Source organism: Bos indicus, chromosome 8 (genome assembly GCF_029378745.1).
Source record: "Bos indicus isolate NIAB-ARS_2022 breed Sahiwal x Tharparkar chromosome 8, NIAB-ARS_B.indTharparkar_mat_pri_1.0, whole genome shotgun sequence".
NCBI classification, from domain to species: domain Eukaryota; kingdom Metazoa; phylum Chordata; class Mammalia; order Artiodactyla; family Bovidae; genus Bos; species Bos indicus.
In genome coordinates, this window is record NC_091767.1 from 21,869,467 (window position 1) to 22,013,645 (window position 144,179).

Consider the following 144,179-nt stretch of genomic DNA (forward strand, 5'->3'; position numbering starts at 1 on the left):
CTGCCGTTTGCAGATGAGGGAGCATGCCTTATTTATCTTTATGTGCTCAGGGCCAAATACAGTTCCCAAAACATAACAATCATTCGATAAATTTTGATGAATTGATAAAATCTTGTTCCTTTGAACTAGAACATTACTGACTCTCATTCTGTCACCTACAATTTAAAATAATGCATCTCCCTCCCACACGCCAATCCAACTATCAATAACAAATGATTTTACAGTCTTATGTGTTCATAAAGTAGAGTTAATCCTGCTTTCTAATCATTTTTAGGACAAATGTTTATTTGGTTTTCACATAATGAATGAGATTCCATCACTAAATCTGAGGCATCTGAGCACTAGAAAAGGTGCTCCCTAATACCCATACAGTTATACAATGTATCTCAGTGTTGCATTCATTCTCCTAGGAGTTCTCTGAGGCCTATGCTGAAGAATGCTTTTTAAATTATTTTATTTATTTACTTATTTTTCGCCTGTGCTGGGTCTTTGCTGCTGTGCAGGCTTTCTCTAGTTGCAGCGAGCGGGGGCTACTCTCGTTGCAGTGGGCTGGCGTCCCATTGCAGTGGCTTCTTTTGTTGCAGGCAAGGGCCCTAGAGCGCCCAGGCTTCAGTAGTTGTGGCACACATGCTCAGTAGTTATGGGGCACAGGCTTAGTTGCTCTGCACCATGTGGAATCCTCCTGCACCAGGGATCAAACCCACATCCCCTGCATTGGCAGGCAGTTTCTCAACCACTGGACCACGAAGAAAGTCCTGGAGAATACTTTTAATGAAGTTTGTTGAGTGTACAATTTATGTTTCCTATCAATATTGCCCAGCTATTGTGTTTAATTTGAGAAAAAATGTCTCTGTGTTTTGGGAATCTGTTAACTGATAATATTCCTGCTTACCCTCCGTAGCCAGAGGTTATTATGCCAGAGGACGCTAGGGTGCAAAATCTTGCTGTAGGGAGCTGCGGGACAGGGACCCGGGTGCAGGGTATTCACTCTATGTGCCACACCTATATTCCACTTCATTATTTTTATACAGGGAGAATTGAATTTTTTAAAACCTAGGAAAGGAAAGGTAATGTTCAAAGAGGACGGCAAGCCATTCCTCTTGTCTTCAGTTACAGGAATGATGACATCTACAGCTACTAGCAGGGGAGACCAAGGCCTGGGTCCCTGGCATAATTTGCAGGACTCACTGTAGCCCAGGAAAAGCTCCGCCTAATGGGTCGCATTATCGACTTGGGTGTGGCTATTACTTCTTAGACCTCAGTTATTAGGTTGACCATCAGTTTACTGCCAGCTTTGGAATTTAAGGAACTTAGTGGGAAGTATTATCTAAGCTCCATGAGGCTTCATTTACTTAACTCACTGACCATGACTTGGAAAAACAAGCCAACAAATGAGTTCAGAAAGCGTGTATGTTTACCAGAAGAGTTCACATGGTATTGCCATACTGATGTTATTGTCACTGCAAATCCACTTAGAGACCACCCACTACAGCACTGGAAAAGAGTTACACCCTCATGCTCCTGCTGTAGAAAGTCCACTTCTCGGGTTTCTTGAATGATTCATGCTCTCTCTCAAATCCTGTCTGCCTGGAATACACTTCTCACTGGCATTCTGGTTCCCCAGTGTCATCTAGTCAGCCTTGTTTTCCTTCAACTTGCAAGTTCTCCAGGAATACTTCTCAAGATCTCTTGGACTCTATCATACCTCCTCACGTCTAGAACTTTCCTTCCCTAGAGTTCAGTGCTGCCTCCTTTGGTTGAGGCCTGTAAAGTCCTCAATGGCCAGGATCCTTTCTGTCATGTTCACAGATGGGAACAAGAAAATGGGAATGTGGAGTAGTCTTATCAAATTTGGGGAAAATGAAGAAAAATTTTCTTTTTATGTTTATACAAATGAAAAAAGGGGAATATCTGGGAAAGGAAGAGAAAATAAAAACCAAACTAACATCCCACTATATTTAAATTCCCTCTTATGTACCAGGCGCTAGACTATGATGTGCATGGGGGCTACAAAGTCCAATAAGTCTTGGTTCCTGCTCAATGAATTATAGTTGTCTTGAGTCAAAATACAAGAGGTTGATGAACCAAAAGAAAATTTGTTGGATTCCTGAAATAAGAAGAGGAAAATGAGAGAAAGAAGAATTGGGAGGTGAGGGGGAAAGTAGGCTTTGAATGTTTTCAAATTTCATTGATTCCTTTTACCTTCTTCATCTGCAACCCAACAAATACTCTGAATTCAGACTTGTGTTTTGTAACCGAATATGGAAATGTTAAAGCCTGTTTCTTACACTTTATAAAGACATTTGGAGGCTCTTTGCTTTGTATGCTACAGTACTATTTTTAAAAACAGCTCAATCAACAAACATTATAGAACCATTGTTATGGGGCCAGCACTGTGCTTACTGCTGTGGGCTATATGCTTTAAAAGAGAGGCTTTATTCTTCCTTCATATCTCAGCTCTCCACATCCTTCCAAGATGCATAGCTGTTTACATTTGTGCAGTCATCCTTTTCATTTTCCCTTTAAATCAGCACTCTGTAATTGCAGTAACACATTTTAGTGCTGTGTTAGGTGAGGAAGCTGAAATAGTTGCCTGTATGACTCAACCAAGCTCATGTTCTCCCAAGTTTCTTTTACTTGAAATTCCATCCTCATTCTGACCACACTGCCTTGGCAGAACCACTAAGTACAAAAGATGACAATGATTAAGTCCCATCTCCTAAACAGAAGATACAGTACAGATTTTCTTCTTACAGTAAAAAATTAATACTAGTCTCCATCTGAATGTTAGAGCCCATAAAATTATGCAAAGAATGCTCACATATTAAATTTCCACAAACTTACAAAAAAAGGAAGACGATCAAAAATATGTTTATCCTTGGCAATTGGGGTTTTCTTCCAGAAGATGACTCTGCAGAGGGCAACTGTAAAAAAAAAAAAAAGTCATCTCTTCCCTATGCATTGATGGGTATACCCCATGGAGCCTAGAGTGGTATGATACTAAAAAAAAAATAAGAATGCTGCAGGAAACCTGGGTTTGACCCCTGGTTTGGGAAAATCCCCTGGAGAAGGGAATGACTACTCACTGCAATATTCTTACCTGGAGAATTCCATGGACAGAGGAGCCTGTCAGCTACAGTCTGTGGGGTCGCAAAGAGTTGGACACAACTGAAAGATTAACACTCACTCATCAGAGAAAGACGGCAGTGGGATTTATCCGCCTTCCAGGGAAGCATTTAAAGCCTTAAAAAAAATATCAGTGACAGTTCAGAGAACTTCTGCATACAGGGTGTACTCCTAAGGCAGTTTCTACATGAAGTCAATAAAATGGCCCTTTTGCCCAGTATAAAGGGATGGAGTACAAACAGATGCTGAAGAAAAAAGTATCTTCTCCTTCTATTCAATTCTCTGGAATGTTGTAAACTGTTGTAAACATATAGCTTAGTTTTTTCTCCCAAGACTGACTCACATTTTACTAAAAATAATGTGTACGCCTCTTAATAGTTGACCAAGTGTGTTATACTGCACTGAACAGAAAAGTGATGACACAACAAAGATAATGAATTACTTGGGAATTAACACCCCCTTGCCTAAAAAAATAAAGCCTATGCAACCACAAGAGTATACCTGTGGTGGATTCATTTTGATATTTGGTTTTAAATTATTTTTAATAAAAAAAAAAAAGAGCTTCTTTCCTCTTCCAAGAAAATTTAACATCTAAAAAGTCAAGTACAGTCTCAGTTAAATTTCAAAGGGAGATAGGGGGTTTAATAAAGGAAGGACTTTTTCTTGGCTAGTATCATATCTGCCTCTTTCCAAGAAAGTCTGGAAGACATTGAACACTGTAAAACTGCAGTTCTCAGAATCTAGTACCACTTTCCTGTGGATGCCTTTCTATCAAATCATCAAGCAGTACCTGGAAAACTAGACTAGATTGGCATCCCTTGCTTAGGTGTGTCAGTCAGCTCTGTTTTACAAATGAGCCTGGAGCTGTGGGCACCCTTAAGACTGGAGCAAAGAACTTGGTGGGTGGCCTAGAAGAGAGTCTGGGCGTTGTAATAAAAAGACACAGAGATGGCGCATCTGGCCATGAGAAGCTGCTGAGGAAGATACTCAAAGGTCCAGGGAAAGATGCCAGTCCACATCAAGACTACATAAACACTACAGAGAATCAGCCCAGGTGCCAGGCTAACACTGTAAATAAAGTATCTTGGCTTTGTCTTTATTAGAGGAAAGTCCTTATTATCTTAAGGAATATGTTACAGTTACATGGAAAAACATAGAAATACATCAAAGGTGTGGGGAACACTAAAACTTAGCAAACTTATTGTGATTATAGTTGTTAAAGTGCTTTCCCACAAATGATTGTGTTGAATCTTCACAACTCCAGGGAAATGAAATGTTAAATGACAACTACCCTGCATGTGGCCACTCGGTGCATCTTGAGACCACGCCAGGGAATAGAGGCCGGGTCCTCCATCCTGCACACAGAAGGGGGTCCATGTTCAGATGCTTGATGACCCTAGTCCCCAGACAGTGAGTTCACCCACACATGACTGGGCCAGACCCCACCTCAGACCCGACATCTTTGTTATGACTAATTCCACCTTTGGAATGTCTGTGGTCAATTAATTCCAATTAAGGCTTCCGTCCCTATAATCCTCATATGCCAAAAGGAAGTCAGTTTCCCTCCCCTGTTCTTAACCCCTTCATGCTCTGTACCTCTTCTCTCTGGCTTCTCTCCTCAAACCACTAAACCCTCTGGAATCTTCATCCTTTATGTAAAAGAAAAAGAACCAATAAACACAACATCTCCCCACACTAACTGTACATTTCACCTACCATAGAACTAAGGATAGGGGTGACAATTTATTAACCCATTAATGCCACTTTAGAACCACCACAGCTCCATCCTGGCATCTTTGACATCTGACAATACTACTATGTACACTTACATGTTTCTATCATCTACTGACCTCTGGTCACATGCTTTAAGACAGAACACTCCTCCTCTCAAACCCAACTTCTGCCATTGTTCCAGAAAACTTCAGTGTCTTTGGGAGCAATCCACCTTCAATCTGCTGTTCCTTGGCCTCAAATACGTAATAACAATTCTCACCTCCACTCCAATTAGACTTCCCCACACTGCCAGCATATACCCTGAGACTTGTCATCAACCAGAATGGTTCCATACCATTAACTACAACCACTGTAATTCTCTAACCTAGCCATCTTTCCCTCAAAGCTCTCAGGACCCCCACTTGAACATATCTGCTCTTCAAATTCATTGAGTCCTCCAGCTCCTGGGTCTTCATTTCCTCAGAGTCCATGAGCATTCCCCTAAAAGGACTCTAAGTAGTTGGCTATCTGAACTACTCACCACCAGTGCCTTCAGCTAGATGTCTCTTCTTATGCTGCATTTACCTGGCAAATTCCCAACACAGGATCAATGCCATCTTGGTACCTAGAAGGTTGAACCCTCCCAAGTAAAATGTTAAGCCATTCAGATTATTGTCATAACAAACATATGGTCTCTGATCTTAAAACTTTAATACATCTCAATCTTTTCACTTGATTAAATTTCCTCCCTACTCTCCTATACATCTCTATTGAGGCTATAATCTTTTTCTTCAACTCCCCCCCCCACCTAAAAAAAGATGTCCAGAGACAGAAGAGGAAAAGGAGGGGATATGGTGACATAAAAGCTAACTTTTGAGGGAAGAATCCTCTACTCTCTATAGAGAATTTATTTATTTCTTAAATAAAGAAATTCTTAGGGCTCACCCTGAGCTCTCTTCTCTGCTCATTTTGAGAAGTATCTCTCACCTACTTCTACAGTTTCAATTATCTTCTTTATGCAAAGGACTTTGAAACCTCTATTATCAGTCCAGGTCACACGCCTATGTATCATTAAAGTAAGCTTTAATATATCTGGAGAATATTGCAAATCCTTATGTTGAAATTGATCTCTCTCTGTCTCTGTCTCACACACACACACACACACACACACACACACACACACACACACAAATTGCTTCTCTTATCTCCTCCTCAATAAAATGCATCGTCACCCATTTGTCAGGATAGAAACCTGGTGGACATCCTTGCCTCTTTCCTCTGCCTCACCCAAGTCATCAACAGCTGCTACTAATATCATATCCTGGCTTTTTCTCAAATGCAGCCACTTTTCCCTGTTCAAATAATGAACAATAGCCCTGTTCAAACAAGGAAACTAAAGTTGAGAGAGGTGAAGACATTGTACAATGCCACACAACTAGTAAGTGACCAAGCCTACTCATCTGCCTCCAAAGCCCATGATAGAAATTGGAGAAGAATTTTGGAGGGGGCCCTCAGAGCCAAAGAAGCACAACTTAGACCATTCCAACTGCAGAATGGCCCAAAACCAAGGGGAAAAAGGCACTGGGGGTAACCAGTCTTCCAAGGAAGCATTTAAAGCCTCAAACAAAGTCAATCAAAGAACTTCTGTGTGCAGGGCTTTCTCCTGAGGTAGTTTCTACATGAAGCTAAAAAATGGCCCTTGTGCCCAGAATGAAGATATAGGGGTTCAACAGATGCTGGATAGATGGAGAATATATCATAGAATGTGGCCGTTGATGGCATATGTCATGAGTGAGTGAGCACTCTTTAAGGCACTGAGATTTTGAGGTTGTCACCATAGCATAACCTGGTTTATCCTGAGTCAATCTCGTTTTGTTTTCATTCAGGCTTACGTGGTACTCTCACTGTCAAGTACAAAGATCGAAATGGCTGCAATGAATGTTCTTCCTCTGAGAAACTTTTCTAATAATTCACTTCATCCTCTCGTTAGGTTCATGTTTGTTCCTGGTTTCTCCCTTTACAGTTTTGAAGTCAGTGAAGTCGTCCATTAGAGAGACTGAGAAGAGATGAATGTTAAAGGGAAAAAATAAATGAATGGCAATTTTTCAGCACCCACAAAGTGAAGTTACCTTGGAAATTATGTAAAAATAGACCATGAGGCCTATAGAAAAGTGACGTAAAAAGGTCTATTTTATTATATTATATGATCTTTCTAGAGCTAATCTTTATATCTTACTGAGTGTGGCAGACAAAATATTCTTTGCAAGAGAAGATTCAGTGGTTCCGAATTTTAAATTATTTTTGGTTAAAAACATGGGCTTTGGAGTCTGGCAGAAATAAGTCTATATCCAGTTTCTCTGCCACTTTCCATCTGTGTAACCTTGGGCAGGTCTAAGATGAGGACAGTAATAGTATCCATCCCAGTGTCACTGTGAGGGCTAGACCATCAGTGAATCTACAGTGCTTTCTGCAGTGCCCACAGGTCTTAATAGGTGCTAATTATTAATAGTATTATTAATACTATTGTTGTCATCATTATTGTTATTTTTACTATGAAACAAGTTTTTAAAAAGGGCATATAGGTCTGTATCTAATCCACAGCATCTAGGTATGAAGGGTAAGAAAATATGAAGGCCCTTAAAGAAGTTGGGAAAAATAAATTCCAATGCATGTGCAAACTTAAGAACACATGGGTCTTCTGGGTAATTTAGGAGCTAATTGCTAGAAAGGAATCAAGAGACAATCTCTATAAAGGTAATATTTTAATTTAATGCTTATTTTTATCAAGATAATTCATGTGTGTTTCGAGTCAAATCTTACTAACATAAAACATGACAAAAACCACAGTCACTTGTTTGGTGTGGGATAGAAGTGGACTCAAAATACTTGTTAGTATATGGTGAGAGTGAGACAAAAGGCTGTCTCTAGAACAAGTCTTCGTTTGGGGGTGGGGAGGAGCTAAGCAACTAGGTGGATGGCAGGCTCATTAACTAAGATGGGGAAGACTAGTAGATGAGCAGGATTGCCACAGAGGGGGCAGGCAAAGAACCAAGAGACCTGATATTTAGCCTCAAAAGTGAAGACGCTGAATAGACAATTTGATATACAGCCTAGAGGTCAGGGCATGGGTCATGCGGAAAGTTAATGAATTGCAGGTTACTGGCAAGTAGATGTTAATACTTAAATGACAGCAAGCGAGGCAAAGACCCGGGTTTGATCCTTGAGTTGGGAAAATCCCCTTCTCCCACCTGGAGAAGGGAATGAATACCCACTCCCGTATTCTTGCCTGAAGAATTCCATGGACAAAGGAGCCTGGCTGGCTACAGTCCACAGGGTTGCAAAGAGTCAGACACGACTGAGTAACTAACACTTTCAGTATTACTAACCCAGACGAAGAAAGCTACAAAAAACTGATGCTGACACCTTTCAACATGTAGAGCTCAGGCTGAGGAAGGACAGCCAGGAAGGGTAACTGAGAAGCAATGGCTGGTAAGATTGTCAAAGAGCCAGGGGGCACTGTGACTCTGGAGCAAACAATGGTTCAAGGAGGAGGGCTTAAAATACCCGATCAAAAAATGGGCCAAAGAACTAAACAGACATTTCTCCAAAGAAGACATACAGATGGCTAACAAACACATGAAAAGATGCTCAACATCACTCATTATCAGAGAAATGCAAATCAAAACCACAATGAGGTACCGTCTCACACTGATCAGAATGACTGCGATCCAAAAGTCTACAAACAGTAAATGCTAGAGAGGGTGTGGAGAATAGGGAACCCTCTTACACTGTTGGTGGGGATGCAAACTAGTACAGCCACTATGGAGAACAGTGTGAAGACTCCTTAAAAAAACTGGAAATAGAACTGCCATACAACCCAGCAATCCCACTGCTAGGCATATACACTGAGGAAATCAGAAGTGAAAGAGACACATGTACCCCAATGTTCATCCCAGCATTGTTTACAATAGCTAGGACATGGATGCAACCTAGATGTCCATTGGCAGTTGAATGGATAAGAAAGTTGTGGTTCATATACACAATGGAATATTACTCAGCTATTAAAAAGAATGCATTTGAGTCAGTTCTAATGAGGTGGATGAAACTGGAGCCTATTATACAGAGTGAAGTAAGTCAGAAAGAAAAACACCAATACAGTATATTAACACATATATATGGAATTTAGAAAGATGGTAACGATGACCCTATATGCAAGACAGCAAAAAAGACAGATATAAAGAACAGACTTTTGGACTCCGTGGGAAAAGGCGAGGGTGGGATGATTTGAGACAATAGCATTGAAACATTTATATTACCATATGTGAAATAGATGACCAGTCTAAGTTCAATGCATGAAACAGGGCACTCAAAGCCAGTGCACTGGGACAACCCAAAGGGATGGGATGGGGAGGAAGGTGGGAGGGGAGGGAGGTGGGAGGGAAGTTGGGGAGGGAGGTGGGAGGGAAGTTGAGGAGGGAGGTGGGAGGGAAGTTTGGGATGGAGCGGACACAGGTACACCCATGGCTGATTCATGTCAATGTATGGCAAAAGCCACCACAAATTGTAAAGTAATTAGCCTACAATTAAAATAAATAAATTAATTTTTTTTAAAAAAGGAGGAGGGCATGGACAGCTGTGTGCACGCAGCTCAGAAATCACGCTATAATCCTGCTGCTGCTGCTAAGTCACTTCTGTCGTGTCCAACTCTGTGCGACCCCATAGACAACAGCCCACCAGGCTTTCCCATCCCTGGGATTCTCCAGGCAAGAACACTGGAGTGTGTTGCCATTTCCTTCTCCAAAGCATGAAAGTGAAAAATGAAAGCGAAGTCGCTCAGTTGTGTCCGACTCTTCGCGACCCCACGGACTGCAGCCTACCAGACTCCTCCCATGGGATTTTCCAGGCAAGAGTACTGGAGTGGGGTGCCATTGCTTTCTTCACACTATAATCCTAGCCACCCTTTATTTCCCTGCTTCTGCCCTTAATGGACCACTGTGCTTTTTCTATTATTATTCTCTTGCATTAGAATGGCTCTTCACCTGCCAAAATCCTACCTGTCTTTTGTGACCCAGCAAGAATGCCATCACCTTGGTAATGCATTTCCTATCTCCATTAATAAAAATTGCCCTCTTGCTCCACAATATTCCATAGCCTGTTGTATATTATAATTTATTCTGCTTTGTGCTGTATGTATAGGTGTTCTCTCTTTATCCTTCTTGTCTTCCAATTAGACAGTAGTCCCCCAACCCCTATTATTTCAGCAGAGTGCTGTGCATGTGATAGGTACTCAGTAAAGATTTCCATTGAGTCAAATCCAGAAATACAGAACTCAAGCCTGAAAAAGTATCTCCAAAGGACAATCTGCTTTAACACTGTAGATGTGTTTGCCAGCATATGTATCTTCTGCACCTAACCCAGAAATTACTTATACATTTCCCGGACCCTCTATAGAAAAATAGTGGGAAGAATCATTTCCAAAAAACAAACTTTTTAAATGACACCTTAAAAAAACATGTGATCAAAAAAGTGTAGTGTAGGCAAAGTTCCTGTCACACGCATGTCTCCTGTCACATAGCTTCTGTTGGCTGTGTATCTCCTGAGTTAATGGTTATTTTAGAAACTATTTAGACTAAGCTTTCCTCCAGATCTCAGGTATGAAAATAACAAGTTGCAAAAATCTCGTGAATGAAAAAAAAAAAATTGTGATCCCTGAACTTCACACTAAAAAGCTAAAAAGATTGTTCTAATCCAAGTGCTGGGTTAGCAGGCAGCAATTCTTGAATCTTCTTGCTTCAAACATCACATGCTCGTCCTCTTATTCTAAGGAGGAGGAGTGTGGTAGAAAGAGGGCATCTGGAAGGTAGTTTGGCTAAGAGCTGGAGAAAGAGAAGAGAGAAAAACAGGTAATCCATGGTAAACACACTCACAGTCAAAACTTGATATACCAAGCAGAATTTCTACAGACCTAATTTCTCCTAAGGGAGAATTATTTGCCAAGCTGCCATGTGCAACCTGCTATTAAAAACAACTGGGACTCTATGGCAAAAATGTTAATTTTTATGATTTCCTTTATCATCTCTTCTGTTTTGTACCATGTTGCAAAACAGTTGTCTTTTGAAACTAATCATTCTTTCGTGGCCAATGGTGATTTACAAATTAGACCCTCAGACCTCCCCTAAAAAACTTAGGTCTTTACAGATAATCAAAGATAAACAAATAGCCTGGTGATTAATATGAATACACATTCTTTTTAGTTTCTATGCCAGATCTACCACATATTTGTGATCATCCAAACTGGTTGTTTTTTGTTAATATTTATACTTCCTGTACCTTCAAACCCACATATTCAGAGGGAGAAAACTTTTTTTTGAGAGTACAAGGTGATGGTTTGCAGACGCTCAGCAGTAGACTAAGTGAAGTCACTCAGTTGTGCCCAACTCTTTGCGACCCCATAGATAGTAGCCTGCACCAAGCTCCTCCGTCCATGGGATTTTTCAAGGCAAGAGTACTGGAGTGGGGTGCCATTTCCTTCTCCAGGGAATCTTCCCAACCCAGGGATCAAACCTAGGTCCCTCACATTGTAGACAGATGCTTTACCATCTGAGCCACCAGGGAAGTCCAGCAGTAGACTACATAAGAGTAAATAATCAACCTAGGGACTACCCTGGTGGTCCAGTGATTAAGAATCCACCTTCCAATGCAGGAGATGCTGGTTCAATCCTTGGTCAGAGAACTATGATCCCACATGCCACTGGGCAGCTAAGCCTGCACACCACAGCTAAAGAGCTGGCACCACAACTAAGACCCAATGCAGCCAAATATATGTTGATTTTTAAAAAGAGTATGAGAATAATCAACCTAGCTGCCCTTTGCTGCAACATTAAATAGTCCCGTAACCTCCTTTTCTTAATGGTGGCACCAGTTCAACCACACTCTGGAAGGTATTGGTTTCCTAAAGTACAATGTGGAAGCATCAGAATAAAAGGACAGTGTGAGGAAAACTGACAGTGGGGACTTTGTGGTCTCTAGATTCAGTTGCTCATACAAGAACCTGGGAGGGGGAACCCCCAAAAGATTAGTCACTTCGTTTTGTGTTGCAGAACTCAATTCAGGTTAACAAAGCATTTGCCAACTAAGGAGATGGGAGAATGGCAGTATTCACTTGCTCTGGTCTGAATAAACAAATGTGGAATTTGTGGGCTGACTAATGTCCTGGGATAAACCAGGCAGTCAGCCAAATCCTAGGAGTTCTGATGCAAAGACAGCAAACCCACACTTTTCTTTTTCATGGAAAGTGCTCCATGGGAGTATTAATGTCCACAAGGGCAGCCTGGGTCTTCAGCTTGCCTTAAAAATTCACCAGTATTCATCCACAGGGAATTCTCAGTGCTTCCGAAATTGAAAACCTAGATCAAGTGATAGAAGCAGAATCCCTTCTCGGAAAGTGTCAAATATGCCATTTAGCTCCTTTTAGAAATGTGTTATCATGGTCCCTTTTTAAATACATTACTCTGAAAATATATAATTAGGCTACTAAAATATGACTCTGGTTCTATCTTTCCTTTCATTCATTCATTTTATTCATTGAGTGCCTTCATTCATTCATTGTATACTCCCAGCATATAGAAACAATTTAAGTTTCTATGGATGAAACAGTCTCTGAGTCAGACCCAGTCCAGCTCTTGGGGAATCCTTGGGCAGTCTTTGACAATTTCCAGGGCGTTGGAAGAGTATTACATTCTTATAATTTTACTTTTGTTTAGCAGAAAGTATTAAAAGTTGTAATTTTTTAGTGAGAGAAGCAATAAGCTCTTAAATTAAGGTCACAGCATAAGTTTGTGGGGATGTCAGAAAAAAAGAGTAAGGGGTTTCCCTCTATTTGCCCACCAGGGTCCCTCACCATGCTATGAGGACCAGATTTTATTACCAATAACAGCTACTGGAATATCAAGGACTAAGTTTCACAGGTTCCTAACTAACTCAAGAAAAACTTCCCAGCAGCAGCTCATGCAATCTCCTTTAAACCTATAAGGCTGGTTTATCTACCCAGATCAGACCATACACGGTATATGCAGACTAAAAGCAAAATCGCTGGAATGACTCAATGTGAATATAACACACACTAGAGGGAGAAAGTTCACTGCGGTAAGTGATACAAAGGGAGTGTTTTAAGAGTCTTCAAAACACCTCCAGCCTTCCTTGTGATGTGGGGTCTTCTTAAGTAGTATTTACCCACATTTGGGCCTTCCTATTTCCCACATGAACGTGTAATCTCCATGACTTATTATTAATCCTCCAGAGTCCCAGGAGGAACCTGCCTGCCAAACTGCAAATTTATATAGATGATTCCTTTTAAGCGGCATTATATGTAACTGCCTTAAGAAGGAAATTCAGGTAGATTAGCAGAGATTCAAGCCAGCTCATTCACACACACACACACACACACACAAGCTGTCAAGGTGTCTGGGGTTTATGAAGTCATCGAATCAATACCAAGTTTAACATGTTTTGGTTAGTCTCATGAACATAACTCTTTAGGAAAAAAAGTATTACAAAGTCAAAGTGTGGAAAGGGAGCATTATTTCTGTTTAATTACTATGAAGAAGGGAAAGAAGGTGGAAAGAGAAAGCTATAGAAAAATTCGGGAAAAGAGCTATTTCAGGTATAAAAAACAAGGAAGGAAAACCTGAGCCTGGGATTGGATGATAAGCAGATGGCAGAAGCCACCACAGAAACTGTTTGACCAGCAGCTCAGTCCTCGCCTTGAAGGAACAAGACGAAGTACACAGCCCACAAACCAGAGGAAGCCTGCACAGGAAGCGGAGAGGAAGATAGAGGCTAATGGACTTGGGGACAGGATGAAGCCAGTCCATGTGAGGTTCATGAAAACCAAGTAGGCAATACAAGCAGCAAAGTGTTTCCTTGTGTCATTCACTCAGGACCACAACCCGATTTCAAAACACCATGGGACCAGAGATGGGAAAACCGGGTAAAATGGGGCCATTTAAAAAATTTTCTCTCTTTGCTGTTTGCTTGTCAGAGATGACCACCTTTGACAACCCCATGTGCAACTCCTTTAACAACCCCATGTGCAAAGCACATTTCTCTGATGGCTCAGACGGTAAAGGGTCCACCAGCAATGTGGGAGAGCTGGGTTAGATCCCTGGGTTGGGAAGATCCCCTGGAGGAGGAAATGGCAATCCCCTGGAGGAGGAAATGGCAACTACAGTACTCTTGCCTGGAGAATTCCATGGACAGAGAAGCCTGGCAGGCTGCAGTCCACGGGGTTGCAAAGAGTCAGACACGACTGAGTGACCAACTCATTTTTTCACTTGTGTAAAGCACACACTGGATCCCACTGTGGTGAGCTATTTGATGGACAGTGTCATATTTCCCAGAGGAATTAGACAAGCAGTTGGACTTGACAAGTAGCATAAAATAACATAAAGAGCTTTCTTAAATAGTGCCAGAGAATTCGGTGCCAAAAGCCTGAGGTGGTTATTAGAAAATGGTAACCACTCTGATTGTCTGCCTACAGTCTCTTCATCACCAGGAAACGGCTACGGCAGAACCCAGCCAAAGCAATCACAGCTCCCTTAGGAAGCATTCACCGTGCACTGCTAGCTCTTGCTAACATCCCCGCTGTTTGCAAAGTGGCTAGACAGGGATGTGACAGTAATTCCTGTCGTCAGTTAAGAAGGAACTGCCCAACGGGATTTTAACTTTTAACTGGATTTCAGCCATGCTGTTTCCTTTGGTTACCTATCAGCTGAAACGTCTCTGGCAGCCAAGCTCCAGTGCATTTCGTTTCCATGGTCAATGGAGCAGTACAAAGGAAAAAAACTGGAAAGGGGTCAGGACACACCAGCTCTATCCCTAATCAGCTGCAAGGCTGTGGCCTGGCCAAGTTGCTTCTTTTTTCCTTTAATCATAAAATAGAATAATATAAAACCTACCTCACAGGGTTACAGTCATTGGAGAGAACAGATGAGCAAAATGTTACAGAAAGTATATTCATATATTATATTAATACCTAAGTATATGTGTGTATATACATGTTTTTAAATGTTTCCCATTGCATAAAAGTGAGGTATAGATGTGGTAAGTCCCTGGATAAGTAAAGTGACATCGATCATTTGGATATTTAAGAAAAAAAAAATGCCTCTCTTGATCCTAAGGAGAAAGATAATTGTCCAAATTGTTCAGACCATTTTTCTTCTCCAAGTCCTAGTCATGGGATCTATACAAAGACTGACTTTCATGATTGCTGACAAACAAAATATTTTGAGGAAAATATAATAATGGCTACTGATTACTAAATGTTTACTATATGCTGGCCAATCTATGAAGCTCTTTATAAATATGACTTCACTTCCTCTTCATTATGATCCATGAAATATGTATCATTTAATAATATTATACATTATGCCTAAGTTTAGGAAGAAATTCATTGTTAGAACTAGTATTTAAATTCAGGTCTGTCTCACTTCAGGGCCCTTGGTCTTAGTCAGAGCCATTTCAGTTCTGTAAAGGAAATCATGTTTCTCTTTTGTCCCAGCTTTTTGCAGTTGCTATTAAAAGTTGGCCCACGTGCTCTGGCTGGTTGGCACGCCCTTTGTATTAGAGCTGAAGGTTCCTGGAGGCCCACATGGAGGCCCATAGAGACGGGGTGGTGTGAGGGAGTGTTTTAAAAGGAAACGGCAAAGAAGCTTCGCGAGAAAGGACCTGTGGGGTTCACACTCATATCTGAAAGGCTATATTTCTTGGGTAAATGCCACACAGGTTTGCATTTAGACAGAATAGGAAAGAGTCCCAGAAACACACACACATAATTAACCTGCACCAAAGTAGGCAAGACTACACAGTGGGGTAAAGACAGCCTCTTTAACAAGTGGTGTTGGAAAAACTGGACAGTTACATGCAAAAGAATAAAACTGGACTACTTTTTTACAGCCTATACAAAAATGAATTCAAAATGGATTAGAGACAATTATAAGAATTGACCATAAAACTCCAAGGAGAAAACATAGGCAGTTTACTCTTTGACACTGGACTTAGCAATATTTTTTTGGATCTGTCTCTTCAGACAAGGGGGAAACAAAAGCCAAAATAAATAAATAGTATTACATCAAACTAAAAAATCTGTTCTCAGCAAAGTAAAGCCTTGACAAAATGAAAAAGCCACCTACTGAGTGGGAGAAGATATTTGCAAAACAATTATGTCCAATACAGGACTTCCCTGGTGGCTCAGATGGTAAAACATCTGTCAACAATGCGGGAGACCCGGGTTCAATCCCTGGGTTGGGAAGATCTCCTGGAGAAGGAAATGGCAATCCACTCCAGTACTATTGCCTGGAAAATCCCATGGACAGAGGAGCCTGGTAGACTACAGTCCATGTCCAATATGGGGTTAATATCATATATATATATATATATATAATTCATACAACTCAATAGCGAAAGAATAACCTGATAAAACATGGGCAGGGTATCTAAATAAACATTTTTCCAAAGAATACATACAGATGGCCAACAGACACACGAAAATATGCTCAACATCATGGGCATCAGGGAAACGCAAATCAAAACCACTATGAGATATCATCTCACATCTGTCAGAACAGCTGTTATCAAAAAGACAAAAGATACCAAGTGTTGACGAGGATGTGGAGAAAAGGGAAACCTTCAGCACTGTAAGTGGGATTGTTAATTGGTACAGCCTCTACGGAAAACAGTATGGAGGTTCTTCAAAAAATTAAAAATAGGACTACCACATGACCCAGCAATTTCACTCCTGGGTATTTACCTAAACAAAAACACTAATTCAAAAAGATATATGCACCCCTGTGTTCATTACAGCATTATCCACCAATGTGAAAGTGAAAGTTGTTCAATCATGTCCAACTCTTCATAACCCCAAGGTATTATGTTAAGAGAAATGTTAGAGAAAGACAAGTACCCCATGATCTCAGTTATATGTGAAATCTAACAAACCAAATGAAATGAAGACAGACACATAGATGCAGAGAACAAATGGATAGCTGTCAGAGGGGAAGGAATAGAGGTTGGGCAAAATAAGCATAGGTGAAGAGGATGAAGAGGTACAAATTTCTACTTATAAATAAGCCACAGGGATGTAATATACAGCATGGGGAATATTGTCAGTATACTATGATAACCTTGTATGGGTACAGATGGTTACTAGAATTGCCAGGCCGATTATTTCGTAATCATTTAAAATGCAGCATCATTATGTTGTACACCTGAAACTGGCATTATATTGCACATCATCTATATTTCAATATATAAACAAATATTTTTTAAAAGAGCAGGAAGGAACTTTTTCTATAGTCTCTGGTCATTCTCATTTAGACCAAAACTGTTCCTCAGATGTGGCAATGAGCTGTTCAGGAATTTTATTCAACTAAGATTAATTCAGTTTGGATGTCTAATAGGTTTTTGTGTCCCGTCTCCCACCAGTTACCTCAGATAGTTTCTTTGGAGTTAAATACATTTCAAATATGTATCCCAATTTTATCCTCAAAAGTAGTACTGACTCAGGAAAGGTTTCTATCTTTTACAATAATACTTGAACCCTGGAAGAACCACATAACATATTAGCCTAATTATTAGATTTTATTTTAAGAGAAAGGTTGACCAATAGAATTTCAGAATTGAGAGTAATAATAGCTGTACAGCTGATATTGAGTTCTTATAGAATGGAAAGCATAGTGACATACCTCTTACAGAGATTATTTCATTTAAACCTTTACATATATATAAGGTAAACACTGTTAGGATTTTCATCTTCAAACAAAACTAGATTTGTCATTGATACTTCTTATGATCCAATGGCCACCAAAATGACAAAGGGGTAAAGTTGGGACAAGAGTAACAGAACATTTTAGCATATTCCCCTGCAATCTCCCCACTTCTCCAGTGTTCTCTCAAACACCTTATTCAGTCAACCAAGGTGGTTCAAAATCATTTGTCCTACTGCTTCCCTGACATGGATTGGTCACTAGAAATATCCCCAAAAATTATCCAGAGGAAAAAAAAAAAAAAACAGTAAAACCATAAAGAGGCAATTAAAGACATTTAACTGTTTAAAGGACCTGAGAATAAACTATGACTTCAAGAAAACAGTATATGCAACTTGTGAAATTGTGAAAGTTAAATATCCAATGGAGAACTGCCAGCCTAGCCCCATGAACAGACTCTTCCATGTAATTCAATGGAAATGATTCTACTGGACTTATGCAATAGAAAAGGAGAAAAAGATATATGTTGAGAAATGTAGGATCAGGAGAGTTGGGCCAATATAATGAGAAGCTTTGGTTGCTATGCACCCTTTGGCCAGCTCCCTCCCTCCAAGAGAAGGTCACAGCTGAGAGATGTCTTAGAGAGGCACACGACTGCCTGGGGCAATGGAGTTAGTACAGAGAGACATTTATAGGATGCAGTGACAAGTGGTTGTTGAACAAATCCAGCTCTAAAATATACCCAATGACTTACATCATCTTTGGAGTTACCAGCTTAATATTTTCTTATCCAGAGTCTAACCACAGAAAAGCTGGATCTCAAAATTTCCTTAAAGGGAAAATATTTAGGAAGGCATTACATAGTAGGTCCTTGTTTCTACTTTTGTTGTTGTTGTTGTTGATGTTATTAGTTATGTTTTACAATGTATCTTCTTTAATGGAGACACAATGAATAAGTTTTTCAACTCACCAGTTCTTGGAAGCATGAATTTGCAACAGTGGTGAAAGGATATCTCTTCAGTGCTCAGGTCAGGGGTAAAATAAGTGTTTTTTTGTCACCGATCCACCAGCATCCAGAGTTCCCCTCTAAAACCTGTGAAGATGAGACACTTATATTAATACATAAACACATGCAAAGAATCAGGGTCTCCCTTTATACAAAATTGTAGCAACAATATACATAGACAAAACTCGGGCTTGTGAAACACTGCTACAGAAAAAATAAGAGAAAGAAAAGAAAAGGGAGGAGAGGGAGAGAAGAAGAGAAAGGAAGGGAAGAGCTCTTAGACAAATAAAAGAGATGAAAACGCTTTTTGTTTTATGTCTTTTAGGATCATGAGTTCATCTCTATTATATGCATTATATCTTTACTATAACTCTGGAGGTAATTTGGATCACCCTCAAGTTTCAGAAAAAGATATCAGTGCTCAAAGAAGTAAAGTAGGTTTTGCTACTAAAAAGCATCAACCCCAGGATGTGATCCTAGGTGTCCATGATTTTAAAAACATTCATTCTCTTTTATCTCATTACCTTTCTTCCCAAGAGAATGCTCCTTTGAGGTACACTTTCAATTCTATAAGTGAAGATAACATATATCTGCTGGCAAGAAGACAGAAGTCTTTTCATTGATTCAGAATGAAGCTATTCTTCCTCTCATCAAAAGAGAGAATGACTGTAGGAGAAAGAAGAGGCAAGTGTTCACAAATCTCGTGACTTGGCCTAAACACAGGAGATATTTCCTAAGCCCCTTTATCACCTGGACAGTGTGCAGAGTAGAGAAATACATTGAATATAGTATATTTCCACTCAATAACTAAAATACAAGAGTTCCATCTTCCAATTTCAGCAATTTCAGCTAGTTTAAACCCATGAACAGCAATGAAAAGGACATGATGTTAGGATACTGAAAAATAGGACACTGAAAGATGAACTCCCCAAGTCGATAGGTTCCCAATATGCTCCAGATGAGTGGAGAAATAACTCCGGAAAGAATGAAGAGACAGAGCCAAAGGAAAAACAACACCCAATTGTGGATGTGACTGGTGAATTAAAGTCCAATGCTGTAAAGAGCAATATTGCATAGGAACCTGGAATGTTAGGTCCATGAATCAAGGCAAATTGGAAGCAGTCAAACAGGAGATGGCAAGAGTGAGCATCAACATTTTAGGAATCAGTGAACTAAAATGGACTAGAATGGGTGAATTTAATTCAAATGACCATTATATATACTACTGTGGGCAAGAATCCCTTAGAATAAATGGACTAGCCATCATAGTCAACAAAAGAGTCCAAAATGCAGTACTTGGATGCAATCTCAAAAATGACAGAATGATCTCTGTTCATTTCCAAGGCAAACCATTCAATATCACAGTAACCCAAGTCTATGCCCTGACCAGTAATGCTGAAGAAGCTGAAGTTGAACAGTTCTATGAAGACCTACAAGACCTTCCAGAACTAACACACAAAATAAGATGTCCTTTTCATTATAGGGGATTGGAATGCAAAACTAGGAAGTCAAGAAATACCTAGAGTAACAGGCAAATTTGGCCTTGGAGTACAGAATGAAGCAGGGCAAAGGCTAATAGAGTTTTGCCAAGAGAATGCACTGGTCATAGCAAACACCATTTTCCAACAACACAAGAGAAGACTCTACACATGGACATCACTAGATGGTCAGTACCGAAATCAGATTGATTATATTCTTTGCAGCCAAAGATGGAGAAGTTCTATACAGTCAGCAAAAACAAGACTGGGAGCTGACTGTGGCTCAGATCATGAACTCCTTATTGCCAAATTCAGACTGAAATTGAAGAGGTAGGGAAAACCACTAGACCATTCGGTTCAGTTCAGTTCAGTCGCTTCTGACTCTTTGTGACCCCATGAATTGTAGCACACCAGGCCTCCCTGTCCATCACCAACTCCCAGAGTCTACTCAAACTCATGTCCATTGAGTCAGTGATGCCATCCAGCCATCTCATTCTCTGTCTTCCCCTTCTCCTCCAGTTCCCACTCCCTCCCAACATCAGAGTCTTTTCTAATGAGTCAACTCTTCACATGAGGTGGCCAAAGTACTGGAGTTTCAGCTTTAGCATCAGTCCTTCCAAAGAAATCCCAGGACTGATCTCCTTTAGAATGGACTGGTTGGACCTCCTGGCAGTCGAAGGGACTCTCAAGACTATTCTCCAACACTACAGTTCAAAAGCATCAATTTTTCAGCACTCAGCTTTCTTCATAGTCCAACTCTCACATCCATACATGACCACTGGAAAAACCATAGCCTTAACTAGATGGACATTTGTTGGCAAAGTAATGTCTCTGCTTTTCAATATGCTATCTAGGTTGGTCATAACTTTCCTTCCAAGGAGTAAGCATCTTTTAATTTCATGGCTGCAGTCACCATCTACAGTGATTTTGGAGCCCAGAAAAATAAAGTCTGACACTGTTTCCACTGTTTCCCCATCTATTTCCCATGAAGTGATGGGACCAGATGCCACGATCTTCGTTTTCTGAATGTTGAGCTTCAAGCCAACTTTTTCACTCTCCACTTTCACTTTCATCAAGAGGCTTTTTAGTTCCTCTTCACTTTCTGCCATAAGAGTGGTGTCATCTGCATATCTGAGGTTATTGATATTTCTCCCAGCAATCTTGATTCCAGCTTGTGCTTCTTCCAGTCCAGTGTTTCTCATGATGTACTCTGCATATAAGTTAAATAAGCAGGGTGACAATATACAGCCTTGATGTACTATGACCTAAATCAAATACCTTAGGATTATACAGTACAAGTGACAAATAGACTCAAGGGATTAGATCTGATAGAGTGCCTGAAGAACTATGGATAGAGGTTTGTGACATTGTATAGGAGGCAGTGATCAAGACCACTCCCAAGGAAAAGAAATGCAAAGAGGCAAAGTGGTTGTAAATAGCTGTGAAAAGAAGAGAAGCAAAAGGCAAAGGAGAAAAGGAAAGATATACCCATTTGAATGCAGAGCTCCAAAGAATAGCAAGGAGAGATAAGAAAGCCTTCCTCAGTGATCAATGCAAAGAAATAGAGGAAAACAACAGAATGGGAAAGACTAGGGATCTCTTCAAGAAAATTAGAGATACCAAGGGAACATTTCATGCAAAGATGGGCACAATAAAGGACAGAAATGGTAGGGACCTAACAGAAGCAAAAGCTATTAAGAAGAGGTGGCAAGAATACACAGAAGAATATACAAAAAAGATCTTCATGACCCAGATAATCACGATGGTGTGATCACTCAGCTAGAGCCAGACATCCTGGAATTGAAGTCAAGTAGACCTTAGGAAGCATCATTACAAACAAAGCTAGTGGAGGTGATGGAATTCCAATTGAGCTATTTCAAATCCTAAAAGATGATGCTGTGAAAGTGCTGCACTCAGTATGTCAGCAAATTTGGAAAACTCAGCAGTGGCCACAGGACTGGAAAAGGTCAGTTTTCATTTCAATCCCAAAGAAAGGCAATGCCAAAGAATGTTCAAACTACCACACAGTTGCACTCATCTCACATGCTAGCAAAGTAATGCTCAAAATTCTCCAAGCCAGGCTTCAGCAGTATGTGAACTGTGAAATTTCAAATGTTCAAGCTGGATTTAGAAAAGGCAGAGGAACCAGAGGTCAAATCACCAACATCCATTGGATCATCAAAAAAGCTAGAGAGTTCCAGAAAAACATCTACTTCTGCTTTATTGACTATGCCAAAGCCTTTGACTGTGTGGATCAAACAAACTGTGGAAAATTCTTAAAGAGGTGGGAATACCAGACAACCTGCCTCCTGAGAAATCTGTATGCAGGTCAAGAAGCAACAATTAGAACTGTACATGGAACAACAGACTGGTTTCAAGTCAGGAAAGGAGTACGTCAAGTCTGTATATCGTCACCCTGCTTATTTAACTTATACGCAGAGTACATCATGAGAAACGCTGGGCTGGATGAAGCACAAGCTGGAATCAAGATTGCTGGGAGAAATATCAATAACCTCAGATATGCAAATGACACCACCCTTATGGCAGAAAGCAAAGAAGAACTAAAGAGGCTCTTGATGAAAGTAAAAGAGGAGAGTGAAAAAGTTGGCTTAAAATTGAACATTCAGAAAACTAAGATCATGGCATCTGGTCCCATCACTTCATGGCTAATAGGGAAATGATGGAAACAGTGACAGACTATTTTTGGACTCCAAATTCACTGCAGATAATGACTGCAGCCATGAAATTAAAAGATGCTTGCTCCTTGGAAGAAGAGTTATGACCAACCTAGACAGCATATTAAAAAGCAGAGACATTACTTTGCCAACAAAGGTCCGTCTAGTCAAAGCTATAGTTTTTCCAGTAGTCATGTATGGATGTGAGAGCTGAACTAGAAAGAAAACTGAACACCGAAGAATTGATATTTTTGAACTGCGGTGTTGGAGAAGACTCTTGAGAGTCCCTTGGACTGCAAGAAGATCCAACCAGTCCATCCTAAAGGAAATCAGCCCTGAATATTCATTGGAAGGACTGATGCTGAAGCTGAAACTCCAATACTTTAGCCACCTAATGAGAAGAACTGACTCTTTTGAAAAGACCCTGATGCTGGGAAGGATTGAAGGCAGGAGGAGAAGGGGATGATAGAGGATATGATGGTTGGATGGCATCACCAACTCAATGGACATGAGTTTGAGCAAGCTCTAGGTTTGGTAATGGACAGGGTGGCCTGGTGTACTGCAGTCCATGGGGTCACAAAGAGTCAGAGATGACTGAGCGACTGAACTGAACCAAAACCTATGCTCCAAATCCTCTTGCCTTTTTCCTCTCTTGAAGCAACTGTCTATACACAGTCAAGTCTCCATGACAACCTTAGCTGTTCTTTTAGAGGACAGGGGGACAGTCCAGAGGTTAAGTCCATGGGGTTTGGCATCATGTCTAGGTTTAAATTCAGGCTCCATCATGGATGTGGCCCTGGGGCAAATTGTTTTACTTCTCTGATCTTTCTGTGGTTTCTCAATCTCTAAAATGGGGATAATAACATCTTATGGAGTTGCTATTAAAATTTTTAAATGATGTGCACAATATCTTAGCATGGTGCCTAAGACATTGAGAGTCAGCACATTTTTCTTGAATCATTACTCTGATCTAGCTCAGTAAGCTGTCAAGGAGACAAATTATAGTACTTTGAAGTTGCTTTAAGGTGTAGGGAATTATTCTGATGGCTTCCATTTGCCACAGGGAAATTTATCTGGAGGTAAAGAAGCTGTTCAAAATACTTTCTCAAGAGACCTGAAATATTCAGGTTGTCCCAATTTTTTTTCCTATGTCTTAAGTCTAGTGCAAACAAAATTGCATACTATTAAATATTTAGTATTTAATATAGCCAACAAATTAATTTTAGGCCTAATTTTGTGATATTGCAGTATGGTATTATATTTGTGTGTGTGTATACATATATAGATAGATAGTGTTTAATGAATGTGCATGGTGATTTATGAGATTGTAAAGAGCTTTAACCACAATTTTGAGCAATTTACCTCATAGTAGAATTTTTTAGTGTTGTATCTTCACATTTACAGCATATGAAGGAAAACGTGTTAGATGCTGAGTTGTGTCTGACTCTTTGCGACCACATGGACTGTAGCCTGCCAGGCTCCTGTCTCCATGGGATTCTCCAGGCAAGAATACTGGAGTGGGTTGCATTCCCTTCTCCAAGGGATCTTCCCTATTCAGGGGTCAAACCCCAGGCTCCCGCATTGCAGGCAGATTCTTGATGGCTGAGTCCTTATGGTTTATTTAACACCAATATCTTGGTGAAGAATACAGCCTCCAAGGGTAACATTAGTCTTTAAATGATCTACTTTTTGACCTGCACTACAGGAAAGAGCAGGGACAACCTGTGTATTTTACTACTTCCTCCATCAAAACCACAACTACCACCAGTACCCAACAATTACTGAATCTCCAACCTATTGTACTTCTTAAGCATTAACAGTTACCGGAAAAAATTGACTGATTTAATGCGACTAATTTATTTGTATATTTGCTAAGATAGTATGGTATATCACCATTACTAATAATAAATACCTCTGCAAAAAGCAAGCCATAGATTGCTTTGGATTCAAAAGCCTGTTTCCACCACTAATTAGCAGTGTGGAGTTCAATAATCAACCAGCTCAAGCTTCAATTTCTACATCTACCAAATCTAAACAGATTCAAAACAGTGGGTACATATTATATTAGACTGCATATTTTGATAAGATAGTGTTGTGTTCTACTTATAATGAACACTAGACAGCTGATAGCTACTCTGTGCTAGAATACAATTTATTTTCAGCTTAACAATTCTCCTATTTTCCTTTTCTCTTTTTGAAAAATATACATATTTTTTCCTTTCCACTCAATCCTACAGTATTACTTGTGTTTGTAAAACCTCCTTAAATTTTTTGTGGAATTAGAAAAATGCACACACACAAGTAAATCAATAACATTTTTCTCATTCTTCAAAAAAAAACTTTCTAAATTGAGTATTGATCTTGTGATTTCAAGATCAGGTGATTTTTCTGCACAGTGGCAGATGATTTGGTGTTTTCCAACTTGAATATAAAGTGGTATTCTCAGGAGAGGGTCAGGAGGGTGGTACGAAGAGCCTAATGAAGCAAATTCAAGCATCTTTGCCTTCAAGCCTCTTTTCCCAGCCAATAAAGAAAATGCAGGTTAAAATTTTCCACTCTAACTGACTCATCTGGCAGAAAAAGTCTTCCAAGTGCCAAGAAGACTAGGAGAAGAAAAAAAACTGGTAGTGAAAAGGGCACAGGAAGAAGAGGGAGACAGGAGAAGCATGTTATATTCCATCAGGCTATTTTTTAAAAAGAAAAGCAGTTTTGAGGATTAAAAAAGAAGATGCATTGAACTTTACAGGTTAAAACAGACCTCTGGAAATGCAATACTTCTTATAGTACATTTCACACCAAAGTATCTCTCAAATACACATCTTTTACACTTTTATAAGGAAGATAATAATTGAATGAAGTTTAAGTATCTAGAAAGCTCATGTCAAATAAGAATTAAAAAGCAAGATTTATGGGGTATATTATACAATTTAGCTAACCAAAAATCAATTCTTTCAGACCCACTAAATACAAGGAATTCTGCTGAAAATTCAGGTAAGAAACAAGGATGGTTTGTGCTGGGAATTCACAATATATTAGAAATTCAGGTATGCAAATAGAACATGTGTATGTCATAAGAGAATGGAAATAGCAATTATGCAAACATGGGAAATTTTTTCTAATTATTGCCAGGTTTGAACTTTTTTTCCTTCCATAAAGTGAAGGAATTGTCTTAGTCTCCTCAGGTCTCCTTCAAATTTAATATTTTGTAATATGTTTATAAAAAATATTTATTTCACTATTTTTTAGCAGAGAGATAGAAGAATTTTGCCTTTAATAAGTTAGGCACTGTACCAGAGAATGCAGAGGTTTTTGAACAAATGCCTTGGTTCAGTACAACAAAAGTATTCTCACTGGAGCAACTGGAGAAACAAAAAACTATTAGCAAAAATATATATATAAAGAAAACTGTTTTAATCTGATTTCTCCCTGCATTCATAGAATGGGTTTAATTGACACTAACACCCTTTTTTCTGTGATTATTATTCCATTTGACTAACAAATATAGCAAGTATATTTGATTAAAAGTGTTTTAATCTACCACCATCACACTCCAATTTTCATAAAATAATCAGGTATGAAATCTCATCTAAATAAAGAATAAATACTAAAATATTATGATGCATATGATTAGCTACAGCTGCTCTAGGCAAAATGAAGCTTCATTTCCACTATTCTCTCTTTCCTGCCTTTTTGTTTCACATTGTGATAGGCATGGCTGTGAGAGTTGCAGAGATTAAGTAAAATAAAATTAAATGACCATGTGAAACCTTTAATAAATAATAGCTCTTGTTACTACTGCTATGGTTATTATCATTATTTATGCATTTTATTTTTTTCTGCCATTCCTCACTTTCAAAGGTAATTCCTACATGTAAAGCTTCCCAAGGTATGACACGTCTAGTACTAAAAGCCCTTGAGAAAATTTGGGGATACACACACACACACACACACAAAATTCAATTTAGAAGTCATGCTTAATTTAGAAGTCATATTAGGGCTTCCCAGATGGTGCTAATGGTAAAGAACCTGCCTGCCAATGCAAGAGGCATAAGAGACATGGGTTCAATCCCTAGGTCAGGAAGATACTCTGGAGGGGAGTATGGCAACCCACTCCAGTATTCCTGCCTGGAGAATCCCATGGACAGAGGAGCCTGGCGGGCTCCAGTCCATGGGGTCACAAAGAGTCAGACACAACTGAAGCAACTTAGCTTGATATATATTAAAGTACATTTGAAAATTGTACAGCTAGCACATTAACCTAGTGATTTAACAATTATTATTATTATTATTAAATTTCATTAAGTAAAAAAACAGTAGTATTTTCAGAAGCACAATTGTACAGGTGGTATGTGGTATGTGAATACAGCAAAATTATGAAAATTATGAGCAACAACTGAAGTTTGGGAAACAATGCATAAACAAGCACTTTCACGATCTGAAGAGTGAGGAAGGAGTGTCACATTTTGAAAGAAACAAATCTCTCATATCCTAGATTACAGACCTCTTGAGGGAAAATTCAGTCTTCATCTATGTCAGTACATTAATATGTGCTCAATGACTGAAAGCTACCTAAATTGGAAGATAATTAAAACTCTGTATGTATGTCTTTGATCAGACCATTCCGCTTATTCAGATAGCTCTTACTGGAGAAAAATAAAAAGGCAGTGAATGTGGAAAGGGCTTAAACTGTGAGTCATACCTTATTCAACACCAAGGATTTCTTACTATTGAGAAAACCCATGAATAGGAGACAGTCTTTACCATTGTTTCCCTTGTGGCTCAGCTGCAATGTGGGAGACCTGGGCTCAGTCCCTGGATTGGGAAGATGCCCTGGGGAAGGGAAAGGCTACTGACTCCAGTATTTTGGCCTAGAAAATTCCATGGACTGTATAGTCCATGTGGTTGCAAAGAATCAGACACGACTGAGCGACTTTACTTTTCACTTTACCAATGTTTAAAATGCATGGGTTTAAAAAATCTTAAATTTCTAATACATGTAGGGAAACTTTTAACCACTCACTCTTCACAACATTGGAAAAGTCTAAGCACATTCAGTTCAGTTCAGTCGCTCAGTCGTGTCTGACTCTTTGCGACCCCATGGACTGCAGCTCACCAGGCCACCCTGTCCATCACCAGCTCCTGGAGCTTGCTCAAACTCATGTCCATCCTGTTGGTAATGCCATCCAACCATCTCATCCTCTGTCCTCCCCTTCTCCTCCTGCCTTCAATCTTTCCCAGCATCAGGGTCCTTTCAAATGAATCAGTTCTTCGCATCAGGTGGCCAAAGTATTGGAGTTTCAGGTTCAGCATCAGTCCTTCCAATGAATATTCAGGACTGATTTCCTTTAGGATGGACTGGTTTGAAAAGTCTAAGTACATAGTAGCATTCAATAATTTTTTGTTGAATGAATGATTAATGTGGATATTATACCAACAAATAACCTAAGGCTTCATAATCATAATGCAGACCTGATAGCCCTGCACAATTGGTCAGGGAGGAAGCTAAAACTGAAAGAAACAGGCTGAATTAAAACCCCTATATAAAGAGTGTTATAATAGTATTACAATGACAGCCTATTAATAGGAATAGCATAAAAACTCTATTGTAAATAGATTTTCAAAGCATGTATACATGTCGTAAGAAAGGCAACACATTACCCAACCATAAATACTATAATTCAATGGATTAGGGGAGTTTAAACATATCATTTAACATCAATCCTTATATGCTTATGCAACAAAAGAGACTTCAGAGACTCTTGCTGAAACATAAGGGCTTTTTGAGAAGTTCAATCATACCTCTTTTCTATTCTTTAACATGATAAGGTCAAAGTGAATATCATAGTAAAATTCTTTAATCTTACTACTGGGTCTTGTGGGACAACATATGGAAGACACTCAAAAACAGTGTGGGTGGAGCTTGAGAGCGGTGCTTCCAGCAGCAGCCTCTGAGTATAGAAGGAAAGGTAGGGCTTACCCTGAATGCACAGTGGAACGGAAAAACAGGTTCCCATATCTGTAAATTTAATGAGTTCCCATCTATAAATACACTTCTATGCCATACCTTTGTGCACTTTCTGCTTTTTAAAAGACTTGAATTATTATTTTTCACTGAGTATTGCAATTATTAATTTATAAGTCCTTAAAGGCAGGAAATGTCTGATTTTATATATATATATATATGTGTATGTACATATATATATTATATTTCTAGAGCCTAGATCAGTGCCTGACACATTATAGATTCTTAGTAAATATTTGTTGGATGAATGAATGCATGCATTTGTAAATGAGTGCTTCAGTCCCTAGACAGTTGGCAGAAGAAAGGGTTTGGGAGAGGAAATAGGAAAGAGAATTTCTGAAATCCAGAGTCAGTCCATTTATTTCATGTCTTCTTCCGCCTACCAGGCCTGGCAATGAGAGAGCCAAGCAGTGATCTCACCTGCAGAACCTGCTGGGCTAGTCCAGTCAGCAAGTGAGGAGAGTCCAACCACTCATGTCAAACACAGTAAACTTGGCTCATAGATTACCAGAAGTACAGTGTGACTGCTCTCTTCCCTCAAATCTGCCCTGCTAGGCTAGATCTAATTATCCACCATGGAATTTGGCCAGCTACACTGAGTTTATGGTATGTTGAGAAATTTGAACTTTAACCATACATAAAAAAAAGCATGGGGATCAGGGTCATTGCTTCTGAGTGATTTTTGAGTTTTTTTCAAACAGAAAACAGTTGCTTTGGAGCCTGTGAGTTTAAGTCAAATTGAACCAATTTTTGAATGTAAATTGTCCTCAGATGTCTTTATTAAAATCGCTCAAATTTATTGAATAACAATATCTGGATATTATTTCTAAATATAAATAACTAAATAAAATACAGCACCCTTTATTAATCATCATAAAAAAAAAACCATTGTTAGGTAGAGAGAATGATACAAAATAAGTAAGATATAGTCTCTGGTGCTGCCTTTTTCAGTTAGATTTCAACTGAAGTAAGTTCAAAACCCTAAGAAAACGCTTTCCTTCCTGCCTGAGCAGAAGGTGCAGAAAGGTTAAGTCTTGCCAGTCTACAATAGAAAGTCATCATGCACTCATCACATGTCCCTGCAGCAGAATTAAACAAATTTTATTTAATGTTTCTTAATGTTTCTCTTTAAGAAAATCCCCTTGGTAAACACAATTTGTCTCAGGGTTGTGCTGGTGTGATATTCTCAAGTTTTCTGGGTATAGCTGGGCAAAGTCCTCTCCATAAACAAACTGGAGGTTGATCAGAGTTTTCTTTACTTTGAAAAATGGTTCCCAGTAGAATCTCAACAGCTAGACAATTTCTACAATTACACTTTTGTTCACCTTAGATGCAGCTCCTCCAGATGATACCTGTTTTCAGATATACAAATAACATTTTTTCTCCTCACTACTTCAGAACTAATTCAGAGGTTTTCATTTTCTCTCTTTTCCTTTCCTCCCAATATATCCATTTTCTCCTTTGCAGCAATGGACACCACTTCACAACAGGCCTTCTCCTTATCTCTGTTTTATCTCTTGTAAGGCCAGCCTTTCTAGTACATTGTTTTCTGTTGTCATGAGAATTTCTGCCTTGCCTTGAGAGTTATTTAATGACAAGGAGGGAATGGTATAAAACCACAGAAGTGACTAAGAAAAGTCAGAGAAAGCAAAGCCAGTTCTACAGGCGATGAGAAATCATAGAAAATATGCCGAGTTGACCTCAAAAACCTAGGGACTGGTTCCAGCACCAAGGATTATCTGGTGCCAGAATTGAATTCAGGGAACCTCTTGTATTTCAGTTTCCACATCTACATAATCAGCATGGCCTGTCTACTTGACAGAAATGATAACAACATTGAATCAGACAGCAAAAGAGTTTGATGTTTTATTCATTTATAAAGTGTATATCTCTGTATTACATGAGATGTGGTTTTTAATGATATTAGATACCCAGCTCCAAAGGGGGTGATCATGCACACCAACTGTCACAGCCTTCTATTTACTTTGGCCTAGACTGGACTAACTCAGGGATATTTAGGAGTTGATTACTTGGAATGAACAAGGAATATATATATATATATATATATATATATATATATATATATATATGACCAATATATATGAGCAATCCTACCATCTATATTCTGACTAATTGGTTGACTTCATCAAGCTTCTCCCAGCTTGCTTTCTCCAATGCTGGCCATGATCTCCTTTTCAACCCATAAGCACTGCCCACACCCCAGATACAATCTGATAGTTTGTGAGCATCTGGATTGGACTAGAATCGAGCAGGGTGATGTCACTCTGGAGTCACACTGGCACTATAATGAAACAGCTGTAACACTTTAAACTTGTTATTTAATTTCTCTTAGGCTACATTTCCTAATTTGTACAGAGAAGCCACTAATATCTACACTGTAAATATTACAGTGGGATGAGTAAAAACCAATAAAAATATCCCAAGAGCTAAAAGTAACATATCACAAATATGATATTTGGGGTTGTCCAGATATTTGAGTTATAGTCTTAAAAATATAAGATTTCAAAAAGAAGCAGCCATGCAATTAAAGTAAGATGCACTTTGTGGTTTCTTTGCGCTCATAACTGTTTAGAAGTTTATCAAATATGTACTGTCACAATAATTAAGCCTGCTGCTGCTAAGTCGCTTCAGTCGTGTCCAACCCTGTGCGACCCCATAGATGGCAGCCCACCGGGCTCCCCCGTCCCTGGGATTCTCCAGGCAAGAACACTGGAGTGGGTTGCCATTTCCTTCTCCAATGCATGAAAGTGAAAAGCGAAAGTGAAGTCGCTCAGTCGTGTATGACTCTTCGCGACCCCATGGACTGCAGCCCACCAGGCTCCTCTGTCCATGGGATTTTCCAGGCAAGAGCACTGGAGTGGGGTGCCATTATTAAGCCTAGTAGATACTTATTTTTTGATAATTAAATGAGTAAATAATTAAGGAATGAATTCTGCTGAAGTTGTTTGCAGGACTGTTGTTTCATATCTCTCCTCTAGGTGGCAAACTATTACCTCCTACAGTGTATTGCATTTCTTTGTCTCAACAATTGACATGAAAATTGTACTTTAAAAAGTACACAATTTTATGTCTGTCCTAGTGTAGAAGTACACAATCATAAATCTATTTCCTTCTAAAGTTATCTCTTTGTACATTGCTAAGCTTTTTGTCCCCAAAAAATTGTTTCTAGAAAATCACTCAGAAATATGATTAAGTACTATAAAGAAATTGAGCTGTGCAAGAAACTTTTCAAAGCACTTGTACAAGATTGTTTTGGGTACTTTCAATTTTCATGGAGTACTTACACTTAGGAAAACATTGTTTGTCCAAAGTTCATTATTATTTTTCTAGGGAATGCTTTTTCCCCTAAATAAGAAAAAATTAATAAAAGTAATTCTACTAAAAATGACTTTTTTAAAACTAAGCTCCAAATATATGTTTTTTTCTTCTAGATTCATTGTGACAGGAACAGATAAAATTAAGAACTGAATGTAGTATCCTGTAAATTGAATACAGAACAATTAGATAAGTTCATCCAAATACTTTAATTTTTCTTAAATCCAGGATATGAGTTCCCCAAATGATTTAAATACTGTTCCCCAAATTCCACTCCCCTTTATAATCACATAGTCTATATTTTCTTACACAAGAAATACAACTGGAAAATATGTTGGATTGCCAGGAAATCTCAAAGGCAAAGCTAAAAGCCACCTGGGAGCACACCAAACGGGAACAGCAGGAACTGAAGATGCCCGTCTGTTTCTAGTACAGGGGAGGGGATAAGTAAAAAGAACAATGACATGTTATAGCCCAGGAGCTAAAATTAAATGCATGTAAACAATTCCTGTTGAAACTAGAAGCCAATGTAGATTAGGCAAACCAGGTGAAGAGTTCTCTCCTGCCAAAACACGCCAGGATAAGAGTCACCAAGCATTGAGACATGGCCAGTATAGAAGTGAGGTTAATTCTGGAAAGCCACAGGGGATTCTGAGCTATATGTAGCAGCTCTTAAATTCTACATTAAAGTGTAGTGTGTACCAAAAAGTCGTATTTCTTCTTTATCCCACCCAAAAACCTGAAAGCTGTTCAGATATGGAAATCTGAATGAGAATTTCTATCTGAGTATAATTATTTCCCTGGGGCTTTCCTAGTGACTCAAGTGGTAAAGAATCCTCCTGCAGTGCAGGAGACCAGGGTTCAATTCCTGGGTTGGGAAGATCCCCTGGAGAAGGAAAATGGCAACCCACTCCAGTATTCTTGCCTGGGAAATCTCATGGAATGGAGGCCTGGCAGACTACATACAGTCCGTAGGGTCGCAAGAGTCAGGCATGACTTAGCGACTAAACCACCATAAGTATTTCTCTAACACACATTTCTTGAGTAACCACTCTGGGCCAGGCCCTGTGGTCAAAAGTTTCAAAACTACAAAGATGATAAGGTATGGTCCCTACCCTTAGAGGAAGGAGGAAGACAGGGACATGTACACAAGTAGTTTTATGAGCTCTACCAAGAGAAAGGGACAGCAAGTAGGCACTAAGGCCAAATCAGTATGTTCATGTGAAAATATGTAAGAGTCACCTTTAAATCCCATCCCATAGATGAGTTAGTGGCAAGTTGCCTGACCAGAGTCCAACCATAGTATTAGGTTTTGCTGGAGTTTGAATTAAACCTACACTGCTGGGTCTTTAATGCAGTTAAATTGTGGCATAGACCTGGAAATAGATAGATATATATAAAACATCTTTCTAAAAGCAATTTGGGCTTTTTTCATAAGATTATTCTCAAAGGCATGCAAGAAGCCAGGAGCTATGGAAGAAAACACCACCCATGAAATTAGCATACGATTTCTAACTTTGCATGAGTACACAAGTTTAAACCTTTCTAAGTAAAATAGGAAACAAGCTAAGAACCCATTAATAAGGGAGTGTAAATAAATTATAGAATATCTCATACAGTGTTGTTAAAAGAATGAGGTAGCTTAGCATACAGACATGTCCATGTGTATAGAAGTGAAAGAAAACAATCAGGAGCAAATAGTCTAGGCTAAAACTTTTTTTGTTATTTGATTCAACTTAAACACCTTTTCTAAAGATTAAGCAAAAGCAGAAAAAGGCATAAATATGTAAATAAAGTATGAAATATTATGCATTCTTTACTTATCACTATCATGTTTTACTTTCAAAATTACAAATATTTAGAGTAAATTTTTAATAAAAAATTTTTTTGAGTGTTTGGATTATATTACCTACCAAAAATAATTTTGTTTTAAAGTACAGTGTGTGAAAACTTTTAATATTATCCTTAAGTATTACTAGGTTGTTTTAGACACTTTCTCTGGAGTCACTTTTGCAAGCTTTATCTCTATTAATGTTTAAAGCCTTCAATCTAATTAACCCATGCACACTATAATTTTAATTCAAAAAGAAAAGTGAACTTTGACCCAACTTCAGATGTTAAGTGTGTATCTAGCCTCCATACCAGCCCATAGCATATTTGTTATCATTTGTCTTTACTCTTCATTATAAGAAAGGTAAACAAAAAGGAGAGAACGGGGAAAAGGTCAAGAAAAAAAACAGAAAAGAATTGATTATCCTTTCAATAATGGGAACTGAAAGTCATCTGTTAAATATAGCCCCTACATTCATGGTGATTCAACATCCCAGGCTCCATTCTATGATTTCTGCCTTACTGTACAATTTTCTCCTTTGACAAAAAATTCTCTTTGAGTATTGCGATGACTCAAGACCCTCAGCTGTGATCACCACTTTTTCTCCTTCTAGGGAAATTCGCAAAGATAAAAAGCCAGAGTCTCACTTTTATGAGCCAAATTCACCTCTAGAAATGAGGCTGCATGCCACAGAGAGAAAGCCAGTACAGCATGTGTACAGGATGTGGGATCCAGCCCAGCAGCTCAAATCAGTCAATGATGTTTCACGGAGAAGACAAAGGCAAATACACAGAGAAGCAGCCACTTGGTTAGCGTCCACGTTACACAAGTAGAACAGGCATATCCACCCTCCCTTGGTGCCACAGCCCAAGCCAGACACACCCAGACTCTCCCACTCACAGCCACCAGGGCTGGTCTGAGTTCAGCCACTAGAAGCCTGCAGCACAAGGAGAGCTGAGAGCTGTTTGGTGTCAATTGACATATACATGATTACCCAACAGGGAAAATAAAGGGGGAAAAGCACATCTACACCCATTCCTATACAATTGTTTTCAAAGATCTTGAGGCAGAGAAACTAGAACTAAGAGAGAATGGTATTAGCTCAGTAAGTATGAAATAAGCACCAGCACTCTCTTAAGCAACATTCCAGTTCCAGTAGAAGAATTTTCAATGGTGAACAAGCAAAACACAGTTCCAACTGCCCTCAACAGCATTTATTGGTTTGCTGTAAATACATTAGTTAGACTGCTGAAACAACTGGGAAAAAAAAAAACTAAGAGAAATTAAAATAATAATACTGTGATGATAATAATTATAGTTACCATTTATTAAGCAGTTATTAGGTGCCAGTTTGCTGTTATTTAGCTACGTGGCTTAATCTTCATAATAGTCTGTGAAGTAGGTTTTATTTTTCCAATTTTACAGATAAGAAAGCTTATCTTTCCCAAGAATACTGCTGCTGCTGCTGTTAAGTCACTTCAGTCATGTCCAACTCTGTGCAACCCCATAGACAGCTGCCCACCAGGCTTCCCCATCCCTGGGATTCTCCAGGCAAGAATACTGGAGTGGGTTGCCATTTCCTTCTCCAATGCATGAAAGTGAAAAGTGAAAATGAAGTCACTCAGTCGTGTCTGACTCTTAGCGACCCCATGGACTGCAGCCTACCAGGCTCCTCCACCGTGCGATTTTCCAGGCAAGAGTACTGGAGTGGGGTGCCATTGCCTTCTCCCCCTAGTTAGAGTGAAAGAGCCATACTCAGATTCCCCCTGAACTGTCTCCACTATACCAGGAGTCAGCAACCTGTGACCCTTCTGTCCAATCTGTCCTGCTGTCTGTTTTTTGTAGATAAAGCTATACTGAAATGCAAACATTCTCATTCATTTCTGTATTATTTATGGTTGCTTTGGTGCTGTAACAGCAAAATTGAGTATCTGGCCCACAAAGGGTAAAGAGTTTACTCTTTGGCCTTTAAGAGAACAATTTGGCCAACTTCTGCAATGCAGTATGCCATTAAGTATTTTTAAAAGGTTGAGTATAATAAATACTTTTGGAGAATTATGAAATTCTAAGAAATGGGAGTATACTGCAATCAATTTAGGGCATTCTGCCTGTGCATAGATCTTTCTTCCACTCCTTAAAAACTCAGTTGGGGAAAGCATATTTGTGTTTCCAAAATTTAGAACCTGAATTTTATCAAGAAATTCTTTCACATCCTTCCCAGACCTGCTTTCAGCTCCTTCACACTTCAGGTTCTCACAGGACATCTTACCAAACTGGGCACCTAAAAGAGAAAGAGAGAAACACAATGAAAAAATAGTGCTATCGTTCCAGGGAACTTCCATCCATTCTCAGACACTGACCCCCCGCCACAGGGCAACTCCAAAGGAACAGCATCCCACATTACAGGGTTCACTTGCCTTAGGCTTGTTAGCTTGGTGCACCTGAGTAGATGAATCTATAGACTAGAAGAATAATATTTAAATATGAAAGGCATATTAGCTAATAACTAATTGAGATGATAGTGTTTGTCAATTTGAAAACAAAAACAAAAACTCAGCAAACCTGGGTGACTTGTCAGAGATTATGTCCAGTTCTAGCTGTTGCTTCCTGACCTGCATATAGGTTTCTCAAGAGGCAGGTCAGGAGGTCTGGTATTCCCATCTCTTTCAGAATTTTCCACAGTTTATTGTGATCCACACTGTCAAAGGTTTTGGCATAGTCAATAAAGTAGAAATAGACGTTTTTCTGGAACTCTCTTGCTTTTTCAGTGATCCAGCAGATGTTGGCAATTTGATCTCTGGTTCCTCTCCCTTTTCTAAAACCAGCTTGAACATCTGGAAGTTCACAGTTCACATATTGCTGAAGCCTGGCTTGGAGAATTTTGAGTTGGACTATAAAGAAAGCTGAGCGCAGAAGAATTGATGCTTTTGAACTGTGGTGTTGGAGAAGACTCTTGAGAGTCCCTTGGACTGCAAAGAGATCCAACCAGTCCATCCTAAAGGAAATCAGTCCCGAATATTCATTGGAAGGATTGATGCTGAAGCTGAAACTCCAATACTTTGGCCACCTGATGCAGAGAGCTAACTCATTTGAAAAGACCCTGATGCTGGGAAAGATTGAGGGCAAGAGGAGAAGGGGACGACAGAGGATGAGATGGTTGGATGGCATCACCAACACAATGGACATGGGTTTGGGTGGACTCCAGGAGTTGGTGATGGACAGGAAGGCTTGGCGTGCTGTGGTTCATGGGTTCACAAAGAGTCAGACACGACTGAGCGACTGAACTGAACCGAACAGAGAAAAGGCCTTTTACTCCACCATTCTTGCCCAGAGAATCCCATAGGCAGAGGAACTTGGCAGGCTGTAGTCCATAGGGTAACAAAGAGTCAGACACGACTGAAGTGACTTAGCACGCACATCCAATCTACCGTGCATTCAATAGGGTCTGGTGTAAGGCCACAGCCATATGCTATACATATATATTCACTAATATATTCACTAATTTCATGTCCTTTATCAAGGCCACAACTTGGATGGAAAGAGTACCTTTGAGGAATCAGGCAGACTTAGATCCAAACCCTGACTTGCTCACTCATTGCTTGTGTAAACTTAGCAAAATCAGTAAACCACTTTAAGCCTCAGTTTTATATAAATAAAACATGGTAAACTGTTCTCTGACTTTAAAGAAGATAAACTGAGACAGCACATTCAAGCCTAACAATGTATCTGGCACATAGTAAGAACTTTATTAATATACGGCAAACACTAGTATTGCTCTTAAAAGATGAGTAAAACTGCATCACCTCAGTCTCTTTTTGGAACAAGGTCCATAGGTATTAGCATTTGGACCAGGTAGCATCTCACTCTTCAAGTATAGATGATAACTGCTAGTTGCCTATGGTCGAGTTGAAGAAATCACCTGAGAAAGCTAACTTTTAGCTTTCTAATCAAGTCTGGTACCAGTGCATATAATTGTTGTTATATGTTATAATTTATGGACAACCTTGTTTTTAATTACAAGGTTTTTATTAGAGAAACAGGTTTCGGGGTGAGTCTGCCATCTGACTTGCCAGCACTTGTTGGAAGTTTTTATGTGATTCATTTACATGTGTGTGTGTATTTAGGAGTAGTGCTATTATTAAATTTTGCTGACATACAGTGAGGAATCTGTGATTCAAATTTGTCTGTATATACACCTTCCCCACCACCCACTCTGTCCCTTCACACAACTAACCCCTCCCCCATTTATCAAGGACTGCTTTCAGATTATTTTCAAGGATGTATACAGATAGAATCACTTGGAATGGTCCTTGGCTAATTCTCTTTAGTAACTCGTGCATATGCTGCTGCTGTTGCTGCTAAGTCGCTTCAGTCACGTCCAACTCTGTGTGACCCCATAGACGGCAGCCCACCAGGCTCCCCTTCTCCCTGGGATTCTCCAGGTAAGAACACTGGAGTGGGTTGCCATTTCCTTCTCCAATGCATGAAAGTGAAAAGTGAAAGTGAAGTCGCTCAGTCGTGTCTGACTCTTAGCGACCCCATGGACTGCAGCCCACCAGGCTCCTCCATCCATGGGATTTTTCCAGGCAAGAGTACTGGTATGAGATAGAAGTAAACACTGCTTAAAAGTAAAAATCTTTCAAAAAGAAAAAGGAGGGGAAGGGGACTTCCCTGGTGGTTCAGTGGTTAAGACTTCACTCTCTCACTGCAGACGGCACGGGTTTGATCCCTCATGAGGGAACTAAGAACCCACACACTGCACAGTAGGGCCAAGAAAAAAAAAAAAGTGAAAATCTTTTAGGTAATGTGGTGAATAGAAAATCCAAGGGGACTCATTATGATGTAAAGCAGGCAATGTCATTTCCTCATTCTCAATGTTGTTAATTTTGTATAAAGGATACCTGCAGAAAAAACCATCTTCACATCAAAGTCAGCAAATGATACTGACAGGTCAGTGCTATAAATCTCACACAGAGGAAAAGGGAAAAGATGATTATACAAAACTCGCAAGGAATAAACATACTCTCACAAATAGAAAACTGAAAACAAAATGGAATGGACAGTAATGAAACAATCCATGATGCTTAAATAATAGCAAGAGTTGAAGCTTTGTCAAGTACATCCCACATATGCACATGAAACCTGCATATGAAGCCCAGGGCAAGGCACTGTAGCAAGGTTCCATGATAATGTTTTACAGATGGGAGTTCTCTTTAGTGTTACTATTGTCTTTAAGCTTCCAACTGCTCTATTAATTAAAAACATAGGAAAGAGTAGAAGAAATGAAGAGGAGGGAAAGAGAGGGCAAAGAGGAAAGAATGGGAGAATAAAAGAGGTAGAAAAGGTGTCCAGTGTTAGGTATCACAATCCATCAGAACTGCAAACACTTGGGGCCCACACACATCCCACCTCATCGAGTCACTTCTAAAAAGGACCCCAACGGACTCATGTTACATGTTGCTGAATAGTCAATTAAATCACCCCCTCCCCAAAATGAATGGCTTAAAATGCCTGTGGGCCAGGATTCTGGGGATGGTGTGACAGGTCCTCCTCTTCACGGTTTCTCACCAGCCTGCAGTGAAAGTGTCCAGCAGGGCTGGAGTCTCATCTGAAGCCTCACCTAGGGAAGGCGCTGCTTCCGAGTTAATATACCTGACTGTTGGCAGGATTAATTTCCTTGAGAGAGGGTGAACAAAGGCCTTCAGTTCCCTGCCAGCTTTAGCTGGAGACTGTCCTCAGTTCCTCTCTCCTATGGCAACTTTTCTTCATCAGAATCAGCAGGAGAGAGAGTCTTCTAGCAAGATAGAAGTTACGATATTTTATAAACTTTTATAATCAGGCAAATGATATCTTCTCTAAATTGCCACATTCTATTGGTTCAAAGTAAATTATTCAAGTGGAGGGAATTACACAGGCATGACTCCTAGAAGGCTGAGCCAATCTGAAACGATCTGAGATGCTGCCGACCACCACTTGGCAATCTATTCTCAGTGTTTCTGTTTGCTAATTATTTTCTGTCTGGTTGCTATTCAAATTACCACCAAATTCCAAAATAGTCATATCTAAATAAAAAAAGAAAACTTTACTTTTAGTTCTAAATTTGTCTTCCTTAGAAGCATTCGCAGTACAGTAGACGCATTGGGTTGATATGGAGAAACCATGAGTTACCAGGCCCATTTCTGGAAATTTACTGGCTGTAAAATTGTATCCATGAACCTGATTTTCTCATCTTAGAAATGGGAATAATTATGCCTTCTCTTTTTGCCTCAAATAATTGTTACAAGGACTAAGGAAGATCACATGTGTCAATATTTTCCAAACTACAGTAACATAGCACTGGAGGTGCTTGAGATGATTTTAAGTGGCCCATGGATTATAGGAGGAACTTTCCTCAAGTGCATGTTTTCAGAGTGTATTAAAAAAATATAACGTGCATAGCAAACCCATGATTTTACAGCTAATGTTGCTTAAATGAGATTTAAAAGAAGTTGAGGAAAGTGTGAGTCAAACTGAGGAAAAATATTAAGAAAAGCATATACTAGATGCTCTAAGAATAGGACGAACATTGTGAAAGTGGTATACAAATGATTGCATAAAATTTAGAATGCTCAGTAAATACATTGAATCTTATTCATTAACTTGTGCCCCATGACTCTGGTTGAAGAAGGTAACTAGATATATCCTTATTACCAGCAGAGCAAACCTAACTACACCTGGTAAAAGAGATGACTCCTTGAAAATTCAATCCTAAATTGTTTGCCCACAAATAATCCATCTATTAATATTTTTTTAATGAAACATTATTCATTCTCTATGCCTTTTTTCTTGTCCTAGGATGTATTAATACTAACTTCCACTTAGTAGGAGCTCATTATGCTAAAAGTTGGTAATAGACAGGGAGGTCTGGCGTGCTGCGATTCATGGGGTCGCAAAGAGTCGGACACGACTGAGCGACTGAACTGACTGACTGATGCTAAAATGTGCATATACAATTTCAACTAATATTTATCCTCGAGGAAGGATATACTAATATTATCGTTTATTCGAATGAGGAAATGGAATGTTAAAGAGGTTAAATAACTTGGCCAAAGTAACTCAGCAAAATAATAAAACAAGTAGAATTTATTTTTTAAATTTATTTATTTAAATTGGAGGCTAATTACTTTACAATATTGTAGTGGTTTTGCCATACATTGAGAAGTAGAATTTAAACTCAGGTCTATCTAACTTTAAACCCTGTTTTAAGTCTACTTCTGCCAGTAATGTTTTAAAGGACTGGACCTCCACTTGGTATGCCCACATCTCATCTTTTTTGACTTCTTACACTTTTACATTTTAGCATTCTAATTTTTTTCCTCTGGAATGTGGGAAAATATATCAACACCAGGGCATTCAAAACAAGGTCAGAGAATGAGTCTTTTTTTTTTTTTTTTTGCCAAATCCCCAGACAGGACATACAAATGAAGGAGAATAAAAGAAGCAATTGCTTCCTGGCCCAAACTCTTTCGCCCCACTTACTCCACAGGGCAGAGGAGCAAACAGAAAGGTACAGTTCAGGCAATTCTTAGGGCTCCTTCCAGGCAGGGATGTTACCACTCACCACTTCCTCTGCATGTCCTTCCAACCAAGAACAATTCTACAAACAAAGGAGAAGCACATTACTCATGGGCTTCAAATACCTGGTGGGTTGTGTAACAGCAAAGAAATCTCTCTCTGAGCAGACAGCATCTGAGTTTTGCTTTTTCAGTATGACATGTAAGTTTTGACTGACATGTGATTTTCTAAGTGATAAGGGTAACTAAAATGTTTTTAATTCTCTTTCCAAGAAGAACTTTGAGCTTTATGTCTTTAGATCAAGAAAAATAGACTTGCAAAATCTACTTTGAGAAAATATTACTAAAGTTATAGCCCATGAACAGGTGGGAATTAGAATTCAAGAGACTGTACAAAATGGAATGGTCCTATGAGGAAAATATTACTTTTCTATATTATTCACTCCCCATTTTGTAACAGGAAGCACGTTTTTGCTCATTTGAATCATGGAGTATTAATACCACAAGATTCAGACCCTAGTAACTACAAACAAAATAAAATTAACTTGTAAATATACAAAATCAGAAGTAAATACATGAAAATGGAAAATTATTTTTAAAAACCTGAAAGCAAGCCTTTGTGATATTCTCTAAGAATGTTCAGATTGAACTTAGAAGAAATGTCTTCCCATTAGTCTTCTCTTCCCACATAGCCCTGGAAGATGACCCCAAACAGCAGTACGGGTGTGCATCACGGGCACATATCACCCTGACTACCACAGAGTCTTATGGGTTGGGTCAGAGACAAGATGGGAGGTGCCATCAGAGCATGGCCACCTACATTCTCTCTTCTCCGGATCCTTTAAAGAGTCCTGCCAGTATTCCTGGAGAATATTCAACAATCTGAATTGGTTAGACCATCTCCTCTATGACTGGATTCATATCAAATGTTCCATCAGGAACCCCACGTAGATGAACCTCAAACTGTACTCACAAAGTATACATCAAAATCAGTAACACTGTTTTATAAGCATGTCTAATACTTCACTGTTAAATTTCAAGTGCTAAGTTAAGATTAGGTGCCAGATTTTAAAATCCTAACATTGCCTTTATATTGATTATGTTTCTGATAACTCTTTGAATTTGTTCTGAAATTTTCAGTTCAACACTGCCTTGGTTATAACCACATCAAACACAATTTGAGACTAGAGTGTCAAATTAAAATCCTAAAACCGCCATCATAACGATACTAAATTTTGGCTTATGATGTTTTTATAAAACTTTCAACTATGCCTTGGTATATAACCACATCTAGCTCTCCAACTGTGAATTAGGGTGACTCATTTAATACGGGAATAGCAAAATTAGTAACCCAAACCTGACATGCCTTATTCCGGTGTCTATGTCTGTTTCTTGAAACTTATACTTTAAATCTACCAAGTTTTATTTAAGATGAAAATAACTCTGCATTCAGTTTATGATTTTTGAGGAAATGGTCTCATTATTGATTCATTCATGTAACAAAAATTTTTTTAGAAGTCTTTATATGATGGGGTATTGATTTCTCATAAGCTAAATCTTGTGTTGGAGAAGGAAATAACAACCCACTCCAGTATTCTCGCCTAGAGAATCCCACGGACAGAGGAGCCTGGTGGACTACAGTCCATGGGGTTGCAAGAGAGTTGGACACAACTGAGCAACTCAACAACAAACCTTGTATATTTGAGGGTATAGTATAAAATATGAAATATGTTCAATTTTAAAATAACTTCTTTTACATGTTTTTTCTATAATATGATTAACTTTACAACAAAAATTGCTACTCCTCCTAGAATATAGCAGCCATGAGGATGGGGATCTTTTACTATTTTGTCACCAATACATTTAGAGCGTAAAAGAGTGCATGTCACATAACAGACACTCATTAACTATTTGTTGAGTGAGTGACTATTCAGTTCAGTTCAGTTGCTCAGTCATGTCCCACTCTTTGCGACCCCATGAACTGCAGCACGCCAGGCCTCCCTGTCCATCACCAACTCCCGGAGTTCACTCAGACTCACATCCATTGAGTTGGTGATGCCATCCAGCCAACTCATCCTCTGTCGTCCCCTTCTCCTCCTGCCCCCAATCCCTCCCAGCATCACAGTCTTTTCCAATGAGTCAACTCTTTACATGAGGTGGCCAAAGTACTGGAGTTTCAGCTTCAGCATCATTCCTTCCAAAGAACACCCAGGACTGATCTCCTTTAGAATGGACTGGTTGGATCTCCTTGCAGTCCAAGGGACTCTCAAGAGTCTTCTCCAACACCACAGTTCAAAAGCATCAATTCTTCAGCACTCAGCTTTCTTCACAGTCCAACTCTCACATGCATACATGACCACTGGAAAAACCACAGCCTTGACTAGACGGAACTTTGTTGGCAAAGTAATGTCTCTGCTTTTCAATATGCTATCTAGGTTGGTCATAACTTTCCTTCCAAGGAATAAGCATCTTTTAATTTCATGGCTGCAGTCACCATCTGCAGTGATTTTGGAGCCCAAACAATGAAGTCTGACACTGTTTCCACTGTTTCCCCATCTATTTCCCATGAAGTGATGGGACCAGATGCCATGATCATTGTTTTCTGAATGTTGAACTTTAAGCCAACTTTTTCACTCTCCTCTTTCACTTTCATCAAGAGGCTTTTTAGTTCCTCTTCACTTTCTGCCATAAGGGTTGTGGCATCTGCATATCTGAGGTTATTGATATTTCTCCTGCCAATCTTGATTCCAGCTTGTGCTTCTTCCAGCCCAGGGTTTCTCATGATGTACTCTGCAAAAAAAGTTAAATAAGCAGAGTGACAATATACAGCCTTGACGTATTCCTTTTCCTATTTGGAACCAGTCTGTTGTTCCATGTCTAGTTCTAACTGTTGCTTCCTGACCTGCATATAGGTTTCTCAAGAGGCAGGTCATGTGGTCTGGTATTCCCATCTCTTTCAGAATTTTCCACAGTTTATTGTGATCCACACAGTCAAAGGCTTTGGCATAGTCAATAAAGCAGAAATAGATGTTTCTCTGGAACTCTCTTGCTTTTTCAATAATCCAGTGGATGTTGGCAATTTGATCTCTGGTTCCTCTGCCTTTTCTAAAACCAGCTTGAACATCAGGAAGTTCACGGTTCACGTATTGCTGAAGCCTGGCTTGGAGAATTTTGAGTATTATTTTACTAGCGTGTGAGATGAGTGCAATTGTGCAGTAGTTTGAGCATTCTTTGGCATTGCCTTTCTTTGGGATTGGAATGAAAACTGACCTTTTCCAGTCCTGTGGCCACTGCTGAGTTTTCCAAATTTGCTGGCATATTGAGTGCAGCACTTTCACAGCATCATCTTTCAGGATTTGAAATAGCTCAACTGGAATTCCATCACCTCCACTAGCTTTGTTTGCAGTGATGCTTTCTAAGGCCCACTTGACTTCACATTCCAGGATGTCTGGCTCTAGGTCAGTGATCATACCATCGTGGTTAACTTGGTCGTGAAGATCTTTTTTGTACAGTTCTTCTGTGTATTCTTGCCACCTCTTCTTAATATCTTCTGCTTCTGTTAGGTCCATACCATTTCTGTCCTTTATCGAGCCCACCTTTGCATGAAATGTTCCCTTGGTATCTCTAATTTTCTTGAAGAGATCTCTAGTCTTTCCCATTCTGTTGTTTTCCTCTATTTCTTTGCATTGATCACTGAGGAAGGCTTTCTTGTCTCTTGCTATTCTTTGGAACTCTGCATTCAGATGCTTATATCTTTCCTTTTCTCCTTTGCTTTTCGCTTCTCTTCTTTTCACAGCTATTTGTGACGCCTCCCCAGACCTGAGTGACTATTAGATGAACTGAATAATCAAAACAGACGCACACAGAAATGAGCAACCATGAAGAAAAGTATTCCTCATTCAGAAAGGCCTTACTTTTAGATACTTTTCTAACGATATTGTCTTGCTCTTAGTAATTGTCTTTTTTCACTTAGTAAGATGCACGTATAAACAGAAACTTCAGAAGAAACTCTTATCAGGGATATTATGTGGCAAATGCCTTCTCCTGCCATTGTTTCTGAGTGTTTTTTATGTAGTTCTCTGATTTGCTTCAATAGATTATTCCAAGGTTGAATTCATAGATTATTCCAATCTGAATTACAGGCATACCTTGTTTCACTGCACTTCATTTAATTGTGCTTCACAGATCTTGTGTTTTTTACAGACTAAAGATTTTTGGCAACCCTGCAGGAAGCAAATCTTCACTATTTTTCCAACAGCATTTATTCCTTTCATGTCTGTGTGTCATATTTTGATAATTTTCATGATATTTCAAACTTTTGGGTTATTATTATATTTGTTATGATGATCTGTGATCAGTGATCTCTGATATTACTGTTGTAATTGTTTGAGGCCACCACAAACAGTAACAACATAAAGATGGCAGACTTAATGGATAAATATGTGTATTATGACTTTGCCTCTGATCTGCCCTCCCCTGTCTCTCTCCCTCTCCTCAGTTCAGTTCAGTTCAGTCACTCAGTCGTGTCCGACTCTTTGCGACTCCATGAATCGAACCACACCAGGCCTCCCTGTCCATCACCAACTCCTGGAGTTCACTCAGACTCACATCCATCAAGTCAGTGATGCCATCCAGCCATCTCATCCTCTGTCGTCTCCTTCTCCTCCTGCCCCCAATCCCTCCCAGTATCAGAGTCTTTTCCAATGAGTCAACTCTTTGCATGAGGCGGCCAAAGTACTGGAGTTTCAGCTTTAGCATCATTCCTTCCAAAGAACACCCAGGACCGATCTCCTTTAGAATGAACTGGTTGGATCTCCTTGCAGTCCAAGGGACTCTCAAGAGTCTTCTCCAACACCACAGTTCAAAAACATCAATTCTTCAGCACTCAACTTTCTTCACAGTCCAACTCTCACATGCATACATGACCACAGGGAAAACCATAGCCTTGACTAGATGGGCTTTTGTTGGCAAAGTAATGTCTCTGCTTTTCAATATGCTATCTAGGTTGGTCATAACTTTCCTTCCAAGGAATAAGCGTCTTTTAATTTCATGGCTGCAATCACCATCTGCAGTGATTTTTAAGCCCAAAAAAATGAAGTCTGACACTGTTTCCACTGTTTCCCCATCTATTTCCCATGAAGTGATGGGACCAGATGCCATGATCATTGTTTTCTGAATGTTGAACTTTAAGCCAACTTTTTCACTCTCCTCTTTTACTTTCATCAAGAGGCTTTTTAGTTCCTCTTCACTTTCTGCCATAAGGGTGGTGGCATCTGCATATCTGAGGTTATTGATATTTCTCCTGCCAATCTTGATTCCAGCTTGTGCTTCTTCCAGCCCAGCGTTTCTCATGATGTACTCTGCAAAAAAGTTAAATAAGCAGGGTGACAATATACAGCCTTGACGTACTCCTTTTCCTATTTGGAACCAGTCTGTTGTCCCTCCTCTCAGGCCTTCCTATTCACTGAGATAAATTAAAACTAGGCCAATTAATCACCTTACAATAGCCTCTGAGCTTTCAAGTAAAAGGAAGAGTTGCAGGTCTCTCACTTTAAATCAAAGCCAGAAATGATTAAGCTTAAAGAGGAAAGTACGTTGAAAGCCTGTATAGGTCAAAAGTTAGTCCTTCCCCACTGAAAGAAAGAAAATGAAATCCTTCAGTCATGTCCGATTCTTTGCAACCCTATGGACCGCAGCCCGCCAGGCTCCTCTGTCCATGGGATTCTCCAGGCAAGAATACTGGAAGCAGTAGCCATTCCCTTCTCCAGGGTATCTTCCCAACCCAGGGATCAAACCTGGGTCTCCCACATTGCAGGCAGATTCTTTACCATCTGAGCCACCAGGGAAGCCTTGTGTACCAAATAGTTAATTTTTTAATGAAAAGGGAAAGTTCTTGAAGGAAATTAAAATTGCAACTCCACTGAACACATGAGTGACAAGAAAGTAAGAGGCTCATTGCTGATATGGAGAAAGTTTAAGTGGTCTGAATGTAAGATCAAACCAGCTACAGCATTCTCTTTAGACACCTAACCCAAAGAAAGCCCTAACTCTGCAATTGTGTGAAGGCTAAGAGAGGTGAGGGGAAAAGCTTGAACGTAGCAGAAGTTGGTTCATGGGGTTTACATCTCCATAACATAAAAGTGCAAGGTGAAGCATCAAGTACTGATGTAGGAGGTACAGCAAGATATCCAGAGATCTGGCTAAGATAATTAACAAAGGTGACTCTATTAAACACAGATTTTCATTTATACATAAAACCTTGTATTAGAAGAAGTTACCATCTTGGACTTTTACAGCTAGAGAGGAGAAGTCAAAATTCAAAACCTGGGGTTAATGTAGCGATGACTTTTAAGTTGAGGCCAGTGCTCATCTACCATTCCAGAAATCTTAGGATCCTTAAAAATTATGCTACATATACTCTGTCTCAGCTCTGTAAATGAAACAACAGACTCTGTATGACAGTACATCTGTCTACACATGGTTTACTAAATATTTTAAGCCTGTTACTGAGACCTACTGCTCAGGGGGGGAAAAAAGATTCTTTTCAAAATATAACTGCTCACTGACAATGCATCTGGTCACCCAAGAGCTCTGATAGAGATAAACAATGAGATTAAGATTGTTTTCATGCCTGCTAACACAACATTTCCTCTGCAGCTCATGCATCAAGGAGTAATTTTGACTTTCAAGTCTTATTATTTAAGAAATACATTTCATAAGGCTATAGCTACCATAGATAGTCATTCTTCTGGGCGAAGTCAACTGAAAATCTTCTGGAAAGGACTCAGTATTCTAGATGCCATTAAGAACATACATGGTTTATGAGAAGAGGGCAAAATATAAACATTAACATGAGTTTGGAAGAAATTGATTTCAATCCTCATAGATGACTTTGAGGGATTCAAGACTTCAGTGGAGGAAGTAACTGCAAATGTGGGGGAAAGAGCAAGAGAATTAGGATTAGATGTGCAGCCTGAAGATGTTAACTGAATTGCTGCAATCTCATGATAAAACTTTAATAAATGAGGAGTCACTTTTTATGGATGAGCAAAGAAACAGTTTCTTGAAATCGAATCTACTCCTGATGAAGATGCTGTGAAGACTGTTGAAATGACAACAAAGAATTTAGAGTATTGCATAAACTTAGTTGATAAAGCAGCATCAGGATTTGAGAGGACTGACTCACTCCAATTTTGAAAAAAATTCTACAGTGGGTAAAATGTTATCAAACTGCATTGCATCTACAGAAAGATCGTCCATGAAAGGAAGAGTTAATGAATGCAGCAAACTTCGTTTTATCTTATTTTATGGAATAGCCACACTCTCACCAGTCTTCAGAAACCACCAACCCTGATTAGTCAGAAGCCACCAACATGGAACTAAGACCTTCCATGAGCAAAAAGATTATGATTTGTTGAAGAATCAGACAATGTTTAGCATTTTTTAGTAATAAAATATTTTTAATTAAGGTATGCACTTTGTGTGTGTTTTTTTTTTTTAAAGACATAATGCAATTTAGCACTTAATAGACTACAGTATAGGACTTCCCTGGTGACTCAGATGGTAAAGAACCTGCCTCCAATGCAGAAGACCCAGGTTCAATCCCTAGGTCAGGGACGATCCCTTGGAGAAGGGAATGGCTGCCCACTCCAGTATTCTTGCCTGGATAATTTCAGGGACAAAGGAGTCTAGCAGGCTATAGTACATGGGGCCACAAAGGTCAGATACAACTGAGCAAGTAACACTTTCACTTCACTTTCAGACTAAGTATGATTTCCCAGGTGGCACAATAGTAGAGAATCCTCCTGCCAATGCAGAAGATGCAGGAGACATGGGTTCAATCCTTGGGTCAGGGAAGATCCCCAGGAACAGGAAATGGCAGCCCACACCAGTATTCTTACTTGGAAAATTCTGTGGACAGAGAAGCCTGATGGATTAGAGTCTATGGGGTCGCAAAGAGTAGGACACAACTGAGAGACTGAGCATGCATCCACTTACAGACTATAGTATAAATATAACTTTTATATGTACTAGGAAACAAAAAAATTTCTGCAAATGCTTTATTGTGATATTTATCTTATTGCCATGGTCTGGAACTGAACTGACATTTCAAAAGTATGCCTGTGCATTCATATTTTGGGAACTAGTCCTTACATATAACCAATCAAAAAAATGTTAAGCCTAAATTTTTAAAAATAAACAAAAAATATTATCAATGTAAAGAAGTATAAAAAATGTCTTCAGAATGATCAAGCAAATTTAAAATTGGAAGAGGTGGTTTCAATGTATTTTATCAACTTTTTTGCTGGAAATGTTTCAGAATTATTTGCTATAACTTTTACTATTTTTTTCTGAAAAATAAACCTTCCATGCTAAGATTGTGACATAAAATTTCATTTCTATATTTGTCAGTATAAATTAGTTTGCATTTAAAATTTGCACTCCTCTCTGAGCTCCAGACCCATCTTTTTAATATTGGACATCTCCACTCTGGATACACCACCATGTCTCAAGTTCAAGCTCTCTGAATGCAAACTTGTGATGTTTACCTCAAACTGCATCCTCCTCCAGCGTTCCTTATTTTGATGACCATGATCACCAACTTCTTCAGTTGTACAAATCTGCATAATATTTTCCTCTCTCTTATCTGCTATCTCAAATTTATTGCTAAACTCTGTTGAAGTTAATCCTTAAATATTAAATATACCTTACAGCATTCTATTTCTTTCCATGTTGGGTACAAACACTTTACTTCAAGCTACCATAATCTATCCGCTGAACTGCCAGCCCACAGGTATCCATTCTTGCTTCTTCTCCAAACCATTCTCCAATGTGCATTTAAAGTAATATTTTTCTTCTTTTATTTAACTGAAAATCTGATCACATCACTTCTCTGCTTAAACACATCAATGGCTTCTCCTTTTCTTAATATAAAGAAAAAATTCTTAACATGGCCTATACTGCCCTTACAAGATTTTGCTGTACTTAATTTTCCAACCACAGTTAGCCATACTCTCCTCCTCCATCCCTATGCTTAACTATTGTTATTGTTCAGTTGCTAAATCATGTCCTTCTCTGCAACCCCAAGGACTATAGCACACAGTCCTTCACAATCTCCCGGAGTTTGCTCAAATTTATGTCTATTGAGTTAATGATGCTATGCTTATGTGTTTAACCATAACTCATTCAGTATGTCCATACTTACCCCCACCTCAGAGCTTGCCACATGCAGTTCTTTCAGCCTGGAATGTTCCTCCTTGCAATTACTGCCCCATTCCTTTGATTAATTAATACTAACATTATCTTACAGATCTCAACCCAAATATCCCTTAATTTTCTTGACCACCAGACCAGATCAATTCCCTTATTATGCATTCAGATAGCATCCAGGACTTTTATATAATGGCAGTTACCAAGTTTTGTTGTTAATACTCTCTGATTTGCTCATCACTTATACCTAGCCCATAGTATCTGATATTTAGTAGGGACTCAATATAAAATTTCCTAATGGATAAGTAGACATTTTACAGGTAGCTAATAATTCAAGATTTCACTTTGGTGTTATCACTAAAAATATGGATGGGTTAAATGTAAAATAAGAATATATTTTAGGGGACTTCCCCAGCAGTCCACTGGTTAAGACTCCATGCTCCCAATGCAGGGACCATGGGTTTGATCCCTTGTCAGGGACCTAAGATCCCACATGCCACAGGCACAAACAAACAAACTATATATATATATATATATATATATATATATATATATATACATATATATACACACACACACATATATTTGTAGGAAGATGTGAGCATGTTGGTATTACTTACATCACACACATGACATATTGTATATATGTCATATATTTATGAGAGGATGGTTTTGTGAGAGGCAAGAAATTTAAAAGCCACAAGAAAAGAGAATTAATCTGGATACAAAGCTGTAGGAAGAAACTATAGTCAAATGAAGATTATAAGAAATTATAGTCAGATTATTGAATTAAGTGACAAGAAAATAATTGATTACTTTCACAAATGGTTACCTAGATTCCGAATGAAAGCCAGATTGCAGAAGATTGAGGAGTGAATTAAAAGAGAAATAACATTCCTCTTCCAAAGAGCTTACATTCTGAATAAGTAGCTTCTCACAGAGAAGGCAATGGCGACCCACTCCAGTACTCTTGCCTGGGAAATCCCATGGAACGGAGGAGCCTGGTAGGCTGCAATCCATGGGGTCGCACAGAGTCGGACACGACTGAGCGACTTCATTTTCACTTTTCACTTTTCACTTTCATGCACTGGAGAAGGAAATGGCAACCCACTCCAGTGTTCTTGCCTGGAGGATCCCAGGGATGGGAGCCTGGTGGGCTGCCATCTATGGGATCGCACAGAGTCGGACACGACTGATGTGACTTGGCAGCAGTAGCAGCAGCAACAATGTAAAGAGTAATGATTTGATTGTGTCTGTGCTAGATCTACAACAGCAACATTTCTACAACAGTAAGAGCTGTGAAATTCACTCGACAGTAACATTAAAACTAGACAGTCAATATAAAAGAGAGAGAACTTCATGTCACAAATAATTACTGACTCCTATACTGCTGTATTATTCATCATGTCTAACTTGAACAGTAAGTCCTCTGTAAATTCATGTTGGCAAAAATGTATGTAAATATTCTGATCTAAGAAACTATGTTTAATGTATAAACACAAAGCCTAAAAATATAATCACTGGCTGGGTAGCAATAAAATCCCCAGAACTCAGACTGTGTTTTTAAAATTCCATTTCCCACTAAAAAATAATCAGTGCTCCTTTGAGAAATGGTTGATACCATGTATAGTGAGGGAAATATACAAGATAAAAGTGGAATATATTATCATGCCAGAAATAAAGGATTCTGTCAAAGACTACTGAAGTCATGTTAAAAAGACTCAAGAGCCAACTTTCAGGAGCTCCCATTGGCCAAAGATAGGGCTTGAGCATCAGTAGGAATAATAATTATAATAAACTGAAACATACCAATTACATTTAAATGCCTACATCTACAATCATTTAAAAATCAGTAATCACCTTTGGAAGAGGTTAGGGACTCAACTCATCATTTTGAAAACTTGAAAATAAAGTATTCATTCTGTCTCTTATTTGTACCTGAGGGCAACCAAGTAGATAATAAAGAAAAATATCTCTCTATAGAAGGAGCCCAGCTAGTAGATGAAGAAGTATTGAAAGGACTAAAATATCACCATTTTGCAACCCCTAAGGAAATTACAGATCTAAGAAATAATTATTAATGACTGTCGAAGTTGTAGAAAAAGAGACAATCAGATTATTTGCCTCTTGGTGGAAGTTTATAATTCTACTTACGACATATTTTTGCCAAAATATCAGGCCTGAATGACACCCAAACTCTGGATCTAATAACAAATGATAAATACAAGTGACAGAGAAAAATTGTTAAATGTCATCATGAAGAAGCATTCTGCAAAGTCCAGACTTTAGAAAACTACAAAATTAGCAACCCAATTACCGCAATAAATTGAAAGAGGAAAAAAAGAACAAAGAAAGAAGGGAGCTGATAAATTAGAAGAGACAAAAGAAACTAGTAAAAACTTCAACCAATGTCAATGTGTTGATTTTATTTTCATCCTTATTCAAATAAATAAATTACTGACAACAGTTTTTTACAAAGCAATGAAAAGTGATATGTGTAAAACTTGGAAGAGACTCCATAGGAACTGAATTGTTCATATGTTAAATCTCTAACCCCTAGTATCTCAGAATGACTGTATTTGAAGATAGCGCATTAAGGTGATTAAGTTAAAACAAGGCTCCTGGGGTGGGCTATAATCCAATATGACTAGTATCTTTATAAGGACAGGATTTTTGGACACACACAAGAGATCCCAGGAACTTGCATGCACACAGGGTGACTAGGTAAAGCAGTAGTAGGAGAGAGATTGTCTGCAAGGCAAGAAGAGTGAACCAAAACTAAAAAAATAAAACCCTGTTGTTAAAGCCACCTTGTCTGTGGTGGTGCTAGCAATAAAGAACTTGCCTTCCAATGCAGGAGACATAAGATGTGCAGGTTTGATCCCTGGGTCAGGAATATCCCCTGGAGGAGGGCATGGCAGCCCATTTCAGTATTCTTGCCTGGAGAATCCCATGGACAGAGGAACCGGGTGGGCTACAAGTCCATAGGCTCCCAACGAGTCAGACATGACTGAAGCAACTTAGAATGCACACACAGCCCAGAAAACTAATACTGATGCTAAAATGATACATATGGCCATCATTCAATTAAACTTATAACCACATATGGGGATATAGAAGGAGCTGTACCGTGGGTCCTGGGGCAATAAATCTCAACTGGTGAAATGGAGAGAATTAAGTCTCCTGGTGAGATGTGGGTCATATACACAGTAGCTTGAAAAAGCTGTGAATATGATTCTGAATTTCTTTCTCTCCCAACTTAGAACCACTGTCTTAGATTAAAAAAGAAAGAGACAGTTATGAGGGCATAATTATGTCACTACTTCTCTTGGTCACTCACTGATTTTATGTGTACTTCTAAAGTGAGTTCAAAAAAAATAAATAGAGTTCATATATAGTGTTGCTTCAATCGTGTCCAACTCTGTGGGACCCTGTGGACTGCAGCCTGCCTGGCTCCTCTGTCCGTGGGATTCTCCAGGCAAGAACACTGGAGTGGGCTGCCATGCCCTCTTCCAGAGAATCTTACGATCCAGGAATCGAACCTGCATCTTTTATGTCTAACTTGCATTGGAGGCGGGTAGTTTACCAGTAGCTCCACCTGAGAAACCCTGTAGTTTCACAAACTAGAATACAAACATCTTCACTAGGGATCTGAATTGTTTACAGTATTGGAACTGATTCTACTCCTTCCCTTCTAGTAACTTCCAAAATTCTATGCCAATTTACTGTTTACTTTCTATCCCTTCTCACTTGCAAATAATCCACTCTATTAAAAGGCAGAGCTATTTCAGTTCCCAATTTCAGTTGTCCACTCTGTTCCCATCCATTTCATCTCTTAAATGTGTTCAAAGCATTAACAACAGGTTATATTTCATCCTAGAGACAGCTGGGTTTCAGGAAGAGGTAAAATGTTTCATTATCTTCCTCTATTGCCCAAGACAAATGTGCTACTGTATTATGTGTGAAATATCATCTTTGAAGTCTATTAAGGATGTGTTATGAGGTGAGCCATCTGGAAAACACAGTGTAGATGGAAAAATAATTATAAACCAGTTTGTTGTGCTTTCTTTCCAGTTAAGCCTATCATGACAGCTGCAAAAAACCCTGTGTAGTGAAAATGGTAGAGGCTCTGAAGCCACACAGGTTAGACCATACCTCCAATGATTAGCTAGTATGCAAGTGACTTAACTTCTCTTTTGTCTTTCCTGTAAAAGTGAGACACAAGTGCATGTTGCATAGGAATTTTATGAGGATTGAATAAAATAATACTCATAAAGCATTTGCAACATAGTACACAATAAGTATTATTTCTCCTCTCATCTTTCAAGTATCAGATCAGATCAGATCAGTCGCTCAGTCATGTCCGACTCTTTGCGACCCCATGAATCGCAGCACGCCAGGCCTCCCTATCCATCACCAACTCCCGGAGTTCACCCAGACTCACGTCCATCGAGTCAGTGATGCCATCCAGCTATCTCATCCTCTGTCGTCCCCTTCTCCTCTTGCCCCCAATCCCTCCCAGCATCAGAGTCTTTTCCAATGAGTCAACTCTTCACATGAGGTGGCCAGAGTACTGGAGTTTCAGCTTTAGCATCATTCCTTCCAAAGAAATTCCAGGGCTGATCTCCTTCAGAATGGACTGGTTGGATCTCCTTGCAGTCCAAGGGACTCTTAAGAGTCTTCTCCAGCACCACAGTTCAAAAGCATCAATTCTTCGGTGCTCAGCCTTCTTCACAGTCCAACTCTCACATCCATACATGACCACAGGAAAAACCGTAGCCTTGACTAGACGGATCTTTGTTAGCAAAGTAATGTCTCTGCTTTTGAATATGCTATCTAGGTTGGTCATAACTTTCCTTCCAAGGAGTAAGCGTCTTTTAATTTCATGGCTTCAGTTACCATCTACAGTGATTTTGGAGCCCAGAAAAATAAAGTCTGACACTGTTTCCACTGTTTCCCCATCTATTTCCCATGAAGTGATGGGACTGGATGCCATGATCTTTGTTTTCTGAATGTTGAGTTTTAAGCCAACTTTTTCACTCTCCACTTTCACTTTCATCAAGAGGCTTTTTAGTTCCTCTTCACTTTCTGTCTACATAGAATTCTCTGTGTAGATTATCCAATAATACTTGGAAACCAGGCTGAGCAGGTTGGTTTTGTAAAAGATGTCCATTGAGCTTCCATTGGTTTCCTTTAAATTTCAGGGGAGCAAGGGACTTTGGAAAACCAAGTTTGCAGCTTCCTCAGGAATTCTCAGTCTGGAGTGGGTTAGGACCACCCAGATTTTTCTTAATGGAGAAGTGCTGTCCATGGTGCTAGTAACCGCACATACCCCTGGCAATATTTTCCCTGTGTAAAGTTCTTTTCCAGTCAATCTGTTTAGTGCACATATCTGCTTATCGGAAGATTATCAGTCATTCTGCTCTTTGGACTTTTCCTGTCTTAACATTCTTTATCTACACCTCCTTAAACAACAATTCTCTTCCATCTTATCAACTTCAAATAGTTTTTATTTTTTAGACACTTTGACTGTGACTTACCATTTAAGAAGATGGCTCAAAAATTGGCCCAGGCTATATTTTACTAATCTTTTGTTAAATTTTAGAGAAATCCAAGGCTTGAAGCAAGAATGCAGGAAACAATCAACTTCCAATGCATTTTTAAAGACTCTCTTCAGCTGCAACATCTCTAAGAAAATTCCCAGTACTTCTTAAGTTCCCCTATTCCTAACTCCCAGGGTACCTTATATAGATGCATCTCTCAGTAAAGTTATCACATTAAATGGAAACTCTTTGTTAGTTTTGAGTATCACTAGAAAGAGTTTCTTAAAATCTAGGAGCCTTTTTTCATTTTTTTAAGCTCTGGCCATCTTGTACCCACTTCACTTTTCCTCTCTTCTCCACATGTCATATCTACCTATGCTGATGAAGCATGCAATTTCAGAAGACTAGACTAAGAAAGTTTATCCAGTTTAAGGAAAAATTTTTTAATATAAATTTATTTACACGTGTACAGTTTAAGGAAAATTTACGAACTTAGCTATCATGGTCAACTGGGTTTGTAATTTGCACCATATTTTTATGCAATCATATTAGCATTCATTTTAGAATAGAGTTAAAATTATATATTTATATAATAGCAGTGATAGTCATAGTAGTATATTCAAGCACTATTTTCATCTATCCCTACAGAGGAAATCTGCAAGTACTCTGTTGTTCTACATCTGAGTTCTTGAGTACCTGAATAATCATATCCATCACTAGTAGCATTTCCTTCAATTCCTCAGTCCCAATGCTTCTTGCCCAGTTCCATGTCATAAAACAAGCTCTCATAAGAATAAATTCTATCCTGAACTCATTTTCATTGGGAACCCTAAAACTTTGCATTGGTTTCCTCTATTGTTGTATTCATGAACTAGGATTCTATTTCATCCTGGATGGCCCTCCTCTGAAATCTAGACATTGCAACCTCTCTGACCATTGCCAGAAGTAGCTTATCACATTTTGTAACCCACATGAGAAATTTATATTTTCCACCCTTACAATTCTAATACCTATGGCCTGGAAATCTAGGTTCATCGAGAGAGAACAATTTCACCATGAGATGTTGGAAGAGTCCCGATTAAGCTCCAGATGGTGCCCAATCACTTCAGACCCTTCATGCTAAGAGACCAGTTAGGGTGTAAAGGAGTCATCTTTCCTACAGGGGATAATTGATCATGTTTATCAGGAGACGATGGGACTTCTGAATCTAAGAAAAGGAAAAAAGCATTTGATATTCAGATAATCCATTGGAATATCGCTTGATATTTATCTGCCCAATTGTGACAGTAAATATACAAATATACCAACCATGATCTGAAAAGAGCGTGAGGACTAGTCACAGCTCTCAGGAAAGGGGGGTCTACTTGACTTGCTAAGTTAGACACCTAGATCACCAGATGTGCTAAGAGGGAGGGAATCTAGAATGGGTACTTGAAGAATGAGACAAGGATTATTAGTAGTGGCTGGGCAAACAGCTGCAGCAAGAAGGGCTGGATTTTGTCCCCCTAACTTCACAAGTATTCTAACTTGCTGTAGGGGTAAACAAGACTTCAAACAAGAGGCTATACCAAAGGAGAAATTGTAGAGCTGACAAAGATGAGACTGCTGTTACAATAAAAGTGGGAATACATTTTTTACATTTATTTAAACAATTTATTCAAGCTAAAAAAAAAGTTCACCCATTTTTCACACAGCCCCCACTCCCTGTCTCTTGCAACCAACAATCTGTTTTCTGTATTAATGAGCTTGATTATTTTTATTTTGTTTTTTGAGGGAGGGATTGTGTTTCATTTTAGACTCTACATATAAAAGAGATCATTTGGTATTTGTCTTTGTCTGACTTATTTCACTTACCATAATGCCCTCAAGTTCCAGTTATATTATCACAAATGGCAAGATTTAAATCTCCTTGTAGCTAAAATATATATTTGACAAGTTGCTTATCCATATATCCATCAGTGGACACACAGGTTGTTTCCATATCTTGGCTATTGTAAATAATTCTGCAGAGAACATGGGGGTTTATGTATCTTTTTGAGTTAGTATTTTCATTTTCTTCAGATAAATATACAGAAGTAGAATTACTGGATCATATGGTGGTTCTATTTTTAGTTTCTTGAGGAAGCTCCATGTTGTTTTCCACAGTGGCTGCATCAGTTTATATACCATGAACTGTGTCCTGGGGTTGCCTTTTCTCCACATCCTCGCCAACACTTGTTATTTCTTGTCTTTCTGATAATAGTCATTTTAACAAGTTTGAGATGATATCTCACTGTGGTTTTGATTTGCATTTTCCTGATCATTAGTGATGTTATACATCATTTCATGTTCCTGTTGGCCATCTGTATGTCTTCTTTGGGAAAAATGTCTATTCAGACTTTCTGCCCATTTTCTAATTGGATTGCTTGGGGTTTTGCTATTGAGTTGTATGAGATCTCTATATATTTTGGATGTTAGTCCCTTATCAGATAAATGGTTTGGAAATATTGTCTCCCAATCATAGGGTGCCTTTCATTTTGTTGATGATTTCCTTTTCTGTGAAGAAGCTTTTTAGTACCATGTAGTCCCACTTAGTTATCTTTGCTTTCGTTGTCAGAGTCAAAAAATCATTGCCAAGTCCTGTGTCCAGGAGCTTACCATTTATGAGTTTTACCACTCCTTACCACTCCTTTACCGCTCCTTACCACTTCTAGGAGTTTTATGGTTTAAGGTCTTACATTCAAGTCTTTAATTATCTTGAGTCAATTTTGGGGTATGGTGCAAGTTGGCTATCAAGGTTCGTTGTTATGCATGTGGCTTTCCAGTTTTCCCAACAGCATTTTTTGAAGAAACTTTCCTTTCCACATTGTATATTCTTGGCTCCCTTGTCATAAATTAATTGACCAGATAACTATGGATTTATTTCTGGGCTTCCAATTCTATCCCACTGATCTTTATTTCCTTATTTATGCCAATGCCATTCTGTTTTAATAACTGTAACTTTGTAATGTAGTTTGAAATCAGGAAAGTATGATGCCTCTTGCTTTGTTGTTCTTTCTCAAGATGGCTTTGGCTATTTGGAATTTTTGTGGTTCCATATAAATTATAAAATTATTTGTTCTATTTCTTTGAAAAATGCCATTGGGATTTTGATAGGGCTTGCATTGATTCTCAAACTCTCTATTTGTTGGTTTAAAATTTAGGACCAATATCTTGTTCAACTGTGAAATGTAGTATAGCATATGCTGAACTAAGTATTCTTGAACTAAATTTAATTGCTGAATTCATTAGAGGGAAGATCCAACACTCTTCCCTCTAATGCCTTGTTGCATCTGGCTGTGCACTAAATTTCAGAGTAATCAGGCTGTTCTGATGAAGATATTTTTGTCTGAGCCCATTTGCCACCATATCCGCCAATATCAGTCTAGTGATTCAGCTCCACAAGGTAACTTGCAGAGACCCAATGCCATTCATTTCAAAGTCTCTGGCTTCCTATTGTCCATCTTTTCTCTTCCTTCTCCCATTCAACCTGCACACCTGTAATCTCAAATACACTGTGCATGGGAACTGGCCTCTAAGACAAAAAGAGTTATTCATGTTTTTCATCCAGTAGCTGGCCAGACTAGGAATAGAATCATCACCAACAAATAAAAGGACAAGGTTTGTTTGTTTTTTTTTTTCCTTAGATAAGGGTAGAGGTTCAAATAAGAGTGAAAGAGGAATTAAAATCATGAAAACTAAGAAATGAGGGTGTGGTGAGAGAGATAAAAAAAATGTTATTTAATGTTGCCCCCTCCCCTTCACCATCCAGGTGAATTTCAACCCTGTTGAGACTCAGTCAGCAAATCTATAGCCCTAGCCACCACACTTCCATGCCACCCCACCCTGTCCATAAAGAGCTCTTCTTTATTCTACAGTGGATTGAAACCAAGAAAGTCCAAAATAAGATACACTATAGAAGAAACATGTGGAGTCTCTTACTTCAATTGTCCTCCCTTTGTGTTTCTCAGCAGTCTAAACCAAAAAGGATGTTCAAGATAAGAGCTGTTAAATGTTAGGGGTATTATAATGTAGCTCCTCACCAAAGTTTTCTGTGAGGAAATACAAATACAAATAACTTGTGGTTCTCTTATTTCAATAGTGCATCAGCTGTAATTTTTTTAACCTTTAAAGCAATGCATCTGTTAATACAAACTCACGAAGATTAGGAATAAAAGCAAAGCACTTGGCCTTTAAATCTTCAGAAGCGGGTTTAATGACAGGTTCAGCCTGTTTAATGACAGGCCCAGCACCACACCCCTGTTTTATTATGTTTCATTATTACTGCATAATTTCCTTTATTGCCCATGATAAATGGAAATCAAATACTTGCTGAGGTGGGTTTAAATAGGTAAGAGTGCAAACAAAAATAGACAGTTCAAATATCGTGAAACTGAGATCTCAAGTTCTTAAAATGTGTATTTATATTTTTTAAGTGTCCGATGTACCAAGCTCTGCAACTCTCAAACTAGGTGTATGTGAGTGTGGCGGGGGCGGGGGGCGGGGGGCGGGTAGTTGGCTAAGTTTTTTGTTTGTTTTTGTGAGTTGTTTTTATTTTTTAATATTGCATCCATAATTTAAAGATGAATAAAAAGCACATTCAAAATACGATTCGCGGGATTTTTCAGTCAGACCCATTTTGGGCTGAGTCAAATAGACACCCCCTTCCCAATTGCTAAATTTGATGGAAGATGTGAAGCAAGTGTAATTCAAGTACAGCCTGGGGATGAATTTAACCTGTCCGAGAGGGGCAGAGCTGTCTCTTTAAGACATCTTGAGACAAGGTTATTTCAAATGCCCGGCCTTTTGATTACACAGAGAGTGACTAAAGTCTCCAACCGTGAGCGGCTGGGCCGGGACTGAAGAACTAGAAATCCTCTGCTCCGCCTGCTGGAAGGAGATCAGGAGCTGAGTACACTGCTTCAATTGCTCCAAAAAACTTAACCTAGAATTGCTGGATACCCTACAGGCAGTAGCACAGCGGGCTCCGCTCGGCGTTGTCCAGCGCATGCGGCCGGGCACTTTCTGGACTGCTCTCCCCCGCCCCTACCCTCTTGGGCTGTAACGTCAGCCGCGGGCCAGGCCTCTGCTCCGACACAGTGGGACGTGCCCGGACCCGCAGCGGGCGGAGCCTAAGGAGGTTGGAGAGTGCCTCTAGACAGCCCAGCTGGGAACGGGTTCAGTCCCGGCTGGTTCTCCGCTCCGCCGGAGGGAAGCTCCGCGGTGAGGACTCTGTGACGCGCCCGCACTGTGCAACCAGAGCGGGTTCGCGCAAGGTTGCTGCTGCGCCAGGCGCATTTTCCTGGGAGCCATCCGGGAAAAGCCCGGCTTTAACTACGGGCCGTTCGGCCATTGTACTGACCCCTCTAGCCGCAGAAAGACGGCAAAGAGAGGCTGAAGTTGAGCTGAGCTCTTCCCGAGTGGGGAGAGCCCTCCAGGGCGAGGTGGGAAGGGAGGGTAGGGCGTTGCGAAGTTCACGGCTAGCGGTGGATTATCCTGGACAGTTTGCGCTTGGGGGCTGCGAAGTGAGCGAAGAGGACAAGGGCATGCTCAGTGGTGGTGGCGGTGATGCGGACCTGGCCAACGCCGCGGCGCGGGGCCAAGTGGAGGCCGTGCGGCAGCTCCTCGAAGCCGGTGTGGATCCCAACAGACTCAACCGCTTTGGGAGACGCCCGATCCAGGTAGCTGGGGGCCCCGGGCCTCGCCGGCAGGGGGCGCACAAACACGGGGCCGCCGCCTCCTCGGACGCGGCTGGACCTGAGATCTCCACGAACAGACCTGTGTCTCTCTTTGCTGGAGTATGGAGCAGCAGGTTTTCACTCATCAAAAATTCTAAAGAAAGGGACTGGAAACCCCACTACTTCAGTTTGCTTTTCTTTTTAATAGGGGGGGGGGGGGGAAGGCCAGTATTCCCTCTCCCATCTCATAAGAGATGCATGGGATAGGTTCAACTGGGCAGGAAAGGGAAAAATGAGAGGCTATTTGGAGAGAACTACTTTGTCTTATCTGTTTGTCTTTCAACAAACAGCGATCAACTTTCAACGATAGAGATAATTAAATTACAAGTTACGCAATTTGGATTGGATTTAAGGAATCCTACATCACAGCACATGAAAAAAAATCATCCTGAATTTTTAAGCTGCGATATGAAATACTGTATTCTTTCCTCATGCAGGCGAACTGAATACAAAGTAATGTCAGGATTCCTCAACCACAGTACTTAATTCCTTTTATTTTACGTTAGCAGTGTTTCTTGAGTGTTACATAAGAAAAAATATGCTTCTATAGATTTTTATCATACTGAATGCTTGGATTACATAAACATTCCTTCAGCTTTGTTAAATGGCAAAGGGTCTTTATAATTAGCCTCTTCATTGTTAAAATTCATTTATTCGATATGTTTAACTATTAATCCCACTTTAATCAGTGCTGATATTTTTTTAATCTCTTTAAAATCTAAGGTAGTATTTTGTGTTTTACTGTTATCATGCAGTCAGCAGTATTAAATACTAAAAATTAGTATTCGCCTACAATCATCTTCCAGAACCAAGTCATTAGTAAGAAATCTTGTTAATCGTGCAATTTTTAAATATGTATTAATTCATTTTGAATTAATAGAAAATGTTGGAAGAAATGAGGGATTATTTAAAGCAGCAAAAATATTTTAAAGTAGTCCTTAAAGACTTCAATTATATTAGTAACTGTAAAAGGGGGCTTTTATTTGTCATTTTAATTCACCATATTCTGAGATATTAAGAGCCACTTTTTCTCCTCTATATATGAAATGCCCTTTACATCACTAATAGAAAATATATCATGGCTTTTAAGGGAGGAGATGGATGTTTTCAATAACCATGGAACAATGAAAAAAATTAGCATACTATATTTTGATTCCATGGTACATTTTAAAGCATAAATTCACAAGAACATATAATTTCATTTTGAATATTTATCAAAAATTGTTAAAATAAAGTAAATGCTGGCATAATGTACATGTACACAAATGGATACTGTAGGATTACTGCTTCAAAACATCGTTTTTCTAAGTTATGCATTGCTCTGATTTGACTGCTAAAATCCAAGCTCCTTTTTAAACAGCAAAATGTTTACTATTTAACAATATAAAATCCTAGCACATTATAAAATCCTGTACAATGCAAATATAGTGTCTATTTTATGTTACATCAAATATATTATCCTCTAAACTTTAGCCCTTATCTATAATGTTAAATATTAAAAGTGGTGAATCATTGATTGAAAACAAATAGTTTGTTTTCATCGTCTTATAAAACTATGCACGACTTTACTTTTCCCCCCTCTATCTCCCATTGTGGCTCAAATTATGAGACCATATATACGCCCTTTATGAGCAGAGACATGTAACAGTGAAAAGCAAAAGCCTTCCCACAGGGGATTTACTACAAGAAATAAACAAAGTAAACCTTGTTTTAAACGTAGTTTCTTATTTTCTCTCCTAAAGCGTTACTCTAACGCCTAAAATAAATGTATCAGCTGACTGCCTAGTAAATTTTTTAGATGGGGATTATAGCTGGGGGAGAGGGGAGAGCAAGGGAAATAAATTTAAGACTTTAAGTCTTTAAACTTAACACTACCCATACATCATTTAACAACATAGATTCCCGTTTCTATGGTAATTTTTAAAAAAATTTCCCACAACAGCGATAAGCACTTTGTTATCAGCTCTTCCTTGTCTTCCCACGTTCGGAGAATAAAACTGAACTAATTAGGTCTGAGTAAAAGTATAAACTGGGGCTGCTGTGGGGGAGAGGAGCTGGGGTGGGGGGCGGGATTTGCGTCAGCAAATTAAGCTTAACTAGACTTCCGAAGCTTGTAAGGGCCTGGATGAATAGGTATTTTTTGGAAAAGACTCTACTTGCCCTCACCCGCGTCCTGACCACTCTGCTGTCTCTGGCAGGTGATGATGATGGGCAGCGCCCGCGTGGCCGAGCTGCTGCTGCTCCACGGCGCAGACCCCAACTGCGCGGACCCCGCCACCCTCACCCGACCAGTGCACGACGCTGCCCGGGAGGGCTTCCTGGACACGCTGGTGGCCCTGCACCGAGCCGGGGGACGGCTGGATGTGCGCGATGCCTGGGGCCGCCTGCCCGTGGACCTGGCTGAGGAGCGGGGCCACCGCGACGTCGCCCGGTACCTGCGCGCGGCCGCGGGAGACTGAGGGCGCGCATACACAGCCGCCCACAACGACTTTTTTTCTCTCCAGTTCGCCACCCCAACTTAGTTCAAAGAGGGCTGGAAACGTGGAGCAGCGGAAGTCTTCCTGGGCGCCTAGATTCCCGGCAGCGAAGGAGGAGCTGACTGGGAATAATTTTTTCTCCTCACCCCCCACGCCCCCGGATATCGCCCTCGGCACTCACCATGAAGCAAAATGAATAGAGGTGGGGCACATGGATTTCCAGTAGCCGCCGAGTGTGGAACTCCCAGGTTTGCTTTTTAGGGTTTTCTGGTGAAAAGCGGCATGTGAACAAGTCCATGAACAAACCCAAGTGCTGTGAATCTTCGCACAGAAGGTGCTGGGGCGGAGTGGGAGGCGGCGGCAACTAGCCTTCAGGTGGTAGGCAGGTGAGAACGATCGCCCCACTGACCTTGAAGGACCTCCCCTGTAAGTCCCCACGTCGGGCGCCGGGCCCTGAGGGAAAATCTGGAGATGGAGAACCAGACAGTGATGAGGACAAAGATCGACACGGGCTCAGTAGGCGACCAAACGCTTTCTTTACAGGCTTGCGGAGCGGGGCAGGTCGCGAGCAAAAAGCTACCTACTGGAAGCCTTGGAGCCTCTTGTCCAGCCCCATTAGATAGCGATGGGGGAGAGAGGACCCGGAAGTCACCTCAATTTTGCCAGCTTATTCTAAAGTGCCCAGGTCGAGGTGATGCTGAACAGCTCTCCGAAAGGGGCGCTCATTTGCTGTTGTTACGGCGAGATTCCTGCGGTGTTCCCTCCTCGCACAGACTAAGTCCGGGTTGTAGCGAGAGCGATTGTAGATAGGCTGTTAACTGTAAAGATTTGTTTGATCTCTATACGGTAGGATTCAGAGAGCCCCCTGTAAATTGCTACTTGAAAAGATATCGTGATATTTTGTACTTCTGGGTTGTTCTTCAGTAGCAGTCTTAATTCGGAGACTTTAAATAACAAAGTAACTCGTGGCCCTTGGGAAGGAAGTGAAGAACTACAGCTTTTATGCGAAGCTGTAGCACAGTGCCATCTCCCAGGTTACTTCAGTCCTTAACCTATTTATTTCTTTGTTAAAGTTTGTTTCCTTTACTAGAGTGTCTCCAGGGTCAAACTATGAAATATTACTCATGTTTTTTAGAAGATCCATGCCCTTACCCAGTAAATGATCTCAGGATATTTCCCAAAGGGTTGCTGAAAGAGTAGACTGAGTGAAACTGTTGAAAATACATAATGATGGCTCGTGAAATGTCTTAATATCTGCTGAACAAATTAAAGGTGTACTGTTTGGGGATTTAATTTCCAGTGTTGCTTGATTCATTACAGCATTGGAATAACTGGTATTTCACTGTTTTAATGTTAAAAAGAAAAGTTGAGATTGAACACCAAGGTTTTGACTTAAAACATGTGAATTCCATTCCTAATTTAAGGGAGTTGTGGAATCTGGTGACAACCTTATATTAATGGAAAGTAAATCAAGAAAATATGGTTGGGTACTACAGGGTACTGTGAGATTCATATATATATATATATATATGCCAAAACATCATACATTATTGGAAAATCAAGTACCACCTGGTTGCAGTGAAATATTTATGATGCATGTAAAAGTAAATTCAGTTTTCAAATCCACCTGTTAGGCAGGTATGGCCAATGTGTTTTATCAGCCGCACAAGAAATACATATGTTAAATCTGTTTAAGATTTTACTTTGAAGGATACATGCAAATAAATATAGCTCTATATACATGAGCCCTGCTTCTGGCTCCATTTTACAATTACAGAAAAATATACATGTTAATTTCTGTGTCTAAATCTAAAATATTACCAAGGTTTGTAAAAATCTTATCACCTGACCTTCACTGCAAGATCTGGAAGTAAAATAAATTTATATTTCAATAATATATTCATTTGGCCTCATTTTTATATTTCTTTTTTCAGCTGAGTGAATGGATGAGAAGACGAGGATGATTTACATGAAAGAAAAATCTATTTATAATTTCCTATGTTCTAATGGCTAAAATTAGTAATTTCAAATATAAGGAAATGAAATAAATTCTGAGAGCTCAAGATCCATACAGCTCCTAACAGCTTTGGGAAAGTGTGTTCATAGGAATGCCTTAATGATATTTTATTTCTGTGTTATGACAAAAACAATATGAATATGGTGTCCAGGACCAAATAAGTTCATTTTATAAAGCTAGGTAACTGACCTTCAGCAAATAAATAAAACTAATTTAACTTACACCAATCACATTGAGATTCTATACTGTCCTTCCTTTATGGGAAATGTTAAAAAACAAATTACTTGTGTGTTAATATGTAATAGTTAATAGGGATTTTTTCTTAACCACCTCTGTAATTATCAAATATTTTAAAAACCAAGACATGCTTATTTTTCTTTTCCAATGTTCAAGATGTTGCCACTCTACCAAAAAAAAAAAAAAAAGAGCAATTAGAATTAGTGATTTTAAAACCTTAGAAACACTCTTGTGGACTACTTCCTGAAACATGGAAAAGCTGGTGTCATCTACAGTATAAGAAGACTGCTTCGGTATTTACGTCAGTAGCTAATCATAACCAAAATCTGATATGAGTACTAGGTTTTCACTATTAACAAACTATTTCATTATCTTGTGAAAACCTAGGTTGATGTAATTTCATTGCATTCAGTTACCAATTTTAAAAAGATGGGGGGGAGGTAAATACATAAGAAAATAAGAACATTTTAATTTTTTTAATTACTTGAAGAAGAAACAAGAGTTGAATCACAATACTTTCAACATCTTTTCCTGTTCTATTTAAAATTCCAGGGAAGAAAGAGGGAATGAAGGAAAGACAAATTAGGACTTGAATGGAAGGTAGGAGACCTGGATTCTGATATTGGTTCTTCAACTAATTCAATATATGATCTACTAAATCAAATGACATGATTAGCCCCAATTTCCTCATCTGTAAAAAATGGGAGTGATACTAGATTATTTTTAGGCTCCCAACCATCACTAACATTTTATCCCTTTATAAGTTTGTCATATACATGACTATATGGGGTCCTATATTTTATTAGTAATAATTTTGCCATGGTCTGAGCCAATAAAAGCTATATAAGGGAAGAGAGAGAAGAGATATACATTTTTAAATTCTGGAGCCTTGGGAAATGGGGGATCTTTATAAGTACCACCTCTACCAGTTAACTGAAAAGTTAGAGACAAGTTTGTGGGAACTAGCACAAAAAAGATGCTTTGTAAAATAAATATGTAGTTTAATTTCAAGCTCTTTCTTACTCCATCTTACCTGATTTTTTTGTTGTCACATTGTGCATTTATCTCATGTCACTCAGAGCGACCAAAAGAACTCAGTTCTTTAAGTGAGATAAGCAAGTACCCAATAAATTTATTAAAATAAAGCTGAAGTAGGTATTTACCAACTAAATGCTCTGAAAAGAATGATGTTTTTTAAGTACGCTTATAACAAGTGATTCTGACCTAAGAGGAGTTGGTATAGGAGTTAAAACCAAGAAAAAAGGTTGGGGATTTTGGAAGGAATAGAAAGTGTGAAGCATGAGAATGCTAAAATATGTAGAAATGTCATTAGAATAACTGTAAATAGCTGTCACAGATTTTACAAACCCATTTCTAAAGGTCTGCACTTTATCATTTGTATGAAGTTTTAGGTCCCTAAGTGTTAGTAATAGTAGGAACCAGCTGGTCAGGGAAGAGCTTAGTATCACCTGAACAGGTACAGTTCAGTTCAGTCATTCAGTCCTGTCCCGCTCTTTTCGACCTCATGGACTGCAGCACGCCAGGCTTCCCTGTCCATCACCAACTCCCATAGCTTGCTCAAACTCCTGTCCATTGAGTCAAGGATGCCATTCAAGCATCTCATCCTCCGTCCCTTCCCCTCCTACCTTTAATCTTTCCCAGCGTCAGGGTCTTTTCAAATGAGTCAGTTCTTCACATCAGGTGGCCAAAGTATTGGAGCTTCAGCATCAATCCTTCCAATGAATATTCAGGACTGATTTCCTTTAGGATTGACTGGTTGGATCTCCTTGCAGTCCAAGGGACTCTCAAGAGTCTTCTCCAACACCACAGTTCAAAAGCATCAATTCTTAGGCGCTCAGCTTTCTTTATGGTCCAACTCTCATGTCCATACATGACTACTGAAAAAAACCATAACTTTCACTAGATGGACCTGTGCCAGCAGAGTAATATCTCTGCTTTTTAATACACTGTCTAGGTTGGTCATAGGTTTTCTTCCAAGGAGCAAGCGTCTTTTAATTTCATGGCTGCAGTCACCATCTGCAGTGATTTTGGAGCCCAAGAAAATAAAGTCTGTCACTGTTTCCATTGTTTCCCCATTTATTTGCCATGAAGTGATGGGACCGGATGCCATGATTTTTGTTTTGAATATGTCTGAGTCAGCCATTTCAGGAGGGCAGAGAATGAGATGAAAAGAAAGGACTAGAAGGAGGAGAGGCATGTGGTGTTTTGTGGAAGATTGATCAGTGATTATTGATTTGATTAATCAAATCAAACCAAAACAAACTGTATATAATCTACACGCTGGTAGGGTTTGTGAAATATCTCCAGGCCTAAAATAATGGGAATCTGGCTCATATGCTACTGTCTGGATTTTCTATAAAACTTTTCTCAGTATCAGCTTTTACAAATGGTATGTGTGCTTGTGTTAGTTCCTCAGTCATGTCCAACTCTTTGCAACCCCATGGGCTGTAGCCTGCCAGGCTCCTCACTCCATGGGATTCTCCAGACAAGAATACTGGAGTGGGCTGCCACTTCGTTCTTCAGGGTATCATTCCGACACAGGAATCAAACCCAAGTCTCCTGCATTGGTAGATGGATTCTTTACCATCTAAGCCACTAGGGTAGGAGTCCTTTTTACTTTATGGAAATAACTTGTATATATCACCTCTTTGTTAATTATGTAATATAGGAAATTTTGCTTTGAAGCCAGTACTACTGATGAAATAACACATAACTGGCATGGATTACATATTAAGCACAGTAATATACATCATGTATTTCCCAACTGAGCACCCAATTCTGATTTTCTAATTTGAAGTTTTAAATCAATATAAACCAAATATTTTTCTGGGGGTAAAAGAAATGGAGAGAGAAGTATGAAGATGATTCAATGACTGTCTCACAGACATCTACATTTTCTTTGAAGTTTACAAAGAACCCCAAACACCTGTTAATCCCCTTCCCATTCAGAAGCCCCAGACATGAGACCTCCAGTAGATCTATATAGTCAGTGCTGGCACGTAAAATGTTTTACCACAGAGTTAAGGTGAAAACTTTTAAGACCAATTACAGTAATTAAAACATGCCTCATTTCCGTTTCAAATTTGGCCTTCTCCCAAAATGCATAATCTGTTTTCTCTTTGGCATACTCTATATTCTGACAGGATTGGAGCTACTTCCTTTGAACTCTTTTCTTGTGTAACCTCTGAGTCTCCATTTCATTTTAACCAAACTCCACTCTACTTCCCTATCCCATCACAAATTTCTTCATCCCTTTGCTTTAGTTGAAAACTGCATGTGACTGATAATTCCACTTTCTTCTGACAAGATAATAGGTGTGGCTAAGAGTGGGAGTTAGAACCAGTCATGAGTGTCTGCTGTTTAAGTGGTTTTCAATATACCCCTAAACCAGATAGGTAAAAATTATCCATTGTTCTTCAGTTTTCATTCATCTCTTAATATACATAATTGCATTTTGTTTTATCAGATTAAGCTGTAAATAATTTTAATATGTGTCATTACATATTTAATAATATGTTTATAAGAGAGAACATATAAACATAAAATAGTAAGCACTTTTTCTATTAACAAAACCACAGGTAGGTCAACAGATTATCAATAACACACAGAGTTTTCTGTGAATTCTGGGAAATTGGCTTCTCATTCTGTCTGTGGGTTATGAGTTACTAAATTCTATCACCTTTCCTAGGACACAAAAGTAAGTACCTTGTACAGTCTTCTGTATCTGCTTCCAACAGGCCAATTTAGAATTATAAGCTATAACCTTGCCTAAAATATTTTGTCATCCTCTACTGCTCTCTAATCTCTGGACTGCCTTTGATAGTTAGAGATATTATATATGGATCTATTCCAGAGCTTCAGGAGCCTTTTGATCTGTTAAATTCCATCTTGAACAGAAGACTATGCCATCCCCTTTCTAGGGAAAAATTATATGACATTTCATTTTATATGTGCCCCAAGTATTTATTGTATCTGTATAAATGATGGTGTTTTCCCCACTAGTCATTTGAGACCAACATGTAGGGAAGTGATTCTCAACCCTGACTCTCAATCATTTGTGTTCCAAATTTTGAAGTCACTGACCACTTCAGGACTACAAAATTAGAATCTCTAGTTTTGAAGATGAAAATTTCTGTAATTGTTATTTAAAAATTCTGGTTCATAGTAAACTTTCAAACAGTACAGAAAATAAACAGAATTAAGTAAATACCTCCTGAAATTTTCCTACCCACCATTCTCATTATCCAGGCGTAACTACTTTTTTTTTAATTAATCAACTTCCCAGAAATATAAGTACATATAATTGTAAACACACCTTCCCAATACACACATTTAGGAAACCATTCTATAACTTGTTTTGTTTGGTAGTAGATCTTTGACAACCTGCATTAGGAAATAAAGATGCACTTTGTTTTTTGTATAGTTGCATAGTTTACATTTTATGGATAAACCCAAATTTTTAAAAATCAGTTTCTTATTGACAAACATGTAAATTGTTTCCTGTTTTTTTGCTACTACATATGATGCTACAAAGAACCTTTTTTTCACCCCTTTATGAGCAATCTGTAGCAATTTATAGAAGTGATATTGCTAAGGTAAAGGGTACATCTCTCTTTTTCCTCTCACACAAAGAAACACGCATACAGTATATGTCTGCACATGTGTGTATAAAATCTTTCCATACTTATGTTTGTATATATGTGTGTATATCTCCAATAATATATACATATATATGTATATATACTTCTCATACTTAAATGAGTTATAGGAGCAGAATTGCAAAGTCAAAGGTTAGTACATGTATACATATATATGTAATATGTATTTCTTTCATACACATATAAACCCTACACAAATAGTATACATATTTCCATACCTATATTTATGTATGTGTATATGTGCATACATAAACTCAGTGGGATTGCTGAGTCAAAGGGTATGTATATGTATACAGTTTTAATAGATACTATAAAGTTGCCATCCAAAATGAATGTACCAAATTACAATAGTATGTAAGGATGATTGTTTTCTGACAACTTTCCCAATGTTATCACTCTTTTTATTTCTGCCATACCTATAGGTATGTCAGTGTTTTTGTTACATTTCTTTACTAATCAGTAAAGTTGAATATATTTTCATAGTTTTTTACCATTTGGCTATTTTAATATCTTCTAAACTGCCCATTATATTATTTGCTACCATTCTTACTGGGTTATTTTTCTAACTCACTTATGTATTCATATATTCTAAAAGTTAATCTTTTGTCATATATGTTCAAATAATAGTTTTAAAATCTTGCTTATAGTGTCCTGTGTCTTACATCTTTGGGATTTTTAGTTTGAGCATGGAAAATTTCTCACAGAATTTTTATAATCAAGAGATACCTGAGGGAAAAAGCTAGTTGTCTCTAGGACATCATGGCTGTGGGTAGTAGAGTTGGATGGTACAGACAAATCATTAGTAAAATGCCCACTCCTATCTCTGCCTGTGGAATGAATTTGCTGATCCAAAATAGAAATCATTTTTTAAAATAAAACATCATTTTCCTCCATTCAAACACTCAGATATGCGAAGTCCAGTTTTAGGCCAAAAATGACCCATCAATAGCTCACTTCCTGTTGACTCTAGCCTGTAGAACAACAGAAAGGGCACAAGGATTTTAGTCCAAAGACTTTCTTAGTAAGTCCAGCCTTGGCACTTGCAGGTCATAAAGTATCCAAGGTTTTAGTCTGTCTAGGCCTCAGTTTTCTCACCTGTAAGATAGGGTAGTAATCCCAAATTCGAAGAGCCACAGTGAGGATAAAATAAGTAAAAGAAGCCAAAGTGCATACAAATAACACTGCCAAGCTTTTGGTCATACTGTTTTTGAAGAACACATAGCCAAAGTCATGTGAAACTCCAAACATCTTTGGAATGCCACAAATTAATTGTATTGGTAAAGATTCATCTTCATAATTATATTTTGCTTAGTCTGAACATTAAAATTAGATAGAATTCCCCGTATACCACAACTAAAAAAACATAGGTGTTGGGCATCAAGGGAAAACCAAGACAGAATTTAAGTTTGAGTTTTTAATTTTATATTCATTGAACTCTTCATTCACTACTATATAGAGCGTATTGTATAGCTTATCATTTTATCCCGTGCTGTCATTCTAATGGCATTCCTCTGAAGTGGGTAACTCTCCTTATCCCGAGAACAAGTTTAGGTGGAGAGGAAATGGTTATAGGTGAAGCTATACAGGCCAAATCAATACAGACAGGTCCCTGAATTTAAACTTGGGATCTGAAGTCTAAAACTTCATTTGGGAAACTGAAGCTCAGGAGACCTTTTAGGAATAATAGGATAATGTGAGGTTGAATTTTATGTGTCAGCTTGGCAAGGCTATGGTATCCAGTTGTTTGGTCAAACACCAGTCAAGATATTGCTATAACGCTATTTTTAATATATATAATTAACATGTAAATCCATAGACTTTAAGTAAAGCAGATTATCCTCCATAATGTGTGTGGGCCTCATCCAGTTAGTTGAAGGCCTTAAGTGAAAGAGAGGTTGCCCAAAGAAGAAAGAATTCAGTCTCCAGGCTGCTGCCTTCTAACTCAAAACTGCAGTATCAACTCTTCTCTGGGTCTCCAGCCTGCCTATTTGTCACGCAGACTTCAAGTTTTCCCAGCCCCCACAACTGGGGTAAGCCAATTCCTTAAAATAAATCATAGAAACACACACATTTGGTTCTGTCTCTCTAGAGAACCCTGACTAATAATTTCAAGAAATGATAATACAGAAATGTGTAATACAGGTCTTCTCATCCTCATGCACCATAGTTTACTGCCACAGCTATTAACACTACCTGGGTTCACTCTTCCACTTCTCCAGGGTTCTTAAATGATACTAAGCTGCAATTGGGCAATATTTCTCCTCCAGGATTCTTTCTCTCATTCCCCATCTCCTAAAGTACCCCTCCTCTGTTGGCCATAAAATGAAATTCCCTCATTATAAATGTAAGTTTTTACAAGTCCATCTCTCCTACAAAGATTTTTTTGGGGGGGTGGAGGAAGTGAAGGAGGGGATCATGGGCATAGTGCAAAACAGAGCAAGATCCACCTTCCATGGAGGTTGCATACTGAGAGACAAATAATTACTTATGATAACTTCTGTAGGGTAAGCACTCTAGGAGGGAAAAAAAAAAAAAAAAAATACAGTGCCTAGAGGAAGAGTCTCTGAGGGCGGATACCTGAGAAGAGACCTGAAGAAGAACGAGCTAACCTTGTGAAGAGAAAGCACATTCATTCTGTCACAAGCAGAGAAAGCACATTCATTCTGTCGTAAGCAGAGAAAGCACATTCATTCTGTCGTAAGCAGCCTCAGCATGGAGCCTGGATGGTCAGGAAAGTCTGGAGAGGTGCATTTGTAATTTATTTAGAGTGGCTATTTGAGCCTGGGGCTTCCCTGGTGGCTCAATCCTAAAGAATCCTCCTGCCAGTGCAGGAGACGCAGGAGACACCCATTCGATCCCTGCATCGGGAAGATCCCCTGGAGATGGAAACGGTAACCCTCTACAGTATCCCTGCCTCATAAATCCCATGGACAGAGGAGCTTGGCAGACTCCAGTCCACGGGGTCTCAAAGAGTCAGACGTGACTTAGCAACTAAACAAAAACATTTAAGCCTGGCCCCTGAGTCTCACTTCAACTGGCCAGTCAAGAGGCTGCGTCCTGTGCGGAAGTGAGGGATGGGGAGTGGAAGCAGCCCGAGTGCAGCTGGACCTGGCCTCACCGTTACAGTACGGTGGCTCGCACCATCCGAGTCCCACTTGCCTCCTCCAGATAGTGAAGAGCTCGGCGTTTGCTCCAGAGGACCTGTCGCCTTTCTCACTAGGGATCCACTTCTGCAGCTCGGCCACTAGGCTCGGGCACAAGCAAAAAAAAGAAGCCACTTCAATGTGGTCCACCTTTCAGGCTCCGAAGGCTGGGCCTAGTCCCACACCCTTTCTTCCACGCCGAGCGACCAGGCCGCGCCTCCAGCCCGCGAGGTTCAGGGCCGATCGAGAACGACTTCGGAGCCGAGGAGCTGGGGACATCGGGTCAGCGCCGCCCGCCTGCAAGCGGCGTCCTGGGCTGGACCACTCGCCTTCGGGGAGCCGGCGAGCCCGCGTCAAAGCTCTTTCTAGCCCGGGAGCCGGGACCAGTCCGACTGCGCTCCGGAACCGGCTCTTGAGTGTCCCCAGGCCGCCTCGGTGTCCTCGACTCAACCTCCCCCCAACCTCCTTTATGCGGCTCTTTCCTTTTCTTCCCCCGCTTTCCTGTGCCGGGTGGACCACAGCAGCACAGAGAGGGGGTTGGGGGGTGTCCAGAAAGAAAGGATCAGTGATGTGGAAAAAAAGATGGGGGAGGTAGGGAGGGAGGCGAGGAGAGAGAAGAGGGACCGTGCTGGGGAGTCGGGCAGCGAGAGGGAAGCGTGTCCGAGCGTGGGGCCGGAGGAGGAGGGGGGTAAGGCTGCGGGAGGAAGGAGCGGTGGACGCAGGGACACTCGGAGAACGGGGAGCAGCCGTGGGGGAGGGGAGCACGGCGGGAGGAGGAAAGAGGAAGAAGCGTTCAGATGCTTCGCTGAGCGGGATGTCAAAACCGAAAATAAAATTTGCCTGGTGAATGGACTCTTGGCCTAGCCCAGAACCCTCCGCAGCGCGTGGAGCTGGGAGGGGAAGGGGCGCCCCGACCCAGCGGGAGTTGGGGTTCGGCTCCGCCTACCTGGTCCGGAGCGGGGCCCGCCGCTCCAGCGGCGCCAGCGCCACGCAGTGTCCAGATGTCGCAGCAGTTTCCTTTAATTCCGCTGGTTTCCCAAATCTAGAAGTGGAGCGTAGCGCCATTTCTTTCAAAAACTGACATCCAGCCTCGTGAAAGGCGGATAGAGCCAGGAGATGACTTTGCGGTTTTTTTTTTCTTTTTGTTTTTTAAATAATCCGGTTTGAAGAAAGGGAGGACCTCCCCACCCCAGCGAGGGGCGCGAGGAATAAAGGAAGGGGGTCAGGGAAGCAGGGACGCGAGCCGGACCGTGGCGGTTCCTGATATGGCCGGGTCAGGTGACGGATGTTGCGAGGGGGGCGGGCTGCCTGGAGATGCGTTGTGGCGTCAGGACCCGGAGCTGTCACCGCGTGGCGCTCCCGCGCGCTGGGTGGGAAGGTGGCGGGGTAGGGGAGGGGGGCAGTGTGGACAAGGCGGGAAAGGAGAGGTGCGCGGGCGAGAGAGGAACCTAGGAAGCTAGCCTCCCGCGCGCGCGCCGCCCGGCGCCTCAGCCCGCCTTTCCCGCGCGCGCTGAGCGCAGAACGGTTCTCGGCTCCCAGGAGGTTGGGGGCGAGCGAGCGCGCGCCGGCCCGGGCGGGGGCGCGCCTGCGGGGCGGGGATGGGCGGGCGGCTGCGCGTGGGTCTCAGATTGCGATCCTTGGGGGGCGGGCGCCGAGCTGCCTACCTCTGAAGTCAAAAGGCGGCGCAGCGGTCGCCGAGCTCCGAGGCGGCGAGAACATGGTGCGCCGGTTCTTGATTACAGTGAGGATTCGGCGCGCGAACGGCCCACCACGAGTCAGGATTTTCGTGGTGCACATCGCGCGGGCAGCGGGTGAGTGGGCAGCGCCGAGTGTGCGGGCCGCTGTGGCCCTCGTGCTGATGGCTAGTGAGGAGCCAGCGCAGAGCGCAGCGATGCATCCTAGACCAGGTAGGAAAGGCCTCGAAAATCCCGGGGCGCAGTCGGCCCTTGGGTGATTTTGTTTGATGTAATCTATTGCACAGATAAGTCACCTCCGGACGAGGTTAGAGGAGGCTGTTACGGGGGTTGGTGGCTCCTTCCACTTTCTCCCCATACGAGTTACAGTTTCTCCTAGGTGCAGTTCTCCCAGCATGCTGAGTGAGCCCGGAGCCCCCTTCACACACCTCATTAAGTTCCTGAAACTCTGGGGGAAACTGGGAGATTCTAAACCTACTCTAGAAGTCAGTCACTCCTGAATTTCCTGACTGGGAATCAGTAAACACACACACACATCCACACACAAGGTGTATTTCAAAAGCACTTTATTGTGCCCTGAAGGAAAGTATTACTAACGGTCTTAGATTTCTGGAGGCCGCCTTTTTTCTTCCTGCCGGGTCAACCCTCTCTCCTTGCGGTAGTGGAAGAGGTTTGAGGGTGGGGGTTCGCACCCTCAAATATTACTGTTACTCTCAAAATAGTAATATTGATCGCAGGATCAGTAACTTCTAAGAGGAGCAATCACTTGCTTTTATAAGTCAAAGGAGAGATTGACTTTCGTAGTGAGATGGAGATTTCTTTTTTAGCGGCCTGGTGTTATCTAAAGGAGTCGGGACAATGCCCATATGTTTAGAAGCCAGAACTGCAGTGCGGAGCCCAAGGATGACATCGATCATATTTTAATCATCTCAGGCCCCAACTAAAAGGCCCAAAATGAGGCCTACTTCTTGAAAAACAGAAATCTAGGTAGTTGTGTCCTCACATCAGATAATTCTTTACACAGTCGATGTAATTTCCTATGACCAGAATAGTTGAAAAATATATATATAGTTACAATATAGAGAGTGCTAATTAGAACCAGGATGAAAAACCCAAAAACAATTTAATGAGGCTTCATTTTTGTGGCCTTCCTTGTGGCGTTATTTCCCTGGAAATATGTGTTTTGAAAAAAGCAAAGGCCAGCATAGGGGGGAATTATTTTTTTATTTTAACGTTAGAATTTTTGACATGTAAATGTAAAACTGTTAACACTATCCGTGTTTAATTAGGTGCCTCAATTCTATTGGCGAAAATCTACAAACAATTGATTGGGAAAGTACACATTTTCTTTTTCATATTTTTATTAACGGTCAGTTATTTTTGAGCATTAGTAGAAGTAGCTTGTAAAAAATTTCAAGGGGTGTTGCTGGATTTGATTTCAGTTCATTTTAAAACACTAACAGGATCCCATTTTTCAAACGGTGCTTTATCTGTACCAGCAAGCATTTAGCCATTATAATATGTTTTTTAATATCTTCATTTTTAATATTATTCTCTATATAAAGCTATTTTATTTAAATTATTAAGTTGCATCCAAAAACTTATAGTAACGAAGTAGAGATTTGTAACCTATGTAAATTCTGTAATTACTTGATTTCTATTTTAGGAGTACATAGGATAATATTGCGATTATTTTAAGTTAGAGAAATATTCATTTTATATTTGTTGTATAAAGAGTTAAAATATAAAAATGGTAGGTTCATTTTAAATAGCCATTTATTTCTCGTTATTTAGGTATAAGTCAATTTTCAGGTATGAAAGCTGTTTAAAAATGCATTGATCATATGATGATCATATGAAAAGCCCAATTTTCAGCAAATATCTGATGTCAGAACACATGGCTTAGAAAAAATAGAATATTTTGAAAATATGTGCAATTCTCCAACTTCTTATATGAAATTTTACACATATATAAAAAACATCTGGAAGTATTCATTATAAATGGCATGTAATTATATATATTATGTCTATGGTTGTGCTGATTTAACAATATATGTGGATGGTAATTATGTTGGGACTCATACAATTCCTTGAGAGCCACAGTGCTAAAAATATAACTTGTATGAATTATTTAACATTAACGCTGACTGGTATGGTGTTGTTAGTTTAACATAGTTTTATAGTTTTGCAAATATATTCATTATGACTTTTTTATATGACTGGAAACTGTATATAATAAAATTTCATGTTACTAGTTTCTTATCCATACATGCCTGATGAATTACACTAATTGACTTGTTACCTCTACCTTGGTGTATTTATAAAATAGTCATACTTTTCTGAAATTAAATATTTATTTGTTTACTGCTATCTGGGAACTCTTAGGGCTTTTCCCCTCCTTTAACGGCATAGTGTTCTCTCACGGTAAGCACTATACAGTTAGTAAACCATTATTCCCAATGTGTACATGATCTCTAGCTATCAGAAATAAGACAATATTCATTTACTTCTTTGGGGGCTCAAATTTTAAAATGCCCATTCTCAACACAGCCTATTGCTGTCTGCGTCCACAATATTTTACAGGTCTGCTAATTACGTATTAGTTTATCACTAGTAACTACCATGATAGAGTTAAGCTAAACCATTTTCCCAACGTGTGAGTGACTCCTAATAATAAAGTGATCTATATCATCTCAAAAAATACTTTCTTCAAAGAAGGCTGAACATTTGGCCCAGTGTTTTTGCTTCTAAAACCTTTAGTTCTTTTTGAAAAGCATAACAACCTCACTTACCCTACTCCATCCTAAAACACTCTAGGCCAGAGAATCCTCTCTGCTCCAAAATCCAGCCTGATAAAAAGTTTTAGTGGTGTTTTATTTCTGTAGTTTAAATTATGTAAACAATGGGTATAGTTTCATTTTCTAAACATAAAATTCTAATATTGAATAGCTTTAAAAAAAACCCTACAGCTCTCTAGATTCTGATTTTCACATACCTGATGATTAATACTGTGTCTGTTTACTGACTGAAGATTAATGCACTTTCCTAAACACCTCACTGGCAAGAACGTTTTTTACATTGTATATCAAGAGCTTCTAAATATCCATACATTTTTATTTAGCTTTTCTATAAGTAGGCATCATCTTAAGGAAAGAAAAATACTGACAAAAATTGATACAAATAAACAGTAGCAAGAAATTGAAAATTGCCTAAAATTCTAGCAATCACATTGTTAAATTATTTTGAATTATACTCTGGAATTAGGTCTGAAATATTTCAGATCTGGATCATTATAGGCAATCATGTTTTTGAAGAATATTTAATAGAATGTAAAATTATTATATTATAAAGTTAAGTGATTTTTTAAAAGCAAGATTTAAAGCAGAAACAGTAAACAATTCTTATTCTTAATTCTCTCTCTCCACACACACACACACACACACACACACACACACAGTAACACAATATTTATAGTGGCTTCCTCAAGATGGTTGGTGGTCTTTTGTTTTTTCATTATACTTTTGAGTTTTCCAAAGTACTATGACCATCATCAGTTAAAAAAAAAAAAAGATAAAAACCTTATTTTCCTACAGTTCAGTGAACTAAGACCTTACTTAGAAAGGATGAGGAAAGTATTCTATTGCACAAATATTCTATGTAAGAAGGTGCCTTTAAGGTCTGGAGAGAGTCTGTGAGGGTTCTGACTCTAGGGAACGCTGTCCCTATTCACAACGTAGTTCGTTTTTAAATAATTGATAAATGGATGGCTCTACCAGTTTTCAAGTCGCCTGGGTGTTAGGCCTCTCCGGTTCTAGCACTTGCCCCCTTCTCCGGATCCCTTCTCCCAAGTCCTCTCTAGACGACTTCAAGGTGGGGCTTGCCACTTCCCAAAGCTAGGCTGGGGTCCCCACGGTTGTTGCCAGGACCTCAACGTGAGGTCTAGAAGGACGTGAGACTCGAAGTTGCTCTGAACCGGCCCCTTCGCTTCTCAACCCCAGCCACCCACCTTGACTCTTACCCCACCGTATCAATTCTTAGAGATGCTTCGGATGCTATTGCCGCTGGGGTAGGACCCTCCAGCTAGAGCTAGACGCAGACCCTCACCCAACTCCGCCCTTTCGCACCCTTTCTACTTTTAGCCTTCCCTGGGCCTCGCTGATGCTCCTCGCCGCAGCTATTTCCGCACGTAATATTTCATCAAAGTAACAGAGCAGAGAAAGGGTTAAACGCAGAGCAGGACGCGGGCTGACAGAGGTGAGAGAGGCGTGGGGGCAAGTGGAATCTGAGTGGGCTTCGTGGCTTTCAGAGGGGTAAAAGTATGACAGGGGACATCTCTGGGTCACCTCTCCGTCTTGAAACTGACTAGGCCTCCCCGCCCCCACCCCCAAGAGTGGGAGCGGGATGGGACAGGTTCACTCCGAGGTGCACTTCTAAGTTTTGGCGACTATTCCTTTACCTTCCAGGCTAGGGGGCAACCAGAGTGTTGACAGGCCTGGATTTCTTTGTTTCTCTGTCTGGGATGCAAGGTGGTATAAAGAACTGTCCGTAATATTCTTCTAGTGATACGGTCTCGCAATAGGCTTCTTCTTATACTGAAGCTTTCCTCATATTTGAAAACTTTTTTCCTTCAGTTAAAACATTAAAAAGATACCATTTATCAGAGTGAAAAAAAAGTAAGTTTGAAAATAAGGTCAACTTCTATGTCAGCAAGCCAACTGATGGAGACAACCTTAGTAATAAATATTTTGTTTAGTAGGAAAAGGGAGTTCTTTTTAAAGACTACTCCACCTTAGAAAATGCCCACCAACTGGGGGCCTCGGCAGAGGCTCCAAATCCTAATTCATGGTCTTTCAATGTTTGTTCAGAAATCCCATGTGTATTGACAATTGTTGAACTTACTATATGTCAATAACATTTGCTTTTTAAAGAAAGAAGGATTGAAGATAATCTCTGCTTGTCAGTGTTGTTTGCATAAAAACTAGAGTGATTGTTGCAGTTGGGCAGGACTACATAATCAGAAGTAATAGAAAGGAAGAATTAGTGTCAACTACAAGATTGAAAATTACAGTGCCTCAGAGGTCCTTTGGAAAAGAATAAGTTGATTTTAAAATTTTTATTACAAATGACTTTTTAATTCTTCTTCAACTAGCTCTCGGTTTCCCCCTTTACCTTTAAAAAGAAAATCTCAGAATTTATTTAAATAGTTGCACAGCCAGTAGGTGTTTTTTTCTCAAGGAAGGAAAGTTTTGTAGATTGTAGAGGTTCAGCACTGTATGAACAAAGATATGTAATCTCTTAAACAAATTGAAACTAACAAAGCTATGCCATCAGAGTGGTGTAAATAAATATGCCTTTTTTTAAGTTAATCATGAGAATAATTAGTGAAGTTAAAGAAGTAAGGCAAAGGTTATCAGCAGCATCATTACCTGGACTGCTCTTTAAAATACGTATTTCTGGAATTCACTCTCAGAATATCTAACTGAGCAGATTTGCTGTGGAGTCCCAATAACCTGCATTTTAAAGCATTTAAGGGGGATTCTGTTAAGAGATAGCTCCTTGGGACAAATATGGCCAAATTGTTTTTTTTTTTTAACTTATTTTTTATTATTTACTTTTAAATTGAAATTCAGACTTTTAGATAAGATTTAAAACTTTAGAATCACACTTTGGGTCCCAGGTAGGACATTGAGAATCTAAAGAATTCATCGGAGGAGCTATTTTACCAAATGAAGGGAACCCTTTATTAGTATTATGTGATTCTTCATGTGACTTGGAGAAGATCGTCTCTTAGATGTCAGGTCTCTACAATCAGAACACATTTGAGGGCAAAGGATGAAATAAGATATACTTGTGCATTAAAGTTTGTAGCACCAGACAGAAATTTTCCACAAAAGACATTAATGGTATCTTTTTGAAGCACTATATATACTTACTGTTGTTTACATAGGATGGATAGTGCTAGATAGATAGAGTAATAAGTAATAAGGGATTTTTTTCATTTTATTTTATTTTCCAAATCAGAAATCAAGCAGTAAACATAACACACTAAAATTATGTAAGAGAAGGGAAAGAAAACATAGAAGTATTTTACAGGTTTAAATTATATTTATTTATGATCAAGGCAAATTACAGTAAAATGTACCCATAACAGAATAAAGCACTTATAGACAAAATGATGGGTCTTTGTGTCTGTAAAAACACATTGGTGAGGAGAAAATATATTTACAAATAATGTAAGCTTAAAAAGAATTTGCAATTATAGGTAAAACTACAATATTATGCTTTCCCAATTATAGTCATAATTTTTCTGCTTTTAAACTACATTTTTCTAATGTTACCCCTATTAGTTTGCTGGTTTATTACGGGGGGGAACTTACGTTTTACTTTCTTTTTTTGAGTGCCACCATTTTCTTGCTCTGAATCTCTCTGGCTGCCAGATCATCTGACTCAGCAATTGTACAACTCTTTCACCCAATTTAAAGAAACAGCAACTATCCCAAAACAGGGTATCCCCCCAGTTGCAAATCTTTACCAGCCTATAGAACTAGCAGTATATTTTAACTCTGAAATAATTGTTACATGTACATGCAACATGGACACTTTGAATTTTACTCCATTCAATTTACATACTGAATAGTTGAAACTGAATTTATTTTGTGTAACACAATTTTTGAAAAGAAACTTGTTGAAACTTTCTTCTAAAAGTATATGGTCAAGTTTGCTTTCTCTTTTTCCTCAAAATAATTATGAGGAGATTATTAACAGTGATAGAGGACATCAACTTATATTATTTCATTTAATGGTCACATTTTCCTTTTGTTTTAGGGGTTTTATTCTCTCATTTCATAGACTGGGTTGCAAATGGTCTGTCAAAAGTCATTGACTAGTAACATGCCAAATTCAACTAGGTGTGCTTCTTGCACCAAATGCCCTAACTTAGCCCTTTATAACTGCCTCTTGAGTGAATACATTTATATATATAAATGTATACATATAGTGTCAGTTCCATCTCTTATAGTTAGTTATTTTGTAAATTGCTTAACTCTCTTGGATCTACATTTTATTCAGCATTAGCTACATATATTCTAGCAAATATATATTGATTAGGTGAATGAAAAAGTTCTGAAAAATAAGGCAGTTTAATAACTGAAGTCCCTTCTAGGCTCTAAAAGCCATTCAATCTCATAATAAAACAAGAAGATTAACATTTTAGAAATTTGTATCTTGCCCAGAATAAAACTAACTCAAAACTTCTTTATAAATTAAATTACTCACTTCCACTTCAATTTAAGATCAATAAATAGGAAACCTATGCACCAGCGTAGGGGTCACTTGAAGCACAAAGTAGAAATGTCACTTTCTTGGAATATGTGGTCTGTGATTAGATTCCATTTCTTTTACTTACTAGCTGTGTGGTATTAGGACTAAATCCTTAAAACTCTCAGTGCTTCCATTTTCTCATCTGTAAACCTGAGGTGGTACCCTCCAGTACTCATCCAGTAAGAACTAGTACATGTACAAATAGCACATGTAAAGAGGCATTGTAAACTTTCAATCCATCACATACATTTGTCAGTTATTATTAAAGTGCCTAATTAAACTACATCCTTAAAAGCACATTAGTTCACTTTTACAGTAAATGCCTTCTTAACTATAATTATTTAGAGTAGCTAGGAATTCCTGAACTCCGTTTTAAAGAACATGCATATCATAATAAACATATATTTATTTATTCAAATCACTGATGTATTCCAAGGTGTCAGGTAAGTTTGTACAGAAAATCGGTATAAAGTTTTAAATAATCCCTACATGATGGCCTTTATAGTGTGATCCCAAACGTTTCTAGTATTCATAATTATTAAACAGGTATTAACAATAGTCGTGAACCTCTGTTTTCTAAAATAAGAAATTAAATTGGTTTTAGAAAATTGAAAAAAGTTATTAACTTGCCTTTAACTTATCAAAAAATTTAATAACCCCAAATAATAATTTTTGGAGGGAACACACATAATGGGTTCTTGATTCCTTCAGAAAGGTTGCTGAAGTATATCTGAATCAATAATTTTTGCACAGATTTTCCTACAAGTTCTTTGGTAAAAAATGTGCATGCATAGGGTTGTGTGTGTGAGTGTGTGTGTGTGTGTGTGGTGGACAGAAAGTGGGGAAGAAATGTTAAAGTCATCCTCAAAACCTTCAAAATGTCTGCCTTAGAAGATAACCTCCAACTATTCTTATTCACGTTTAGTAGGATATCAAAGAGACAAAATATATTGAATATACTTCCTGGGGCAAAATTGACCTAGGTGTATAAAATTAGTGTAGCATAAACATAAAAAATATCCTGTTATCATTTTTTGAAAAATGAAGTCTGAGAGTTATCATCTTAACCATAAGATAGAGAACTATAAAAGTATATCTTCAATCTAGAGTCTCAAGGGAAAAGCATAAGTGGGACTGTTAAATCTGTAAGTGAAAGGTGCTAAAACACGAATAGAAAGCATTTTATGATTCATTCAGAATTGACCTATGTGATCATGAAGTTGATTCCTTCCAGAGCAGTTTAATTCCATAGTGGGTAAAGAATGTGACTCCAGGAAGAGTGATCCAACACAGAAAATTTTCTTATGATCTTTTACAATATCAGAGGGTAGTTTGGCTTCAGAATTTTCAGAAGTCCAGGAAAGGAAAAAAAAAAAATGAAGATAACAGTTAGACTCTAGAACCCCAAGAAGACAGTCTGCTCTTAAAGGATAGTTGTGGGGAGGGTGGTAACTAAGTCTCCCTTTGAAGAGGAAAGCTTCAAAATAGATGTATTAGAATACTCGAGTATTAGGCTACTGGAAATTAGAGTATCCTAAATCATTGTTAAACCCTATTGATCAACCATGAACACTCAACTTCCACCAAGAGTAAAAACTAAACACAATGTTACTTCTCTGTGAGTTTCACTTTTTCAAGTTGATACTAACACCTACAAGCATCAGCATACTATATGCTGGAATACTGTATGTCTTCAAGGTTAGCAATTAAGACAGCAACACATATTTGAAAGGAGAAAATCTATCCCATCAAGGAGGAAAAAGAGGGAGGTTGGGAATAGAAGCTTAGAGAAGGTAAACTTTACAATTTTGCCTATAGTTTCTCCATTGTACTTTCAACTTGAACTGCAATCCAAGGAATGGTGGTGGGTGGCAATGAATGGAGAGGAAACACTGAATGAATGTAAGTAACACACTCCTTTCTTACTTACCATGATTTAATGAAAGATTTTGTGGACATACTTTTATTATAATACAGCCAACATGATTACAAAGAAGCTCTGTTTTCATGGGATTAGAATTCAAAGAGGACAGAATTAATCACACCTTTTGGAAAGCAGTTTGCTTGTTCAATCCACAGATACCTGCCAGAATGTACAATAATGAGAAAAAAAATTGACAGATGGCCTAAATAAATAAGATGATAGTAAATATCATATCCTTTAAAAAAAAAAGAAAAGAAGTTCCATTTATTGAGAGCCTACTGTGTACCTGGATTTTTCTATATCTGACATTCTATATTCTTTATAATAACCCTATGAGATATGTTTTATTCCCCTCTTTGAGAGGTAAGGAAATGGAGGCTCAGAAAGTTTATGTCATTTATTCAAGTCCGCAGAACTGATCAATGAAGGATGCGGGCTACCTGAGTATAAAAACTAAGATTGTCCCATTACCTATGTTGCATTTGTGTCTTCTCCAAGATCATTATTTAAGGGTGTGGCTGACATCCTCACCAACCACATTTGTCACGGTCAGAGTAAGTTGCTGTGGCCCAAGAAAGAACATAAAGGAGGATTGGGTTTAAGATCTGCAGGAATCATTTACTTGCTGAGTAACCATGGCAAGGCACTACCCCTCCATTTATAAATCAAAGGGGTAACTTTTTAAAAAACAATTTTTAATATGTATCACAAGACTTATACTTTTTGAAAACCTGCAATACTATTTATTGCAAAAATATTGAAAAATCTTAAATATCTGACAACAGGGGCATCGGTAGGTAAACATTTTCCCCCAAGTAGAGTATGTTGCAGCAAATTAAAAGTAGTGTTTATAAAGTGATTTTGGAGAATTTGGGAAAATGCTCTAACGATGAGTAAAAGGAAAAGTTCATTTCAAAACTGTGTTATATCCACAAGAACTGAGCAAAGATAAAAGGCAGGAAGGAAATATTTCAAAATGCTGTTCTTGTTTCTATGTAGTATAATTTTTTATTTTCTTTATAAAGCTCATTTCTTACTTTTTTTGCATATGTGAACTATAATCAGGAAGAAGTCATTCAAAAATGAGAGGACTGGATTAAGTGACTTTGAGGGGACTTCAAGATCCAAATTTCTGTCACCATGTGTATTATTAGCCAGGAATAATCACACAGAAGCATGGTAATTCCCAAAAGTGGAGATCCTGTCACCTTGGTCCAAAATTCACAACCTGCCTGATGGCACAGTTCTCAGAGAAGAGAAAACACTGCTGAGTTGTCCACTACATACTGTACAAATCAATCAGCAGGGAGACCTAGTGGGGAGAGTGTGCATCTCTCAGATGGAACTGGGAACCTTGAACTTGAACTGCATCTCCTTGTGCATTGTGAGTTAAGCACTCTGGGCTTCTTTTTTTCTGTTTTATGAAAGAAGGATAATACTCTCTATCCCACAGGATAGTGGTGGGATTAGAAATAATGTATCTAATTAAAGCTGCTTAATGCTTATCACATAGTTGGGGTTCAATAATGGTAGCCATTATGATTTTCTTGGCAATTTGGAATGAATTTTCTCTTATTTCTATTTACTTCTTTCTCTCTCTTCTGATTATATGCTTTACTTATTTTGTCCCTCAGGATGAGGCTAATTCTAATTCTCCATATTCTGTGCATATAAACAAATTATTCATGTATGCACACAAATACATATTATATATTTATATATACACATACTATATATATAAAAAGAGAGAGACACACACACACATACAGTGCTACCTTTTAGTTTTTTCAACTTGCTAAGTAGCTACAGATAAGTATAAGTAATTCAACAAAAGAAACTTATCAACAAACAAAAACAGACATTTATAAAACAATTTAGTTAGAGATTAATCATTTTCATGATTTATAGAGTCCTCATATCACAAGAGTCCACTCTAGAAATAGTTTTAATAGTAAACTCCTTATATAGATTTAAAATCACATATGTTTTGCACACACTTTGGAGAAGACAGCTGCTGTATAACATATACTTAGAAGTTATCCTCAAAATCATCTTGGGAAGATGATGATAGGTACTGCAGATTCTACACCCAATTAATACTTTGGAAACCAAGACTGAGAAATTGGGACTTATCTATAATTATGCATCAGGTTTATAATAAGTTAAAGAGAATTTGTGTTTTGTGCTCTTTGCCCACATCCTGTTTGAGCAGGAAGATAAATTTTACAATAATTCAGAGTACAAGTGAAAAATCATAGAGTCCCTGAAAGAGTGCCCTATTCATAACAGATACTCAGTAATTGTGCTGTATTGAATTTAACTAGAGAATAGTTTTAAAAAAAAAGTTGGAGGAGAAGAAAACATGCCTCTGTCTTGAATTTTCCAAAGATATAATTTCTGGGGTCACATTCCCTATTTTTAACTAACCTGTTACAGAGATCTGCTTTGTTTCTCAGAGATCTCCCTTTCTACTAAAGTTACATTTTATCCCTGTGGGGAAATAAATAAATAATTAAAGGAAAACCTTGTATTCTTTGCTATTTTTTACCCAAGAAGGTTCTTCTTTCCCATTTAAAATGCCAGGCTTGGACACTAAGCTCTTAGAATTCTTACCCAGGGGCACTTTGAGGGGCAGTTTTCTTGGCTGAACAAGTCTCTTTCGAGGTACAGCTGTTATTGCGCCCACCTTGAAGATATCAATGCCAGAATAAAGTATTACTTTCTCAAGGTGATAAAGTTGGTGGTAGAGCTAAGCCTGGGCTCTTCTTTACTTTACTATCTCTTTCTACATTAAAAGAGGTGACTAAAATTATTCTTCCATTGCTTTCAGTTCAGTTCAGTCACTCAGTTGTGTCTGACTCTTTGCGACCCCATGGGCCACAGCATGCCAGGCCTCCCTGTCCAAGAGTTTACTCAAACTCATGTCCATTGAGTCGGTGATGCCATCTAACCATCTCATCCTCTGTCGTCCCCTTCTCCTCCTACCTTCAATCTTTCCCAGCATCAGGGTCTTTTCACGTGAGTCAGTTCTTTGCATCAGGTGGCCAAAGTATTGGAGTTTCAGCTTCAACATCAGTCCTTCCAATGAACACTCAGGACTGATCTTTAGGATGGACTGATTGGGTCTGCTTGCAGTCCAAGGGACTCTCAAGAGTCTTCTCCAACACCAAAAGCATCAATTCTTTGGTACTCAGCTTTCTTTATAGTCCAACTCTCACATCCATACATGACTACTGAAAAAACCATAGCCTTGACTAGATGGACCTTTGTTGGCAAAATAATGTCTCTGCTTTTTGATATGCTCTCTAGCTTGGTCATAACTGTCTTTCCAAGGAGTAAGCGTCTTTTAATTTCATGGCTGCAGTCACCATCTGCATTCATTCAACCCTAGAGCCCATTTATTCAGGCTCAGCCCAGATATGTCTAGAAGCACTGTTAACTGAGTATACCTGCTCTGATAAGCTGTTTCCTAAGGAGATCACCTTAATTATTGGAACCTCTCCAGGCCCTGAAACACAACATCTTTTTCCTGATAACACGGGTCTGAAGTGTATTAGCACACTACAGTGTGCACACTGACGTGCACAGATCAGAGTGCGTCTTCCTTCTCCTATACTGTGAATGTAGGCTCCCTTAAAGGCTACATCCCAATTCCAGACCACCTTTCTCCTCGAGAGAATCAAATATGTTGATGGTTGATACCAATTCACCCTCTTGACTAAGGACCCTTCTTTTTTTTGTGTGTCCACAATTATAGTGTGTCCACTATATGCCAAGCACCTGGCATATAGTACGAACTCAGTTAATCTTTGTCAAATAACATTATGAATAATGGCTTTCAGAAAAATAACTTTTATTTGTCTAATAAAAGATATTGTTTAATTAGATGGTTAATTTATGCATATAGTACAAAATTCCAACAATATAAGTCATATAATATGAAAAGAAAATCACATGCTTATCTTCATACCCCTTTTCTTCTCCCCACAGTTAATAGGCTTCTTTGTTTCTGTCCAAAGGTATTCTCTATATTCTTTATTTTTAACCTCAAGCTATATATTGAATGGTTCGTTTATAACAATACTAATATTAAATACAGTAAAGAGATGTATGCTTTCATGTATATTGCCTCACTTGATGTAACAATCTCATGAGATAGAAAGGTAGAGCAAGATAAAGTCCATTTTAAAGATGTGGACATTGAAGCTAAGAGTAGTCTCAAAAGAGTTCACAGTGGAAAAGCATGTCATTACATAGACATAGAGAAGAGACTTGTGGACACAGTAGGGGAGGGAGACGGTGGGATGAATTGAGAGAGGAGCATTGGAACATATAGATTACCATATGTAAAATTAGGTAGCCAGTGAAAATCTGCTGTATGACACAGGGAGCTCAAATCAGGTGCTCTGTGACAACCTAGAGGGGTGGGTTGGGGTGGGAGGTGGGAAGGAAGTTCAAGAGGGAGGGGACATATGTATACCTATGGCTGATTCATGTTGTTATATAGTAGAAATCAATACAATATTATAAAGCAATTATCCCCCAATTAAAAATAATTTTTAAAAACAGTGAAATCAAGACTGTCAGTTGTCAAATAGTGAAATCAAGACTGTCAGTTGTCAGATAGTGAAATCAAGACTGTCAGTTGTCAGTCCTGTCACCAAGTCAGAGTTATGTATCCAATAACCTCTATTTTCCTAATAAAATAATGATTTCAAATGATGTATGTGCATATCATGCATATCATACCCTGTGAATCCTGCAGTGGCTTGTAAGAACCAGAACCGAATTTCAGAATACTATTAACACCTTCTCAAATGTTTTTCTTTCTCTCTCTGGTGGTGTGTTGAATTAATATTCACATCTAGAATTACTATTCTTTGATTTGTAGGGTCACAGGAGCACCATCATCACAAGGCTTCCTTTAATTTAAATAAAAGAGTCACACATTCCTCTGATAGTGTCGCCTACCCTCAGCTGGGTTCTCCAGGCTGAAGGAAAGGCTTCTCAGTTTCTAAGTCTGTCTTAGCCCATCCATCTTTCTTCCTAACAGATATCCTAAATCTTCACCACTCTCACTTCCTAACCCACCATCTTATCATCACTGTAAACAAGCCAGGCTTCTTTGTTCACAGAAGGAAGTGTTTCAACTTCCTCCCTGCCCTGACCTTTTCTCCCTTCCCACATCTAGCTGAATCTCCTGCATCAAATTTATGATCACTCCCTGTGCTTTGTACTCCATTTCTTCCTGACTTTTTAGGTGCCTCAGGTCCCCAGAAATACCCTATCTTGCCTGTGTCCTCAATTTCTCTCTCTCTCTCTCTTTCTTCTCCTAACACTTCTTCCTGTCACCCGGCACTCTTCCTTTAGGGTATATGTGTGCTCAGGCCTCTTCCACCTCCCTTCTGCCTCCTCTTATCACACGTTGCCTTGAACTATCACAGCTAACCTGTGAAAGAGTAGCCTATACACCGTGTCCCCACTTCCTTGACATCCCATTCACTCTTGGTTTTCCTTCTGATCCATGTAAGCAGCACTTAACAGACTCCTTTGCAGGCTTTTCTTTCAGGAGTTTATGTTTCCAGCTTCTCACATGCATCCCAGTAAATTACTTTCTGTTTTCCCAAACCTCTTTGCATTCACTTCTGCCTGGAACATCTTTATACTTTTATATCTTTATACTCACATTTTTTAAGACTAAGATGAGCTTTCAGCATCCATGGAGACCCCTAAGCCACAGAATGAGCTTGGTTCCGTTTTCATTTTCTTGTGTCTACTTTTCTTTGCTCTTCTACACATATTACATATAATACCTCATTTAATCCCTACCACAACTGTTTGAGGCAAGTACTATTATCCCAGTTATACAGATGAAGAAACTGAGCTCCAAGTGCATTAAGTTACTTTGTTATAGAGCGATTAAGTGAAAAGTCTAGGTTTGAACCCAGGCATTTTAACTCAAGCCCCATATATTTAATATCTTTTCCACCTCCCGGCCCCCGCCACACTCAGTGCTCTACCCTTAACCTTTGAGCTTGCTGAATGAACATTCATTTTTAGAGGCGAATAATGGTGGAAAAAAAAATGGTCAGAATTGAGACAGATTTTTATTTCATAGTGTAGATTTTCAAAACTACCAAAACAGCACAAACCTAAATAAGGCCATGTCATTCTCAGCGAAGAGAAGGAAGTTTGAGAAGGGTAATAACAGTAACCAACAAACTTCAGAATTTTTAAAGCTCTTGGACATGTATCATCTTACTTTATCAATCCATAAAATATGACTCCATTTTACACATGGGGAATCTGAGACTAGCATAACCAGCACAAGGATCCTGGGTTTTATATTTTATTTATTCTGAGATTTTCCCCTCAGGTCTGATCTAATATACATGAGTAAGTTGAGAGTTTGGTAGTTCTTTAAAAGAAAAACTAGGCAATCTTTCATATTATTACTAGCTACCTATTTATACAAGATTTCTGACTGAGTATGGGGTCAATTTCTAGAACAAAGGGGCCACACTCAAGGATGCCACTGCTGCTCTGCTAAGTCACTTCAGTCGTGTCCGACTCTGTGCGACCCCGTAGACGGCAGCACACCAGGCTCCCCCGTCCCTGGGATTCTCCAGGCAAGAACCCTGGAGTGGGGTGCCATTGCCTTCTCCACAAGGATGCCACAGTCTTTAGCAATCTCTACTGAAAGTGTTGGAGCTAGTGCATACCTGTCTAAAACCTGCTTTTGAGAAAACTCAACCTCTATGTCTATATATAATGCATCCAGTGGATGTTGTTATACTGTTCGATCGCCCATTTCCTTCGTCAACAGTCCAATATATTGCATGAGAGTTTAAAGAGTTCCTAATGTAGGAATCTATAGTTGAATTTTAGAGGAATTTCTGAATTCCCTAAAAGTTACATGTGCCAGCAAACACACTTTTTAAATAAAATTGTATATTTTATTTTTGGAGGAGAGGGTATATAGCTTTCAACAGCTTATTCTCCCTGCCCTAAGATTAAGAACCATTATTTTAATGATGATAACTAATTTTGATATTAGTCTAAAAAGCCAAACATACTACAATGGAAATCTGTTCCCTCCATCTCATTACCACAACCGCTGTTTTCCTCCCCCCTATCATACAGTACCTTAAGCAACATTAGAAGATGTTTACATTATGTTCTACCACAGTTTGAATTTTCCACATCATTGTTGCTCTAGTACTTGAGAGGTGCCTGGAGGAAAATATAAATAACACAGTGATGCATTGTGGATTTTATAATGGATTTGAGATCCCATAAGTGTTTTAATTGTCATTATTTAAAACCTCATGTGTTGCCTAAGCTAGCAGCCACTGAAAGTATAGTCAAGTATTATGGGTCTTCAAGAGGAGTCAAAAAGGAATTGAAATATAACTTTTAGAACAGAGCTGGGTTATCTAGCAGACAGATTAAGCATTAACTTTTCATTAAATATGTCAGTCATTGGAACATGTCCATCATTGTTTCAGTGATTAAGGTTTTCTTGCCTACCCTTTTATATGTAATACTGGTAATTCTACCCAAACCATTTCCTTCTCTGTTTCCTAGATTACAAGAAAATCTTCAAAATGGATAATTTAAGAGCTAACAGGCATTAGCTTAGGTGTGTGATACTGTTCTAAATGCTTATGTGTGTATCAATTCATTTAAAACTCAAAACAGTCCTAGGAAGTAGGGACAACTCTTATCCCCCCCATTTTATAACTAAGAAAAGTGTAAGGTTTTTCTAATAGGAAGGAAAGGTGGACAAAAGTGGCACCAAGACAGTGTGTGAGCCTGCTTTTTGAATTATCTATGAATGCAGCCTTGTCCCTAGTGCAATGAGCATGTTTTCTGGTGTAGGAGGAATTATTGAGAACAGAGCCTGCTAAGCCTAAGGACACCCTTACCATGTTCCTATCTGCTTATAGGTAGAAATCTCCACCATCCCTTTTAAATTGACCTCATCTGCTCGGAGCCAGCCCGTATACTAGGCACTAGTGCCAGGCATTGTGCAAGCCTAGGAAACGCTCTCCCCCTACATCCGTTTTACATGTGTGTGGAGGGAGGGAGGCACAGCCTGGCGCGTGAGCCAGCTCTCCAGAAGGGATGTTTGAGCTAGAATTTCTGACATAATTGAGCCAGCGCTCGAAAACCTGGTGCTGAGCGTTGGAGGGGGAGTGTGTCCTCTCCAAGAAGGAAAGCCTCCACGGTGGAATGGCTCATACCTATCCTGGGCTCTCAGCGCCAGGACAAGCTGGCCGTTTCTTCTGATTAAAAGAGGAAGCAATAACTTTGCCTATGACTCCAAACACACTGGTTCGAACTTGGCAGTTAGGAATCCTGTGCAGTTGTCTCATGCCACGCAGGGTGTATGCGCGAGGAATTTTCACTTGGCTGGAATGAACTCGCTCGGAGCCGCGCGTGCGCCTCTGATGGGAGTGGGGAGACCGGCCGCGAGGACGCGGGTGGGTGGGGGAGGGGAGGAGGTCCCAGGGCGCCCTCCTTTCACGGTCCCGCCGCGCTACCGGAGCGGACAGCTTCCGGCCGGTGCCTCGGGTCGCGTGGGCTGCGGACCTGTGACCGAGGAGGCCCGGCGGGGGGCGACTTAATAGATGTCTTGTTCGTTGGGAGCACAGGGCGCCTCCTGGAAGAGCGCATGGAGGGCGCTCCTCGGGTGCAAAGACTCCGCGGGAGGAGTCGAGGGGCCGAGTTTGGGGGCCGCTTCCGCCAACCCGGGAGGAGGAAAGAGGAGGGGCGGGCTGCTCGAGAGCTGCCTGGGCGGGCCGCCCGCGCTCGACGCAGGCGGGAGGAAGCGAGGGGCGAGCATTGGGGAGCAGCATGGAGACCTCGGCCGACTTGTTGGCCGCCGCCGCCGCGCTGGGCCGGGCTGACGAGGTGCGGGCGCAGCTCGAGGCGGGGGCGTCGGCCAACGCGCCGAACCGTTACGGTCGAAGCGCGATTCAGGTGGGTCAGCAGGTCTGCCGCAGAAAGGTGGGCGGCAGGGTGTCTGGGTGGCGAGGGCTTTGGAGGACGAGGTCTGCCATGGAGTCAGAACCAGGTAAGCGTTTCTTGGTAAAGGGGAGACTTTTCAGACCGAGTTAGGGATCGGAGACCTCCTCTCGGCGACTCTCAGGGGGCTCAGGACGGCCGCGGAGTTGGCTGAGAAGGCGCGTGGGGTTCAGATCTCTAAAACGGTGTGAAGATCTAGAAGGGAGAACCTATGTGTGTTAATATAGACCGAGATGCGAAATTGACGAACGTCTGGAGTACGAGTATAAAGACAATAAGACAGGCTAGACCACTTACCCCCGAACTTACAAAATTGTGAATGGAGCTGATCGACTTCTTTGTTGGGGTGGGGTGGGGGTGAGAGGGAGATTTCAGTGGAAATCTACTGCTGTGTAAGTTGGAATAAAGGTCTATTGAAATTATTCAGAAGCAACCACATACCGTGTTTATTATTTTTTTTAACCGAGTAAGGAACATATATGCTTGTTTAGGAAATATATGAAAAAAAAAATTAGTGCAATTATGCCTGAAATAATGCTGCCAATTTAGCTACCACTTGAGTGTCTCTTACCTTTTGGGGTATTTTAAACTTACTTAGTACAGATTAATTTCTTGGGGAGTTTTCAATTCCTCATAGTTTAAAAATGTCATTTCTCCTCTCCCCACTCCAGTTTTGTATGTGTGAGGATGCGTTGTCAGTTCGTTTTACTGTGTTTTTTTTTTTTTCTTTTTCTAAATCTGGAGCTAAAAATGAATTCTTCCTGGCCATCACTCCAGTTTTATTCCAGGTTTCGACAATTTCTGATTCTGAAAAATAATATTTATATAAAATGCACACTGCAAAAACTCCAGCATAACAAGACAAAGGAAAAGTAACTCAACCTGAAACTTCACAAGTGATTTCACAAGTGAATCGTCCTTTCCTCAAACTATGCTACATAGAATAGATACATTTTATATACTTTTAGATACAAAAATAAAAATAAAATATCCTCAAATTTGAGATTATTTGGGATTTGAAATGTGGAGAGATTTGGAGATAAAAAGGTTGAATGGTTGTAGAAGAGAAGCATGAGTTCTTTTTTTTTTTTTAATGCATGCGTGATTCATAATTGGATATCTCTAAAGTTTTGCCAGCAGTTTGCAGACTGGGCGTTACAATCTTCTAGTTCTGGAAGATGTTATATTAGACCTTATTGTTTAAATACAAAAAGAAATAATTTAAAATTATTTTTAAATAGGATAAGGGCATCAACAAAAGGGATATGATTTTAGTTTTGAACCCTAACCAAATTTGTGTTTAAAAATACTTATAGAAAAATTTTAATGACTAAATTAAATTTATATCTTCAATTTGACTTAAGTACCCTAGAAATATTCATTTGAATGATTAATTTTCTTTTTGCTTTGGATTACTATTATGATTTAAATATGTTACTTTTCATACTTTAATACTGTAGCATATAATAAAACCTTTAACCAATTTAATGACTAAGACCAAGGACTTCATTTATCCAGTTCATCTAATATATTTTCACCTGCATTATATACAAGCATGGAAGGAGACATACATATGTATGAGCTCTGGCACTTGTAGTAGATCTTCCAAAAGATTATGGTATCCTTGGGTGTGGCCCCTTTGTTTTGGAAATTAATTCATAATCCATTAGAAATCCAATAGTGTAAATTTCCCCAGTTTTTCTTTTAAAACAATTCTTTCTTCTAATGCACTATGTTAGTTTTTCTTTTTGTAGCTTCAAGTTGGTTCACTTAAATTTTCTCTGTGTTTTTTGAAAATTAAATCAGTTTCACTTTCTCCAGGACAGATCTCAACAAGCATAGTATAACTTGTTAAGATTCCTAGGTTTGGACAAATTAATTCAAGTTTAATACAGAATTCAACTAAAAATAAGTAATTCCTCAATATAGTGTAGCTAATGTAACCAAATAATGGTTACCCTAAAAAAGAATGGTCTATCACCTCCACCCACTGTATAACACTCAAATCGCAAAGTTGCTGTGATTGTGTGAACAGTATTTCAAAATTCCTCTTTGTTAATGCTCTTGTATCATCAAAGATTATTTAGGAACCAAATGAGGTGAGCACCTCCTCTTTAATGAAGTCTCAGAGTGTGATCTTGGAAAGTGTCTTCCTATTTCTGCTATAACAAATTACCACAAATTTAGTATCAACTTAAATTTATTATCTTATGGTTCTGTAAATCAGAATTCTAAAATGGGTCCACAGGGTTGCATTCCCTTTATGAGTTCTAAGGAAGAATCCATTTCCTTGCCTCTCCCAACATTTAGTGACAGTCAACATTCCTTGGCTCTTGGCCCCTGCATTTTCTCTCTGACCTCTGCTTCCATTCTTATATCTTCTCTCTGACTGAGATCTTTTTATAAGCAAACTTATAATTAAATTGTGCCCACCCTGACAATGCAGGTTAATTGCCCCCAAAATCCTTAATTTAATCACATCTGCAAAGTCCCTTTTTTCACATAAGGTAATATGTTAACAGCTTTTGAGTATCAGGAAATGGACATCTTTAGGGAACATTGTTTAGCTTATCAGAAGAAGGAATTTTAGGACTGATTAGACAAACTTTTTCATTTTATACTTCAAGAAATTGAAGTTTAACGTTCAGGGAAATCAAGGGTAGCTTAACGTTTTACAAGAATTAAGTTTTTGTGGTTTTTTTTTTTTTTTCTTCATTTTTGCTTTTAAACAATTACCACGTTCTGGGCTTGGACATACAGCAGTGAGCCATACAATGTCTCTGGGCCTTGCATAATTTCATATCAAAATAAAATACAGGAGGTTAGACTGTAGTCGAAGTCAGTTTGTTCCTCACCCTTTTGCTGTTATCTATGACTCTGGTAGTGTTCTGTTCGTGGCTGGAACCCCGCAAAATGTTGGGGAATATAACAGTGTGTACAGAAAAAGAAAAAATGGAACAGGTAGGAGAACTGGCTAAGCGAGTCGGTAACTGAAAAAAAAAGTAGTAACTAGATACTTGCGGATTGTCAGCGCATCTGCAGGGAGTAGGGGTTCTACAAGTAGTTTCTTTAATCCTGCCCCTGCCCCCACCCGTCCTGACCACTCTGCTGTCTCTGGCAGGTGATGATGATGGGCAGCGCCCGCGTGGCCGAGCTGCTGCTGCTCCACGGCGCGGACCCCAACTGCGGGGACCCCGCCACCCTCACCCGACCGGTGCACGACGCCGCCCGGGAGGGCTTCCTGGACACGCTGGTGGCCCTGCACCGAGCTGGAGCGCGGCTGGATGTGCGCGATGCTTGGGGCCGCCTGCCCGTGGACCTGGCGGAGGAGCGGGGCCACCGCGACGTCGCCCGGTACCTGCGCGCGGCTGCAGAGGACACGGAAGGCGGTAGCCATGCCAGCGCAGATTCCGCGGAAGGTCCGGCAGGTGAGGTGGTGGATCCACGAGTTTGAACTCAGAGAGCTTCCGCTTCCCAGAGCATTCACTTTTAGAAGAGAAAGTTGGACTCGGGAGAGTAGGCTATTTGGTGTTAGCTCACCCTGCCAACCCGTGGGACAACCCCAGTCTTCGATCACGCCACCACGTTAGGGCTGCGGACGGGATGTCTCAAGATGGATTTCCGCACGTTAAAGTCCATCGCAGAAACCGGGCCTCCCATCCTCTAAACATTCACTGCACAACTAGACTAGATTGAGGAGAACTGAACACTCCGGAGGCTCCTGGTCTAGTGAGTGGCCCCTCTTCCCGAAAATGAGCTGCAGCCGCATCCATTCAATGGCTCTCAGTTTTCCCATTAGTTTGCCAAGACCGCTGAACCACCCTGGGGTTTCCAAAGTCAGATTCTCGTGGCATCGTCTGGCAGAGACCTGTCATTCCCTACTCTGTTGCAAAATGCGGTGGAGTTTTCCAGAGCTCCCCAGTGGGTTCTGAGGGCAACTGGAGCGGATACCTCCCCAACTCTGCACTGGGATTTGCTACACTCTATGAGAAACACTCTCTTAAGCTTTTCCCTCCCTTGAGCATTCTGTTATGATGGGGATGTGGTCCTCCTTGCCTTTTTCTACAACCACAAGAACTTCTTTTCCCTTGGTCCCCTTTCCCCCACCTCATTCCTACCTGCCTAAAATACCAACTTTACTCTTAGTTTTCTGAAGACAGAATTGTTTTATCTATCTATCTAAAGCATTATATTAATACGAAATTACACGAAAATTTAAGGTAAACCATAACTTCAAAGAGACTGAAACCTATCCTGTTTTGGCTCACAACTGGGATACTAGGCTCCTCGTGCTCTAGGGGAGCTTAGGAGGACGGAGTGGAGAGGCTAGCTCTAGATTTTGGGAGATGTCTTGAGCGCAGCGCCTTGGGTATGAGAGGCATGCACATCTTTAGCCTGCTACCCTCTCTCTCCTGAAATTGAAGCTTGCCTAAGGCAGTGTCATAGGAAAGTGAAAAGAAAGTGAAGTCGCTCAGTCGTGTCTGACTCTTTGGGACCCCATGGACTGTAGCCTACCAGGCGCCTCTGTTGATGGGATTTCCATTCCAAGCAAGAATACCAGAGTGAATGGCCATTTCCTTCTCCAGGAGATCTTCCCGACCCAAGGACCCAAGGATTGAACCCGGGTCTCCCGAATTGTTGACAGACGCTTTACCGTCTGAGCCACCAGGGAAGTCCAGGGAAGGCATAGGATCAGGGGCCAATCAGAGGGCTGTTGAGCGGAGTAAGAACTGGGAGGAGCTGAAGAGAAGGATTTAGATGATCAAATTGGGCCACAGGCAAATGAATAATCAAACCTAGGCTATTTAACCCAAGTACGGATGATCCCTCCTTCCTCTGTCCCTACACGTCCCCTTCTTCCCACCCTTTCTTCTTTCTTTCTTTTCTTTTTCAAAGTTCCTACTGTGTGATCAGCCCCAGTCTAGGTCGGGCACAGAAATGAACAAGACAAAACAGGAGTCTTACTGTCACTGAGCTTATATTCCGGGAAACTAGACTTTTAAGCAACATAACAGTGTATTTCAAAGAGTGAGTTTGTAAAACTAATGTGGTGGATAAGAGTGAAGTGTGAATAGGAGGCGAGGCTATCTTAAGAGTGGTCAGAGAACCAGACTTATGAGAAGAGATTAGCCACTGGAGGCAGAGAAACTTTCAAGTGCAAAGACTTACTCCAAAAAGAACGTGGCCAGTTAAGAAGATGGGAAGGCCAGATGGAGAAAGCACACAGAGATCAAAGAGAAGGGTAGAGACCAGATAAGGTAGTGGCCCAGTAAATCCAAAAAAGGATGTTAGATCAACCTGGTCTCCCATTGGCTGAGACTCCCCAAGGCAAGACACCCCGATTTGATCCATCTCTGGTCAAGGAACTATATTCCATATACCACAACTGAATTCGAATGCCACAGTGAAGATGAAAGATTCCACATGTCACAGCTAAGACCCTGGGCACCAAATAAATAAATGTTAAAACACACACACAGATTTTGTTCTAGAAACGTTAGGAAGCTATTAGCCACTTTGGGAAAGGGGTGTCTGGGAAAAAATACAATAGGACTGGAACCGAAGATTCTCATACTGCAGAGCACCCCTGAGCCCGAGCACCCCTGACCTCTCTGGTTACGCCAGTTCGCTGAATCGCTCTGAGTTGCAAGAGTTACCTGGGGACGTTCTAAGGGCAAGGCGGCGACACCTTCGCCTCCAGTCGCCTGGAATTATGTGTGGTAAACAACTTGGCACTAGTAATAGACCCGCTTTGTTCTCTTAACCCCACGGGCTGTTCAACCGCTGTCTCCCTGCCTCGTCGGGCGCCTCGGGAGCGGCTGGGGAGCCCGGAGCAGCCCAGACTGGCAGCGGACGCGCTGCGAAGTTCCGGAGGCTAGTGAGTGCCGCGGCGGCTGGGAAGGTCCAAACGCCCTATACAGACCCTGGATAAGGCGTCAGCATTGCGGGGGTGGGGTGGGGGCAGAGAGGAGGAGGGAGGTGTTACAGTCTTTGACTTCCGTTTTCTAATGTCTCTCTCTCTCTCTCTCTCTCTCTCTCTCTCTCTCTCTCTCTCTCTCCTCTGCCATCTACAGACAGCTCGGACCTAAAGAAAGATTGAAATCATTGGAATACGAGAAAGAACATCAGATCAGATCAGATCAGATCAGTCGCTCAGTCGTGTCCGACTCTTTGCGACCCCGTGAATCGCAGCACGCCAGGCCTCCCTGTCCATCACCAACTCCTGGAGTTCACTGAGACTCACGTCCATCGAGTCAGCGATGCCAACCAGCCGCCCAGTTCTTCCCAGGTGTCCTAATGCCAGTTTCCAGTGCCAATCCCCTGGAGGAGGGCATTGCAGTCCACTCAAGTATTCTTGGCGGGCTACAGTCCATGGGATGGCAAAGAGTCGGACACGACTGAAGCGATTTATCAGACACGCATCAAATAAAGCTTTTTTTAAAAAAAAAAAAAAATGAAACAGCTTCGACTTTCCTTTCCCTTAAATTTCCCATATACATTTTGCTATAAAAGTTTTCTTAAAAAAAAAAAAAAAAAGACACCTTTCTTGTCTTTTCATCGGATTGGAGTTTTATGGAGCGAGTACTCGTGCCCTGAGAACAGGTAAAAAGGACACTTCCTCTTTCAAGCCTCGTACCCGCCAGGCTCTGGGTTTATTACAGCCATTTTGTGAACTAGGAAAACGAAGCTTAAATGGATTACATGACTCTACTTGTGTCAAACTGCCTGTGAGGGGTGGAGCCAAGGATAAAAAAAAATGTTCTTTCCGTTCAGTCAACATTTATTAAGCACCTATTATGGCATCTTGCCAGGAGTATAGGTGGGAAGGGAGGTGAGACAGACATCAAGTAATAAGCACACAACATAACTAGAAATTTTTAGGCCTATTTCATTGAATCGTAGATGCAGCTTTGTTTCCTAAACTCACCATTGTTTCACGTACCTTTTAGGAAAACCACTGCAGTTAATAGTGAGTGTGTACGTGTGTGTGCACCGCTCAGTCCCTTCAGTCCTATCGGATTCTTGGCCACCCAATGGACTCCTCTGTCCGTAGCATTTTTCCTGGCAACGAATACTGGAGTGGGTTGCCATGATACCATAGATCAATAAGAAATCCCTATTTTAGATGACGAAATCGCCAAAGCGGCAAATTTAGATTGATGAAATGGGGTTAAAAATTGATAAATGGAAACTCCAGGGGAGACCTCAGATTGAGATTTCCCTTACTTACCTGGCCCCAGAATCCGAGTCCGGTAAGGTTTTGGGTATTTTGCACAAAGTGTTACAGCCAATAGGTGGCGAAGCCAGCAGAACATGACTCACAACCACCCGCCTCTTTCTGCAGTGCGCTGGGGACCTGTGTGAGAGGGCACTCAGTGCCCTGCCAGTGCTCTGGGATTGGTGGGGCTGGGGCGTGAGTCTGCTGCTCTGACCGCCACGCAAGCCAAAACCGGTTCAGCCTTCTCTTCCAGAGAAAGGGTGCTGCAGGAACGTGGCTCCAACTTCAGCTAGGGCTGCCTTGGCCTCCGTGGCTTATTCATTTTTTATTGAGGTGCAATTCACATAAGATCAACAATTATAAATTTTATAGTCCACTAACGTGGTATTCGGAGAAGGCAATGGCACCCCACTCCAGTACTCTTGCCTGGAAAATCCCATGGATGGAGGAGCCTGGTAGGCTGCAGTCCAAGGGGTCGCTAGGAGTCGGACACGACTGAGAGACTTCACTTTCCCTTTTCACTTTCATGCATTGGAGAAGGAAATGGCAACCCACTCCAGTGTTCTTGCCTGGAGAATCCCAGGGACAGGGGAGCCTGGTGGGCTGACGTCTCTGGGGTCGTACAGAGTCAGACACGACTGAAGCGACTTAGCAGCAGCAACGTGGTATTGCTGCTAAGTCACTTCAGTCATGTCCAACCCTGTGCGACCCAATAGCAGCCCACCGGGCTCTCCCGTCCCTGGGATTCTCCAGGCAAAAACACTGGCTGCTGCTGCTGCTGCTAAGTCACTTCAGTCGTGTCCGACTCTGTGCGACCCCATAGATGGCAGCCCACCAGGCTCCGCTGTCCCTGGGATTCTCCAGGCAAGAACACTGGAGTGGGTTGCCATTTCCTTCTCCAATGCATGAAAGTGAAAAGGGAAAGTGAAGTCGCTCAGTCATGTCCGACCCTCAGAGACCCCATGGCCTGCAGCCTTCCAGGCTCCTCCATCCATGAGATTTTCCAGGCAAGAGTACTGGAGTGGGGTGCCATCGCCTTCTCCAAACGTGGTATTAGTACACTCATAATGTTGAGCAACATCACCATTTATCCAGTTCCAAAACATTTTCATCATCTTCATAGGAGACCCCCATACCCAATAAGCATGTTCTCTAGACCCTCCCTGTTCCTAGACCCTCCCTGTTCCCAGACCCTAGCAACCAGTAACGTCTTGTTGTCTTTGTGGATTCACCTATTCTGGACACTTGGTGATAAGTGAGGTCATACAATATGTTGTCCTTTGTGTCTATCTTCTTTCACTTAGCATAATGCTTTTGAGGTTCATCCATGTTGCAGCATGTGTCAGTACTTCACTCCTTTTTATGGTTGAATAATAGTCCATTGTTTATCTGGTCATATGGTAATGAACATTTGGGTTGTTTCCACCTTTTGGCTTTTGTGAATTGTGCTGTGAACATTTGTATACAAGTATTTGTTTTGAATACTTGTTTTCAATTCTTTGGGGTATATGCCTAGGAGTGGAATTGCTAGGTTATAATTATACTGCTTAACCTTTTGTGGAACTGCCAAACTGTTATCCACAACTGCGCCATTAAATATTCCTACCAGCAATGTACAAGAATTCCAACATCTCCACATCCTCCTTATTTTCTCTCTGTGTCTGTCTGTGTGTGTTTTAACAAGGCATCCTATTGGGCATTAAGTATAACTCATTGTGGGTTTGATTTATATTTCCTTAATGAGTGCAGATGTTGAGTATCTTTTCATGTGTTTATTGATTACTTGTATGTTTTCAAAGGAGAAATGTCTTTTCGAGTCCTTTGCCCATTTTAAAATTGGGTTACTTTTCTTTTTGCTGTGAAGTTGTAAGAAATCTTTGTATATTATAGATCCTAGATTCTTATCAAATACGTGATTTATAAATATTTTCTTTCATTCTACCTGTGGTCATTTGACTTTCTTAATAGTGTTCCTGTGCACAAAACATTTTAGTTTTGATGAGGTCTAATTAATTTTGCTTTATGTTTGCTGTTTATGCTTTTGGTATCATATCCAAGATCCCATTACCAAATCCAAGGTCATAAAGATTTACCTCTATGTTTTCTTTTTTACTTTTTATTTCATATTGAAGTATAGTTGATTACAGTGTTGTAGTAATTTCAGGTGCACACCAAAGTGATTTAGTTATACATATACACAAATCTATTCTTTTTCAAATTCTTCTACCATTTAGATTGTTGCATAATATTGAGCAGAGTTCCCTTTACTATACAGTAGTCTTTATTGAAGATTTACCTCTATACTTTCTTCTATGACTTTTAGAGTTTTATATCTGTTAATTAAGTCTTTGATGCATTTTGATGTGTGTTTTTTTTTTTTTTTTTGCATGTGATGTAATGTAGGGTTCTATCTTCCCTTCCAAGTGGATATCCAATTGTCTGACACCATTTGTTATGAGGCTGTTATTTGTCAATTGAATGGTTTGGGATTCTTGTCAAAAATCAATTGACTGCAACTACTGAAGCCTGTGCCCCTAGAGCTTGTGTTCCACAACATTCTCCGCAACATTCCCCACCACTTCGAGGAGCCTGCACATTGCATTGAAGAGAAGCCTCTGCTAACCACAACTAGAGAAGGCCTGTGCACAGCAATGATGACCCAGTGCAATAAAAAAAATTTTTAAGTACATTTAAAAAATCAATTGAGTATAGATGTATTGGTTTATTTCTGGATTCTCAATTATATTCCACTGAGATATATATATATATATATATATATATATATATATATATATTTTAATATCTGCTCCACACTGTTTTTATTACTTTAGCTTTGCAGTATGTTTTGAAATTGAGAAATAAGTATTCTATTTCTGTTCTTCTTTTCAAAAGTATCTTGATCTGTTTCAAGTTTGTATCTGGAGTCCCTTGCAATTCCATGTATGTTTCAGGATCAGCTTTTTCATTTCTACCAAAAAAACAAAAAAGCACATTGGGATTTCCATAGGAATTTCACTGGATATGTAGATTACCTTAGGTACTACTGCCATCTTGACACTATTTAGTCTTCTAATTTATGAACACAGGGTGTCTTTCCATTCATTTAGGTCTTCTTTAATTGCACCTATTTGGTTAAATTTATTTCTAAATATTTTGTTCTTTTTGATGCTACTAAAAATTGAATTTTCTCAATTCCTTATCTGGATTGTTCATTGCTAGTGTTTAGAAATACAACTGATTTTCATGTTGATCTTCTATCCTGCAGTTTCACTGAATTTATTAGCTCTAATAATTTTCTCTGTGTGTGTGTGTATTCTTTATTTTCCATATATGATCATGTCATCTGCAAAGAGGGATAGTTTTACTTGTTTCTTTCCAATTTGGATGTCTCTTATTTCCTTTTTCTTGACATATTGCTCAAGTTATAACTTTCAGGACAATGTTTCTTATACAATTTTGAATAGAAGCAGTGAAAGCAGGCATTGTCGTTGTTGTTCCTGATCTTAGGCATAACTCTTTCAGTCTTTCACTATTGATGTTAGTTGTAGGGTTGGTTTGTTTGTTTCCATAAATGCTCTTAATCAGATTGAGGAAGTTCTCTTTATTCCTAGCTTGTTTAATGTTTTTATCATGGAAAAGTGTTGGATTTTGTAAAATTCTTTTTCTGCATCAATTGAAGATTATATTTTCTTTCATTCTATTAATATGATATATTATAATTGATTGGTTCTTATTTGTGGAACCCCTTGTGAGATAAATATCACCTGGTCATGGTGTGTAATTATTTTAACATTCTGCTGGATTCAGTTTGCAAGGATTTTATTCAGAATTTTTTGCATCTATATTCATAGGGGATATTGGTCTGTAGTTTTTCTCTCTTGTGATGTCTCTGGTTTTGGTATCACATAATATTGGTCCCATCAAATGAGTTAAGAAGTGTTGACTATTTTTCTATTCTTAGAAGAGTTTGAAAAGGATTGGTGTTAATTGTTCTTTAAGCAGTTCATACAATTCACTAGTGAACCAATGATCTGGTCCTGGACTTTTCTTCATCAGAAGGTGGTGTTTTTTTTTTTTTTTTTTTAAACTACTGATTCAATCTCTGGTTATAAGGCTGTTTAGATTTCTTTTTTTTTTCCCCTCTAATCAGTTTTGATAGTCAATATGTTTCTAAGAATATGTCCATTTTATCTAGGTTACCTAATTTGTTAGTGTACATTGTTTATAGTTTACTCATAATCTTTTTTATTCCCTTAAAATCGCTAGTAATGTCTCCATTATGCTGTGTTTAAATCATCTCTTTCTTGATTGAGGATTCACTTGAATGCTACAAATGATCAACTATTTCTCAGAGCTCCCATAAAGTCATTTCTGACACCATTTTGGTGTTTCTGTGTCGGGACGGCCCATGGAGCTTCCTATTCTGCCATTTCCACAGATAGCCCTTCTGTCTTTTTTTGTTTGTTTTGCTTTCCAGCCGAACGGCAAAATGACTCTGATGTGCCAGGTTCCGTTCTCTAATCATCCTATGTGACTGGGACTCAGTCTTCCCTGCCCCACCTGCCCACTTTCTGTCCCCCACCACGTCTCTGAAGCCCAGTCTAGCTCTAACACTCAGCTGTATCTGAGAACTCAGTCGTGTCCCACTCTTTGCGACCTCATGGACTGTAGCCCGCCAGGTTCGTCTGTCGATGGAATTTTCCAGGCAAGAATCTTGGAGTGGGTTGCCATTTTCTACTCCAGGAACATTCAGCTAGCCCCTTCCAAAATTTTCTCCACCCGCTCGCCTTCCTCTTTTTTGCACTGTAAAAGGAGGTTCTTCTTCTTTCCTCAACTCTCTCTCTCCTACACACACAGAGACACGCACGCACACCCTGTTCTTCTCCACGATTCCCGAGCGCCTCACGGCGCTCAGCCGAAGGCCCCAAAGAGGCTCGGGCCAACAGGAGCGGGTCTCGGGCCCTTTACCGAACCCGCGCTCGCCGAGCGGAGCGGAGCGTGCACGTGAGCGTCTCCCGAGCACTCACAGCGCCGCCCGGCAGCCCGCGCCGCCAGCGCGACTGGGAAGTGAACCGCGGGGCTGGGCGGCGGCCTCCTGCGAGCGGCCCGAAAAAAACCGGCGGCTTGCTCTAATTAAAAAAACCAAACGAAAGAGAGCAAGAAGGAAGATGAGAGAAAGGGAACGAGGAAGAGGAAAGTGAGAGGTTTTTAACTGGACGGGCCCCCTCCCGTTGGCTGGCTGGAGGCCGCGGGACCGGAGCTCGGCTCTGAGGTCGGCCTGGGATTTCCCCGTATAACGGACGAAACGTCGGGGTCATCCGGTCGTGGAGGCAAAAAAAAAAGGTACTGCCGGACTGAGGCGTTTCTAGCGTCAGTGGGGAGCGCGCAGGGTGCGGCGAACCGAGAGCCCCAGGCTCGCGGAGAGCAGAGCACCCTGGGTTCGGCCGCGTCTCCCAGGTGCCTGCATGGCCCTGGCGGCCGGTGGGAGGGCCCCAGTTCAGCTCAGTTCAGTCGCTCAGTAGTGTCCGATTCTTTGCGACCCCATGGACTGCAGCACGCCAGGCCTCCCTGTCCATCGCTAACTCTTGGAGTTTACTCAAACTCCTGTCCATTGGATCGGTGAAGCCATCCGACCATCTCATCCTCTGTCGTCCCCTTCTCCTCCTACCTTCAATCTTTCCCAGCATCAGGGTCTTTTCAAATGAGTCAGTTCTTTGCATCAGGTGGCCAAAGGATTGGAGGGAGTTTCAGCTTCAGCATCAGTCCTTACAATGAATATTCAGGACTGATTTCCTTTAGGATGGACTGGTTGGATCTTGCAGTTCAAGGTTCTCTCCGGAATCCTCTGCAACTCCACAGTTCAAAAGCATCAATTCTTCGGCGCTCAGCTTGCCTTATAGTCCAACTCTCACATCCATACATGACTACTGGTAAAACCATAGCTTTGACTAGAAGAACCTTTGTTGGCAAAGTAATGTCTCTGCTTTTTAATATGCTCTCTAGGTTGGTCATAACTTTTCTTCCAAGGAGCAAGCAACACCTACCCCCAGAACTCACGTGCGGGACTTAAGCAATAATGGTCAAGCAATAAACAAAAGGATGTATGTGTGTGTGTGTGTGTGTGTGTGTGTAGTTTTCCTGTTTTTTTTTTTTTTTTTTTCTATTTGAATTTTCTTTGAGTGAATTATTTTACAGTAATTTAGACTGTTTTCTGAATTCTCAGTAATCTTTTCCTTTAAATAGCTGACTGAATCAAGTGTTGCCCCAGTTCTGTCTGTACAGGGCTTGGTCTTAGAGAATTGTTTATATTGAGGCATCACAGTTGAGGAACAAGTCTGCATTTATGTTTTCTGCCCCATGTACAGCTACCTGAAATTATTTATCTTCTCTGTTTATTTATATCTGTAAGGTATTTCTGAGCAAACAGAATAATCATTCCCTAAACTCTGCTTCCATTCAGGTGGACAATGTACCTGCCCCAGACCCCACCAGTTTACTAAAAAAAAAAAAAAAAAAAAGATATGTGAGATTTGAGGGGGAAGAATGTGAGGAGTTCTGCCTCTGTAAGTAGTCTTCTCTTTCATTAATTTATGCAAGAAATAGCTACTGAGTACCTCTTGTATGTCAGGCACTGTGCCAAGCCATAGGACTATAGGACTCACCATCTCTAACAACAGATAAAAATAAAACATAAAGTACTGGTGTTGATCATAAATCTTCCAATATTCTGTTCTGTCTACTTTCTGAGAAAATCTTTCCTGTTATACAAACTTCTTAACAGACTGAAATCATAACTGTTTCCAATCAAGCTGAATATCCTTGATTCGGTAAAGATTGCCCCAAAGTTTTTTTTAAGTGACTAAGAGAACAAATAAACATGTTAACTCTACCCAGAAGAAGTTACTGAGAGTACTATTTCTTTATTGGAGGAGAGAGAAATAGTGCTACCCTCATTCTAAATCATATAATAAAATGATTCTTCTTATTGTTAATAACTCAAGTGAGAAAACTGTTGTTGCAGATGACATTTGAAGTTGGCAATCTAGGAAACAAATCTCAGGATCCTTCTACTTGATAATGTCTAAGTCACCATTAGTTGCTATATATTTTAAAGCTATTTTGACATACAAAAAGATTTTCTTAGTTGCCATATTTTCAAACTTTGTATGAATGTGCAAGCTCAGTTGTGTCCGACTCTTCATGACCATGTGGACTGTAGCCCACCAAGCTCCTTTGTTCATAGGGTTTCCAGGCAAGAATACTGGAGTGGGTTGCCATTTCTTTCTCCACAAACTTTGTCTAGGAAAGAATAAATAGATTTTCTATTGGCCCAGTAGTAAGAAGAAATAAATTTGGCCTTGGAAATCAAGGAGTCTATCTTTGTAGGTGGGGAAGTGGGGAAACTATTTTTAATGGCACGATAGTAAGAAGAAATAAATTTGGCCTTAGAAATCAAGGAGTCTATCTTTGTGGGTGGGAAACTGGGGAAACTAGTTTGCACAAAGCTAAATAATAATGACTGTACAGTGGAAGTGAGAAATAGATTTAAGGGACCAGATCTGATAGAGTGCCTGATGAACTATGGACGGAGGTTCGCGACATTGTACAGGTGACAGGAATCAAGACCATCCCCAAGAAAAAGAAATGCAAAAGCAAAATGGCTGTCTGAGGAGGCCTTAAAAATAGCTGTGAAAAGAAGAGAAGGGAAAAGCAAAGGAGAAAAGGAAAGATATTCCCATTTGAATGCAGAGTTCCAAAGAATATCAAGGAGAGATAAGAAAACCTTCCTCAATGATCAATGCAAAGAAATAGAGGAAAACAATAGATGGGAAAGACTAGACACCTCTTCGAGAAAATTAGAGATACCAAGGAACATTTCACGCAAAGATGGGCTCAATAAAGGACAGAAATGATATGGACCTAACAGAAGCAGAAGATATTAAGAAGAGGTGGCAAGAATACACAGAAGAACTGCACAAAAAAGATCTTCATGACCCAGATAATCACGACGGTGTGATCACTCACACTCACCTAGAGTAAGACATCCTGGAATGTGAAGTCAAGTGGGCCTTAGGAAGCATCACTATGAACAAAGCTAGTGGAAGTGATGGAATTCCAGTTGAGCTATTTTAAATCCTAAAACATGATGCTGTGAAAGTGCTGCACTCAATATGCCAGCAAATTGGGAAAACTCAGCAGTGGCCACAGGACTGGAAAAGGTCAGTTTTCATTCCAATCCCAAAGAAAGGCAATGCCAAAGAATGCTCAAACTACCGCACAATTGCACTCATCTCACACGCTAGTAAAGTACTGCTCAACATTCTCCAAGCCAGGCTTCACCAATACGTGAACCATGAAGTTCCTGATGTTCAAGTTGGTTTTAGAAAAGGCAGAGGAACCAGAGATCAAATTGCCAACATCTGCTGGATCATGGAAAAAGCAAGAGAGTTCCAGAAAAACATCTACTTCTGCTTTATTGACTATGCCAAAGCCTTTGACTGTGTGGATTACAACAAACTGTGGAAAATTCTGAAGGAGATGGGAATACCAGACCGCCTGACCTGCCTCTTGAGAAACCTATATGCAGGTCAGGAAGCAGCAGTTAGAACTGGACATGGAACAACAGACTGGTTCCAAATAGGAAAAGGAGCACATCAAGGCTGTGTATTGTCACCCTACTTATTTAACTTCTATGCAGAATACATCATGAGAAATGCTGGGCTGAGGGAAGCACAAGCTGGAATCAAGATTGCTGGGAGAAATATCAGTAACCTCAGATATGCAGATGACACCACCCTTATGGCAGAAAGTGAAGAAGAACTAAAGAGCCTCTTGATGAAAGTGAAAGAGGAGAGTAAAAAAATTGGCTTAAAGCTCAACATTCAGAAAACTGAGATCATGGCATTGGGTCCCATCAGTTCATGGCAAATATATGGGGAAAGAGGGGAAACAGTGTCAGACTTCATTTTGGGGGGCTCCAGAATCACTACAGATGGTGACTGCAGCCATGAAATTAAAAGACGCTTACTCCTTGGAAGGAAAGTTATGACCAACCTAGATAGCATATTACAAGGGAAGTCCAGAATATTCAAAAGCAGAGACATTACTTTGCCAACAAAGGTCTGTCTAGTCAAGGCTATGATTTTTCCAGTAGTCATGTATGGATGTTGAGTTGGACTGTAAAGAAAGCTGAGCGCTGAAGAATTGATGCTTTTGAACTGTGGTGTTGGAGAAGACTTGAGAGTCCCTTGGACTGCAAGGAGATCCAACCAGTCCATCCTAAAGGAGATCAGTCCTGGGTGTTCATTGGAAGGACTGATGTTGAAGCTGAAGCTCCAATACTTTAGCCACCTGATGCAAAGAACTGACTCATTTGAAAAGACCCTGATGCTGGCAAAGATTGAGGGCAGGAGGAGAAGGGGACGACAGGATGAGATGATTGGATGGCATCACTGACTCAGTGGACATGAGTTTGAGTAAACTCTGGGAGTTGGTGATGGACAGGGAGGCCTGGCGTGCTGTGGTTCATGGGGTTGCAAAGAGTTGGACACAAGTGAGTGACTGAACTGAACTGAAATAATAATGAAATAAAGTGTTTTCCTACGGACCATTGTGGAGAAGGCAATGGCAACCCACTCCAGTACTCTTGCCTGGAGAATCGCAGGGATGGAGGAGCCTGGTCGGCTGCCGTCTGTGGGGTTGCACAGAGGCTGACACAACTGGTGCGACTTGGCAGCAGCAGCAGCAGCAAGGACCATTGAGATGAGATTGATGAAAGGAGGGAGGAGAGAGATGGCTACAGTGTGTTTCTTTTTTGCCAGAAAAAGTACCTGATGTAAATACTTACCAGGAAGGGGCAGTGGGTCCAGGCTAGAACCAAAGGTGGATGTTTCTGGAGAGTTCAATCAGAAAGTGACCCAGGGTAGTGAGGGGTTGATCACTTTGAAAGGAGAGTTATCTTTCAAATGGAAGAGCAGAATTAATAATTTCCATGCCCAGCCCTATATGAAATAGATCAAACATGTTTAAAGTAAAAGAGAGGGAAATAGGTTTCACAGTTTCAGTTGATAAGTAGTACCATTGCAGGAAGTGAGGGTTGATGAACTGCAACTTGCCCCTGGGCAAGGTTGAAAGAGCTACCTTTGGGTGCCAAATGCAAATGAAGTAAATTTTTTCTTTTTTCTTTTTTTTCCTTTTCTTTGTATAAGAAAACACTACGTATGACAGAAAACAACAAAATTCTGTAAGGCAAGATTCCTTCAATTAAAAAATAAATTAATTAAAAAAAATATTACCAAGTGTTGGCAGAGGAGTATAAATAAATATTGGTGGGGGGGCAGTAAAATTATATAACATCTACAGAGGAAAATTATCAGTATCCATGAAAAATTTAAGGGGCATCTTTTGTATTCAGCAATTGCTCCTCTAGATATTATTCTGCAGATACATTTACATGTGTGCAAAATGGCCTATGTATAACAATAGCCACTGTAGCTTTGTAATAACAGAAGATATTAAACAACTGCAGTTGCCACAAATGAGGGATTAATTAAATTATGAGTTTTCCCTAAAATTAGTAATGTACAGCTATTAACCAGAATGTAGCAGATCTAGCAAATATGAAATGATTTCCAAGGTACATTGTTGAGTGAAATAAGAAAAGTACAGGACTATGTGTGTAAAATACTTCAAATTAGATTTTAGGTATATTTGTATGTGTGCTTGTATATACATGGAATATTTCTGAAAAGACACAGAAAAAGTTGCTGACTATTGTCTCAAGGGAGGGAGGTAGATGACTACAGGCTGTGTGGAGGGAGATTTACTTTGTACTGAATACAGTTTACTGCCAGTTTAAAAAACAAGGGTATGAACTATCTAATACAAGTAAAACAAACACCTAGTAAAGTAAAACAGGTACTGGTAGAAGGAAGTAGTTTTGTTGAACTCACCACATTCTGTTTTGTAAGAATTCTGTTACTGTCAAAATTGCATTTACAGGAAGAGAACAAAGAAAACCTTAGGGTAAGTCATTTCAGTTAGTCTCTTATCTAAGCCTTCATTTCCTTATTTGTAAAATGGGTATGAGGATGACTACAACAACAGAGTTGTTGTCTGGAAGCATAAAGAATATAAATCATTATACATACAAAAGCACACACACACACATATTCACTCACTCACTTTTGGCTCAGACTTCCAGTTTCCCCAAAGCAGTTTCCAAATGAAGACCAAGCTGGGCTTGAAGCAGAAAGAATTTAGGCACAACTCAGGCATATTCTCACCAGCACAGGATTTATCATTAGCAGTAAATCTCATCCCCTTGGATTTCATTCACTAAACAAACATTACCAGTCAAGTACTGTGCTGGCTGCTTGGATACAATGATGAACAAGATAAAATTGTGCTTTAAAAAGTATTATGCAGTTTATACATGAGTGTGTCTGCCTTCAAATAATATAGAACAAAATTAATGTTTCCCTTTGCTACTGCTCTTCTGCCCAGAGGTAACTGCTGATATCTTCATAAAAGTGGGGACAATACTTTATGATTTATGGTTTTGTTTGGTACATATTGTTTCCCCCCTAAAAATAGCATTATACAGTATGTACTGTTATGTTACTGTCTAAAATATCAATGTCTTTGAGATTTTTGCAAAGAATCAGAAAAATTCTTGCTTATTCTTTTAAATTGTTGTAGGTAGCCTATCGTATGCTTCCCTTGTGGCTCAGCTGGTAAAGAATCTGCCTGCAACGTGGGACACCTGGATTCGATCCCCAGGTCGGGCAGATCCCCCAGAGAGAATATGGCAGCCCACTCCAGTACTTGTGCCTGGAGAACTCCATGGACAGAGGAGTGGGACAGGCTGCAGTCCATGGAATCACAAAGAGTTGGATTACAAATCACAAAAAGTTAGTGCGACTAACTTTCTATTGTATGGGTAAATGCACCATTTAATCATTCCCTTACTGATAGACACTTAAGTCATTTTCTATTTTTACTAGTATAAAATGGGCTACTAATCCTTGGTGAAAGTGAAGTCGCTCAGTCGTATCCAACTCTTTGGACCAACTCTTTGCGAGTCCGTGGACTGTGGCCTACCAGGCTCCTCCATCTATCCTTGGGATTTTCAAGGTAAGAGTACTGGAGTGGGTTGCCATTTTCTTCTCCAGGGGGATCTTCCCCAACCCAGGGATCGAACCCGGGTCTCCTGCATTGTAGGCAGATGCTTTTACCATCTGAGCCACCAGGGAAGTCCTATCCTTGGTTATATATGCTGCAAATGTTTTCTGCCAGCTTGTTGCTTGTGCTTTTGCTTTATGTAATTTAGATTACAGAGTTTTAAAATATTAATGGAAATAAATATCAGTTTTTTAAAAAGCAGTCTTAACAATATTGTTGTCTTAAGACCTTTGACACACCCAAGATTGTGATTACATTCTCCTACATTTGCTGTTAATACTTGACATTTACTTATTTTGTTGACCTGTACTTTATTTTCCCTTTATGTGAAATTGTGGTATAGGCATTATAATGCCCTTCCCCCAAGATGTCCATGTCCTAATCCCTGGAAATTGAGTATGTTAAGTTACAAGGCAAATGAAATGAAGGTTTCAGGTGGAATTAAGGTTGGTAATCAGCAGACTTTGAGATGGTGTATTAGTTTCCTATTGTTACTAAGATTTAGTAGCTTAAAACAATACATGTGTATTTTCTTACAGTTTTGGATTTCACAAGGCCAAAATCAGTTTAACTGGGCTAAAATAAAAATGTTTGTATGGCTAATTTTTTCCTGGAGTCTCTGAATGTAAAGTCCCTTTTCTTGTCTTCTAGTGGACACTTGTATTCCTTGGATAGGGATCCCTTCCTCTATCTTGGAAGCATAAATCTCTCTAATCTCTGCTTCTGTCATATCTCTTTCATAAAATCTCCTTCAATCTCCCTCTTATAAGGACACTTATAATTACAGTTCACCCAGATAATCTAGGATAATTTCCCTATTTCAAAATCCTTAATTTAATTACATATGCAGAAGTACCTCTTTCCATATGGCAGTAATCATAGGTTCCAGGAATTCAGACTTGGATATCTTTGGAGGACATTAGTCACTCTCCCACGTATAGGGAGATTATCCAGATGGTCCCAATGTAATTATATAAATGGGAGACAGAGGCATAACAAAGAGCCAGAGAGTTAGCAGTGGGAGTCTTAGTCTGATGTGGATGGCTCTGAAGATGAAATAGAGAGGGCAGTAAGCATAGGAATGTGGGTAGCCTCTAGAGAGTAGAAAAGGTAAGAAACGAATTATCCTTCAGAGCCTCAAAAAAGAATTGATTTAACCCAGTCAGACCCATTTCAGAGTTCTTTTTTAAAATTTAACTTTTAGAGCACGTAGCCTGAGATTTACCCTCTTAATAATTTTTAAGTGTCCAATACAGTCTTGTTAACTATAGGATAGATAACAGTATATTGTATAAAAGATCTTTAGAACTTATTCATCTTACTTAACTAAAACTTTATGCCTGTTGATTAATAATTCATACCACCCCTCTGCCCCTTGGCAACCACCATTGCACATTTTGATTCTATGATTTTGATGATTTTATATACCTTATATAAGTGAAGTCATGTAATTCTTGTCTTTCTGTGACTGGTTTATTTCAGTTAGCATAAAATCTTCAAAGTTCATCCATGTTGTTGCATGTTGCAGAGTTTCCTTCTTTTTAAAGGCTAAATAATAATCCATTGTATGTGTATAGTATTGTTTCTTCATTCATCTGTTGTTAGGCATTTATGTTGTTTTCACATCTTGGCTATCGTGAATGATGGTGTAATGAACATGGAAGTGCTAATATTTCTTTGAGATCTTGGTTTCAGTTCTTTTGGATAAATACCTAAAAGTGGGATTCCTTGGTCATATGGTAGTTCTGTTTTTTTTTAAGAACCTTTATGTGGTTTACCATAGTGGCTATACTGTTTTGCATTTCTACCAACAGTGCACAAAGGTTCCAGTTTTTCCACATCCTCATCAACTCTTGTGATCTTTTTTTTTTTTTAAATAATAACCATCCTTACAGGTATGAGACGATATTTCATTGTGGCTTTGATTTGTATTTCCTTTACATTTATAGACTGTGGAACATTTTTTCATGTACCTGATAGACATTAATATATCTTCTTTGGATAAATGCCTATTCAGGTCCTTCAGTTCAGTTAGTCGCTCAGTCGTGTCTGACTCTTTGGGACCCCATGAATCGCAGCACGCCAGGCCTCCCTGTCCATCACCAACTCCCGGAGTTCACTCAGACTCACGTCCATCGAGTCAGTGATGCCATCCAGCCATCTCATCCTCTGTCGTCCCCTTCTCCTCCTGCCCCCAATCCCTCCCAGCATCAGAGTCTTTTCCAATGAGTCAACTCTTCACATGAGGTGGCCAAAGTACTGGAGTTTCAGCTTTAGCATCATTCCCTCCAAAGAAATCCCAGGGCTGATCTCCTTCAGAATGGACTGGTTGGAGCTCCTTGCAGTCCAAGGGACTCTCAAGAGTCTTCTCCAACACCACAGTTCAAAAGCATCAATTCTTTGGCACTCAGCTTTCTTCACAGTCCAACCCTCACATCCATACATGACCACTGGAAAAACCATAGCCTTGACTAGATGGACCTTTGTTGGCAAAGTAATGTCTCTTCTTTTCAATATGCTATCTAGGTTGGTCATAACTTTCCTTCCAAGGAGTAAGCATCTTTTAATTTCATGGCTGCAATCACCATCTGCAGTGATTTTGGAGCCTAACAAAATAAAGTCTGACACTGTTTCCACTGTTTCCCCATCTATTTCCCATGAAGTGATGGGACCAGATGCCATGATCTTCGTTTTCTGAATGTTGAGCTTTAAGCCAACTTTTTCACTCTCCACTTGCACTTTCATCAAGAGGCTTTTTAGTTCCTCTTCACTTTCTGCCATAAGGGTGGTGGCATCTGCATATCTGAGGTTCTTGATATTTCTCCCAACAATCTTGATTCCAGCTTGTGCTTCTTCCAGCCCAGCATTTCTCATGATGTACTCTGCATAGAAGTTAAATAAGCAGAGTGACAATATACAGTCTTCATGTACTCCTTTTCCTATTTGGAACCAGTCTGTTGTTCCATGTCCAATTCTAACTGTTGCTTCCTGACCTGCATACAGATTTCTCAAGAGGCAGGTCAGGTGGTCTGGTATTCCCATCTCTTTCAGAATTTTCCACAGTTTATTGGGATCCACACAGTCAAAGGCTTTGGCATAGTCAATAAAGCAGAAATAGGTGTTTTTCTGGAACTCTCTTGCTTTTATGATGATCCAGCGGATGTTGGCAATTTGATCTCTGGTTCCTCTGTCTTTTCTAAAACCAGCTTGAACATCAGGAAGTTCATGGTTCACGTATTGGTGAAGCCTGGCTTGGAGAATTTTGAGCAGTACTTTACTAGCGTGTGAGATGAGTGCAGTTGTGTGGTAGTTTGAGCATTCTTTGGCATTGCCTTTCTTTGGGATGGGAATGAAAACTGACCTTTTCCAGTCCTGTGGCCACTGCTGAGTTTTCCAAATTTGCTGGCATATTGAGTGCAGCACTTTAACAGCATCATTTGTGTGCTGTGAAACTTTCAGGATTTGGAATAGCTCAACTGGAATTCCATCACCTCCACTAGCTTTGTTCATAGTGATGCTTTCTAAGGCCCACTTGACTTCACATTCCAGGATGTCTGGCTCTAGATGAGTGATCACACCATCATTATTATCTTGGTCGTGAAGATCTTTTTTGTACAGTTCTTCTGTGTATTCTTGTCACCTCTTCTTAATATCTTCTGCTTCTGAAAAATGACAGAATGATCTCTGATCGTTTCCAAGGCGAACCATTCAATATCACAGTAATCCAAGTCTATGCCTCAACCAGTAGTGCTGAAGAAGCTGAAGTTGAACGGTTCTGTGAAGACCTACAAGACCTTTTAGAACTAATACCCAAAAAAAGATGTCCTTTTCCTTATAGGGGACTGGAATGCAAAAGTCAGAAGTCAAGAAACACCTGGAGTAACAGGCAAATTTGGCCTTGGAATACGGAATGAAGCAGGGCAAAGACTAATAGAGTTTTGCCAAGTAAATGAACTAGTCATAGCAAACACCCTCTTCCAACAACACAAGAGAAGACTCTGTACATGGACATCACCAGATGGTCAACACCAAAATCAGATTGATTATATTCTTTGCAACCAAAGATGGAGAAGCTCTATACAGTCAGCAAAAACAAGACCAGGAGCTGACTGTGGCTCAGATCATGAGCTCCTTATTGCCAAATTCAGACTTAAATTGAAGAAAGTAGGGAAAACCACTAGACCATTCAGGTATGACCTAAATCAAATCCCTTATGATTATACAGTGGAAGTGAAAAATAGATTTAAGGGCTTAGATCTGATAGATAGAGTGCGTGATGAACTATGGAAGGAGGTTCATGACATTGTACAAGAGACAGGGATCAAGACCATCCCCATGGAAAAGAAATGCAAAAAAGCAAAATGGCTGTCTGGGGAGGCCTTACAAATAGCTGTGAAAAGAAGAGAAGTGAAAAGCAAAGGAGAAGAGGAAAGATATAAGCATTTGAATGCAGAGTTCCAAAGAATAGCAAGAAGAGATAAGAAAGCCTTCCTCAGCGATCAATGCAAAGAAACAGAGGAAAACAACAGAATGGGAAACACTAGGGATCTCTTCAAGAAAATCAGAGATACCAAAGGAACATTTCATGCAAAGATGGGCTCGATAAAGGACAGAAATGGTATGGACCTAACAGAAGCAGAAGATATTAAGAAGAGCTGGCAGGAATACACAGAAGAACTGTACAAAAAAGATCTTCATGACCCAGATAATCACGATGGTGTGATCACTGACCTAGAGCCAGACATCCTGGAATGTGAAGTCAAGTGGGCCTTAGAAAGCATCACTATGAACAAAGCTAGTGGAGGTGATGGAATTCCAGTTGAGCTATTCCAAATCCTGAAAGATGATGCTGTGAAAGTGCTGCACTCAATATGCCAGCAAATTTGGAAAACTCAGCAGTGGCCACAGGACTGGAAAAGGTCAGTTTTCATTCCAATCCCAAAGAAAGGCAATGCCAAAGAATGCTCAAACTACCACACAACTGCACTCATCTCACACGCTAGTAAAGTACTGCTCAAAATTCTCCAAGCCAGGCTTCACCAATACGTGAACCATGAACTTCCTGATGTTCAAGCTGGTTTTAGAAAAGGCAGAGGAACCAGAGATCAAATTGCCAACATCCGCTGGATCATCATAAAAGCAAGAGAGTTCCAGAAAAGCATCTATTTCTGCTTTATTGACTATGCCAAAGCCTTTGACTGTGTGGATCCCAATAAACTGTGGAAAATTCTGAAAGAGATGGGAATACCAGACCACCTGATCTGCCTTTTGAGAAATTTGTATGCAGGTCAGGAAGCAACAGTTAGAACTGGACATGGAACAGACTGGTTCCAAATAGGAAAAGGAGTTCGTCAAGGCTGTATATTGTCACCCTGTTCATTTAACTTCTATGCAGAGTACATCATGAGAAATGCTGGACTGGAAGAAACACAAGCTGGAATCAAGATTTCTGGGAGAAATATCAATAACCTCAGATATGCAGATGCCACCACCCTTATGGCAGAAAGTGAAGAGGAACTAAAAAGCCTCTTGATGAAAGTGCAAGTGGAGAGTGAAAAAGTTGGCTTAAAGCTCAACATTCAGAAAATGAAGATCATGGCATCTGGTCCCATCACTTCATGGGAAATAGATGGGGTAACAGTGGAAACAGTGTCAGACTTTATGTTTCTGGTCTCCAAAATCACTGCAGATGGTGACTGTAGCCATGAAATTAAAAGACACTTACTCCTTGGAAGGAAAGTTATGACCAACCTAGATAGCATATTCAAAAGCAGAGACATTACTTTGCCAACAAAGGTCCATCTAGTCAAGGCTATGGTTTTTCCTGTGGTCATGTATGGATGTGAGAGTTGAACTATGAAGAAGGCTAAGCACTGAAGAATTGATGCTTTTGAACTGTGGTGTTGGAGAAGACTCTTGAGAGTCCCTTGGACTGCAAGGAGCTCCAACCAGTCCATTCTGAAGGAGATCAGCCCTGGGATTTCTTTGGAGGGAATGATGCTGAAGCTGAAACTCCAGTACTTTGGCCACCTCATGTGAAGAGTTGACTCATTGGAAAAGACTCTGATGCTGGGAGGGATTGGGGGCAGGAGGAGAAGGGGACGACAGAGGATGAGATGGCTGGATGGCATCACTGACTCGATGGACGTGAGTCTGAGTGAACTCCAGGAGATGGTAATGGACAGAGAGGCCTGGCGTGCTGCGATTCGTGGTGTTGCAAAGAGTCGGACGTCACTGAGTGACTGATCTGATATATATATATATATATATATATATGAATTATATAGTTTGCAAATGTTTTCTCTGAGTTCACAAATTACCTTTTCACTTTCTTGTTTCTGTTGCTATAAAGAGGCTTTTTAGTTTGATGTAGTCCCAGTTAACTGTTTTTCTTTTCTTGCCTGAGGTATTGTTGTCATATACAAAAAAAGTCATTGTCAAGACCAGTATCACAAAGCTTTTCCCCTACATTTTCTTTTAGGAGTTTTACACTTTCTTATCTCTTCTTTAAATGTTAATCCATTTTGAGTGATTTGTGTATATGGTATAAAACAAGGGTAAGGTTTCATTCTTTTGCATGTGAATATCCAGTTTTCTTAACACCATTTGTTGGGGAAATTGTCCTTTCCCTATTGTGTATTCTTGGCAGTTTCAGTAAAGATCAGGTTGACCATATATGCATATGTTTATTTCTGGGCTCTTTAATCTGTTCCATTGGTTAGATCTCTGTCTTATGCAGGCACAGTACTGTTTTAACTTCTGTAGCTCTGTAGTATATTTTGAAATCAGGAAGTGGGGTGTTTCAGCTTTGCAGGATTGCTTTTTCTATTCATGTCCTTCAGTGTTTCCATATGACTTTTAGGATTGTTTTTTCTATTTCTGTGAAAAATACCACTAGAATTTTGGTAGCGGTTACATAGAGTCTGTAGATCACTTTGGGTTGTATGGACATTTTAACAACATTAATTCCTCAGTTCCTGGACATGAATATCTTTCCATTTGTTTGTGTCTTTATCAGTGTCTTATAGGTTTTAGTGTACAAGTCTTTAACCTCCTTGTTTAAATTTATCCCTAAATATACTAAATATGTATATTTATATTTATATGTGTATTCCTAAATTCCTAAATATGTTTTTATGCTATTGTGAATGAGATTGTTTCTTTAATTTTCTTTTCCAATAGTTCACTGTTAGTATATAGAAATGCAACTGATTTTTGTATGTTGATTTTGTATCCTGCAACTTTACCAAATTTGTTAGTTGTAACACCTTTATGGTGGAGTCTTTAGGATTTTCTGTATGTGGTGTGTGTATATATATATATATATATGATCATGTCATTTGCAAACATGGATAATTTTAGATCTTATTTTCCAATTTGGATGCCTTTTATTTCTTTTTCTTGCCTAAAGTGCTCTACCTCTAACTTCTAGTACTATGTTAAATAGAAGTAGCATAGCAGTCATCTTTATCTGTTATTGATATTAGAGGAAAAGCTTTCAATTTTTTTTTTTTACCATTTAGTGTGATGTTACCTGTGTGCTTATCATATATGGCTTCTGTTATGTTGAGGTAATTTCCTTATATTGAGATTTTTTTAATCCTGAAAGGATATTTGAATTTTGTCAAGTGCTTTTTGTGTATCTATTGAGATGATTCTATAATTTTTATTCTATATTCTGGCCTTATGGTGTGACACATTGATTTGTATATGTTGAACCATCCTTGCATCCCAGGGATAAATCCCACTTGGTCATAATCCATGATCCTTTTAAATAGCTGTTGAATTTGGTTTGCTGGTATTTTGTTTAGAATTTTTGTATCTGTATTCATCTGGGATATTGGTCTATAGTTTTCTTTTCTTGCTTGTTATCAGGGTAATTCTGGTACCTGGCTTTAGTATCAGGGTGGCACTGACCTTGTAAATGAATTTGGATATGTATACTTCTCTTTGAGTTTTGGGAAGAGTTTGAGACAGATTGGCATTCATGTTTTTATTTTGTCATCTCTTTTTTTTTTCTTCTAAGTCGTCTAAGAGTTTGTCAATTTTGTTTATCTTTTCATGATATCACCTCTTAATTTTGTTGGTTTTTTCACATTGTTAATCTGTTCTCTCTTTCACTTACTTATGTTTTAATCTTTTTTATTGCCATCATTTTGATAACTTTAGGCTTAATTTGTTCTTCTTGTTATAGCTTCTTGGGGTATAAAGTTAGGTTGTTTGAGTTTTTTTTTTCTTTTTTAATATAAGCATTTATGTCAACAAACTTCCCTCTTTGTACTGCTTTTGTTGTCAGTCAGTTCCGTTGCTCAGTCATCTGACTCTTTGCAACCCCGTGGACTGCAGCACACCAGGCTTCCCTGCCCATCACCAACTCCCGGAGCTTGCTCAAACTCATGTCTATTGAGTTGGTGATGCCATGCAACCATCTCATCCTCTTTAATCCCCTTCTCCTCCTGCCTTCAGTCTTTCCCAGCATCAGAGTCTTTTCCAATGAGTTGACTCTTTCCATCAGGTGGCCAAAGTGTTGGAGCTTCAGCTTCAACATCAGTCCTTCCAATAAATATTCAGGACTGATTTTCTGAATATTTTGTTGTACCTCATGTATTTTGATATGTTGTGTTTTTGTTTATCACAAGGTATATTCCAATTACCTTTAAACCTAGTTGGTCAGGAGTATTATTGCTTAATTTCCACATTTGTTAATTTTCCCATTTATCATCTACTGTTGACTACTAGTTTCATTCCATTGTGGGCAGAAAAGATACTTGGTATAATTTCAGTCTTCTTAAACTTCTTAAGACATGATTTGTGACCTAAATATGAGCTTCCCGGAGAATGTTCCATGTGCACTTAAGAAGAATGTGTATTCTATTGATACAGTGTGGAATGTTCTTTATGTCTCTTAGGTCCATTTAGTCTATAGTTTTATTCAAGTTCTCTGTTTCCTTTTTGATCTGTCTGAATGTTCTCTCCATTATTGAGAGTGGAGTCTTTTACTGTTACTATCTTGTCTTGTATTGCTTATTTCTCCCTTCAAATGCTCAATGTTTGCTTTATATATTTAGATGTTTTGATGTTTTATATATATGTATATATATACACACACATATATGTGTATAGTGTGTACATGTATGTATATATACACATACATATATTTAGGCATGTATGCTCAGTCGTTCAATTTTTCCAACTTTTTTGTGACCCCATGAACTGTAGCCCAGCAGGCTCCTCTGTCTATGGGGATTTCCCAGGCAGGAATTCTGGAGTGGGTTGCCATTTTCTTCTCCAGGGCATGCTACTCAGGGATTGAACTTGCATCCCCTGTCTCTTGCATTGGCTGCTAAGTCAGTTCAGTCGTGTCCAACTCTGTGTGACCCCATAGACGGCAGCCCACCAGGCTCTCCCATCCCTGGGATTCTCCAGGCAAGAACACTGGAGTGGGTTGCCATTTCCTTCTCCAATGCATGAAAGTGAAAAGGGAAAGTGAAGTCACTCAGTCGTGTCCGACCCCTAGCGACCCCATGGACTGCAGCCCACCAGGCTCCCCTGTCCATGGGATTTTCCAGGCAAGAGTACTGGAGTGGGGTGCCATTGCTTGCATTGGCAGGCAGATTCTTTACCACTAGGTCATGAGAGAAGCCCCATCTTATAAATGAGGAAGCAAAGGCTTAGAGAGGTGCTGAACCTTGCCCAGCCATATATATCCAGTGAATGGTAGAGCCAGAATTTGATCCTAGTTCTGTCCAGGAGAATGGACTATGCTCATTGAGCCTGATATTGCTCTACACTGGGAGGTCTTTAGGCCTTTCTCAAAAATGCATTTGGGATTAAAGCCACCTTTGCTTCTTATTCCTGTTTTCATCAGTCAGAAACCTCAGTGTAGGTAAGCATTCCTGACCAATTTCCTCTCTCTGCCCTTCATGCTCATGCTGCTAAGTCGCTTCAGTCGTGTCTGACTCTGTGCGACCCCATAGACGGCAGCCCACCAGGCTCCCCTGTCCCTGGGATTCTCCAGGCAAGAACACTGGAGTGGGTTGCCACTTCCTTCTCCAATGCATGAAAGTGAAAAGTGAAAGTGAAGTCTCTCAGTTGTATCTGACTCTTCGCAACCCCATGGATTGCAGCCTACCAGGCTCCTCCGTCCATGGGATTTTCCAGACAAGAGTGCTGGAGTGGGTTGCCATTGCCTTCTCCATTCATACTCAGAATGCTCCATAATCCCTTGTCCTTAACCCAAATCTCTCCCACCTCCCAAACTTTCCACTGTGTTCCTAGTACTCCTACTCTGTATCAGCTAATGCTGTGTAGCCTCAATTTCTTTTTAGTTTCTGCTTCCTTCTTGAAGAGTATAAATGTAATCCAGCTCTCTCTTGAGGATATGGAATTTCCTGAAGGTCTCTGATATGAAAATTTTTATTCTCCTTAGCAACTCATTTGAAGTTAGGAGGTGAATTTGAGACCTTCTTTGTTCACCTTGTATCTTTCCCAACTGTTGTGGATTGAATTTTATACCTGCAAAATACATATGTTGAAATTGTAGCCTCTAGTACCTCAAAAATGTGACCTTGTTTGGAAATAGGGTCATTGCAGATGTAATTAATTAAGGTGAGGATTAGGGTGAAGCCCTAATTTAATAAGACTGATGTCCTTATAAAAAAGGGAAATTTAGGCACAGATATGAACATAAGGAGGATGCCATATGAAGATGAAGCAGAAACCAAGCCAAGGGACACCAAAGATTGCCAGCAAACTGCCATAACCTGGGGGCAAGGAATGGAACAGAGCCTGCCTCTTCACTCTTAGAAGGAACCCATTTTACAGACACCTTGACTTCTAGCTTTTTAGAACTGTGAGCCAATATATTCCTATTGTTTATGCCATCTAGTTTGTGATACTTTCTTATGGCAACCCTAGCAAATTAACACACCAACTGTCTGATAAAAATCTTGTTTCACTTTAAGGCTCAGACCATTCAACCCAGCTCATTTTTCAGATCTCAGTTAAATGGTTATTTCCTCCAGATTACTTCCTTGATTAGAGTCTTTGGTATAAGTGCTCACAGAATGATTTTCATTCTTTTTGGAACACATATTTACCTAAGTTTGCAGTTGTGCAGAAGGTAGTTGTTTAATTGATATTTGGCTTTACTCCTTGCTCCAAAACTCCTTGACTCCAGGAAAAGTTTCTGTTGTGCTCACCATCATATCCCAGAGTAGGTGCTGGGTAGGTGCAAATATTTGTTGAATGAATTAAAGCACTTCATTGTTTTAGAAGTTAATTCCTTTTTGAAATACAAATAACCTTTGGCAAATATAATCCACCAAACCTTATCAGTTAACTGATATTTAATATGTACATGAAGATTAGGTCCAAAAGGACTCTGAGTTTTTGTGTTATCACATAATTGCTTCCTAAATGACACTTGGCTTCTTTGTGAGTCCTATTTCTTGCTTTTGTCTACTTTTGATGACTGTTTTATTGACTTTTTTCTGGCTGATTTGAATTTTTTATTGACAACCCTGTGGTCTTCAAAATCTTATTATCTTTAGCAGCAGTTGCCTCAGATACTTTAAGATTTTAGGCAGTTGTTGTGACATCTTCATTTGTTGTAGCCATTACGTGGTGTCTTGGCCATACTCCTACATTTGGGCTTATTTATCTTCTAGTCAAGATTTTAGAACATTAAGAGATAGATGGCCTACCATTATTTTTAGCCCTAGATGTAGGAAACTTGCTCTTTTTCAAATGGTACTAATAATAGCTTGTGCTATCTTGAAACTAGCCAAGGATGCACCATTATGCAACTTGGGGCAGACGATGCCCTGGTGATGTCCACTAAAAAAAATAGTCACAATGCAGAAGTTGAGAGTTATGTTTTATTTGGTGGGGATTTTTTAGGACTTCAAGCCCAGGAGTCAGTATCTCAAGTAACTGAGAGAACTGCTCCGAGGAGGTGGGGGGAAGAGTCAGGATATATAGATGTTTGCAACAAAGGGCAAGTAATCTAAACATCAGAAGTATTTTTGTGAATTAAAGAAAACCAGATATCTCAAATTAAGGAATTTTGTGCTTTTCTGTGTGTGAGAAGATGCAAGAATGTGGGCTCACTGAAATCATTCCTTTCATGTGCATCTCAGCTATCTGGGACCAGTGTTTCTTCAGTGCTCAGCTCAAGGAGCTGTCCAGATAGCAGGTACTGGACTTCCTGGGTTGCCTTGGGGCTCAGAAATTTGCATTTGGCGGACCAGAATTGCTGATGATTATGACATCCTTGTTTACTGATATGGCAGGAAATACTCTTAATTCTCAGTGATATAAAGAAAGCTGAGTACCAGAGAATTGATGCTTTCAAATTGTGGTGCTGGAGAAAACTCTTGAGAGTCCCTTGGACAGCAAAGAAATCAAACCAGTCAATCCTAAAGGAAATCAGTCGTGAATATTCATTGGGAGGATTGATGCTGAAGCTGAAACTGCAATCCTTTGGCCACCTGATGTGAAGAACTGAGTCATTGGAAAAGACCCTGATGCTGGGAAAGATTGAGGGCAGGAGAAGGGGATGACAGAGGATGGATGACATCACCAACTCAATGAACATGAGTTTGAGCAAGCTCTGGGAGTTGGTGATGGACAGGGAAGACTGGCACGCTGCAGTCCATGAGGTTGCAAAGAGTTGGACATGACCGAGTGACTGAACAACAACAAAATGACAAGGTAATACAAGAGAATGACAATCTATGAGGCGTTTCTTGGGTTTTTTAAAATAGGTGTCTCTTCCCAGCTGGTGTGGGGTGGCAGGTATTGTGTAGATGTTTCAGAAATGATGGTGGATTAAAATACTAGACAAAATCAGAAGGAAAAGTATCAGAACTTAGCTGCATAATTAGTACATTGTAAAATTTTAGTTCCCAGGTGGTGCTAGTGGTAAAGAACACACTTGCCAGTGCAGGAGACTGAAAAGATGCTGGTTGGATCACTGGGTTGGGAAGATCCCTGGAGAAGGAAATGGCAACCTACTCCAGTATTCTTGCCTGGAGAATCCCATGGATAGAGGAACTTGATGGGCAATAGTCAGTCCATGGGGTTGCAAAGAGTGGAACATGACTGAAGTGACTTAGCACAGCACAGTACATTGTGGTATAATAAGAAATATATTCGGCCCTTGCTGGCCCCACTTCCTTCTTAGCATAGAGCTGCTAAAACCCCAAGAATCCCGAGAGTTGAGTGTCTTCTGTAAGCTAATGAGAAGACTCATGACTGAGGCTTCTAGATAGCTTTAGATTCAGGGCTAGAAAAGATCAAGCCAGAGTAAGAGGGTTGGACCTTCCAGTCCCCTATCCCCACTTCAGAGGAGAAGGGAACTATAGATTGAATTCATCCACCAGTGGCCAATAATTGAACTAATTGTGTCTATGCAATGAAACCTCCATACAAACTCCTAATCAGTGGGGTTCAGAGAGCTCAATTGGTGAACATGTTGAGGTCCTGGGAGGTGGTGTGCCTGGAGAGGGTGTGAAAACTTTATGCAACACTTCAGCAAACCCTCATCACCACCACCACCTGTCAATACCTTTCCCTATGCATCTTTTCCATTTGGTTATTCCTGAGTTGTATCCTTTATAATATATCAGCAAACATCTTTGTCGTTTGTGTAGCCCAGTGCCAAATTAATACACCAAAATGTGGTATCATCCAGCCCCAAAATGTAACAAAGTACTGATATATGTCTGCTACAGTGTGGCTGAACCTTGAAACTATTATGCCAAACAGAAGAATCCAGTTACAGAAGGTCACATATTTTATGATTCTTTTCATATGAGATGTCCAGAATAGGCAATTCCATAGAGACAGGAAGTGAATTAGTTTCCAGAGGCAAGGGGAAAGGTGGAATGAGAAACGGCTGCTAAGATATGGGGATTCTTTTGGAGTGATGAAAATCCTCTGGAGTTGGATTGTGGTGATGGCAGCACAGTTCTGAAAGTATTATTTAACCACTGACTTGTACACTTTATTAGTGTGAACTTTAAGGTATGTAAATTGTAATATAATAAAGTTGTTACTAAAAACAAAGAAAAAACCCACAAAGACACCACCATCTCTCAAAAAAAATCCCTGAACTTCTTAGTGACTTCCATTCCTATATCTGTCTCTTTTACCTCATCTACTGCTATTGTTCCACTGGATCGTTTTGCTTCAGCTGCACCAGCCTCCTTGCCAATCTTCAAATATGCCAGGCCCTCCCCAGCTAAGGGTCTTAGAAGTCCTCTCTCTGGACTTCTCTTCCCCAGAGACTATTTTCTTATCATCAGGTGTCATTTTCTTATACTGACTGTTCTGTTTAATATTGTTTACAACCTCCACCCTTCTCTGCTGAGCCTACACTAGTTTTTATTTTTCTCTAGTACCTCTACTTTCAGAATCTAGAGATAGACCTTATGGGTTTAATCCTGGTTATGCCACTGTTAAACTATGTGTGACTTGGTCAAGTTACCTAATATCCTTGAGCCTTAGTTTCCTCATCTACATAATGGGGAATTTAATAGTATCTGCCTCATGGATGTGTTGTAAGAATCAAAGTGTTTAATACTTGTTAAATTTATAGCATATTGTCTGGCACATGGAAACTGTAGAATGAATGTTAGCTATTTTTATGCTTATTACTTAGTATTTTTATGCTTATTATAGATCCTTCTCCCCCTTGTAACAAGGGAGAAAGTGACTGATCAGTTACTCACAAATATAGAAGAAACCATTTATATTGTTGATGTTGAGGAACAAGTGAGATGTCCAAAGTTTAGAGACAGTGTGAGAGATTGAAAATAATTCATAGTAGAATTAAGCTTATGTTATAATGAGGTACTCTGTGATGGTTTTCCTATTAAGTATAAAACTTGGGAATATTGAGGTTTAATCATCTTGAAAGGGCCATATGAAAGATTGTTGTGGTGAAGGAAACCTTTGTGTTTTGACTGTATTAATGTAAACATCCTAGCTATGTTTTGTATTATAGTTTTGCAAGATGTTAATGTTGGGGGAAACTGGATGGAAGGTTCTCAGTATCTGTCTGCATTATTTTCTGGAGTTGCATGTGAATCTATAAGTCTCTCAAAATGAAAAATTTAATTAGGGCTTCCTTGGTGTCTCAGTGGTAAAGAATCTGCCTGGCAATGCAGGAGACACAGGTTCTACCCCTGATCTGGGAAGATCCCAGATACCGTGGAGCAACTAAGCCCCTGCACCGCAACTAGTGAGCTTGTGCTCTTGAGCCCTGAAGCCACAACTACTGAGCTCAGGTGCCACAACTCCCGAAACCCATGTGTCATGTGCTCTGCAACAAATGAAGCCACTGTAGTGAGGAGCCCGTGCACTGCAACTAGAGAAAAGCCCCCAGAACAAGGAAGACCCACAAGAGCTGAAAAATAAAAAAGAAATTAAAATTTTTAATTAAAAAATAATAAAATAAGGTATACTTGAAATATTCTAAGAAACTGATAAATGTCTTCATTGGTAAGATTAAAGGAAATACAAATATTTTTTTCTTGCAGCTTATATCTTTAAAATTTTCTGCAGCATGCAGAATTTACTTTTGTAGTTTAAAAAAAATTGTCATTGATGAGAAAGAATAGCCCTGAAAATTTAATCAAACCGTTTGAAATACGTTGATGGCTTTGTTTTATTATATACAAACTATTAAGCATTAAGATTATTGACAGCCTCTACAAGTGAGTACATTAGAACCTTATGTAAATTAAACACTGCTGACCACTATTGCGTCTCTTGTCTAAATAGGCAAAATCTAGGATAGTTGACCCCAGCGTCTGGCATTGTACTTGGATATCATACGCTGTTTCTTCAGTAAGTTTTTTCCACTTGTCCATTAACCCAACCACATTCCTTCATAGCCTTAATTAGCGGAAAATACTTGTGATTTAACATTTGTTTCAATTGCTGGGTTCAGTTTTCAGTTGCCAGGCTTTTCTTCTGATTTACAGAATTACTGCTAAGCAATCTTTGACAGGAAAAGAGATGACTCACCTTTTTTCCTTCTCAAAAAGAATTTACTTTTTAAATCATAGGGCATAGTTCAGTTGTATATTCTGGTAATTTTTTCCACTGATTTCTGACTTACATTGCAGATGATCATAGGTCTGCTAGTACACAGATGAGTGTTCTTTTGTAGGTAATCTTTTATCTTTAATTGCTTTTAAAATTTTTCAACATTTTCACCACTGTTTGTCTAGGTATGAATTTAATTTCTCCATCTTGGAACTTAGTTTGTTTCCTGAATCTAAATATTCATGTTTCTCCATAATTTTGGTCAACATTTCAGTCTTTTCTACTTTTCTCAGATATTGCCTGTCAGTCCTCTATTCTCTCATTTTCTCTGTTCTTTCCACCTAGACTTCTATTAGATTTTATGTTAGTCTTCCTGGATTCTTAACATATATTCATTCTCTTGCTCTTTTGCTCACTCTCTCTCATTCTGGGTAATTTATTTAAGTCTGTCTTACAGTTGACCCACTCTCTTCTACTGTGTTTACCTGCTGTTTAATCCTTCCAGTGATTTTTTTTTTAAATAACTATATAGCCTTCATTTTTATTTTTCTAAAGTATATTTTAGAAATATAAAATTTTCTACTTTTCTAAAGTATATTTTAAAACAATTCTTTTTTAATAATTATAAATTACTTATTTATTTATTTTTGGCTGTGCTGGGTCTTTGCTGCTGCAAGGACTTTTCTCCAGTTGCAGTATGCAGGCTTCTGATGGCAGTGGCTTCACTTGCTGTGCAGCACAGGCTCTAGAGCGCATGAGCTTCACTAGTTGTGGCATCTGGGCTCAGTAGTTGCGGCTGCTGGGCTCTAGAGCACAGGCTCAGTAGCTGTGGTGCACAGGCTTAGTTGCTCCAAGGCATGTGGGATCTTCCTGGACCAGGGATCAAACCCTTGTCTCCTGTATTGGCAAGTAAATTCTTTACAACTAAACCACCAGGGAAGTCCCTCCAACTCTTCTTTATCTTTTATTTCTAAATTATCAGACAGAATAATTGATTTTTTGTGGGTGTACAGTACATTCACTTATACAGAGTCATGTGAATCATAACCACAATCAGGATACAAAACAATTCCTTCACTTCCAAAACCTTGCTTTGTAGTTATACCTTTCCCTCACTCTAACCCCTGGCAATTCACTGATCTGTTTTCCATCACTATAGTCTTTATTTTCTGCCCAACAACTGTTGGTTATGCAGCTCTTTTTGATCTACATAATTAGTTTCTTTACAATTTAACTCCAGAAAAATTTCCTTCTCTCTCTCTCTATATATATATACACACACATTAGCATATTTTCCATTATGTTCAAATATATTTTTATAATAGGATCTTTGTAATTAAGTTCTCCATTATCTCACATTCTTAGGAATATGATCTGGCTCTCTTCCTCCCTGGTAGCTCAGTTGGTGAAGAATCCACCTGCAACACAGAAGACTCTGGTTCGATCCCTGGGTTGGGAAGACCCCCTGGAGAAGGGGAAGGCTACCGACTCCAGTATTCTGGCCTGGAGAATTCCATGGACTGTATACTCCATGGGGTCACAGAGTTGGACAGGACTGGGTGACTTTCACTTTCACTTATCTTTGCTGACATTTCTTCATGGAAGATTGTTCCCTCTTGAGCTTTGTATTTTGGAAAATGAGTTCATTTTAAGTGGGGCTTTACAATCTACAGATTCAATGCAATCCCTATCAAGCTATCAACGGTATTTTTCATAGAGCTAGAACAAATAATTTCACAATTTGTATGGAAATACAAAAAACCATGAATAGCCAAAGCAATCTTGAGAAAGAAGAATGGAACTGGAGGAATCAACCTGCCTGACTTCAGGCTCTACTACAAAGCCACAGTCATCAAGACAGTATGGTACTGGCACAAAGACAGAAATATAGCTAAATGGAACAAAATAGAAAGCCCAGAGATAAACCCACGCACCTATGGACACCTTATCTTTGACAAAGGAGGCAAGAATATACAATGGAGAAAAGACAATCTCTTTAAGAAGTGGTGCTGGGAAAACTGGTCAACCACTTGTAAAAGAATGAAACTAGAACACTTTCTAACACCATGCACAAAAATAAACTCAAAATGGATTAAAGATCTAAACGTAAGACCAGAAACTATAAAACTCTTAGACGAGAACATAGGCAGAACACTCTCTGACATACATCACAGCAGGATCCTCTATGACCCACCTTCCAGAATACTGGAAATAAAAGCAAAAATAAACAAATGGGATCTAATTAAAATTAAAAGCTTCTGCACAACAAAAGAAACTATAAGCAAGGTGAAAAGACAGCCTTCAGAATGGGATAAAATAATAGCAAACGAAGCAACTGACAAACAACTGATCTCAAAAATATACAAGCAACTCCTGCAGCTCAATTCCAGAAAAATAAACGACCCAATCAAAAAATGGGCCAAAGAACTAAATAGACATTTCTCCAAAGAAGACATACAGATGGCTAACAAATACATGAAAAGATGCTCAATATTACTCATTATCAGAGAAATGCAAATCAAAACCACAATGAGGTACCATTTCACGCCAGTCAGAATGGCTGCGATCCAAAAGTCTACAAGCAATAAATGCTGGAGAGGGTGTGGAGAAAAGGGAACCCTCTTACATTGTTGGTGGGAATGCAAACTAGTACAGCCACTATGGAGAACAGTGTGGAGATACCTTAAAAAATTGGAAGTAGAACTGCCTTCAGTTCAGATCAGTTCAGTTCAGTCGCTCGGTTGTATCCGACTCTTTGCGACCCCATGAATCACAGCGTGCCAGGCCTCCCTGTCCATCACCAACTCCCGGAGTTCACTCAGACTCACGTCCATCAAGTCAGTGATGCCATCCAGCCATCTCATCCTCTGTCGTCCCCTTCTCCTCCTGCCCCCAATCCCTCCCAGGATCAGAGTCTTTTCCAATGAGTCAACTCTTCGCATGAGGTGGCCAAAGTACTGGAGTTTCAGCTTCAGCATCATTCCTTCCAAAGAAATCCCAGGGCTGATCTCCTTCAGAATGGACTGGTTGGATCTCCTTGCAGTCCAAGGGACTCTCAAGAGTCTTCTCCAACACCACAGTTCAAAAGCATCAATTCTTCAGCGCTCAGCTTTCTTCACAGTCCAACTCTCACATCCATACATGACCACTGGAAAAACCATAGCCTTGACTAGATGGACCTTTGTTGGCAAGGTAATGTCTCTGCTTTTCAATATGCTATCTAGGTTGGTCATAACTTTTCTTCCAAGGAGTAAGTATCTTTTAATTTCATGGCTGTAGTCACCATCTGCAGTGATTTTGGAGCCCAATGACCCAGCAATCCCACTGCTGGGCATACACACCGAGGAAACCAGAATTGAAAGAGACATGTGTACCCCAATGTTCATCACAGCACTGTTTATACTAGCCAGGACATTGAAGCAACCTAGATGTCCATCAGCAGATACATGGATAAGAAAGCCGTGGTACATATACACAATGGAGTATTACTCAGCCATTAAAAAGAATACATTTGAATTAGTTCTAATGAGGTGGATGAAACTGGAGCCGATTATACAGAGTGAAGTAAGCCAGAAAGAAAAATACCAATACAGTATACTAACGCATATGTATGGAATTTAGAAAGATGGTAACGATAACCCTGTATGAGAGACAGCAAAAAAGACACAGATGTATAGAACAGTCTTTTGGACTCTGTGGGAAAGGGAGAGGGTGGGATGATTTGGGAGAACAGCCCTGAAACATGTATAATATCATATAAGAAATGAATCACTAGTCCAGGTTCGATGCAGAATACAGGATGCTTGGGGCTGGTGCACTGGGATGACCCAGAGGGATGGTATGGGGAGGGACTTGGGAGGGGGGTTCAGGATTGGGAATACGTGTACACCTGTGGTGGATTCATGTTGATGTATGGCAAAACCAATATAATAATGTAAAGTAATTAGCCTCCAATTAAAATAAATAATTAAAGAAATAATACATGGGGCTTTATCCATAAAAATCTTATGTAGCCTGAGTTTTAGGTGAATCTTTCCAAAGCATGTTGCTTCTTTCTTTCTATTTATTAAAAAAAATTCTTTTGGCCATGCTGTGTGGCCTGTGGGATCCTAGTTCCCTGACCCGCATGCCCCCTGCAGTGAAAGTGTGGCGTCCCAACCACTGGACCTCAAGGGAATTCCTAACTTCTGTCTGTTTTTATCAGGTCTCACAAAAATGATTAGTCTGTAATTAGTTAATTTCTTTTTATGGAGGTACCCAGACCACACAACTAAGTAAATACCAAACCAACCTGAAGGCAGACTTCCTCACAAGATGTTTCTCTCGACTCAGAGCTACTAATGGCAGCAAATGGCACAATCACATGCATTCTCATGCGTATATTCTAGGACCTCTTGGCCATCAGTTTATAGCTGTTTAAGAGATCCAGTTCTGTGTGAGAATTTCAGTTCCAGTGTCTTGCTTTCTTAGTCTCAAAGTCTTATCTCCATCAGTGAGTAGCTATTGCAGAGATGCAAATCTTGATTGCTAATGTCAGATTACTAATGCTCCCCCTCCCCATTCTATCACTGCTTTGTTTTTCTGTTCCTTCCTGTTTGGGGGCCTTTGAAAATTCTTTCACTATATTGACATCACATCTATGCACTTAACAGAGTGCTACCTTTGTCAGCATTTCTAACTTTCTATGGTAAAAAATTTTCACATCTTTTACTTAGTCTTCCATATTCTTGGAAAAGGCAGTGTGTGTGTGTGTGTATGTATGTATGTATTATAATCAGGAATACTAACAGAAAATTTGGGGAAAAATATGAATGGCCTAAACCAGTATTTTTTTTTTGAAGGTATGTTGACTTTAACTTTGGTTTCTATTATTAAGAAATAATAAGTAAATCAAAATTTCATATTGGCTCTAAGCAATTTTCCATTTCCAGTTAAATAACAACCTCTGAATATTACTAAACCCAGCATTGTTCTAAGTGAATTGAGAAAATTGTATGTTGAAGATTTGACATTAAAAATAAATCCTTATTAATCAGCAGTATCAACCAAAACAGTCTCATGAATTATCAGATAATTCTCTTTGCACCTTGAAATTTTTTTCTCTGCTTCATTCTTACTATGATGTTTAATGTATATATTTTTTCTTTTTAGTGAGTCAGGATTGTTTGCTCAGGATGTTCAGCAGTTACCAAGACGTGTCTACATTGCTGGTAAAAGTGACTCACAGCATTTAGGTTTGTTAAGCAAGAGCAGTAGAGAAGCAGTTTTGATGAAGGTACAGAGAGAAGGCCAACTGCCCCTGGAATAGACAGCAGCTCTGTGAGCAGAAAATGGCTTTCTTCTCCCAGAAACTCAGTTTCATATTTTCCATCTCTTCTCTTTCCAGGGGTATTTCCTTCTACTTCCACATATTATCAGTAGAGGATATTTTAAATTCTGGTTCAGAGTTGGACCTTGAGATTTTTGAGAGACAGTCTTAGGTTACTTGTTTCAGGCTAATTTGTCCTTATAATCCAAGGATCATCATCCTGCAGCAAGCCTAAGCATGCCTCACCCATGCTCACTGGCAGTCATACTCTAAAAAAATATGCTGTCCCTGAATCCACCTTTTGAAATAGCCTGCATTTGAAGTCACCTAGCAAAGCAGTACTCTTGCCTAGAGAATTCCACGGACAGAGGAGCCTGGTAGGCTGCTGTCCATGGGGTCACACAGAGTCGGACACAACTAAAGTGACTTAGCATGCATGCGTGCATTGAAGAATGAAATGGCAACTCACTCCAGTATTCTTGCCTGGAGAATCCCAGGGACAGACGAGCGTGGTGGGCTGCTGTCTATGGGGTTGCACAGAGTTGGACGTGACTGAGGTGACTTAGCAGCAGCAGCAGCAGCAAAGCAGGCTCCACTGAGTGCCATGGAAAGAAACAGGCCATTATGGACTCCTCCTCCGTCAGTTGCAGTCACTACTCAGAAGACAACAGAGCTCACTTTGTCTTTTGAGATGGTCATGCATGTAGTTGAATTAATCTTTTCCCCAGTAGCTTTTTTATTACTTCAATTTTCAATTCTTTATATGTATCTCTGTCACTTTTGAAATTCATATTTTGGTGGGAATTTCAGTTGCTATTTGGATAATGGCTAGTTTCATTTTAAGGTAAACAAGTGTTTATTATATGTTGATATTTTTGTTCTTAACCTAACCATTTGCTGTTTTAACTGATGGATTCAGTTTTATTAAGAGCCATTTGAGATAAGAAGAAGGATTGCTAATATAGCCACTCCTGCAGGCATGCTGGGTTCTACGTTTTGATCAAGTTAAATTGATTCACTAAAACTACAAACATGTATGTATTAAGAGCCTCCACTGAAAACAGTAAATAAACTCAGGATTATAATACATCATTGGATTGAGAATAGTTAGATCAGTAAGTCAGTATGAAACAAGGAACAATTAGCTGTCTCTTCGTTAAGCCCCTCCCAGGGTGGACTTCATTTATTCTAGAGCAGATTCATAAGATAGCTAGGGTTATTGTCCGGATTTATATCATCTGTTTTGGTGGAATTCCTTACCCCCAGATTATTTGATTCATAGGGTAGAGTATGCTATAGGAGCTAACAGTGCCAGATGCTTACTTTCCCTTTCTCTTTTGCATCTGGAGCACAGACATGTGACCTCGGGCCTACCAATCAGATGCTGCCAGATACACTGCACAGCTGCACTAGCTGTGCAGGTGGAAGTGGCAGTGTCCAGTGGCACTGGCAGGAGCAGTTTTATCTCCATATCAATTCACAACTGAGCGACTGAACTAAACTGAACTGAAATAATAAATAAATTAAATAAAATAAAAGTCTAAGCACATTCAGTTCAGTTCAGTCACTCAGTCGTGTCTGACTGTTTGCAACCCCATGGACTGCAGCACACCAGGCTTCCCTGTCCATCACCAGCTCCCAGAGCTTGCTCAAACTCATGTCCATCCTTTTGGTAATGACATCCAACCATGTCAGCAAAATTCAGCAGCACTTTAACAGCATCATCCTTTAGGATTTTAAGTAGCTCAGCCGGAATTCCATCACCTCCACTGGCTTTGTTTTTAGTAAAGCTTCCTAAGTCCCTCTTGACTTCACACTCCAGGATGTCCAGCTTTAAGTGAGTGACCACACTATTGTGGTTATCCAGGTCATTAAGACCTTTTCTGTAGAGTTCTTCTGTGTATTCTTGCCACCTCTTAATCTCCTCTGCTTCTATTAGGTCCTTACCATTTTTGTCTTTTATCATGCCCATCTTTGCATGAAATGCTCCCTTGGTATCTCCAGTTATCTTGAAGAGATCTCTAGTCTTTCCCATTCTTTGTTTTCCTCTACTTCTTTTGCATTGTTCATTGAAGCAGGCCTTCTTATCTTTCCTTGCTATTCTCTGGAACTCTGCATTCAATTGGGTTTATCTTTCCCTATCTCCTTTGCTTTTCACTTCTCTTCTTTCTTCAGCTATTTATAAATCCTCTTCAGACAACGACTGTCTTGCATTTGTTTTTCTTTGGAATTGTTTTGGTCTCTGCCTCCTGTACAGTGTTATAAATTTCTATCCATAGTGCTTCAGACACTATCAGATCTAATCCCTTGAATATATTTGTCACCTCAGGTTATACCTGAATGGCCTAGTGGTTTTCCCTTTCTTCAATTGTAGCTTGAATTTTGCAATAAGGAGCTCATGATCTGAGCCACTGCTAGCTCCAGGTCTTGTTTCTGCTAACTGTATAGAGCTTCTTAATCTTCAGCTGCAAAGAACATAATCTGATTTCCGTGTTGACTATCTGGTGATGTCCGTGTGTGGAGTCATCTTTTGGGTTGCTGAAAAAGGGTGTTTGTTTATGACCAGTGTGTTATCTTGACAAAACTATTAGCCTTTGCCCTGCTTCATTTGTTCTTCAAGATTCAATAGTGGCCATACAACTGGAAAAGGTTAGTTTTCATTCCAGTCCCAAAGAAGGACAATGCCAAAGAATGTTCAAACTACCATACACTTGTGCTCATTTCACATGCTAGCAAAGGTATACTCAAAATCCTTCAAGCTAGGCTTCAGCAGTACATGAACTAAGAACTTGCAGATGTACAAGCTGGATTTAGAAAAGGCAGAGGAACCAGAGATCAAATTGCCAGCATCTGTTGGATCTTAGAAAAAGCAAGAGAGTTCCAGAAAAACATTTACTTCTGATTTATTGACTATGCCAAAGACATTGACTATGTGGATCACAACAAACTGTGGAAAATTCTTAAAGAGAGGGGAGTACCAGCCCACCTTAACTTGTCTCCTGAGAAACCTGCATACAGGTCAAGAAGCAACAGTTAGATCCAGACATGGAACAACTGACTGGTTCCAAATTGGGAAAGGAGTAGGGAAGGCTGTATGTTGTCACCCTGCTTATTTAATGTATATACAAAATACATCATGTGAAATGCCAAGCTGGATGTACCACAAGCTAGACTCAAGATTGGCAGGGGAAATATCAACAGCCTCAGATATGCAGATGATACCCCTTGAATGGCAGGAATGAAGAGAAACTAAAGAGCCTCTTGATGAGGGTGAAAGAGGAGAGTGAATAAGCTGGTTTGAACTCAACATTAAACACTAAGATCATGGCATCCGGTCCCACCACTTCGTGGCAAACAGAAGGGGAAAAAGTGGAAGCAGTGACAGATTATATTTTCTTGGCCTCCAAAAAATCACTGCAGATGGTAACTATAGTCATAAAATTAGAAAACGCTTGCTCCTTGGAAGGAAAGTGATAACAAACCTAGACAGCATATTAAAAAGCAGAGACATTACTTTGCCAACAAAGGTCCATCAAAGCTATAGTTTTTCTAGTAGTCATATGTGGATGTGAGAGTTGCTCCATAAAGAAAGCTGAACTCCAAAGAATTGATGCTTTTGAAGTGTGGTGTTGGAGAAGACTCTTGAGAGTCCATTGGACTGCAAGGAGATCAAACTAGTCAATCCTAAAGGAAATCAGTCCCTAATATTCATTGGAATGACTGATGCTGAAGCTGAAGCTCCAATACTTTAGCTACCTGATATGAAGAGCCAACTCTTAAAAGACCCTAATGCTGGGAAAGATTGAAGGCAAAAGGAGAAGGTGGAGGATGAGATGGTTGGATAGCATCATCGTCTCAAGGGACATGAATCTGAACACACTCTGGGAGATAGTGAAGGATAGGGGAGCCTGGTGTGCTCTTGCCTATGGAGTCACAAGGAGTCGGACATAACTTGGTGACTGAGCAACAGCAATAACAGAATTCTTGATACTTCTATTGAAGATGAGTTCACTGTGTATGTGTGAGTTTATTTCTGGGCTCTCTATTTTGGTTGGTTGGTTGATCTGTCTTCATGGCAGTGACATGCTGTTTTAATTACTGTAGCTCTATAATATATTTAAATTCAGGAAGTGTGATGCCTCCAGCTTTGTTCTTTTTTCTCAAGATTGTTTTGGCCATTCTGTGTCCTTTGTGGTTTCCTATGAACTTTAGGATATTTTTTCTAAGTGTGAATAAATCGAGATCTTGATAAGCATTTCTCAGAATTGGTAGATCACTTTTGGTAATAAGAATATCTTAACAGTACTAATTCTTCCCATCTGTGAGCACAGAAAGCCTTTTCATTAATGTCTGTTTTCTTTAATGTCATTCATCGGTGTTTTGAAGATTCCAGTATAAGTGTCTTTCACCTCATTAGTTGAGTTTACTTCTAAGCCATTTATTCTTTTTAATGCTATTAACAAATGAGGTTTTATTTTTTGGGTAGTTTGCTGTTTAGCATATAGAAATACAACTGATTTTCTAATGTTTATTTTGTATCCTACAACTTTTCTGAATTCATTTGTTCTAGCAGTTTTTTTTTGTTGTTTTTGATGTGTGTGTGTATGTGTGTGTACCTTTTAGTCTTTAAGGTTTTCTATATCAGATTGTCTCATCTACAAACAGAAATAATTTTACTTCTTTCTCTCCAATTTGGATGCTCCTCATCCTCCACCCCCATGTAATTGCTGTGGCTAGGACTCATAGTACAGAATTGTGTAGAGGTGGCAAGAATGGGCATCTTGCCTTATTCCTCATCTTTTAGTTTCAGGGAATGCTTTCAGGTTGTTCAGTATGATGTTAATTGTGGGTTTTTGTGTACAGTCTTTATTATGTTGAGACAATTTCTTTCTATTTCTAATTTATTGAGAATTTCATCATAAGAGGTTATTGAATATTGTCAAAGTTGCTTTTGCATCTGTTTAAATGGTCATTCTGGGTAGTGTTTTTCTTTTGGCAATTTTAATATCTTTGTTATAGGTCTATTCAGATTGTCTTTTTCTTTTTGAGTTAATTTTAGAATTTGTGTGTTTCTAGGACTTTCCCCCTTTTATTTAGTTGTCAAATTTGTTAGCATACAGTTTTTATAGTATTTTTTGATGGTCCTTTTATTTCCATAAGATCAGTAGGAGTGTACCTTCTTTCATTTCTAATTCTAGCAGTGTGAGTCCCATCTCTTTTGCCTTGATTACTAAAGCTAGTTTTATCAATTTTCTTTCTTTTGTTAGGGAATCAGCTTTCTGTTTAATTGATTTTATTATTTTTCTATTCTCTATTCATTAATTTCCATTCTCATCTACCATTTCTTTTCACTTTCGGCTTTTTTTCTTTTATTTGTTTATTTTTGGCTGCACCGGGTCTTCGTTGCTTTGTAAGGACTTTCTCTGGTTGTGGTGGGCAGGGGCTGCTCTTCACTGTGGTGTGCAGGTTCTCATTGTAGTGGTTTCTCTAGTTGCAGAACATGGGCTCTAGGCGTGTGGGACTCCGTAGTTGTATCTGACGGGCTCAGTAGTTGTGGCTTGCAGTCTCTGGAGCTCAGGCTCAGTTCTTGTGGTGCACAGATTTAGTTGCTCCACAGCATGTGGAATCCCCTGGATCCCCTACATTGGCAGCTGGATTCCTATCCACTGTGCTTCCAGGGAAGTCCTTGCTTTAGGTTTATTTTGCTCGTATTTTTCCAGTTTCTTAATGTACAAGGTTAGGTTACTGATTTGAGATCTTATTTTTTCCATAAAATAAGTATTTATTGCTATAAATGTCTTTGTGAGCACTGCTTTTTGCTGTATCTAAGTTTTGGTATGTGTCTTATTTTTATTCCTTTTTTATTTCTTTGACCCACAGATTATTTAGGAATATATAATGGCACCCCACTCCAGTACTCTTGCCTGGAAAATCCCATGGATGGAGGAGCCTGGTAGGCTGCAGTCCATGGGGTTGCTAAGAGTCGGACACGACTGAGCGGCTTCACTTTCACTTTTCACTTTCATGAATTGGAGAGGGAAATGGCAACCCACTCCAGTGTTCTTGCCTGGAGAATCCCAGGGACGGGGGAGCCTGGTGGGCTGCTGTCTATGGGGTCGCACAGAGTTGGACACGACTGAAGCAACTTAGCAGCAGCAGCAGTTTAATTCCCATATGTTTCTGAGTTTTCTACTTTTTATTGTTACTGATTTCTAGTGTTGGAAAGCATAATTTTGTATCATGTCTATCCTCTTAATCTTTTAATCGTTTCTATTTTCTGTACATTCACTGTGGTTTGTTTTATGGTCTGTCTGTCTTGGTCTGTCTATGGTCTGTCTTAGAGGTTGGCCATGTACACTTGGAAAGAATGTATATTCTGTTCCTATTTTGTGGGGTGTTCTGTGAATGTTGTATAAATAAATGGTTGGTTTATAGTGTTGTCTGAATCTTCTGTTTCCTTGTTGATCTTCTAGTTAATTGTTCTTTTAAAGAAAGGAGAGTGTTGAAATCTTAAACTATTATGTTGACTTACCTATTTCTCCCTTCATTATTCAGTTTTGCTTCATATATTTTTATGTTCTATTAGGTGCACATATGCTTATAATTGTTATGTCTTTCTCATGGGTTGACTCTTTAATCATTGTAAAATGCCACTCTTTTTGTCTAGCAACATTTTTTTAATGTCTATTTTTTCTGACATTAGTATAGCCACTTGAGGTTTCTTGTGGTTACTGTTTGCATAATATATCTTTTAGCATCCCTTTACTTTGAATTTGTTTGTATTTTGAATCTAAAATATCTTCTGTAGATAGCATATAGTTGGATCTTGTTGTTTGTAATTCAGTCTGACAGTGTCTGCCTTTGATTGTTTAATGTAGTTACATTTAACATGATTATTGATGTATAGGCATATGTGATTTTATTGTGTCTCACTTTATTGCACTTCATAGATATTGTAGTTTTTACAAATTGAAACTTTGTGGTAACCCTATGTTTAGCGAATCTCGGTTCCATTTTTCCAACAGCGTTTTCACACTTCATGTCTCTGTCACATTGTGGTTATGTTTGCAATATTTCACACTTTTTCATTAGTGAATTTCTTAAAGTGATCTATGATCAGTGACCTTTGTTTGATGTTACTGCTATAACTTGTTGAAGGCTTAGATGGTGGTTAGTATATTTTTAGCAATAAAGTGTTTTTTTTTTAATTAAAATTTTAGTGGATTATAGTTGACTTAGTGTTGTGTGCAACAAAGTATTTTAAAATTAAGGTTGTACATTGTTTTTTCAGACATAAAGCCATTTCACATTTAATGGAGTACATTATAGGGTAAATATAACTTTTATATGCAACGGGAAACCAAAAAATTCTTGCGACTTGCTTTATTGTGATATTTGTTTTTTTGCAGTGGTTTAAAACCAAACCTGCAATATCTTTGAGGTGTGCCTGTACTTGGATTTGTATTTGCCCTTTTACCTTGTTTTTTATGTTTGTGTCTTTTTTGTTGCTCTGTCCCTCCTTATTGCTTTCTTTTGCATTGAATTAATATCATCTCATCTGAAAGTGAAAGTGAAGTCGCTCAGTCGTGTCTGACTCTTTGCGACCCCATGGACCGTAGCCTATCAGGCTCCTCCGTCCATGGGATTTTCCAGGCAAGAGTGCTGGAGTGGATTGCCATTTCCTTCTCCAGGAGATCTTCCCACCCCAGGAATCGAACCCAGGTCTCCTGCATTGCAGGCAGACGCTTTACCGTCTGAGCTACCAGGGAAGCCCATCTCATCTAGCATTTTAATTTCTTGAATGTTTTTTTTGCACTATATATTTTTGAAGTAACTTTCTTACTGCTTGCTCATGGGTTTACTGTATACATCGTAGCTTATCAGAGTCTGCTTCAGATTTATATTAACTTACTTTCCATGAGATTTAGAAAAATTAGTCTTGCATAGCTGTATTCCCTTTCCTATGTTTTAATATTGCTAACATATTATATCTGTAAATGTTACAAACCCAATAATGCATGGTTTTAATTATTGCTTTATATAATTTTGTGTCTTTTAGGCTAGCTGAAAGAAGGAGATCAATTATATATTTATAACCTTTGCTATACTAAGCTTATTTATCATTTCTGGTTCTCTTCATTTATTCTTGGAGATTCAAGTTACCATTTGGAGTTATTTCCTTATTTAGCTCAATATAATTTGCTCCCATGTACTTCTGTTGTGCTGTTATCAGGAAATATATTATAATTTTATATGTTATGGTCCCAATAATACATACATATTGTTTTATACAACTGCTTTTTTAATTGGGTAGGAGAAGAAAGGAGTAAACTGTGCATTTGTGCCTTTTTTTTTATAATTTCATAATTACCTTTACTGGTGCTTTTTGCTTTTCCATAAGAATTGAATTATGACTATTTGGCTTTATTTACTTTCAATCTGACTAATTTCCTTCTTTTAAGGAGGATCTGCTGCTAGTACCAGAGTCTCTGTTTTTGTTTATCTTGGAGTATCTTTAATTTGCTTTTCTAAAAAAAGATAGATTTGCTGAACACATAGCCTTCTTAGTTAACAATTTCGTTGAGCACTTTGAGTATTATTTCACTGCCTCTGGCCTCTATTTTGCTGAGAAGTCAGGTGTTAATCCTACTGGGACTCCCTTGCAAGGACTTCCTTGCTGCACTTAGTTGTGCCCCACATTTCTTTGATGTTCTGATCATTTTTCATCATTCTTTTTTTCTCTATATTCTTCAGGTTGCATAATCTTTATTGATCCTTTGTGCAGTTCTGCTTATTATTACTTGTGGTAATTCAGATCTACTATTGGTCCTTATAGTGAAGTTTCCACTTCAGTTATTGTATTTTTCAACTCCAGAATTTCC

The 144,179-nt window shown here is 39.6% G+C and overlaps 3 protein-coding genes and 1 non-coding gene across 7 annotated transcripts; 2 read left to right on the forward strand and 2 right to left on the reverse strand.

Annotated features, from left to right (window-relative positions):
• Window positions 1-2,417: 2,417 nt before the first annotated feature.
• On the reverse strand, window positions 2,418-76,282 carry LOC139184504 (ras-associated and pleckstrin homology domains-containing protein 1-like). Its single transcript, XM_070794434.1, has 8 exons — window positions 76,228-76,282; window positions 75,752-76,173; window positions 68,388-75,505; window positions 36,511-46,861; window positions 36,172-36,229; window positions 19,131-19,272; window positions 18,571-18,693; window positions 2,418-10,715 (listed from the first exon to the last, which is right to left on the reverse strand). The coding sequence occupies exons 1-3, from the start codon at window positions 76,280-76,282 to the stop codon at window positions 74,717-74,719; spliced, it is 1,266 nt and encodes a 421-aa protein (XP_070650535.1). The 3' UTR covers window positions 2,418-10,715; window positions 18,571-18,693; window positions 19,131-19,272; window positions 36,172-36,229; window positions 36,511-46,861; window positions 68,388-74,716.
• On the forward strand, window positions 61,270-66,384 carry CDKN2B (cyclin dependent kinase inhibitor 2B). The gene is made up of 2 exons (XM_019965873.2): window positions 61,270-61,953; window positions 64,209-66,384. The coding sequence occupies exons 1-2, from the start codon at window positions 61,819-61,821 to the stop codon at window positions 64,467-64,469; spliced, it is 396 nt and encodes a 131-aa protein (XP_019821432.2). The 5' UTR covers window positions 61,270-61,818; the 3' UTR covers window positions 64,470-66,384.
• LOC109562627 (cyclin-dependent kinase inhibitor 2A-like) lies at window positions 75,502-100,987 on the forward strand. 4 transcript variants are annotated; one of them, XM_070794452.1, is made up of 3 exons: window positions 75,502-75,841; window positions 97,653-97,959; window positions 100,606-100,984. In XM_070794452.1, the coding sequence occupies exons 2-3, from the start codon at window positions 97,656-97,658 to the stop codon at window positions 100,629-100,631; spliced, it is 330 nt and encodes a 109-aa protein (XP_070650553.1). In that variant the 5' UTR covers window positions 75,502-75,841; window positions 97,653-97,655; the 3' UTR covers window positions 100,632-100,984. The 4 variants fall into 4 exon arrangements, with proteins under 4 accessions (XP_070650553.1, XP_070650552.1, XP_019821213.2 ...); XM_070794451.1 differs by lacking the exon at window positions 75,502-75,841 and adding an exon at window positions 76,239-76,374 and having other exon boundaries at window positions 100,606-100,983; XM_019965654.2 differs by lacking the exon at window positions 75,502-75,841 and adding an exon at window positions 76,311-76,470 and having other exon boundaries at window positions 100,606-100,983.
• A 12,943-nt stretch (window positions 100,988-113,930) lies between these two features.
• TRNAC-ACA (transfer RNA cysteine (anticodon ACA)) lies at window positions 113,931-114,004 on the reverse strand. The gene has a single exon. It is a non-coding gene; the product is annotated as a tRNA-Cys (tRNA).
• Window positions 114,005-144,179: the final 30,175 nt, after the last annotated feature.

What these genes read in the sequence shown, in the direction of transcription:
- CDKN2B (XM_019965873.2), top strand. Translation starts at nt 61,819, where the DNA reads ATGCTCAGTGGTGGTGGCGGTGATGCGGACCTGGCCAACGCCGCGGCG. An exon ending in TTGGGAGACGCCCGATCCAG is followed by an intron (nt 61,954 to 64,208) that starts GTAGCTGGGGGC and finishes TGTCTCTGGCAG; the next exon opens with GTGATGATGATGGGCAGCGC.
- LOC139184504 (XM_070794434.1), bottom strand. Translation starts at nt 76,282, where the DNA reads ATGTTCTCGCCGCCTCGGAGCTCGGCGACCGCTGCGCCGCCTTTTGAC. An exon ending in GCCGCCTTTTGACTTCAGAG is followed by an intron (nt 76,174 to 76,227) that starts GTAGGCAGCTCG and finishes ACCCACGCGCAG; the next exon opens with CCGCCCGCCCATCCCCGCCC. An exon ending in TCCTCGCGCCCCTCGCTGGG is followed by an intron (nt 75,506 to 75,751) that starts GTGGGGAGGTCC and finishes CGGACCAGGTAG; the next exon opens with GCGGAGCCGAACCCCAACTC.
- LOC109562627 (XM_019965655.2), top strand. Translation starts at nt 94,361, where the DNA reads ATGGAGACCTCGGCCGACTTGTTGGCCGCCGCCGCCGCGCTGGGCCGG. An exon ending in ACGGTCGAAGCGCGATTCAG is followed by an intron (nt 94,487 to 97,652) that starts GTGGGTCAGCAG and finishes TGTCTCTGGCAG; the next exon opens with GTGATGATGATGGGCAGCGC. An exon ending in TTCCGCGGAAGGTCCGGCAG is followed by an intron (nt 97,960 to 100,605) that starts GTGAGGTGGTGG and finishes TGCCATCTACAG; the next exon opens with ACAGCTCGGACCTAAAGAAA.